We start from the raw sequence: 144,179 nt of genomic DNA on the forward strand, positions 1-144,179 counted from the left end.
TCGGATCAGCACGGTGCGCCGGCTGCAGTGGCGGCCATTGGAGGGTGAACCAACGGCAAAGGAAGACCTTTCTCTCTCTGTCTCTCTCTCTCACTGTCCACTCTGCCTGTCAAAAATAAAAAAAATAAAAAAAAAATATTTGATAGAATAAATACAATCCCAATCAGAATCCCAATAGGCCTTTTGTAGAAACTGACAAGGTGATTCCAAAATTTATTAAAAAGCCAACGACCTAGAATAACCAAAGTAATATTTAAGCAGAACACAGAAAACTTCTACAACCTGACTTCAAAACTTAATATAAAGCTATAATAATGAACAGAGGAGTGGGCATGTGGGGGCTGCAGTTAAGTAACTGCTTGGGATGCCCACATCTTCTATTGGAGTAACTGGTTCGAGTCCAAGCTCCTCCACTTCTGATACAGTTTTCCACTAATGTCCATTCTGAGAGGCAACAGAAGGTGACTCAAGTTTTGGGTCCTGCCAACCACATGGGAGACCCAGCTTGAGTTACAGGCTCTTGGCTTTGGTCTGGCCCAACCCTGGTTGTTGTGGGCATTTGAGGAATAAACCAGTAGATGAAAGATTCTGGTGCTGTGGCACAGCAGGTTAAAGCCCCAGCCTGCAGTGATGGCATCCCTTTTCGGCATAGGCTTGAGTCCTGGCTGCTCTTCTGATCCAGCTCTCTGGTGTGGCCTAGGAAAGCAATAGAGGATGGCCCAACTCCTTGGGCCCCTGCACCCATGTGGGAGACTGGAGGAGGCTCCTGGCTTTAGATCAGCTCAGCTCTGGCTATTGCAGTCATTTGGGGAGTGAAGCAGCGGAATGGAAGACCTCTCTCTGGTTCTACCTCTCTCTGTAACTCTTTCAAATAAATAAATCTTTTTAAAAATTTTTTTCTCTCTCTCTCTTTCTCTCTCTCTTTCTTTCTCCCTCAATTCCTAGCAATTAAAATTAAAATTTAAAATAAATTTTAAAAATTTGTTAAGTACTTAATGTCATTCATTACCAAGTATATGTAAATTAATGCTGAAACAACACTTATGCATTTCAAATTTCAAAGTGGTGACAGCTTTCTCTTCCCAGTTCTTTCTAGAGTCCAAGAGACCTAAGTTGAATGAACTTAACTGGGCAATACTATGGTGTAACACGCAGGGGTCTGGTCCCAGGAGGGTGGGGCGGGATGTAGGGAGGCAGATGCACCACAATATAAGTATTCCCCACCACGGAAACTCTGATAAAAGTGGAGTTGGGGCTCAGAATTGGGAAATGGGTGCTAGCACAGAAGAAATGAGAATGGATAGGATGTGGGAAAATCAGAACCTTCATACACTGTTAGCCCATTAGCAGATACAATGATAACAACCTCTATGGGAATACATCTGGCATACACCTACCCTATGACCTAGACAGCCAGGAGAAATCAATACATAGGCCCACAAAAAGACAAAAGAATGTCCATAGTGATTTTATTTATTTATTTTTAATTTGAGAGGAAGAGCTACAGAGATAAACACAGAGAGTGAGGAATAGAGATCTCATACCTACTGGTTCACTCCCCAAATTCCCACAACTGCCAGGGCTGTCTAGTCTAAATCAGGAGCCTGGAACTCAATCTGGATGTCCCACTCACGTGGCAGGGACACAAGTATTTGGACTCACACCTGCTATCTTCCAGAATCTGTATTTGTAGGAAGCTGGATTCAGGATCCCACGCCACATTTGGAGCCCAGGTACCCAGTGTCCCAAATGATGTCCTAACTGCTAGGCCTAATGCCTGTCCCATAACAGTTTTGAAGATTGAGAAGAGTGGGCTGAGATGTCCATCAATTGGAGAATATATAAACAAACCATGGGATATTCATTTAAAGGGTTATTGCTGGGATGAAGAAGTAATCACTGATTTCCACAATAATATGGCTGACTCAAAACCATTAGTGAGGAGGGGGGAGTCTCACACCTTATTTATATAAGGTTCTAGAATAGCCAAATCTAATCATGGAAAAAAATCAGAACAGTGATTGTCTCAGGGCATGGAGATAGGGCACATCAGAAGGAGTTGATGGCCATGACAAATATTTTTGGCCTTTGGGTTACAGGTGTATATGCTTTTGTAAAAACTCAGTGACCAAGAACTTAAAATTTGTGCATTTTATTATATGGAAAGCTGACCAAGAAAGACAAAATAAGCCAATATTATAATAGAGTTAGTGATGTGCATGTTGAAGTATTTAAGGGGAATTTTACAGATATTTGTAATTACTTTGAAAGACACTTTTTTTTATGATTTATCTATTTATTTGAGAGGTAGAGCTATAGACAGGGGGAGAGACAGAGAGAAAGGTCTTCCATCCACTAGTTCACTCCCCCAAATGACTGCAACAGCTGGAGATGGGCTGTTTTGAAGCCAGGAGCCAGAGCTTCTTCCAAATCTTCATGTGGGTGCAGGGCCCCAAGCACTTAGGCATCCTCCACTGCCTTCCCAGGCATAACAGAAAGCTGAATCAGAAGAGGAGCAGCCAGGACAGGAACCAGGTGGACGCTTAATCTACTATGCCACAGTGCCGGCCCCTTGAAAGGCATTTTAAAATGAGCTGGTGAATGGATGAGGGATAGATACATGATACAAGAAAAGGAAAATATCAATCATATAGTCAAGGGGGTCTGTAAATAGATGTTCAGTATAAAATTATTTCAATTCAGCTATATGAAAATTTTCATAATAAGGTGTTGGAGAAAAGATTTAGTATAAATTTACTTAAATACGGGAATATCAAGGAAATATTAATGCTCACTGGATATCTGATGATAGCAAGAAATTTTTTTTGTCTGATAATGGTATTCTGGATATATTCTTAAAAGAGACTTTATCTTTTAGAGATACATTCTAATATATGAAAACCAGACTTTCGAGAGCATTGCCAAGTTTATTATTGCTCAAAATTGGTATATTTTTTATTACTTGTAATCTTAGTTCTCCATTTTTTCTGAAGTTGTGAGATATTGGCACTGCATATAATACCATTATTAAACTCTGGGGCAGAAATAGAGCAAAGGGATGACCTTCAGTGAAGGAATTCACAACTTACAGGGCATGAGTTCACCAGAGAGAAGGTGTAAATCCACAGTGACGGAGCTGAAATTACAGCAAGCACAAGGGCCAAGCAAACAGTACGTGAGTTGCTAAGTGCCAGAGAGGCATAAAAAGACAAAGATATGCATATTTTGGACAATATAAGGGAGTCAATAGAAACTAAAAATTCAGAAATTTGTCATTCCAACTTTTTTTTTAAAGTGTGTTTATTTATTTGAAAGGCAGAGTTATAGAGAGCGGGAGAGACAGAGAGAAGTCTTTCATCTGCTGGTTCATTCCCCAAACAGCTGCAGCAGCCAGGGCTAGCCAGGCTGAAGCCAGGTTTTTCACATGGGTGGCAGGGGCCCAGGCACTTGGACCATTCTCCACTGCTTTCCCAGGCATTTGCAGGGAGCTGGATTGGAAGTGGAGCAGCCAGGACTCAAATCAGTGCCCATATGGCATGCCGGCAGCCTAAGTGGCAGCCTAACCTGATACGCTAAAACGCTGGCCTCATTCCACCAGTTCTTAACCTTTGCCATATAATGAATAAAAAATGGGTACATTAGGAAGGCATTTGTGAGTTTTCAGGAGGACTGTATAAAAGTGTTGGTGCTTAGTACAGTGCCTGATATATAAAAAGTACTCTATAAATGCTAGCAATTACTATTATTTCTTAGTTGACAATATTTCTTTTGTTTCTTTTTTTTTTAGTAGCTCAAAACAACACCCTTTATTATCTCATAATTTCTGTGCATCAGGACGCTCTTATTCAGATAGTCATTAGGCTGCAATGTAGATATTGACTGGGAATGTGGTCTCATCAGAGAATTGACTTAAGAGAAAGCCACTTCAAGCCTCTTCAGATTATTGGTAAAATTCATTTCCACAGGGATGAGTTTTTTCTTTTCCCTAGAAACCTTTTATTTAAGGTATACAAACTTGATGCATTTCATAAATACACCTTTAGGAAGACTAATTCTTCCTACCTACTCACCTTCCCACCCACACTCCCACCCTTCTTCCTCATCTCTCTCCTATTCCCATTCTTATTTTTTGCTAAGATCTATTTTAAATTAATTTTATACAATAATATTAACTCTACTAAGTAAAGAGTATCAATTTCACTTCTATAAATTACCTTTTAGGTTTGTTTTTTTTTTTTGGACAGGCAGAGTGGACAGTGAGAGAGAGAGAGACAGAGAGAAAGGTCTTCCTTTGCCGTTGGTTCACCCTCCAATGGCCGCCGCGGCCGGTGCACTGCGCTGATCTGATGGCAGGAGCCAGGTACTTATCCTGGTCTCCCATGGGGTGCAGGGCCCAAGGACTTGGGCCATCCTCCACTGCACTCCCGGGCCACAGCAGAGAGCTGGCCTGGAAGAGGGGCAACTGGGACAGAATCCGGCGCCCCAACCGGTACTAGAACCCCGTGTGCCGGCGCCGCAAGGCAGAGGATTAGCCTAGTGAGCCGCGGCGCCGGCTCTTTTAGGTGTTTTATTAGTTATCACAGATCAGGGAGAACATATGGTATTTATCCTTTTGGGACTGGCTTATTTCACTAAGTATAATGTTTTCCATTTGCATCCATTTTATCGCAAATGACAGGATTTCGTTTTTTTAACCATTGTGTATTTTTCCATGGTATACATATTCCATAATTTCTTTATCCAGTCTTCAGTTGATGGATATTTGGATTGATTCCATATCTTAGTTATAGTGAATTGAGCTGCAGACAATATTTTTTCAATACTTATATTTGTATGCCAGACACTGTGTTAGACTCTGGGGATAAAATTATGAAACTAATTGATATAGCCATATCCAGACAATTCCATCATGCTGCTTTCCTTTTTGTACAACTGTAATACACAAGGCCATCCTAGCCATCCATAATACAGAGGTAATTTTGTGTTTACAGGGTATGAAAAAAGAAAATATTTCTCTAATGCATATTAACATGAAAGTTGTGATCTTTGATATGGTCACAGATGGCTTATGGGGGGTACAGGACTTAAGTCTTGTCTCCCATTATTGTTACCTTCTTTTTCACACACAGTTCAACTTATTTTATAGAGGCTATTAAAATATTAGGCTATTTTCTCCTTCATTAAGCATGATTTCCTCTAATTTTTCATTAACATTTTGCATGCTTCCTTTTTTTTTTTTGAAGATTAAATGGAGCTGTTATGTATATAGAGTTAAATGTTTATCAATATTTTCAAATTACATAGTTTCATTTTCTGGTTTTTTTTTTAAGATTTATTTATTTATTTATTTGAAAGTCAGAGTTACACAAAGAGGAGAGGTAGAGAGAAAGAGAGAGAGCTCCCATCCACTGGTTCACTTACCAACAGGCCGCAACAGCCGGAGCTGCACTGATCCGAAGCCAGGAGCCAGGAGCTTCTTCTGGGTCTCCCACATGGGTACAGGGGCCCAAGCACTTGGGCCATCTTCTACTGCTTTCCCAGGCCACAGCAGAGAGCTGGATTGGAAGTGGAGCAGCCCGGTCTTGAACCAGTGCCCATATAGGATGCCAGTGCTTCAGGCCAGGACGTTAACCCGCTGCACCACAGCACCAGCCCCACATAATTTCATTTTCTCAAATTAAAATCCTTTTCATTCATTGTCTTCTCTGCTTTTCATGAACATGACCCATCCAGGAAGTGATTTTGTTAAATCATTGCTCTTGAGAACACCAATGTGAAATTAAAAGCAAAAAATGTGCTGTCATATGCCCGATGTTAGTAGTAGATACCTGTGTATAGGTGTATACGTGGCATTTCTATAGTGTTGGTTTATGTTAAAAATGTTAACATAGATTGCTTTTATAGTTTAAACATAGAAAGATAGAACAGCTCTTACTGTACCATTTTCCTTATCAAGGACCTTCCTGTGAGCATTCAAGGTGCTTTACCAATTCTCCCTCAAGCAGAAAAAACAAGCATGTCTTCATGCTATGAAAATAAGGAACAGAAGTTCAAAGATCCAGTTCCTAAAAACCCTTGGAATACCTTCAAGTAGAATCTACAATTTATATTCTTATCTGAAATTTTAAAATAATACTAATAATCATTTACTGCACACTTTATAATTAAGTGTGCAAATCTAAAAAAAAAAAAAAAAGGCAAGCTTAAGTTTCCAGTCTATTAGTCTTTTCCATTATCTTGTTAGAACTGCAATGAAAATATTTACTACCTTGCTATCTTAGGTCCCCAGAGAAAAATCAAATACTTAGGTATGTGTAATAGGATTACCACAGGGAAAAGAATTTTAAGGAAAATTGTTTTTACTATGTTGAGCAAGCTCTGGCATGATTTCCTGATTATACTTTAGAATTTCTCAACATAGAAAAAATAAGTATTGTGACACAGTTCCTCTTCTTGAATTAGCAAAAGGGGATTAAGAAACGGGATTTGCTTCCTGTGCCACAGAACTGAAGGACTGGAAGGGCTAAGTTCTGGTGCGCTTTTCCCACTTAGGACAATATTACCATGCTTCACCTCCACCTGTTTTACTAGTTAGTCCTTTTTCTGTCTCCTCCCAACTGTGGACATAAACTGCCATAAATGAAAGATCTCTCCATATTGCTCCTTTCTCCATGGACCCCAAAAAACTCAGGTGGAGTCAAAACACACTGGGCTGCACTGCATTTAAAAAGGAAGAGAATTTGCTCCACAATACTAAGACTAAGGGGCTGGTGTCGTGGCACAGTGGATTAAGCCACCATCTGGCGTGCCGGCATCCCATGTGAACACCTTTCCAGTCCCAGCTGCTCCATTTCTGATCCAGCTCCCTCTAATGCTCCTGGGAAAGAAGCAGAAGATGGGAGACCCAGATGGACTTCTTGGCTCCTAGCCATGGCCTGGCTTATCCCCAGCTGTTGTGGCCATTAAAGGTGACTCAGTGAATTGAAGATATCTCTCTCTGTCTCTCCCTCTTTCTGTGTCATCTAGGACCAAAATATATTATTCTCTTTAATTTTGTAAGATTCCCCTTTAGCTGCTACTCATCAAGGTTGGTGGGAAATTTAGCTCATCTTGTTAAGTTGATTATATAAAGAATGAGACTGTGGCAGGCAGGATCATAAAAATTCTGGGGCATCAGAATATTGGTGGACGTTGGGGGCTGGTGCTGTGGTATAGTGGATAAAGCTGCCGCCTGCAGTGCCAGCATCCCATATGGGTGCCGGTTCAAGTCCCAGCTGCTCCACTTCTGATCCACCTCTCTGCTATGGACCTGGAAGAAGCTCCTGGCTCCTGGCTTCAGATTGGCACAGCTCTGGCAGTTGCAGGCAATTGGGGAGTAAACCAGAGGATGGAAGACTCTCTCTCTCTCTCTCTCTCTCTCTCTCTCTCTGTGTGTGTGTGTGTGTGCCTCTACTTCTCTCTGTGTGTAACTCTTTCAAATAAATAAATAAATCTTAAAAAAAAAAATATTGGTGGAGGGGCCAGTACTATGGAGTAGTGGCTAAGCCTCCACCTGCAGTGCCAGCATCCCATATGGACACTGATTAGAGTCCTAGCTGCTCCACTTCCAATCCAGCTCTCTGCTATGGCTGGGAAAGCAGTAGAAGATGGCCCAAGTGCTTGGGCCCCTGCAACCATGTGGGAGACCTGGAAGAAGCTCCCAGCTTCCAGCTTCAGGTTGGCCCAGCTCCAGCTGTTGCAGCCATTTGGGGAGTGAGCCAATGGATGGAAGACCTTTCTCTCTGTTTCTCCCTCTCTCTGTAACTTTGCCTCTCATATAAATAAATAAATCTTAAAAAAAAACTTAAAATAAAAGGAATATTGGGGGAGGCACTCTGGCCTCCAGTTCATTTTGACCCCATCTGAGATGATGTCGATGTTCACATTATTTTCAGGAAGCCACCTCTACTGTATTCATATAAAGGGTCAACCAAGGTAACTTACTTCCCAAAGCCACAACAATTGGTTCAGTCCCCAAGCACCCCCAAGCTAGCCCTAAAAGTTTCTTCAGTCCCCCAAAGTGCTTTTTCAGAGTGGATCTGAAATCTCCTTACTCTCAGAACTGCTCTCCCCGTGTGTCAGAGGTAATGCCCTGGAAGTCAGACCTGTCTCCACCTCAAAGAACTGGTCACATCTTTTCCCTCTCCTTCTCTGCCTTGCCATTGCACCCTGGGAGGCAGTAGATAATAGCACAAGTAGTTGGGCCTCTGCCGCTGGTGTGGGAGACTTAGATTGAGTTCGCAGTATGGGCTAGGCCTGGTCTAGTTGGTTGTCATGGGCATTTGAGGAGTGAACCAGAAGATGGATGATAGCTGTGTGTGTGTGTCTCTTACAAATGCATAAAATTAATTGTTTAATTAATTTTTAAGATAATCAACAAGTAATATCAAGTTCAACAAGAGAAAAGTGAAAATACCATAAACAATCCACTTTTCAACACCAAAGCTCTAAAATAAGGAACGTCTCCAGACATATGTTAAGAAAATAAAGAGAAGCACTTGTAGTTATTTCCCAAATGAGGGACTAATGTCCTCTATTTTTTTGAAAACGGTTATCATATAGGACTATATTAGTAAAGAGAGAAAGTCCAGAACTTTACCTATACATGGCCTCTTCTTGTGTTTGTTATTTAAATGTTCCTGTTAGTTTTGTACTTGCTTCTCTCTGTTTTTGCTCTGTGCTTCTCACTTTTCTTCATGTTTTAAATATTCAAAATCTACATCTTCACCTGAGATTGCTATCCTGAGATCCACACCCATACACCACATGCCTACCAGGCTTTCAAACAGTAGGCCTAAAACTGAACTCCGTATTACCTTCCACAAGCTTTTTCCTGTGTCCTCTAAGTGAACAGCGCCACCTACCCAGCTCTCTGTGACTGTAGAAATCTTGGAGACACCTTCACTCTTTCCTTTCCCCAAATTGTAACATCCCAGCAATCCTGTATATTCAACACCTCTAAAACCTATTCAATACATTCCACTCATGCTGTCACCATCTCATTTATGATCTCAGTTCTCACCTATATTAGCCACCACCTTCACTTTCAGTGCCATCCTGTCTTTCATCTTGCCCTTGCCAACAGAGTAGTCATACACTATCAGAGTGCTCACATTAAAAATGAAAATCTGATTACATTATCCACTCTCCATTGTACTGTTACCATTGCATCCCTCACCCTCGGGCTAAGGTTTATACTAATATAGCTTGGCAGGCAGGATCCTTCCTTCACATTCTAGTTGCTGCTCCCTTCCCTTGCCAAAAGGGAAAAGTCTGCATGGACCTGGGCAGCATAAACCAAGGGCCCAACTGGGGCACCGAGGAAGGTGTATGTGCAGGCTTTTGACTCAAGGCGTCTCTGTAGTAGCCCAGGTTACCTTGCTCAAGTTTATGAAGGGTTGCATTTAGAAAGAGAATGATAATTATTTGTTCAGTACCTGATCTGAAATCATGCGAGATTGAACATTTGTACTAACAAGATTAACAGAGATTGATGAGTGTTAAAGAGAAGAGTTTTTCTGTTAGATGGATTAAACCAGAAAACAAGTTGTCAAATCTCCAGAGGTGTTTAAAAATATAGTGGTACTTTGGCTAATCAGATATTAATCCATTAGTAGAAAAGCAGTACCAGGAAAGAATGTTTTAAGAACTCCTGTAGCAGTATGATTTTTTTTTTTTTGACAGGCAGAGTGGACAGTGAGAGAGAGACAGAGAGAGAAAGGTCTTCCTTTGCCGTTGGTTCACCCTCCAATGGCCACCGCTGCGGCCGGCGCACCGCGCTGATCCGATGGTAGGAGCCAGGAGCCAGGTGCTTTTCCTGGTCTCCCATGGGGTGCAGGGCCCAAGCACCTGGGCCATCCTCCACTGCACTCCCGGGCCATAGCAGAGAGCTGGCCTGGAAGAGGGGCAACCGGGACAGAATCCGGCGCTCTGACCGGGACTAGAACCCGGTGTGCCGGCGCCGCAAGGTGGAGGATTAGCCTATTGAGCCACGGCGCCGGCGCAGTATGATTTTTGTGGCGGCAAATTTCATCTTTTCTCACTTCAGTACCTGTTGATTCAAAGTAAATTTCCCCACTTCTGTGAATACTTTTCCACCTAAACTCCAATGGTTTCCACTCTCATGATCCAGTGGAACTCAACTCACCTTGCCAAGCCGTTGGGCTGCTTGTAGTGTGTTTTTGTGTGGGGCTTCCCACTGTGTAACTTTCACAAAGGAAAGTCAATGCTCTTTAAAGTAATTTATTTAAAAGGGGTAAGGGGGGAAGGCGGGAGTTCTGATCATCTGGTTCACTTGCAAATGCCCACAAAAGCTGGGGTTGGGCCAGGCTAAAGCGAGGCCCAGAACTCAATCCAGGATTCCCACATAGGTGACAGCGACCTAAATACTTGAGTTTGCTGCACAGATATCCCAAGAAGCATCTCTTTCCCAGTTTTTTTTTTTTTAAGATTTATTTATTTATTGAAAAGGGAGAGTTACAGAAAGGCAGAGACAGAGGCACACAGAGAGAGAGAGAGAGAGAGTGTGTGAGTCTTCCATCCACTGGTTCACTCTCCAAATGGCCACAATGGCTGGAGCTGGGCCAATCTGGAGCCAGAAGCCAGGAGCTTTTTCTGGGTCTCCCATGCAGGTGCAGGGGTCCAAGGACTTGGGTCATCTTCTACTGCTTTCCCAGGCTGTAGCAGATAATTGGATTGGAAATGGAACAGCTGGGACTTGAACCAGCACCCATATGGGATGCCTGCATTGCAGGCAGTGGCTTTACCCATTATGTCACAGCGCTGGCCCCATTATTTATTTATTTGAAAAGCAGGAAGGAAGGGAGAGAGAGAGAGAGAGAGAGAGAATAAGAGATATCCTTCATTGACTGCATTCACTCCCCTAAATGGCTGCCACAATGGGGTTGGACTGGGCCAAAGCCAGGAGCTCAGAACTATATTCTGGTCTCCACATGGGTAGCAAGGGATCAAGTAAGTACTTGGGTCATCTTCCACTGCTTTCCCAGGATCATTAAAAGGGAGCTGGCTCAGAAGAGGAGCAGCTGGGACGGAAACCAGTGCTGTGATATGGGATGCCAGTGTCACAAGTGGCAGCTTAACCCACTGTGCCACAACGCGGCCCTCCCCTCTGCAAGCAGCATCTGAACTGCTGTGCCAAATACTGGCCCCAACTGCTCATCTCTGTAAGCCTGCTGCCCTGCCTGCTGACCTCCTCTGTGGCCCTGCTGCCCTCTCCCGCAAAATGAATGGTGTGTGTTCAATGTGTTTTTGTTGTATTTAACTGAATTGCAAGTCGCTCAATTTTAGGCATTATCCCTAGAAATGTTTGAGTTTTTAATTCATGATTGCTGAATACAAGAAGATGATTTCTGAAAATTTCATGGTTTGTGAATAAACTTTTTAACAGATGTTATATTTTGTACAATTCTTTACCTCATTATATTTAGCTAAGGAGGAGAGATAATGCCCTCTTTTTCCATGGTCAGCCTATCAGATCTAAACATTTGACTTTATCAATTATATATGGTCAGCCATGTGCCTGAAAATAGGGCATAGGGAAGCCAATGGAGAAAGCAATACATTTAACTTTGAGTTAAAACTTTTTAAAAACATTTATTTTACTTATTTGAAAGACGGAGTTATAGAGAAGCAGAGGCAGAGAGGTATCTTCCATCTGCCGGTTCATTCCCCAAATGGCTGCAACAGCTGGAGGTGGGCCGACCTAAAGCCAGGAGCCTGGAGCTTCTTTCAGGTTTCCCAGATGGGTGCAGGGGCCCAAGGTCTTGGGCCATCCTCTGTTGCTTTCTTAGACACATTAGCATGGAGCTGGGTTGGAAGTGAAGCAGCCAGGACTTCAACCGGTGCCCGTATGGGATGCTGGTGCTGCAGGCTGGGGTTTTAACCCATTGTGCCATAGTGCTGGCCCCAAGTTCAAATTTTTAAAAGAATAACTTTCTGGTAATATACCAAAGATAAAAAAAAATGCCCAATAGAACTAAGCAATTTTTTTCTTTATCTGAGATAAACATTAGAAGCCAGGAGGCAGTAGAAAATCTAACTGAATAAATAATTCACCTGATTTATCTTAATATATCTAGTCACTAAAATTTAAATGTCATCCTGAGTACTTGGCCTAGGAATTTAGACCACTGGGTATTTTTAATAATTAATCATTATGAAGCATATTTAAACAATATGAATGATTTATTCCTAAGAAACATACACTGATTTTTCTACCATTGACTTACAAAAAAATGCAACTAAATCAGTTAAATGAATTCTAATTGTAATCACTAATCTGGCTCTACCAGTAGTTTAATTAAAAACAGATCTGAAACTTCTAAGAGGTGTAATTTTACATCATTCAGAAAATGAGCAGAAGTTTCTCCCTGAAGCTGTCATTCCCTTGCATGCAGATTATTTGAAGATGCCATATGTCTGTAGCTGTCTTCCTTCCCTTGCCTGTCTGATTTGCTTCTACTCAGCTTTGAAGCCTTTTCTTTCCACACAACTTTACTATAACACCAACATTTTTCTGTTTATTTTCCTGTTTATTATTTATTTCCTGTTTACTATTTATTTCCTGTTTATTTTCTTCCCTACAACACTTATAATCTTTCTCTGCAGTCACAGTGCCCCATTACCAAGCATGGTAGAGTGTTCACTACTTGGTAGGTCATTGGTAAATATCTATGGAGACAATAAACGAAAGTTATGGTGATGGTCGATTTTAGGTGTCAGCTTCACTGAATAAGAAAACCAAGGAAAGTGTCGGTGCTGTGTGCAGCAGGTTAAGCCCTGGCCTGCAGCACTGCCATCCCATATGGGTGCTGGTTCCAGTCCTGGCTGTTTCTTCAGAAATCATCCTCACACACAGATCCAGAAATATGAATAATCTTCAAAAAGTTCCTGAGAAAATGTATATTATGAATAAACTATGGATCAATTTCTGATAATAAAATATGGATCAATTTCTGATCCAACTCCCTGCTCATGTGCTTGGGAAAGCAGCAGAAGATGGCCCAAATATCTGGGACCCTGCCATCCACGTGGGAGATCCAAAGAAGCTCATGGCTCCTGGCTTTGGACTGGCCCAGCTCCAGTCATTGTGGCCATTCAGGGAATAAACCAGTGGATGGAAGACTTCCTGTCTCTCCTTCTCTCTCCCTATAACTTGCCTTTCAAATAAATAAATAAATCTTATAAAAATAAAAAACAAAAGAAAACCAAGACAGCTGATAAAACATTATGAGGGGCTTCAAAATATTTGTGGAAAAATTGAATTGGAAGAAGTTTATTTTGGTGCAAAAGGTTTTTTGTTTTTTGGTTTTTTTTTTTTTTTAAGAATTATTTTATTTATTTGAAAGTCAAAGCTACACACAGAGAGAAAGAGAGGCAGAGAGAGAGAGGTCTTCCATTCCACTGGTTCACTCCCCAAATGACCACAATGGCTAGAGATAAGCTGATCCGAAGCCAGGAGCCAGGAGCTTCTTCCAGGTCTCCCACATGGATGCAGGGGCCCAAGGACTTGGGCCATCTTCCATTGCTTTCCCAGGCCTTAGCAGTGAGCTGGATCAGAAGAGGAGCAGCTGGGACTCAAACCTGTGCTCAAATGGGATGCTGGTGCTGCAGGCTGGGGCTTTAACCCGCTGCGCCACAGCTCTGGCCCCGGTGCTAAAGTTTTTTTTTTTAAATCCATGCATAGTTTATTCATAATATACATTTTCTCAGGAACTTTTTGAAGATTATTCATATTTCTGGATCTGTGTGTGAGGATGATTTCTGAAGAAACTGGCATTTGAATTAGTGAGTGAGGGAGATCTGCCCTCACACACTGTAGAAGGGCACCATCCAATCTACTGAGGGCCCGTGTAGAATAAGAAGGTGGAAGAAAGGCAATTTTTTTTCCTCCTCTGGACCTGGGTTGTTGTTCTCCTGCCCTGAGACACCAGAACTCTAAGTATTTCTGCCTTTGAATTCTAGGACTGAACAGCAGTGACTCCCCAGTGCTTTGGTCCATGTATGAGTTTGCATGTTGAATTGTCCCCATGGGCCGATGTGAAAGACACTTGGTCCCCAGGTTGGACCCCTGGGAGGTGTGGAATCATCAGGAGGTGGAGTCTAAAGAGGTCACTGAGGGCATGCCACGGGGAGGTAGCTGTATGCGACCTCTATGTTTCCATGAGATGGTTGTTAATGGAAGCCCGAGTTGGGACTCATCCACTTTCTCTGCTTCCTGGGCCACCACATGCTCCTTTCTCCATATGTGCTCTGCCATCAGCCATGAGGCCTTCAGTGAAGCCTGAATCACATACTGTTTGGGCTTTCGACCTCCAAAACAGTGAATAAAGAAACCTCTTTTTCCTTCATCAGGTCTCAGGTATTTTGTTGTAAAAAAGAAGAGCTGACTAATACCCTGAGTTCCTCAGGCATTTAGCTTCACATTAAGATCTACCCCTCTGGTTCTCTGGTTCTCAAGCCTTCAGACTTGGACTGAGCTGGACTCCCAGCTTCCCTGGATATCCACCTTTCAGAGGGCTTGTGTAGGACTTCTCAGCCTCCTTAATCCCATGAGCCAACTCCTATAGTATATCCCCTCTCATGTATCTATCAATTGATCAGTTGATTTAGGATAGATTGATGTCTATCTCCTCTTGGTTCTGTCTCTCTGGAGAAACCTGGCTAATACAGTTATACTTGAAAATAGTAAGGTAAATGTAACATATTGTGATGTTATGTAAGTTTGAATGTATTCAAGTCCTTGATACATAGTTTCATACATGTGAACCATGAAAATATATCTGGTTCTTGAAAGGGCAACATAAAACAGAAAAGCCACTTTATATCAAAAACTATGAAATCATTTTCCCAGGGATTACCTAGTCTTAAAAATGTTATCCATAGTTGGTTGTATCAGTCTGAAAATCTGGGGGAAAGATGGAGATAGAGAAAAGATATTTAACCAGAGCTCTACTTTAAAAGTAGCTTTTTAATCAGGCAACCATTCAATGACCTTCCTGAAACAAGATTTTATTTCACTGAAATAAAATCATCTTAGTATTTTCAGAAATAGTGAAACTTTTACTTTAAAAGTTTGGTTCAGAACACAAATACCAATAACACAATTCTCTTTCCAGCTATATAGTCTCCATATTTACCCAAAATTTGGTCATTTAAGTTGGCTGTATAATACACTGCTAGTTGATCAGATAGCAGTTATAGAAGGTGCTTAGATGACAAGCTGCAAGGCCCAAACACATTACGTGATGAATTTTATAAAATACTGTCACTCAGAGGAAGAGACATTTAAGCAGCTACCAACAGCATGAACAGTAGGGGCAGAGTGCCAACTGGAGAGAACATCTTGGAAACACGTCCATGAACGGGGCAGGGGTAGAGGGTGGGGGGACGTGAAGGCGGAGGAGGTTTAGCACAGTGCTTAACAGCTGCTTGGGATGCCTGCTTCCCGTATCAGAGCACCTAGGTTGAGTCTCAGTTACTCTAATTCCATCTTAGCTTCCTACCCAGCAGTCCTTGGGTGCCTGACACCCACATGGGAGACCCAGATTATGCCCTTGGCTCCTAGCTTCAGCCTGACCCAGCCTGGGCTGCTGTGGACATTTGGCAGGGGTGAACCAGCAGATAGAAGCTTGCTCTCTCATTCTGCCTTTCAAATAAATGCAAACAAATCAATTTTTAAGCTCTGGGGCAGAAAAGCCTTAGCACATAGCTGACAAGGGAAAATAGGCAGTATGGCTGCCCTACCAACACAAGGAGGGAGGGCCCTACATGAGTTACAGAGGTAGACAGAAGTTGATCATGCAGGATTTGTAGACTTGCAAAGGAGGTTTAGTTTATTTGATTATAATATTCAAACTTACCTGATGTTGGCTGGAACCCTGAATGCCCAGTCGCCACTTGCCATAACACAGACCCCGGGAATAGCTATGCAGGTCATTAGTAAGGCTCACAGCTTTCCTAGTCTGACAGACTCAACAAGAACACCAAAAGAACAGTGAAATCGTTTCTAACTCAGTTTCTTGGAGGACCAGAAGTTGTGGGGGAGGGAAAAAAAAAAAAAAAAAGAAGAATGTATTTGGTTTTGAGCAATAAATACAGTTGGTCAAAGAATTTTAATCTGTATCATTGCAGAGCAGCTTCCATTTTGGGGATACCTGAGCTAAAGCTGTCCAAATACATAGTTTATAAAGAAAAATCGAAATGCCTGGTGCGAGCCAAGTGATGGACGCGAGACTGGACGCGGCGCCAATGCGGAAAGCGCGTGGGAGGCTTTAGCCGCCTCTCCGCCAGGTACACCATCACCAAGCGGCCCAGCAAGCTGGTAGCGCAATGCTGTGCAGGTCCCCCCACAGCATCAGGCGCAGGCCAGGCTCCAAGAGCTCCTGAAATGCCGGCAACCCCCGCGGGCTCAGCACTCAGCACTCAGCACAGCAGTGGGACCTCGGCCCCTGTCGAGTTTGAAGCTCAGGCCTGTGTTCAAGAGCGTGAATGGCCAGCAGCCCCCTGCTACATCCCCCATCCCTGCAGGGGACCCGGGAGACCTACACACTGGCCTAGAAGGAGAACGTCGGCTTGGTGTCCAAAGCCTAGCAGCGGGTGGAGCAGCACCTGGGTTGTGGCCTCATGGGGCCTGTGCGGTAATGTGGAGAGGAGCCACCAGTCCCTGGTTGCACAAGATTGTTGACCTGGCTGAGTAGGCACTCCAGTTTCTGGCTGGAATATTCAACTGGTCCTAGTGGCTTCTTGAGAAGCACTGGCTCCGTGGACTCTGTGCCACCAGAGGACATGGGTGCCCTGTCCATCCCTGTGGCTTGGCCACGTGCCAGCCATGCCTTGAGTGACAGCATTTGGACTTTTGTGCCTGCTGTACTTTGATCCAGCTGTTCTGAGCTGTCAGGGGGAGGGGCTGAACCCGTCTGACTTCAGTCCTGTCCATTGTGCACAGAGACAATCGCTGGAGCTGGCAGGAGAAGCTCCAGGCTGACAGCTTTAAGAAAGTGCAAAAAGAAAACAAACGACCAAAAGAAAAATGAAAAATTGACTTCACATGGTTTTTTTTTTTACTAACAAATCTTCTATTTTTTATTATTGTTAATATTCCTGTGTTATTTTACAACACGTGTTTGTGTGTGTGTGTGTGCCATAGGTTATTTGGATGATGCTAGGCTTTTGTTACTATAAAGCAGACAGCCACAAGCTATGTGTTACACAGACCATGCTCCAAGCTGCACCATACTCTTCTGTCAGCCAGAAATCTGAACAGTACAATTTTTTTTCAATAAATCTGAAGGGTTTTCTTAATTTAAAATTATTTTTATCTGAAACTCAGTTACAGATTGAGAGGGAGAGAGAGAGAAAGATATCTTCCACTCAGTGGTTCATTCCCCAGATGGCTGCAACTGCCAGGGTTGGGCCAGGCTGAAGCCAGGAGGTTTTCTGGGTCTCCCATGTGCATAGAGGGGCCCAAGTTCTTGGGCCATCCTCTGCTGCTTTTCCCAGGCTATTAACAGGGAGCTGGACTGTAAGTTGAGTAGTTGCCAAATCCCAGGTAGCAGCTCTACTTGCTATGCCAGCCCAGAAGGCATTCTTTAGAGTTAAAAACACACACACTCACACAAATTACTTGCATGGAGCCACTCATCATTTACAATATATAGGAAAGCATATGTGCACCTCAACCCTCACTCTACCTCTTTTCCCTCTATCCCGAATTAGTTGTAAAGTTATTTGTCAATAAAAAAAAAATGAAAACCTGAGCTTCAGAGAATGAGCAAAGGGGACATCACCTTCTTTGAATAATGTAAGAAGACCTAGGGATCATGTACAGTGCTACAATGGGGGAAAGGGTAGGATGCCCTGCTAAAATGCTGCCTTTTTTCCATTAACTCTTGGTATTGTAATGGATTGAATAGTGCTGTCTCCACTCCCATTCATTTTCTTCCCAGAACCTCAGAATATGACCTTATTCAGAAATAGGGTAATTGCAGATGTGATGAATTAAGATAAAGTCATACTAGAGTAGGGTGAGCCCTTAATCCATTATGACTGACATCCCTATAAGACAAGAGGAGATACAAAAGATTGATTCTTCATGCCACTGCATCACCTGCTGCAAGTCCTTGCAAATATCACCCCTGTCTTGGACACCTTAGAACTAACATTTTCTTCTGCTTCTCCTGCTCTCTCCCTGTCAATATACCCTCTACACAGTTACCAGAGCAACCTAATACGAACCTTTCAGTGCCTCCAGACTGCCTGCGGGATAATGTTCAACTTCTTTGGCATGATGCAAGGCCCTGCTTCATGTGATCTCTGCCCAAGCCTTCAGGTTAAAATCTCATCACTCTCTACTCCTGGCAGCTGATGCTCCAGAAATGTGGGACTACTGATCTACCGCTCTGCTTGCACCGCACTCCGGAGCTGTTGTCCAGGCTCTTCTGTGGGCTTGCGATGGTCTTACCAGGGTCTGCCTGCATGCTCCTCTTCAGCCTGCAGAGCCTGCTCAGTCACCACTTTCATTGTGAATCTTCTTATTCTCACTCTCCCAGAACAAAACTAGCCCTGACCTCCTCTGCACCACACCTCCGAACTTTGTACATATTTGAAATAACCCTTTTCTGTCCAAAAAAAGTGGACACTTTTGGCAGGTAAAGAAGCTATACCTTCATCATAACGGGGCCTACTACAGTACCTTACAGGCAGCAGGACTCAGTAGATGTTGGACGAAAATTCTTTTTGTCTTAGATGGGGAAGTCACGTCACGTGGTACAGTATATGATATTTGGGGTAAATTTGAATTTAAATTTTAAAGAAATTTTACTTATTTGAAAGGCAAAGAAACAAGGAGGGAAGGAAGGAGGGAGAGAGAGACAGAGAAAGAGATGTTTCCTGGTCACAGATTCACGTCCCAAATGCCCAAAACAGCTAGGGCTGGGCTAGGCCTGAGTCAGGAGCCTAGAACTCAATCTTTTTGGTAATGACTCAGCTACTTGAGCCATTATCTACTGCCTCCCAGGGTATGCCTCAGCAGGAAGTTGGAATCAGGAGAGGAGGCAGCACTTGAACCCACGCACTTTTTTATTAATGTAGGAGTCACAAGCAGTATCTCAACTGCATCAAACCACTGCCCTGGGTGCCTTTTTTTTTTTTTTTAAGAATAAATAAATAAATAAATATTTTGCTAAGTAGTGGTTTTGTTGTGTCATATACTTAAGAGATATTAATAAAAATTGAAGCAATCATGTAAAAGAAAAATCAATTGCTTAACTCAAACCATACCATATGGGCTTAGGAGCAGGACCAGGGCATTTTACTGACTGCTCTCTTTTGTTCACTCATCTTCACTCTCTCTACTCGCCTCTCTCTGTTGGCTCTGCATTTCAAATAAATAAATAACCTTTCAAAAGTCTTTTAAATTCTAATTACTATATTAAGATGCATTTTTACATATGCCAGGTGTTTTAAGACCTTACCTATTTCCATGAAGCAGTTATCCCAAATGTTTTCTTTCTGATTTCTGCTTGTAATTCTGCTAGGGAACTTTCCTCTCCCTCAGCCCATACTCCTCTCTCCCCAGTCTTTAACAAGAATCCTGTTTTGAATGCCCTTTCCGCTACCATTGGCCCACTGGAAGAGGTTTCATTCAGCTAGCGTCCACCAAGTCTTACCACTGTAAAGTAAGTTTTTTTTTTTCACTTTGTAACAATAATTAGAGGTCATCTGATGAGGAATGAAAATCCCTTGTCAAGCTTTTACCCACTCGTTTTAGCATTTATTTACGATTTTCTGTGGTTAATAGTTGACATTCCATTGTAAGAAAAGCCTTCCCTCTTTCCCTATTTGTTTGTTCATTTATCTTAGTACAGATTCCTGGACTTTCAATGGTTTGTAGCCTATTATGATAGTTTGTTTTGATGCTAAAATTATGCCAGTTTTAGCCACCAGGAGCTCTTTCAAGCTGCCACCTGTTCCATGATGTTTTGAGTACTTCCTTATCTTCCGGCAGGCCGGGCTTATCTTGTAAAGCCACGTGCCCCCGCCTTAGAATCCGCCTTTCCTCCAGGGAGCTGTGCCAAAGGGCTGGTTTCCTGCTACGAGGAGGGAAAGGGATTTGGAAACCAAGACTTGGGTGCTAAGTGTACCGCATGAGAGTCGTTGTTGGAGCTACAGGGATTTTCCCTTCTTTCAACTTCTCAGCTGGATATTATACTACCTGGCAAGTCTGGCTCTGGAAGACTTAATGCCTATCTTAATACCATCTCCACTTTGAGTGAAAGAACCCCCGTGCCTTGCACGGAGACTCAACCCACTGGAACAATTTCGGGTCTGGGGGTTGGAGAACCTCCGGGAAGAAGCCGCTGGCCACAGGCATGCAATGCAAGCCGCTGTCCTGCAGGGCCCGCTGCGCCACGCGCCGCGCCGCGCCAGCGCCTGCTCCAACCTGGGGTGCCTGGAACACTTGGCAAGGACACACGCGAGGGGCACGTCAGCGCTCCGACTTCCTCCCGACGCCACCCGCGATTGGCTACTGGGCGTATAAGAAACAAGCCAAGGAGCCGCTGCCTCTGGCAGAAACTTGCCGGAGGTCTCTGGGTGGCGTCGCCCCTTCCCCCTGGGTGCACCGGCGGGCCTGCGGAGCCGGGGGAGGATGAGGTCGTCCTGCGTGCTGCTCGCCGCCCTGGTGGCGCTGGCCGCCTACTACGTCTACATCCCGCTGCCGGGCGCCGTGTCCGACCCCTGGAAGCTGATGCTGCTGGACGCGACTTTCCGGGGCGCACAGCAAGTGGTGAGGCGCAGCGGCGCGCTGCTTCGCTCCGGGTCCTCTCGCGCGGCCTCCCGAAGGGAGCAGCGTTCCGACCTCGATCCGCGGGAACGCAAGGTCTCCCGAACGCGGCGGGGCGGTCGCACGCTCAGATGCTTCTGCCAGGCTTGTACGGGAGGTCGCAGTCGCCCCCTCTCTGGCAGCGGGCTAGGTCCGTGTCTCGCCTACGACTGTGCCCGGGGAAGTGAAGTCCTAGGATAGAATTTGGCAACGGGGTTAATCTTTCTCCTGCCATAACTAGCCCCCTCTCTCTCGGCTTGCAACATCGAAAAGCGAATCCATCTTTGAGCCTTTTCCAAGTCTCCCCTCCCCCGTGTTCGTTCTCCGGTAGGGGCCGGCAGAGAGTGAGTTAAATGCATTAGGTTCTGATTCCGGGGAAGGCAGCCACTTAGAAGCCACGGGCGCGGGCGGGCCGGCCCCCACGGCCCTGGGCTCGCGGCGCTCCTTCCCGAGGGCAGCAGGCAGGGCCCTCGGGGCGCTGAAGGGGCCGCACGGATCTCCCAGTTCGTCTCCGGCGCAGCTCCAGGCAGGAGGCCGGGAGGCTGGGGTGGCGGTTAAGGTGCGGCGGCGGCTCGGCTTTGCTGGATGTGTGTTTTCTGTTTGCCCGGCCTCTCTTTACGTCCTTGACTGTCAAGGAGATAACCTTTTCCTGAACCTTAGCCTGGAAGGATCCCATTTCTCCCTATTGTAACACGGGTGTGCGGTTCTCCCCACCCCTGGGACAGGAAAATCTGTTTCAGGCTTGTTCCACTGCAAGAGGCACTATTTTTAGTGTCAGAGAATCTAAAATGTAAATTACAGTCTGCAGCCAGGGCTGAGCCGTCCCATTGGACAGCATTTCTAAGCGGCCTGCTCTAACCTCAATAACCCACCTCCAAAACCAGCCTTTCTCCTCCTTCCCCCAACCTTTGTAAAGTCTTTCCTTCAGGAATGACAGCTGGAGAAAGAGGGAGAAAAACCGTGATTTTCTTAGAGGGTTTCTATTCCTTGTCCCTGTCCTCCTTGATTATGTGTAGGATTACATGGTGTAGGGGCTTACGTTCACACACACCCCTCCTGGGACACTGTAGCGTGTTTACAGTTTGGATTTGCTTTTCCTGAACCCAGCTTCTTTCTCCACCTCCAAGGTTGCTTTTGTCCCTGAGGACAAGTCTTGAAGCTGGAGACCCCCATCTTCCCTCCTGCTTACTGTGATGTTAACTACAATGGTGGGGCAATGATCAGCCCTTCCACAGGAAGTCCCGCCTTCCGATTCTGTGCCCCCCCTCCCCCAGGCGGTTATGTAATTTGGAAGGATCACTCTGCAAAGATTCTGGAGAACAGTATTTGAGCAGTTGGGTGGGAGGGCTGTCTACAGTATGAGGGCACTTCAAAGAGTTTGTGGAAAAATAGAATTAAGAGTTCATTTTGATGCAAAAATTGATATCCATGCATGGCTTTTTTCCCCATGGTATTCATTTTCCAGGAATTTTTTGAATAATTCTAGTTAACTTGAAACTAAAGAAAGCAAGAAAAACTTATCAGGCCGCTGTGTTGGCTGCAGAGATTATTCTTAGTTCTCTCCCCAAGAAGTCTCCCCTGTGTAAGTAATTTGGGAAACACCAAGTTTGGGGAGAGCCTTTCTTCTCAGCTCAGCCACCCAGTCCTCAAGGGCAAGGCCCTGTTGGGTGCTCCACGGGGTAGAGGTGTGTGCAGATGGTGATGTGTGGGACAGATGAGGGAACAGATGTCCCATCCACCCCCACCCCCACCGGCTTAGCAGAGAAGTGGTGCCTGTCGCTTCCCTTCTGAATTTCGAAGCATCACAAACGACATGAAAGTGTGTTCCAGCTGGGAAAGCACTGGAGCACTGTCACTTCACATTCTCCTAAGTCCTCCCTGTGAGATAGGGCAGGTGACTCCATAAGGCTGCGGTGAAGTTTAGTGATGTAGTTAGGTGTTTTCATTCTAAAAGTTTGTCCCCATGTCGTGTGGATTGTGGGGAATGGAAATGGAAGGAGATTTATAACAGTGGCACCTAGAGAGCTACTCCATAAAACTTTTTAGCCAAATAATTGTAGTTTGAATCAGATGGCTCATTTCCAAAAACAGTTGAAGCTAGTTGAGAGATTAGTGTTGTTTGCTTCCTAGCACAGCAGTACCTACCTAGCATCAAGCAATTCAAGTGCTACATTATTAGTGGTGTCTTTGGCAAATGCCTCCCCATATCCCTCCTTATCTCCTCTGTCTTGTGCAGGGAGTCAGAATTTTGGGGTTATGTGCATTGTACTTTGCTTCCACAGTCATCTAGTATTTTGTTTTTTAAAGATTTATTTATTTATTTGAAAGAATTACAGAGAAGGAGAGGCAGAAGTAGAGGGAGAGAAAGTCAGATCTTCTATGCACTGGTTCACTCCCCAAATTATCGCCACAGCCCAGGCCGGGCCAGGCTGAAGCCAGGAGCCAGGAGCTTCATCCAGGTCTTCCATGTGGGTACAGGGGCCCAAAGACTTGGGCCATCTTCTTCTGCCTTCCCAGGCGCATTAGCAGGGAGCTGGATCGGAAGTAGAGCAGCTGGATTCGAACTGGCACCCAGATAGTATGCTGCACTACAGGCACTACTTAACCCGCTCCACCACAGCGCCCGGCCTGGTTCCTCTAGTATTACCTAAGAAGAAGCTGCTTAGACTCTCTAACTTGATGGCGCCAGTGCTGTTGGGTAGGTTAAGTCTCTCTGTGTTTCTTTCAAATAAATAAATTGTAAAAAAAAAAAAAAAATCCTGATGCCCCAGTCATACCTTAATACCATATTTATTCCAAATCCCTGGGATGTGAGTATTTTTAGCAGTGTTCCTAGGAAATCGCCTCAGGTGATTGCAATTGCAGCAAAACACGAGAACCATGGATCTATGAAATAAATAAAATGCCTTGCTGTTGTGGATGATATATTGTCCTTGAATTGCTCAAGTTGTATTGCATACATGTTCCTGGGAATAAGCCCTTTTACATTAGCATGGATTAGTTTCTCAGATTAGTTGGTTGATACTGTGGCTCTGAGAGTCTAAGGGGATAAAAGAGTAGCCTGGCAGATTTCAGCGGTGCAGCAGTGGGCAAGCCTAGGAAGGGGCAGGGGATCAGTTTAGCTATGACTGACAGCAGGAGACTAGAGGGCTAATTGGGAAGTTCTGAGGACTGTTTTCAAAATGCTATTCAAACGAAGATTTAAAAAAAAAATCAAAGGCAATTCTAGCACAGCAGAAGACACTGACAAGTGTACAGTGCTGAGCGAATGTACTTTGGAACCACTTTAGTTGAGGACAGCTTGGCAACAGCCCTGGGAAGCTTTAAACCCAGCAATCCCTCTGGAGAGAATTTTTTGGTAAGAGATGCTGGATCTAAGCAAACCTGTGGCTGTAAAAAAGGGAGCATTTTACAGGATTCAAGGCCTCGTTCAGCTCATCTGAAAGCACTGCCGTTTATGAGAAATGTGAGGAATCACCAACCTCTTCTGTTCTCTCTCTCTCTCTCTGATTCTTTCTTTTTCTTGCAGCATTGTTTGAAAAACTGAAAATGGATATAGAGAACAAGCAGGAAGATAATTTTTTTTATTTTTTAAAAGATTTTATTTATTTATTTGAGAGGTAGAGTTATAGACGGAGAGAGGGAGAGACAGAGAGAAAGGTCTTCCATTTGCTGGTTCACTCTCCAAATGCAATGGCCGTAGCTGGGCCAATCCAAAACCAGGAGCCAGGAACTTCTTCCGGGTCTCCCATGAGGGTGCAGGGGCTCAAGGACTTGGGCCATCTTCTACTGCTTTCCCAGGCCATAGCAGAGAGCTGGATTGGAAGTGGAGCAGCTGGGACTAGAACCGGGCCCTTTGGGATGCCAGCACTGCAGGCAGAGGATTAACCTACTGAGCCGTAGCACCAGCCCTGATAATTTCAAATATAATGATTTTCCTTCCAGGTCACAAGGAATCTTACCTTTATTTTAATATCTGTATATTGCCACAGTAAACGTGAAGTCAGAAGAAAGTATTTTAAAACTTTTTCTGGGAGCCCAAAAATAAGTTTCCTTCTTCTAATGTGGAATTGATGTGCTTATGCATATCAATATGATGTACATTTTGGTAGTTAAATTTCCTCTAAAAATTTATTGCAGGGGCCAGGTTGTGGTGGAGTAAGTTAAGCCTCCGCCTGCAGCCATGCCATCTCATATGGGTGCTGGTTTGAGTCCCAGCTGCTCCACTTCCAATCCAGCTCCCTGCTAATGGCCTGGGAAAGCAGTGGAGGATGACCAAGTGCTTGGGCCCCTGCACCCACATGAGAGACCCAGAAGAAGCTCTTGGCATCTGGCTTCAGATCAGCCCAGCTCCAGCCATTGTGGCCATTTGGTAAGTGAATCAGTGGATGGAAGACCTCTGTAACTCTGCCTCTCAAATAAATAAATAAATCTTTAAAAAAACCACACAATTAATAAAAAATCTATCATGGACCCCTGGTTTAGTTATCACAGTGCTCTTGCTCAGTTACTTAGAACTGAAACAGATTGAAAACCTACCATGTGAGTGTTTGGGGAGACTCTAAAAGGACCCAAAAGAGTATAACCTACTAGGTTGGAAGACATGTTAATACAAAGCTATGAGAAACCTAGGAGCCCAGAGCAGGTGTGTAGCCCTGATTCTCAGCTGCCTACATCCCACATTCAAGTGCCTGTGTTCAATTCCTAGCTCTGGCTCCTGACTGCAGCTTCCACCAGCCAGTGCAGACCGTGGGAAGCAATGGTGATGGCTGAACTGATTGAGTCTCTGCCACCCATGTGGCAGAATGGAGCTCCTGGCTCTATCCTCTGTCCTTTGAGAAGTGAACCAGCAGATCGGGAGCTGTCGCTGTCTCTCTGCTTTTCAAAGCAGAAAAGCCTTAGGAGTCTGTGGGTATCTTCGAAGAGCTGCCCATTCCAAACGCCATAGGAAGGAGAAGCTCTGTCTGAGCGATCATGGTCATAATGGTAGCTAAGGGAGTTCAGGGCAGTGTCTGACTTGTTTTGTCTTGATCTTTTTCTCACTTGCCAGTACTTACACAATGAACATTTTCAGTGCCATAAAGTAAAAGAGAGGTAGCTACAGTGGGCATTTCTGCAGAAGGTTCCCCTATGGTTTGTGGGTGAATGTTTTTAGACCAGCTGAGCAAGGTTGTTCATCCTATGAAAAGTCCCCAGACTTGTTGGGATTTAATGTGACCTCACCTGAATTTTTGTGCATGATGTGCTTTTGGGTTGTGTGGGTGTGGTTTAAGTGACAGCTCAGCTGAAAACCCTGTAGAACACCAACATGCTAAGCTTTTTGAGAATATCTTTCAACTGGAACATTTACTAATGTCAGGTAAAATTAACTTTTCAAACATTAATAAATATTGAATTTTGTCTACCACCTTCTAGAATTGTAACAATGTATATTTTTTCATGTGAGTTGGAAATTTTGGCAGTCACAATACTTTTTGGCTTGTTTGATGGGATTTTTGTTAAAAACAAGGCAGCAATAGTGTTTCATCAGTATTAGTTTGGAAAGGGGAGCAGTCTGTTGGTCTCTGCAGATTGCTTCTATGAAACACTAACGTCAGATTAATTCAACTGCCAGATGAGTAAGATTTTCCTAATTTATAGTTTCCCTTGTTTCGCTAGCACTTCTACAGATGCAGCCCTGAGCACAGAAATACCACTGTCATCAATTATCTTAATGGAACATCTATTTCTAACATCTTGAGCTTGATCAGAAAACATTTCTGTGAAATGTGAAAGTGCAGTTACTCTTAAATCTTCTTTGTATATACAGTTACTTTAATTTGTATTTGAAGGCAGAGAGAGAGAGAGAGAAAGAGAGAGAGAGGGACATATCTCCAGGCTACTAGCTCATTCCCCAAATGCCCATAACAGCCAAATCTGGGCTAGTTGGAAGCCAGAGCCAGGAATTCAATCAAGGTCTCCCTTAGGGGTGAAGGGACCTAACTACTTGAGCCATCACCTGCTGCTTCCCAGGGCACGTTAGCAGGAAGCTAGAATCAGGAGCAGAGCTAGGATTTGAACCCAGGCCCATCTTAAGGGATCTTAGCTGCTATGCCAAACACTTTCCCCCACTTCTTTTAAAATAGCAGATACTGATTTTTACTTTGCAATGAAACTGTATAAGAAGTGTCATTTCCTTTCTCATTCATTTTATGCTTACAAAGAATGAGGAAATGTAATTGAATTTGCAAGTGATAAACTTGGTTGTATTCCCTGCCTAATCCAGGATATGTCACTGTGAAATTTTAACAATCTGTCTTTCAGTGTTTCCAAAATAAAGTTAAAATCCTACCATCTGGAAGTTATCACCTATTTATTAAATATTAACAGAACACAAATACTGGGAGCTGGCAAAGGAGAATTGAATAAGATGAATGTATAATGTGAGGAGCTTACATTTGAGTGAGGGGCATCAAACTCCGACAGTGACATAGTGTGCCCCTGAATGATGGAAGAAGGGTTATGAGACAGGCATTTATGGATTGCTATAAGAGCCTTGAAAAGTAGACTTGTGCATTGGGGAGTGGTTGTTTCACATTGGTATCTGATCTCTCATGGTTGAATGTTTACAGTGAAAATAACATCAGTCAAGTGAGTAGTGAGCATTTACTCTGTCAGATACTGTGCTATTTGTCTGCAGTTCATTAAGTCCCTACTTTAATACTAACAGGCACTGTTTTTTAGTGTGAAGTTTATCTTATTTGAAAGGCAGAGAGAGAGACATAGATATCATATCTTCCATCTGCTGGTTCACTCTCCAAATGCCCACAACGGTCAAGACTGGACCAGGCTGAAACCAGGGGCCAGTAACTCGATCTAGGTCTCCCACATGATTGGTAGGGACCCCAGACCATCACCTGCTGTCTTCCAGGGAACACATCTGTAGAAAACTGAGCCAGGATTCAAACCCAGCCACTCCAATATGAAACGTAGGCCTCCATGTGGCTACTTAACTGCTGTGCCAAACACCTGCCTTTGGCACATGTTCTTATTTTTCCTTATGCGACAAAGGAGAAAATTGAAATGTAAAGAAAAGTTTGTAAGAGGTGGAGCCTGATTCAACTCCAATCTGCCTTACTCCTGAGCTTGAAAGCTTAACATTGTGCTAGATTGCCTTTCTATAGTAACCAGCCAAGTGTAGCAGGTTGCGGGGAAGAAAGGGGTGAAAGGGACGCCCCGACAAAGAGCAGCAGCATGAGGGAACCTTCCAAAAGCTCATGGAGGGGCCGGTGCTGTGGCACAGTGGGCTAAACCTCTGCCTAGGGTGCCAGCATCCCATATGGGTGCGGTTCCAGTCCCGGCTGCTCCTTTTCTGATCCAGTTCTCTTCCATGGCCTGGGAAAGCAGTAGAAGATGGCACAAGTGCTTGGGCCCCTGCACTCATGTGGGAGACCCAGTGGAACATCCTGGCTCCTGGCTTCGATTCAGCTCAACTCTGACTGCTGCAACCATTTGGGGAGTGAAACAGCCAATGGAAGACCTTTCTTTCAGTCTGTAGCTCTAACTCTCAAAAAAAGAGTTCATGGACACTGTAATCAAAAGATAAGCTTATTTTGGTTCAAAAAAATGTTTGAAATCCATTCACAGTTTCTTCATAACATGCACCTTGTATTCGTGATGGTTCTACTGGAATAGGCTGGTACAGTTTGGGAAGTAAAAGTGGTTTAGACTGGCAGGGATTTAAAGTTCAAAGATCAGGGAGCAAGGTCAAAAGGAAGTACTGATCAGGTAATGAAGGGCTCTGTGGGTACAGAAGGAGCACGGGAAGGTTTGTCGTGGGGAGGTCACGTGGTTAAATCTGTGTTGAAGGGCAGCCTCCTTGGTAGCCATGAAGAGACCTCAATTTAAGAAAGCAAAAGTGAAGGCAAGAGACCACATAGGAAGCCCGAGTGCAGGTGAGAGCGAGGCCTGGTGCATGAGGCTGGGGGCTGGTTGGGAGGGAGGCTGAGCAGAGCAGCTGCTGAGGAGGGGAAGGAGTAAGCGGGGAGCGGTCAGGGATGACTCTTGGCCCAGACTCTGGAACCCAAGGCCAGTGGAGACGCTGATCCTGACAGGACAAGCGGCAGGCCCAAGGGCGACGACAGACCGTGTGGGAAGAGTCAGTGGGGGGCTGGTCCACGCACAGCAGCCGCACGTAGAGGTCCAGAGCTCAGGACAGGGAGGCTGGGCTGGAGATGTGGACTTGGCGCCGGTGGCAAGTGCGAAGTAGCGGAAGCGGTGGATGCAAATGTGTGTGGGGTGAGAGCTGGCCTGGGGGCTCCTAGCAAAGGGAACCCCTGCGGGTGAGAGAGGGTGAGAGGAAGAAGGGACCAGTCCTAAGGGAAATGGGACCATAAGGAACATAATTTTTTACTATGCCATACATTTAGATAGCCCTTTGGGTTTTGTGAAAGGCTTCACTTGTTTTATTGTGTGGTAAATAACTGGTGGGCATAGCTAGTTCCATTTGTCAGCTGAGGAGGCTTAAGGTTCAGAACAGGTCAGTGACATCCTCAGGATCACGTGGTGAGTTTCACTGGTAAAGCAGGGGCCGCCATGGAATTTCCCGAACTTCTGCTGGCCTGTGCTCACTGCTGGGCCGTGCTGGAAGAATGCTCGGAAGGGTGTCGTTAGTGCATTCTTTGTGTCCTGACCTTTTCTGAGCTCTCACAGTTACTGTACGGCAGCCCTGACCTGTCTTTTTCATGTCATAGAGATGATTAGAGTTCTGTGGTACACCTTGAAAGTATGGGATATAATTTGGGGAGAAACTGTATGGTTTTGAATGGCATAATATACATGATTTATAGAGAGAATTATGCAAATGGTCAGAATGCAAACTCTGATAAATCTTGAAGTTATTAAAAATGGATTTAAGTTGTGATCCCTATAATACACTTAAATATCAGTATCTGGAGCGGCCTCCTATAACCCATTTGTTGTGTACCTGTTGAGAAGCTCCCCTCTCTACAGATTGTCCCTGTTAAAAGTACACATTGTTATGACTACTGTTATTAAACACAGAGGGTCCCATGTTACATATGTCTAGTAGCTATATCATTTGTTATCCAAACCAAGACATTTTCGAGAATGACAGGGGCTGCTTCTAATAACCTTGCTGGGAAAACAGGTTCTTTCTTTTATTTTTAGATTTATTTGTTTGAAAGGCAGAGATACAGAAAGAAAAGGAGAGAGAGAGAGGGAGAGGACTTTTATCTACTGGTTCATTCCCCAAATGGACACCATAGCCAGGGCTGGGCCAGGCCCAAGCCAGGAGCCTGGAACGCCATATGGGTCTCCCACATGAGTGGTAAAGGCCTAAGCATTTGGGCCATCTTCCACTGCTTTCCCAGTCTCCTTAGCAAGGAGCTATATCAGAAGTGGAGTAGGCAGGATGCTGGGGTCATAGAGGCAGCTTAACCTGCTATGCCACAGCACCACTCCCCCAACCCCTCCCTCCTTTCCTCCCTCCATTTCTCTCTCTCTCTCTCTCTCTTTCTCCCTTCTTTTTGGACAACAGTTTCAAACCAGAATTATTCCCAGGCAAACCTGGACTGATGCCCAGGCTACAGTCAGTTGACTTGTAGCCATTCAGCCCAGTCAAGCCAAAGTTGTAGAAGGGTCCCTGTGCCTGAGTCCTGAATGCTGAGCCTCCAGTTCCACTCCCTCATCCCACCCTGGCTGGCGCCCTCGGCCAACCCCAGCGTCACGTGTCTGACACTACCTCTTGTCCTGTCTTCCTTGCATGCCCTCCTACCCTCTTACTTTGGCCAACATCCCACACATCTTTCAACACCAACTCAAAATCATCTTTTCTAGAGACTTCCTCATCCTCTCCTTGAAACGCCAGCCAACCTTCCTTTCCCTCTCTACCCTCTGCTAGCATTTTGTGTTTCCTTTATGGCCATTGTGCTTATTCTCTCATGTGGGTATTTATTGACAGATTCCCATCATAATCGTAAGCTTCCTTGCCTGTCATAATTCCCCTGTTACCATTTTGGGCTTGCATTTTTGTCTTGCTTTGTTTGAAGATCATTTGTGATACAGAAACCAGAGGGAGAATGGGGATCCGTGGTTCTGCTTTCTTGCGGTGTCTGTGCTGCTGCATCTGTCCCCAGGGGCTGACCTAGTGCTCCCATGTGCTTCTGTCTTGGAACTTAGCCAAAGTGGCTTTTTGTTGTCCTTTGCAACTTTTATTTTTGCAAACCTCATGGTTTTTTATGTTTCTAACTTCCTCATAATACTTTTTGTAATGAATTAGGTATCTGTTTCCAGCTAAATATCAGTTGTAATTACAAACCATTTCCTTAAACAATTACTGGCAAATTCCCTCCTTCATTTGATACCATTCTATCTCTTCTACTTCTTCTTGAATGGGATACCTGATGAGTGCCCCTGAGAAATGATGTGACACACTGCCTTCTGAGCTGCCTGTCCCACAATATTACTCTAGGACACAAATGACTTTTTTTTTTTTTAAGTTTATTTTAGTTATTTGAAAGGCAGAATGACACAGAGAGTGGAGAGACAAAGAGATCTTCCATCTACTGGTTTACTCCCCAAATGGCCACAATGACCAGGGCTGGGCCAGGCTGACACCATGAACCTGGAACTCCATCCATGTGTCCCATGTGGGTGGCAAGTTCCTAAGCACTTGGGCCTTCTTCCACTGCCTTTTCAGGCACATTGATAGGAAGCTGGATCAGAAGTGGAGCAGCCAGGGCTCAACCAGGGCTCTGATATGGGATGTCGGCACTGCAGGTGGTGGCTTAACCCACTATACTACAACAGCAGCCTCATAACCTTGAACCTTTTGATCTGTTTTCCTAAAGTGCAAGATGTTTACCACACTGATTTGGTATGCACATTAGTTCTAAGATAGGATCATTTTGTTCCCAAGTTTCAGCCACTTCCATTTCGTAGCATAATTCTTCCTCTTGAGAGGCAGGAGCTGCAGTAACCGCTGCTTCCTTCGCTTTTGTAGTAAGGCAAGTCAGTTCTGCTTTGAGAAGATGATCTGCTTCTAATAGACTGCAGGTCTCTGCATTACGCTGGATCCACGTGCTGAATGGTAGACAATCACCTAGGAAAATAGTAGGATTAATGTCTTCACTTTACAGAAAGGAAATAAGGAAATAAAGGCTCCACAGAGTGAAGCTGTTCACAGACACACAGCTGCTAGTGCGGCTGGCTGTGAGCCAGGTCTGCTGGCCCCAGAGCCCTGCCAACGACAGGCGACAGTCTCCCGTCAGGGCCCCTGTGTCCCCCATGCCCACCCCCAACTCTAAACTCATTTGTTCTGGTCCTGTGAGCATGCATCACACCAAGAAAGACTGAGCATGTCATGTATTTACACATTTTAATTCTGGGAGATCTTAATATCATTAAAAAAAAAAAAAAACCTTTAGGCAAAATAAATTTGATAGCAATCATCTGGGCAAAGACCAAGTGATGATGATGAGTCAGGCAGGCTCAGAACCTCAAGAAGCTCAGAGTTCCACTCTGCAGCATGAACAGTGAGCTGTCATAGACCAAACGGGCAGCAAAGTGGAGAAATTACTTAACTGGCTGCAGCTAGACATGGGCCTTATGTGGGTATGATCCATGGAATGTCCTGTGGTAGAAGTTCGTTAGTGGTTTCTGATTACTTCCGCTTAAACTTCATTTTGCTGTTTGCACTGAATTGGGTTTTGCTTTGCTTAGTAGCTCTGAGTCCAGGGACAACCTCAGAATAAGTTTCCTTATTTGCCTTAAGAATGTACAGCACAGGGGCCGGTGCCGTGGCTCACTAGGTTAATCCTCCACCTGCGGCGCCAGCATCCCATATGGGCGCCGGGTTCTAGTCCCCGTTGCTCCTCTTCCAGTCCAGCTCTCTGCTGTGGCCGGGGAGGGCAGTGGAGGATGGCCCAAGTGCTTGGGCGCCTGCACCCACATGGGAGACCAGGAAGAAGCACCTGGCTCCTGGCTTCGGATCAGCTTAGCTCCGGCCGTGGTGGCCATTTGGGAGGTGAACAACGGAAGGAAGAGCTTTCTTTCTGTCTCTCTCTCTCACTGTGTAACTCCATCTGGCAAATTAAAAAAAAAAAAAAAAGAATGTATAACACACATTGCAAAGGGTTCTGTGATTCACTGAGTTTGTGAACTATTGAGTTAAGCAATTAATCAAGAATTTTTTTCTTAACCGAAAGATTTTAGAATTCTTACTACACTCATATCAAGAGAATTTTCACCAAGTCCCACACTTAGTTGACTACAGGTCTCTTATTTTACAAAATATCTCATACAGCTGATAGAGTATTAGCAAATTTTGTGGAACATATCCATTTAAGAGCCCAGACCTGGGGATCAAGGGGACTGACTGAGGTATTCTAACTGTGTGACCTTCCACAGGGTATTTAACCTGTGAGTTTGTTTCCTGATCCAGCAACTAGTTATAATACTTAGCCCATTGACTTACTGTGAAGAGTTCATAAGCTGATGTGTGTGTGTGAGGCTTCATTGCTCATTGTCATCCTCTTTCTCACTCATTAGATAATATGCAAAGCATTGGGAGCAGTACCTGGCACATAAGGAACATTTTCTCGAGATCTAATTTTTGGCAGTTCCCTCCAGTATACTACAATGCACTATTTAAATATGTTGCTTTTTTTTTTTCTTTTTTTTTCCTTTTTTAGATTTATTTATTTGAAAGGCAGCGTTACAGAGAGAGAATGAGATCACTCCCCAAATGGCCACAACTGCTTGAGTTGGGCCAGACAAACCAGGAGCCTGGAACTCCATCCAGGCCTCTCACTTGGGTGGCAGGAGTTCAAGCACTTGGGCCATCTTCCACTGCTTTCCCAGTTGCATTATCAGGGAGCTGGATTGGAGGTGGGGCAGCCAGGACTCAACCGATGCTTATATAGAATGCCAGGGTCGCAGGTGGCAGCTTAACCCACTGCATCACAATGTTGGCCCAGATTTTCATCCTTATTGTCAATGTGTTACTGCTCTTAGGTCTGTGGACTTCTATATAGGAGATTTTTTTAAAGATTTATTTATTTTATTTGAAAGGCAGAGTTACAGAGAGGCAGAGGCAGAGAGAGAGTTCTTCCATCTGCGGGTTCACTCCCCAAATGGCCACAAGGGCCGGAACTGCACCAATCTGAAGCTAAGGGTCAGGAGCTTCTTCTAGGTCTCCCATGTGAGTGCAGGGGCCCAAGGACTTGGGACAAATTCTACTGCTTTCCCAGGCCATAGCAGAGAGCTGGATATGAAGTGGAGCAGCCAGAACTCAAACTGGTGCTCATATGGGATACAGTACTGCAGGCAGTGGCTTTACCCACTATGCCACAGTGTTGGCCCCACAGGAGTAGATCTTAACATGAACTGCAGTTGGCTACAGTGAAAAGATTTAAATTCTGGCTTTAGCACTTACTAGTTGTGTGACTAGTTGAACAAGTTACTTGACCTCTGTAAGTGTTAGTTTCTTTATTTGTGAAAGTGGGGATAATGACAGTGCCTCTCTCCAGGCTTGATTCAATCAATGTGATTATTCTGATTTTCTTATATTAACCCAACTTATAAAATCCTGTGAGGTAAGTACCATTGTTATTCTGGCTTTGTAAATGAAAAGACTGAGACACAGAGGGTAAAGTTTAAGTATCTGCCTGAGTCACACAGCCAGTAAGTGGAAGAGCCAGGATTCAAATCCACATACTCTGTCCAGGGTTAATGCTCTGAGAACTGGAGAAATTACACATCTCCTCGACAATCACTGTGTTATGTCCAAGATCTCAAGCTGTCAACTCAGTTTAGAATTTTTGGTGTCATTTGAAGAGAGTCCTTAGACTTCAGGTACTTGAGAGAAAGTTTTAGTTTTAACTTTAAGATTTATTTATTTACTTGAGAGTCAGAGTTACAGACAGAGAGGGAGAGACAGAGAGAAACCTCTTCCATCCTCTGGTTCACTCCCCAAATGGCTGCAAAAGCCAGAGCTGGGTCAGTCAAAAGCCAGGAGCCAGGAGCCAGGAGCTTCTTCATGGTCCCCCACGTGGGTGGCAGGGGCCCACGCACTTGGGCCATCCTCTGCTGCTTTCTCAGGCGCATTTGCAGGGAGCTGGATTGGAAGTGAAGCAGCCAGGACTCAACCCACACCTATACAGAATGCAGGCACTGCAGACAGAGGCTTAACCTGCTATGCCATAGTGCTGTTCATAGGTAAAGCTGTTAATAGGACATTTTGTTATAAAAATTACAGTGCTTTGCTTGAATTCTAGTCTGTACGAAGGCAGTGATGAAGTCTCTGTGAACAGGGTTGATCTTTTCCTCAACAAAGGGCTCCAGATTTGCCCCAATGACTGCTCTCTTTGCTGCCCAGAGATCTAGCCTGTGTGTATGAAGGAGATGACTTTGACATCTAAAGTTGTTAAAGGCACTTTAATTGACTACCTCTTCCATTGACTACCATAATGATGGAGCTTTCCATAGCCTCTATCATGTATTAGCTGGGCAATTATTATGTGCTCGGCATTGGCAGAGAGCAGTTCATGAGCCAAAGGGCACCTGCCCTAGAACTACATCCATTGCCAAAGTGTGTGTGAGTAGTTGTGTGAACACGGGGACCTCTGTTGGCAGGTCAGGGATAATGGAAACCCTGGAAATACATGAAAACCCCTGAGGAAGCAGTGTTGAGAGAAGACTGTGGCAGAGCTGCTGGGAGAACTGGGGCCGGCAAAGGAGGCAGAACCTAGAGGGAACAAGGAAGAAACCGGGAAACAGTGTCAGACCCAGAAAGAATACTGCCAGTGGGTGGTCAACCACGTGGAGTTCTCCTGAGAAGCTGAAGAACGCGAGGACCCAAATGGGCCATCAGCCCCACAGCCTGGTGGAACCCGCAGAGTGTCAGCCCCAGCTTCACGTGCAGCGTCTTCCGCCCGCAACCTGTTTGTTGGCATGATGTCAAGGATGCCTGCCAAAAATCATGCTCTCACTTTGGCAATATTGCTTCTGAGCTATTACTGCTGGCAGGAAATAGTCAAAATATACTTTATAGGTTGTGGTTAGAACTTGAGGTGAAGTTACCGATGTACTAAATAGTGCAAAAATATATTTACATACACGCATATTAGGAAAGAAAAAGTAAAGAAACTCCCACTAAATTTCCAAATAACTACCTTTCAATTTATGTTGATTGGTTCATTTATGTGGAAACATTTTACAATATGGTATCTTAAAGGCTGATTAGCTTAACTGCCTCAAAACAAGGTTCACGGGGCTGGTGCTGTATCATAGCTGGTAAAGCTGCCTCCTGCAGTGCTGGCATCCATATGAGCACCGGTTTGAGTCCAGGCTGCTCCTCTTCCGATCCAGCTCTCTGCTCTGGCCTGGGAAAGCAGTTGAAGACGGCCCAAGTCCTTGGGCCCCTGCACCCATGTGGAAGACCCAGAAGAAGCTCCTGGTTCCTGGCTTCGGATTGGCCCAGCTCTGACCACTGTGGTCATTTTAAGAATGAACCAACAGATGGAAGACTTTTTTTTTCTCTCTCTGCCTCTGCTTCTCTGTAACTCTACCTTTAAAATTAATAAATGCATCTTTTTTAAAAAAGTTCACATTTGATGAATATTAAACACTATTTTAGACTGAATCCTGCTAACTCTCTAGTTATCAGTGTAACATTTAAATACACATACAGGAGTCAGGTGTCTGGTGCAGCAGTTAAAACCTTGCTTAAGATTGTTGCATCCCATGTTGGAGTGTCGGGGTTTGGGTTCTGGCTATGCTTTTGTTTAGTCTCCAACTTTTGTTTATTTCAAGATTCATTTATTTTTCTCTAAAAGACAGAGTTAGAGGGAGAGAGGGAGAAGCGCGCGCACACACACACACACACAAACAGAAAGAGAGAGAGAGAAAAATCTCCCATCTACCAGTTCACTTCCCGAGTGGCCCACAATGGGCCAGGGTTGGGCCAGGCCAAAGCCAGGAGCCTGGAACTCCAGGATCCTCTGTGGTACTTGGGCCATCTTCTGCGTTCTTCCCAGGCACACTGGTAGGGAACTGGATTGGAAGTGGTGCAGCCAGGACTCGAACCGGTGCTCAGATGGATGCCAGGTTCATGGGTGGTGACTTAACCCACTGTGCCACACTGCCTGCCCCTAGTCACCACCTTCGACAGTTACAATTTCAGGAACTGAAGCCAAACTACTTACTGTTATTTTAGCCTCACAAAGTTTTGGTTTTCTCATCTCTAAAAATACTGGCTATGGGATATGCATCTAAACCTAGTAGTTTAAGGTGCGGCTTGAGATACCTGCATCCCATTTCGGAGTGCCTGGGTTCAAGTCCTGGCTCAAGCTGGCCCTAATTCAAGCTATGCTACTAATGCACTCCTTGGGGGGAGTCCATGCCGCCCACATGGATAACCCAGATTGGCTTCAACCTTGCCCAGACCTGGTTGTTGTGGGCATTTGAGGAGTGAACTAGCAGATGGAAGGTGTCTGTCTGTCTTTCAGAAAAAATGAAATAAAAAGTATTTTTTCATTGATAAGGTAAATACACATAATGTACTTTTGCCAAGGACGGGAGGTCAATGTTTTATACAATGTTCCATGTACCGGAAGCCACAGAAGCAGCTCCTTACTCAAACCAATAACTTGTCAGTCTAATTTCCTCACAGAGCCAAATAAAAATCATGTAATTATATTTGATTAAATATAGCTATGTCATTGATGAAAAGAAAAATATTGTTGGCTTTATCTATAGAAGGAACTTACTTGTAGTGATTTTCCATTGCTCTGAAGACATTAACATGAGTTTCCTGTCTACAAAAGCATATTGTGGGGGCAAACAATAGAATTTTAATGTCTGAAACACTTTCATTTGGTATTACCAGTGGTTAACTGTCTTCTGACCAGCCCTCCCTTGCCCTTTAACCACCCTGGTCCTGTTTATGCTGTTTGCAGGCTTCACCGAGGGGCCGGCAATCATGGGCAGTGTTTTTAATTCTATATCCTGGCTGGTGCCATGATGGCTCAATAGGCTAATCCTCCGCCTTGCGGCGCCGGCACACCAGGTTCTAGTCCCGGTCGGGGCGCCGGATTCTGTCCCGGTTGCCCCTCTTCCAGGCCAGCTCTCTGCTGTGGCCCGGGAGTGCAGTGGAGGATGGCCCAAGTGCTTGGGCCCTGCACCCGCAGGGGAGACCAGGAAAAGCACCTGGCTCCTGGCTTCGGATCAGCGCAATGTGCCTGCCGGCCGCAGCGCACCGGCCGCGGCGGCCATTGGAGGGTGAACCAACGGCAAAAGAAAGACCTTTCTCTCTCTCACTGTCCACTCTGCCTGTCAAAAAAAAAAAAAAAATTATCGAAATGGTAAGTTTAATTCTATATCCTTTGAGGGTCCAGGGAATCATGCAGCATACTTAACCGCTACAGTCATTATTGACCTTCGAGAAATTCCACTGGTCTTTGTCCTGACCACATCATGTCTGTGGAGGGCTGGGGAAGGCTCTAGCAAAGGAGCTCATTGTGCTCCTGTTTGACCATTGGCACTCTGACCTGTGTACTGATTGTTGGCGGGGGCGAGAGGAGGTGGGGAGATATTATGTTATTGCAGGTCCTTGGGTAAGGCAAGGCAGGTCCTCTCTTGAGACTTACAGTCCAGACCCTTGTAGACCCAAGTTGTGTTTAGGTAGTTATTTGAAAGAAAAGAATGGTGTCTCCTGCTTGTACTTAACATTAGCTCCTCTTGTGCACAGCTGAATATTTGTAATTATGTTCTGTGTTGGGCCCGCTGCTATAAAAACAATAAAACAGGACACAGAAGGGAAAGAAGCTCTAACACTGGTAAATGTAGCCACAATGAAAATTGGTTCCTGTGGTTTTACAGGCATGCGGGAGATCTAGGTTTGCTTTTAAGGTCTTTTTATTAACGTTGAAGTTACACTTAAACGTGCAGTGTGAGACTGTTACAGCTCTACACGTGGTTCCTTTTCTAAAGTGAAAGTGTATTTTCAGCAGACATTTATCGATCACCCAGAATGTGCCAGACACTGCAGAGACCTTGAAATGCTCACACTCTGAAGAGCCAGTAGGGCCACAATCGCAACAAAGCCTTCAGAGTACTTTAGGCTGTAGTGTGTAGCGGGCACTGTGAGGACCTGATGGAGGAAGCCCCTGTGCGCCTGATGAACTTGGGCAGAAGAACCCGGAGGAAGCACTGGCTGAGCTGAGTCTGGAAAGAGAAAAGGCTCTGTCGATCAGACGGCAAGGGCATTCCAAGAAAGGAAGGCAGCAGGTGCAAAAGTCTGCAGTGGTGAGTGTGATCCCCACAGAGAGCTACTTCTGTTGAGTTTCTGAAAGTGTAAAATGAAAACTTGAGGGAGATCTTTACCTAATTGAGCCCTGGGAGCCCCAGTACTGTTAAAGATCTGTTTCACTCTTAGTTGTGGTCACTTCTAATGAGCTAAAAGCAGGATTATGAAAGCACACAACTAATGTGTGATTTTTCAAGAGTAAGGGTGAAATGAACTTAAAATTACTTATTAAAAATGTTCTCCGAGGCCAGCGTTGTGGTGTAGCAGGTTAAGCTGCTGCCTGCGATGCTGGCATCCCATATCAGAGCACCTGTTGGAATCTGGCTTCTCCTCTTCTGATCCAGCTCCCTGCTAATGTGCCTGGAGAGGAAGCAGAAGATGACCAGAGTGCTTGGGTCCCTACCACCCATGTGGAAGACCTGGATGGACTTCCAGGCTCCTGGCTTAGGCCTAGCCCAGCCCTGACCGTTGTAGCCATTTGGGCAGTGAATTAGCAGATGGAAGATCTTTTTTTGTCCTGTCACTCTGCTTTTCAAATAAATAAATAAACAGATTTTTAAAAGATGTGTATTATCTGTTATAAACCTGTGGAATAGCATTTAAATTTTGGTGGCCGAATAATATAATTTGATAGAAAACAAAGCATTTTCCTGGCATTGTTTAGTTTTAGTAGCTTCTTGTCTTCAACAAAAACTTCAAGCCAGTCCATTTTATTGCATCTGTAAATCATTGCTTCAGGAAGTCATTCTTTGAAGCTTGAAACAAAAACTGCAGTTGTTGGCAGTGATGGTGCTTTATTTGAGACAAAACCTTGCATGTTCATCCAAGGGGTGGGTCCGAGGTTAGAGGACTTGGCCTCTTGTTTGAATTACCCAGTGTAGTTTCCCTCTCACCCTGTTTTCCTCTCTCAACCCACTCTGTTCTTTCCTATCTTTGTCTTCCAGATCTTTCATCTTGCCATGAGCAATTGTCTGTTTTTCCAGTTCCTCCTAAGTAACTCTGTCCCCCATGCCCAGCAGGAGGGGGAAGGTATGCAGGCTTCCCAAATACGTACCCAGTTCCTAAAAGTACCTGGCACAGAGAAAACACTCACACGCTTGCTGAGTGAATACATGGAAGAGGGACCAAAAGCCCCTGGGCAGTTTCTACAGTAAAGACGTTGCTGGTGATAACCCTGACAGGAAGTCATCCCTGTACATCCCCTTTCTCAAAGCTGCATCAGAAGGATCAACCAACAAAATTGCTTGCTTTTACCCTGGATTCCTGTTTGTTTTGTTTTTCCAGGAAGAGCCTAAGTGAAGCTAGGAGGTAAGCTACCTGCTATCTTATAAAACATGCATTTGGAAGCTGCAGTGAAAAGCAACAGTAATAGAAATTCTGCATCTTCATTCATGCTACAATTCGTAGGAGGGAGTATGCTAGGCCTCAGGGAATAAAGGTGAGGGAGATCTAGAGACTGATAATGGTACTGCAGCAAGTTTCAAAAAAGCAGAGGCTAGATGCAGGTGGTAAGAGCACAAGAGCAGAGGTGAGTGTCCCAGGCAGAGCTGGCCGGGGCTACAGGAAGGGGCGTTGGAGTGGAGCACCAGGATGAGCTGTCAGCTGGTTCTGAGGAGAAGCAAGAGAGTCCAGTAACCGATGGAATCTCATAGTTCATCCCTCTGTATCTTTTCTGCCTGGGCAAGAAAGACAAGTTTTGCAAGCAGGGTGTGTACAGGCCAGTAGTAAAGAGGAGTGTGAGTAGGTAAAGGTATGTTTGGTCAATGAGTATGTGTCAGGAGGTAGAGAATGTTTAAGTTCTATAATCATTGGATGTCGTAGCTGCTTCAGAATTTTCCCACAAAAGCATAATTCTTGTAGTAAGTTAAGGCTGTTATTTTTTTACTGTGAAAGTTAAATAATCATGATATAGGAGTTTTGAAATACAAAAAAAAAAACCTGTAATTTCACCTTTTTTTTTTTTTTTTTTTTTTGGACAGGCAGAGTTAGTGAGAAAGAGAGAGACAGAGAGAAAGGTCTTCCTTCCGTTGGTTCACCCCCAAAATGGCTACCACGGCCAGCGCACTGCGCCGATCCAAAGCCAGGAGCCAGGTGCTTCCTCCTGGTCTCCCATGAGGGTGCAGGGCCCAAGGACTTGGGCCATCCTCCGCTGCCTTTCTGGGCCACAGCAGAGAGCTGGACTGGAAGAGGAGCAACCAGGACAGAACCCGGCGCCCCAACCAGGACTAGAACCTGGGGTGCCGGCGCTGCAGGCAGAGGATTAGCCTAGTGAGCCAGGGCACCAGCCTGTAATTTTACTTTAACACAACCATCATACACTTTCTGTTATATTTCCTTTCAGTTTCTCTTTTTGTGTATACAGTATCTTGCTTTTTTGGTGCTGTCCTATTGTACATACAATTTTATGAACTACTTATTTTACTTAAATTCCCACACAATATTCCCAACTTTCCCTGTGACAGATGAATCAAAAAGCTTGTGACATTTTGGGACATAACTGTTCCCTATTACCAAAAACAGACTGTTTAGGAACTTGCCACTAAAGATAATGTCACAGTGACCACATCTATGTATATAATCTTTTGGTTTTTAGGTTTTTCCTCAAGGGATACCCAAAAAGTAGACCTACTAGGTCAAAGATTTTAAATATTTTTGCAGGTTTTCTTATTTCTTTCTTTTTTAAAGATTTATTTATTTATTTGAAAAGCAGAGACAGAGAAAGAGAGGGTGAGAGGGAGAGAGGGAGAGAGAGGAGAGGTCTTCCATCTGCTGGTTCACTCCCTAAATAGCCACAGTGGCCAGAGCTAGGCCAATCCAAAGCCAGGAGCCAGGAGCTTCTTTGGAGTCTCCCACATGGATGCAGGGGCCCAAGGACTTGGGCCATCTTCTACTACTTTCCCAGGCCATAGCAGAGAGTTGGATTGGAAGTTTAGCGGCCAGGACTCAAACTGGTGCCCATATGGGATGCTGGCACTGCAGCGGTGGCTTTTAACCACTATGCCACAAAGCCGGCCCCCACCCCCTGAAGCATTTTTTTTTTATTGGTTGTTTTCAGACATTTCAGTTCACTCTTTAAATATCCTCATTGGTAACAAGTCCTTCTTCTCTGAAAGTGCATTTGATTTTCACAAAAGCCAGTGTTCTTCTAGAACAGATTCTGTGGTGATGCGGATGACTTCGTTTTGTTCATAAACCAGGTGATACTAGAATGTGAGACTGATGTTCACATGAATCTCATGAAATGACTTGGGGTGAAATTTCTAGGGTCGGGTTTCAGGCATGTTCTGAGTATTAGCCATGGCATCACCATTCAGTTAAGCTTAGGGCCACATACTTGGAGCAATGAGCGCCCTACTAACAGGGCCATGCATTTCCTTCTCAGGGTGGTGCAGCAGGTAAGAAAGACCATAGCATCAAAATAGACCAAGTTGCATTCTCTTCATAGCCACTTGCCAGCTGCATGAGTTTGGGGGAAACATTTAACCTCTCAAGCCCTTTTTTTTATAGAAATGGATTTTTAAAAAGATTTGTTTATTTGAAAGGCAGAACGACAGAGACGGAAGAGAGAGAGAGAGAGAGAGAGAATCTTCTATCTACTGTCTACTGGTTCACTCCCCAAATGGCCGCAACAGCCAGATCTGAGGAACTCCATTCTGGGCTCCCACATGGGTGTCAGGGCCCCATGTGCTTGGGCCATCTTCTGCTGCCTTCCCAGGTGCATTAGCAGGAAGCAGAGCAGCAAGATTCAAACTGGCACTCGAATGTGGGATGTCGACGCCACAAGCAGCAGCTTAACCTGCTGTGCTAAGATGTCAGTCCCTTGAATACTTTTATTTAAATGAGCCTCTCTGAAGTGTATGAATAAACAATCTGTGTGCTCTGTCCCCAGGGGGAAAAGAGTGGGGTTACACAGTGATGTGCATGCAATAGATATTCATGAAGCAATGAGCAAAAATTGGAATGTCAACCATTTTCAAGGAGAGCTCTATTAAACAAGGCAGTCATTTAAGCTATTCCATGAATGAGTTCTAAAAAATCAGTTCCAATAGTTCGTGCTGGAAAAGAGGATAGCTCAATGGGCACTGTCACACATTGCTAGCACCTCCAAACAAGATGGACACATCTGGAAACCATTGAACTTACTGAAACAAGCCAGTCCCCAAAAGGCCGAGATCATGTTTTCCCTGATCTGAGGTAACTAGCTAGAGTACCCAAAATGTAATGTATTGGAGTGAAAAGGACATTTTGAAATTCGATGATTGTTTACAGACTGTCTTTTCTGTTGGAACAGTGTTTTTTTCTTCATACTATTTGTTGAACTCTTTTTGTTAGTGTAGGGTTAACTTTACGATCATTAAGTAAACTGAAAATAGATATTTGTAAAAATTAACAGTAGGAATGGGAGAGGGAGGAGGAAGGGTGGGAGGGAGGGTAGGGTGCAAAATATCACTATGTTCCTAAATCTATATATATGAAATACATGAAATGGGTGCCAATTGGTGTCCTGGCAGCTCCACTTCTGATCCAGCACGATAATGCACCTGAGAAAGCAGTGGAAGATAGCCCAAGAGCTTGGGCCCTTGCCACCCACATGGGAGACTCAGAAAAAGCTCCTGGCTCCTGGCTTTGGTTTGGCCCAGCCCTGGCCATTGCAGCCATCTGGGGAATGAACCAGTAGATGGGAGACCTGTTCCTCTCTCTGCCCCATCTCTCTGTAACTCTGACTTTCAAATAAACAGATCTTAAAAAAATGCTTTTGGGGGGCTGGCATTGTGGTACGGTGGGTTAAGCTGCCACCTGCTGTGCCAGTGTCCCCTATGAGCACCATTTTGAGTCCTCACTGCTCCACTTCTGATCCAGCTTCCTGTTAATGTACCTGAAAAGGCAGCAGAGGATGGCCCAAGTGCTTGGGTCCCTGCCACCCTAGTGGGAGAGCCTGGTGGAGTTCTGGGCTCCTGGCCTCAATCTAGACCTGTCTTGGCCATGGTGACCATTTGGGGAATAAACCAGGGAATGGAAGATCGATCAATTTTTCTCCTCTCTCTCTCTCTCTCTCTTTTACTCTGCCTTAACAAATAAATTTTTATTTTATTTTATTTTATTTTTTTTTTATTTTTGACAGGCAGAGTGGACAGTGAGAGAGAGAGACAGAGAGAGAAAGGTCTTCCTTTTGCCGTTGGTTCACCCTCCAATGGCCGCCGCTACAGCCGGCGCACCGCGCTGATCCGATGGCAGGAGCCAGGATCCAGGTGCTTTTCCTGGTCTCCCATGGGGTGCAGGGCCCAAGCACCTGGGCCATCCTCCACTGCACTCCCTGGCCATAGCAGAGAGCTGGCCTGGAAGAGGGGCAACCGGGACAGAATCCGGCGCCCCGACCGGGACTAGAACCCGGTGTGCCGGCGCCGCAAGGTGGAGGATTAGCCTATTGAGCCACGGCGTCGGCCCAAATTTTTAAAAAGTCTTTAAACAGGCTGGCGCTGCGGCTCAATAGGCTAATCCTCCACCTAGCGGCACTGGCACATCGGGTTCTAGTCCCAGTCGGGGCGCGGGATTCTGTCCCGGTTGCCCCTCTTCCAGGCCAGCTCTCTGCTGTGGCCCGCGAGTGCAGTGGAGGATGGCCCAAGTGCTTGGGCCCTGCACCCCATGGGAGACCAGAAGAAGCACCTGGCTCCTGGCTTCGGATCAGTGTGGTGTGCCAGCTGCAGTGCACCAGCCGTGGCGGCCATTGGAGGGTGAACCAATGGCAAAAGGAAGACCTTTCTCTCCATCTCTCTCTCTCTCACTATCCACTCTGCCTGTCAAAAAAAAAAAAAAAAAAAAAAAAAAAGTCTTTAAACAGGAACTACTTAGGTCCCTGGTTGCCACATTAGGTTACGCGTATGAATCCCTAACTCCTTTGCTAGGGTGAAAACCTGCACATGCCTGGAGGTTACTTGGCTTTGTATCAGCTTCCACTCCTGTCCAGGGCACTTGTGGGCTACCACAAACATTTAACCTATCCATCAGCCTCAAGGACAAGGGCAGGAAGAATATCCTTTAGCGTTGCTCATGACCGTCAGCACAGAATTGGGCACCTGTCATTGTAGCAGAGGTTATAAATAGTCTATTTCCTGGTATTTGCTGAAGTATTTGATAGCAACATACTTGGTGGGTGGAGAGAGAGACAGCATTTAGGCAGCTTGGACTCTATATATTTGTGATGATGTATATGTAATATTTTCTTTTTTAAAATTAGGCATTTTTACTTTTTTTTGAAGATTTATGTATTAATTTGAAAGGCAGAGTGACACAGAGAGAGGGAGAGATGGAAAGAGAGAGATCTTCTGTCTGCTAGCTCACTCCCCAAATGGCTGTATCAGCTAGAGCTGGACCAGGCTGCAGCCAGTAGCTATGAGTTTCATTAGGTTTCCCATATGGGTGGAGGGACCCAAGCACTTGGGCCATCTTCTGCTGTTTTCCCAGGCACACTAGTGGGGAGCTGGATCAGAATTGGAGCAGCTGGGACTTGAACCAATGTTCATATGGGGTGCAGGCCCTGCAGACAGTGGTTCAACCTGCTGTGCCACAATGCTGGCCTCTGTAAAATTCTATTTAGCATATTTCTCTTGTCTTCTAATTCTAATGTAATAATTATCTGAGAAAAATGAATCCTTACACCCATTTCCAGAATTAGCTCTGACAAGGAAAAGGAAATCTATGTTTTGAAGGGAAAAGAAATTTTAAAACAAGTGCTCCAGCCTCTGTTGTCCTTGAGAGCACTCAACATATGCCCTCGCAATTCTCCGTGACCTCCACGTCAGCTTTCAAAGCTAATTGAACAGCTTCTATGCATTTAAAATGTGAAAAAAAATAAAAATTTATATCTTTATATCTTGATTTTATCATTGTCTGCATTTGGAAATGCAACACTGTTAATTATGCATTTTATTTGTGCGAAAAAATATGGTTAGACATTGAAACAGCAAGCCTGAGAGCTGGAGACCAACTTGTACCTATGCTATCATTGGTCCATGCTGCGTATTGTCAGTACTTAAAATTCCAGATATTTCACAGAATAAGCTGGGCTTCCCACTTCTCTTGAAAAATCATCATCTAGTAGGTTAATCCTTTGCCTGTGGTGCTGGCATCCCATATGGGCGCCCATATGGGTTCTAGTCCCGGCTGCTCCACTTCCGATGTAGCTCTCTGCTATGGCCTGGGAAAGCAGTAGAGGATGGCTCAAGTCCTTGAGCCCCTGCACGTATGTGGGAGACCCAGAGGGAGATCCTGGCTCCAGGCTTCCGATTGGCGCAGCTCTGGCTGTTGTGGTCAATTGGGGAGTGAATCAGCAGATGGAAGACCTCTCTGTTTCTTCCTCTCACTGTCTATAACTCTACCTCTCAAGTAAATAAATTTAAAAAATCTTTAAAAGAAAGAAAGAACATGATCTAATTAACAAAAAAAAAAAAAGGAAAAGAAAAATTATTGTCTAGCAACACTGGGCCACGATTTCCACTTCACACAGTTACTCAGGGTGGAGCAGCAGCAGTTGCCCTAGGCACTGCTTCTCTTTGCTTCTTTCTCACTGTCTGATGTGTAACAACTGCTTTACTTGCTTTCATTAGTTGCCCGGGCTCCTGAGTTTATGAGAGTTTACAGAGAATGAGAGACTCACAGACAGACAGACAGATGTCTTTCATCCACTGGTTCATTCCCCAAATGGCCACAATGGTGGGGGCTGTGCCAATCTGGAGCCGGGAGCCAGGAGCTTCTTCCATGTTTCCTAAGCAGGTGCAGGGTCCCAAGACTTGGGCCATCTTCTGCTGCTTTCCCAGACCAAAGCAGAGAGCTGGGTCAGAAGTGGAGCATCTGGGGCCGGCGCCGCGGCTCACTAGGCTAATCCTCCGCCTAGCAGCGCCGGCACACCGGGTTCTAGTCCCGGTCGGGGCGCCGGATTCTGTCCCGGTTGCCCCTCTTCCAGGCCAGCCCTCTGCTGTGGCCAGGGAGTGCAGTGGAGGATGGCCCAGGTGCTTGGGCCCTGCACCCCATGGGAGACCAGGATAAGTACCTGGCTCCTGGCTCCTGCCATCGGATCAGCGCGGTGCGCCGGCCGCAGCGCGCCGGCCGCGGCGGCCATTGGAGGGTGAACCAAGGGCAAAGGAAGACCTTTCTCTCTGTCTCTCTCTCTCACTGTCCACTCTGCCTGTCAAAAAAAAAAAAAAAAAAAAAAAAAAGAAGTGGAGCATCTGGGACAAGAACCGGTGCGCATACAGGATGCCAGCACCACAGCTACGCCACGGCACCAATCCAGAGTTCATGATCTTATAACATATTCTGCAGTGAACATTCATTTAATGTTTCATGTAATTAGCAAATATTTACTAAATAGCTAGCATTTTACACAAGCGTTCCAAAGAGTTCCTGTGCCAGAAGGGTTCTGAAGACAGGATTTACTTGAAGACAAGTAAAATAGTATGGAAGGTAAGCCTAGAAATCTCAGTAGGTAATTAGGGCACGGGTGATTCCTTCTTTCTTTCCTTCCTTCCTTCCTTTTAAGATTTACTTATTTATTTGGAAGGTGGAATTACAGAGAGGCGGAAGCAGAGGCAGAGAGAGAGTGAGATCTTCCATCCACTGGTTCACTCCTCAAATGGTTGCAACGGCTGGAGTTGGGCCGATCCGAAGGCAGAAACCTGGAGCTTCTTCTGGGTCTCCCATGAGGGTGCAGGGGCCCAAGGACTTGGGCCATCTTCTACTGCTTTCCCAGGCCATAGCAGAGAGCTGGATCGGAAGTGTAGTAGCCAGGTCTCGAACCGGCACTCATATGAGGTGCTGGCACTGCAGGCAGCGGCTTTACCCGCCACACCACAGCGCTGGCCCCCATCTTCTTAACACCATTAGCATGTGACTGCTGAGGCTTAAACTCCTACATGCGTTTTGCGGAGAACAAGCCATATTTGCGGCACAGCAGCAGATGTATGAGCGTGCAGGCCACTGTTCATCAGCGAGGGCCGTCTGCTGTCCCTATACCTCCCGACGTCGTGGTCCATTTATTCCCAGCTATCCCGGAAATGCCTCGCCGGAAAGGTACTGAGCACTTTGTGCAAATACTGGCCCACCTCTCTTTATGCAAGACTTGTTTTCCTCTCTCCCTCTCTCCCCCAAGACACAATACAAGAGAAACTCTTTCTACTAGACTCCACTGGGAAAACTTGGTGTGAGAGAACCAATAGGAAACGAGAAAATGGAGGGAGGTGGGTTATGAAGTTAGGAGAAAGGGAAAAAGGAGTGTGGAGAGGAAGGGTGAGGAGGGGGCACATTCTAGTGAGTTTTTGGAGGGGCCGCGTTCACCCATCCCTGTCACCTGAAGACCAGGGCCCTGTAAGAAGAGCATCACCCTACATCTCCTCCACGATGTTCTGTTCTGGGCTCATTCCTCTAGTCCTTTGAACGCTTTCAGATGGCATTGTGTGTCCATGTCCCAATACCTCATGTTGCACTGAAGTTGTGTAAGTCAGGGAAACTAGGCCAGCCCTCTGGCCTGTAACATGAGATATGGGATCAAGCTGAGCTAAGAGCAAGCATCCACCCTCCTGCCCCGCACAGGTATACACAGTGTGAACGTTTGTAGTCAGTTGCAGGCAATTTGTTGGTACTGGCTGTGCTGAAGGCCAGAAACAACTGGATCCAGCAGAGGAGAAACAGAACTTGAGAGTAGGTCTAGCCCTGGTGCTCTGAGCACTGGCTCTTGGCCCAATAACAGAATTCAACTCACTCTTCCTTTGTAAAATAAGGGAACTAGACATGACGAGGGCTTCCTAAACCAGTGTTAAGTGAGGTTTGTAGATGTGGAAAGGGGAAAGGTTAATCAACGGGAAATCCGTCTCTTTGACGACTGGAACTTGTCGGTGTGTTTACACAGCCGATGATGGCTCAGAGAGAAGTGATGTGCGGCATTTCCCAGGCAGAGCTGATCACGGAGCCCTGCACCCTTGCTCTCGACGCGAAGGGATCCCCTCCACCCCATGTCATAGAGAGCTCAGTTTGGGAGGGACTGCTCTGTAATTCTCCATCCAGCTCCAACATTCTAAGCATGTAAAGAAGGCAACAAAAGCCTAGAAAGCCACAGGTGTTGTCTTTTTTTTTTTTTTAAAGATTCATTTATTTGAAAGGTAGAGTTACAGACAGTGAGAGGTAGAGACAGAGAGAAAGGTCTTCCACCCTCTGGTTCACTCTCCTGATGGCCGCAACGGCCAGAGCTATGCTGAGCCAAAGCCAGGAGCCAGGAGCTTCTTCCTGGTCTCCCATGTGGGTGCAGTGGCCCAAGGACTTGGGCCATCTTCCACTGCTTTCCCAGGCCACAGCAGAGAGCTGGATCGGAAGTGGAGCAGCCAGGTCTCAAACCGATGCCCATATGGGATGCTGGCGCCACAGTCGGAGGATTAACCTACTGGGCCACAGCGCCAGCCCCCACAGGTGTTGTCTTAATCTGTTTCCTTTTGGTAATTCCTGAAGACAAGAAGTGTTTTTCTCACTGTTCTGGATGGTAGAAGTTTGAGAGCAGGGTGCCAGCATCTGGTGGGGGACCTTCTTGCAGCGTTATCATGCAGCAGAGGGTATCACAGGGCGAGGGAGTCTGCCAGAGAGAGAAAAACAAAAACAAACAAATGGATAAGCTCAGGCTTTTATCAGGAGCCCAGTCTGGCAGCGCCCTCATGGCCTAATCACCTCCCAGCAGGTCCCATGTCTGAAAACTGCTACAAAGGCCATTGCATATCAGCATGAGTTTCAGAGGGACTTCCAAGGCACAGCAAATGTCAAGGCAGGTGAGAGATCTGGTCCTTAGATAGTGAGGCTTTGGAATGAGGCCTTTGGATGTGGGTGCCCTGTCTCGAGGTCCGGGAGGCAGATGGAACAGAGAAGGGGGAGAGCAGGGTTTAAGCAACTGGAATGACTGTAGAGTTAGTCAGTTTTGCCATGAAGGGGAAAAGAAAGAATCTGAGTGAGGGTTGCAGGAACTCTGAGATGAACTGGGAGTTTGTTTTTTTCAGTTGAGATGTAGTGAAAGAACCTAGAGCTAGAAATCTGCCTGCCTGGTTCAAGTCTGCACAGGTCAGCGACTGGGTCATCTGGGGTTTGTCACCCATCTCTCTAGGCAGCAGCTGCCTCCGTTTTCTAAGAAGGGAATCTATATTTGTGGGCTCTTTGGGTTTTAAAATTATTATCCGATTTTCTTTGTGTCCAGTTTCAGTTAGTAGGGATTGAGGTCTTGGAAAGGGATTTAGTGAGGAAAGATGTATGAAGAAATAAGGGCCGAATCCGAGATTAGAGAGAATTAGGTCAAGAGAGGCCCTTGAGTAGCCTGGTGAAGATGGGTCCTCAGTGGCATGATCACTTCCAGCTCCTGGGATTTCTCTGAAGAATTGCATATAGAAAAGATGCTATCTGTTCAGTTGACTTCTTGTGTCAGTGTGTCTTCATTTCCCAACTAAACTGGCCAGGCCAGCGCCGCGGCTCAATAGGCTAATCCTCCACCTAGCGGCGTCGTCACTCCGGGTTCTAGTCCCGGTCAGGGCGCCGGATTCTGTCCCGGTTGCCCCTCTTCCAGGCCAGCTCTCTGCTGTGGCCAGGGAAGGCAGTGGAGGATGGCCCAAGTGCTTGGGCCCTGCACCCCATGGGAGACCAGGAGAAGCACCTGGCTCCTGCCTTCGGATCAGCGCGGTGCACCGGCCACAGTGCGCCAGCCGTGGCGGCCATTGGAGGGTGAACCAACGGCAAAAAGGAAAACCTTTCTCTCTTTTCCTCTCTCTCACTATCCACTCCACCTGTCAAAAAAACAAGCAAACAAACAAACAAAAAAACTGGCCAGGCCTCTGAACTAGATTGAATTCTTGTTAGCTCTCCTGAGTAACTGATAATTGGTTTACTTGGCTTTCATCCAGATAATACTTTTTTTTGTCATATTTTTTGAGATATTTCCAATTTTTGTTCAATTGCAGTCTTGTCACATGTTCTAGATTTACTTTCCTTCTTGAGTTATCTGCTAAGATAAAATTCGTTTTAGCAATCTCTTAATTATGAGACACAGTAATGTGTGTCTTGGTTAATACTTTTAGGCATTTGGGAAGAACCAGTGCATTTCTTTTTCAAGTATTAAATATATAATCCTCTGATGTTTGTGGGCATCCATTCATTCCACGAGTATTGAACACATATGTATTGGTGCCAGGCATTCTTCTCAGTAGGGCAAAGTGGTGAACAAATACATCATCATATTTCTCATGTTCTGTGTGGATAGATACCTAACTTAAACACTGTTTTAAGCACTGTTGCCTGTGAAAACATTCACTTCCTCACTCATTTTTATTTATGATTCTATTAAGTTATAAGAGAAAGATAAAATGGTAACGTTCAACACAGCTCTGCCAGAATGAAACTATGCTTAGTTATCAGTCACCTAGTATACAATAGGAAAGGAGTAAAATATTTGATAGCACTAAGTTTTATTGATACCTGCAATAAACAACTTATGCTTGTGTTTTTTTTTTTTAAGATTTTATTTATTTATTTGAAAGTCAGAGTTACACAGAGAGAGGAGAGGCACAGGGAGAGAGAGAGAGAAGTCTTCCATCCGCTGGTTCACTCCCCAATTGGCTTCAATGGCCGGAGCTGCACCGATCCGAAGCCAGGAGCCAGGAGCTTCTTCCGGGTCTCCCATGCGGACACAGGAGCCCAAGGACTTGGCCCATCTCTCACTGCTTTCCCAGGCCATAGCAGAGAGCTGGATCGGAAGTGGAGCAGCCAGGTCTCGAACCGATGCCCATATGGGATGCTGGCACTTCAGGCCAGGGTGTTAACCTGCTGTGCCACAAGCACCGGCCCCTGCTTGTATTTTTTTATACATAGCTGGATCACACACAATTCAAAACTCACAAAGAACCTGAGTCTTTACAGTACATGTGTTCTTCCTGGAAATCCTTTTTTTTTTTTTTTTTTTTTTGGACAGGCAGAGTGGACAGTGAGAGAGAGAGAGAGAGAGAAAGGTCTTCCTTTGCCCTTGGTTCACCCTCCAATGACCGCCGTGGCCGGCGCACTGCTGCCGGCGCACCGCGCTGATCCAAAAGCAGGAGCCAGGTGCTTCTCCTGGTCTCCCATGGGGTGCAGGGCCCAAGCACTTGGGCCATCCTCCACTGCCTTCCCTGGCCACAGCAGAGAGCTGGCCTGGAAGAGGGGCAACCGGGAAAGAATCCGGTGCCCTGACTGGGACTAGAACCCGGTGTGCCAGTGCCGCTAGGTGGAGGATTAGCCTATTGAGCCGCGGCGCGGGCCTCCTGGAAATCCTTAACTACGGTATAACAGTCTATCTTTAAGCAGTAAAATTTGATTATGTACCATTTTATATTTAATGTCACATTGACAAGTCAATCAACTGAAACTGTGAAAGTGGAAAAACTTTTTGTGGGGGTCTGGTTATTGCAAATGAGAAACAGATTCAGAAAGTTCAGAAGGGATATTCCCAAGAAATTCAGATTGTACAGGACTTTTCAAAGGGAAGGAGAAGTTACCTATAAGGAAGATGATTGGAGCAGACAAGGTATCTTAATTCCAGTCTACATCACTAGGCTGTACCTGATCAATTGCTAGGGTTGTCTTTAGCTAAAGAATTCATTGTGACAGCAGTAGCTGTAGCATTCATTAAAGGATGTTGATGATTTTTAGAGATGTGATGCAGTTTAAGAGTTCACATTCCCAGCAGTATCTAAGTACTAATCCCTAATAGCCTCTTGACTCCATTTTGAAATGTTCTCTCAGTGTTGCTTGTCATCAAGATTTTCTTCTAGATTTCACAGCATTACAAAATAATGAAGGCACAGCTCATGCAAACAAGCTTGAACCTGTCGCTCGCCCATTCGCGGAGGAACGACACAGGACCCTGCGCTGTTCTTTTGTCTGCTCGGCCCTTCCTGGGTTGGCTGCCGACCCCTCCACCTCCGTGGAGGGGTGGCTCCCCCTGCTACTTTCCCCACTTCTGCGGAGGAGTGGCACACCGCTGGCCGGCTCTCTCGGGGGCTGCTCAGATGTTATCCGGATGTTCCCGGTGCATGTTGTCTCTCTCCTCCTTTATAGTCCTCTTCCACCAATCCCAACTCTGCTACCCACACGCCGAGCACGCTGCTCTCCTCAAATCAGGAGCAGGATCAGCTCCTGCAGCTTATCAGTCAAGTTGGCGAGAGGCAGCTGCGCAGAAGTTGTTTGGTCTCTTTCTCTCAGCACCATATTGTGGGAGAGCAGATGCATAGAATAAGTCTTAATTCCAGTAACTTAGTCTAGTCTCAGTTGCTCCCCACAGAACCCTTTCCATTTATGAGCTGGGGGCGGGTACATACTTGGATAGACAAGAGACAGGGAGCACATAGATGGATGTGTCCATGCGTGGTCTCTGTCCCTCTTATAAAGCCATCATGATTCAATCATGGGGCTCCACCCTAATGACCTCATCTAAGCCTTGTCACTTCCTAAGAGGTCCCACCTCTAAACACCATAGGTGATTGAAGTTCCCACCCTGTTGACTATTAACATATGACCTTGGGGATTACAATCCAGCATGAGTTGGGGGAGGAGCAACAAGGAATAGCAAGTTCTGATCATTTCACATGCACTAAAAATGACATGACTAAAGGGGCTGGCACTGTGGTGCAGCGGGTTAAGACATGACCTGCAGCGCTGGCATCCCATAAGGGCACCAGTTGGAGTCCCAGCTGCTCCACTTCTGAGCCGGCTCCCTGCTAATGTGCCTGGGAAAGCAGAGGAAGATAGCCCAAGTCCCTGGGCCCCTGCACCCATGTGGGAAACCCAAATGAAGCTCCTGGATCCTGGCTCTTTGCCTCAGCTTGGCCTAGCCCTGGCCATTGTGGCCATTTGGGGAGTAAACCAGTGGATGGAAGATCTCTCTCACTCCTTCTCTCTGTAACTCTGCCTTTCAAAACAAACAAAAAAGACATGATTTCACAGGGACCAACCTGCGTAACATTGGATACACATGTTTTAGAGTTCATTGTTCTATAACTCTTTCAGAACATTATTACTTATAAAATAATAGCTAAAGTAGTTTGATGTTTAAACACATGCTTCCCACCTCCTTTGTAAATATACACTACCAAGAAAATACCGGAATCTGAGTTTGTTAAGTAATGAACAGGGATGGTGAAGACATTTCACAAGTTATCCACCTTCTGTCATTGAAGCATGTTGTTTCTCTAAATGCAGGGGTTCAGAACTCTAAGCAGCAGTTTTCCTGGCCTTGTTAGCAGCAGTGCCTTGTTAGCAGCAGTCTCCATCACTAAGATTTATTTCATTTATATTGTTGCTGAAGATGGCAGATATAGATTCTTGTTTTCCAGTAAGAAAATTTCAGACCTGAGACAGAGATCAGCAGTAAGTAAGCTAGCGTGGTTTAATGAAGACAATGCACCTGGCAGGCCAGATGGTTGTCTCAGGCAAGAACTGAGATCCCAGTCTGCATTCAGACCAGAGTTTTTCTGGGCATGGGCTCACCATTTCTCCCCATACTGGGACATTGGCTGGAGAGCTTTCCAATTCATGAAATTCCTCCCAAGGCTTTACCAGCACTGTGCTGGGAACTTAAGATGCCTGTAGGGGAGGGCTGGGACCTGCCTAACAGTGTTATCAGACGTGAGGAAGACTTTGATGGCAAATGCTGTCTCCTTCCAAGGCCTGCTTCTAGTTCCTTCCCTCATTTAACCACAGGAACTTCCTGTTCTCTCTCACACATGGGCTAATATCTACTTTCCTACCTAGCAATTTGAAAGGCACAGTGACAGAGATGGGGGGAGATAACAAGAGACAGATCTTCTATCCTTTGATTCACTCCCCAAGTAGCCACCAACGCTGGGCCAGGCCAAAGACAAGAGCCTGGAGCTCCATCCAGGTCTCCCACATGGCTCAAACACTTGGGCCACCTTCCAATGCTTTCCCCAGTGCCCTAGCAGAAAGCTGCATTGGAAGTGGAGCAGCCTGGACTTGAACCAGCACTCTGATGTGGGATGCCTGCGTTGGAAACTGAGGCTTAACGTCCTAGGTGACACCGAGGCCCTTACATTTCTGCCATCTGAAGTGTGAAGCTCATCTCTGAGTTACAAAAGATACTGTTTCTGTGCTGGGAAATTTAAGGGCTAAAGGTACTAGAGAATTAAGCATTGAGAGCATGGGCTTCATTGTCCCATGTATGACAGTGGAGTGACAACCTACTTCCTATCTTCCTGACACTTTTTTTTAAGCAAGTGAAGTTGTTTCTTTTCTTATTCTTTTATTTCTTTTTTTTTTTAGGTTTATTTATTTACTTATTTGAAAGGCAGAGTTACAGAGAGGAAGAGAAAGAGACAGAAAGGGAAATTTTCCATTTGATGGTTCACTCCCCAGATGGCCGCATTGGCCAGAGCTGGGCCAGGCAGAAGGCAGAGCCAGAAGCTTCATCTGGGTTTCCCACTTGGGTGCAGGGGCCCAGGTACTTGGACGATCTTCCACTGCTTTCCCAGGCACATTAGGGGAGCTGGATTGGAAGAGGAGCAGCCGGGACTCCAACTGCACCCATATGGATGCCTGCAATACAGGTGGCGGCTTTACCTGCTATGCCACAGCACCGTGCCCCAACATGACACCTTTTGCAAGCCTCAATTTTCAATCCTCACAGAAACAATTATGAAAGAATAGTTCAAGGTCAACTCATCATTGCTTTACCACTGTCGGATACATTTATTGTGCTCAAAATGAACATACAGTTTGAAACTGAGGGGCTGGACAAGATCTGTATGCCTCACATTAATATTAAGCACTTCAAAAAAGTTTGTGAAAATGAAGTATAATAATTATTTGCCTGAAAAAAATTAAAATCCATGCACTGCAAAACTTCAGAAAGTTCCTAACAAATGCATATTATGAAGAAACTATGCATTATAGGAATATCAGAATAGGTTTATGTAACAATTAAAAAGTTGTATCTTTCAAGCCCATTAATCCAAGAATTTTGTCAGTTTTTTTTTCCTCTTCCACGTCTTCAGTGTCTGGCCCCTCTTCTTGGATACCTCAGAATGGGATTCCTCATCATTCGCCCCCCCCCACCCTGTTCCTCTCTGACCCCACCCTATTTTGCCCCTAAGATCCACGCCTAGTCTGCATTTCTCAGGTGAGCTGTGTAGCTTGGCAAATAAGGGCTTATGGGTGTCGGTGTGTTTTTTTCCAGGGCCTGAACTTCCTTATCAAACTTGACTTGCTTCTGTGGCTTTCTGAGGACAATGACAGGGTGGGCATTAGCTCTCCCTAAGTCTTTTTTAGGCCTTGGTGTCTCTTTGCGCAGTGGCGCCCCTCCGCCCTTGCTCGCAGGCGCGCGCAGGGTCTGCACCCTGCACAGCTGTTCCCTCCGGAGCCCCGCGGATCGCCCGTGTCCTGAGCCTGCCGGCTTAGAAGTGCGAAGGCGGGGTCCCTGAGCGCCAGCAACTCCGGAGGAACGTGCGGAGGGCGGGCTTGTTTTCTCTGCGGGAAAAGAGGCTTCCCAGCCGCCCGAGGCCAGGAAGTAGCCGCTTCTCTCCGCCGCCTGGGATTTCAGGCAGGGCTCAAGCCCCTCCACCTCCACTTGTGGCAGTGCGCCAGCCGCTGTGCCTGGAGACGGGCAAGACGCCAGCCTGGTTTCAGAGGCGTCGCGCCCACAGCAAGTCTCACACCGAATGGGGAAGTTGCACCATTCGAGATGTGTTGGAGACCCACCTCGAGAGCCTAAAGTCAGGGAGCAGAGGGCGGGCGAGGGCCTTGACAGAGGACGCTTCTTAAAGATGCGGAGTTCAGGGCAGAGACCCCTGGGGTGTGAGGAGGCCAGCGGGATCTTTCAGACTTCCCGCTCAGGCTTGTTGTGGGGAGTACTGCAGCATACCCTGGACATACCCTGGGCTGTTGATTGCAAAGGAAATCAGTAAGAGCAAACATGGCTAACGAAAGGCAGTTCTGCACTTTGAATCCCCTAGGCCTTAGGCCCTTGTTTTCCTGCTTTGTGGTACAAAAGAATCACCTGGAGGAGAGGTTTCCTGGGCCCCACCTACAGGGAGTCAATGGATAGAGTGGGGCACAAGATTGTGCATTAGACACCTTAATCACAGGCTACCCTTTGAGTAGTCCTGGATAGGACAACTGCATTGTGTAATGGTGACAGATTCACAAAACCAAGGAACTCACTCTCTATAACCTTGCCTTGAAAACAGTTGAATTTTTAAATGAATAATTTGCTAACCTATGGGTGATTCACACTCGCTTTGTATGTTCAGTTGGGAAGGATCCCTTTTAATGAAATTATTTTTGCTTCCCTGACTTTTGTCCTGGGGGTTGTAGGGCCTGGGTGGAATAGTTGGAGAAGCAGAGAGATGCTTTTTAAAAGATCAAATGTTTAAAAGATTTATTTACTTATTTGAAAGGTAGAGTTACTGGGGGAGGAAGGGAGGTCTTCTATCTGCTGGTTCACTCCCCAAATGGTCACAACAGCCAGGACCTGGCCAGGTGGAAGCCAGAAGCCAGGAGCTTCTTCCAGGTCTCCCACCATGGGTGCAGGGACCAAAGGACCTGGACCATCATCGGCTGCCTTCCCATGCACAATAACAGGGAGCTAGAGTAGAAGTGGAGCACTTGAACCAGTACCCATATGGGATGCTGGTGCTGCAGACAGCAGCCTAACCCATTATGCCACAGTGCCAGCACCCTATCAAAACATTTGAGGCAGGCATTGTGGTACATTAGCTTAACCTGCTGTTTGGGAAGCCCACAGCATATATCAGAGTGCTGGTTCCAGTGCTGGCTACTCTGCTTCTAATCCAGCTTCCTGCTAACATATCTAGGATGCAACAGATGATGGCTCAGGGCCCCACCACTCACTTGAGAGACCCTGATGGAATTCCTGGCTCCTGGCTTCCACCTGACCCAGCTTTGGCAGTTGGGCACCTTTGGGGAGTGACCCAGTGGATAGAAGATACCTCTCTCTCCCTTTCAAGTAAATAAAAATAAGCATCAATAAACAGACACAACAGACACCCCTATTTTCAAACCAGTCTTGCTCTTCCATATCTGTATGTTACACGATTTTTCCACTGGGAGAATGTCCTTATCTCCCATTTTCTTTTGTATTTGTATTTGTAGAGGCCCCGGTTCAAATGTGGCCAATGCTGTGAACACATTGCAAGCTCCCCTAAGTGGAAACCGTACTTCTCTGTGACTATACCTGTCCTACTGTATACACTATTGCATTGCAAAGTTTGCATCTGCCTTTAAAAAAAAGATTATTTTATTTGCAAGACAGAGTTACAGATAGAGGGAGAGACAGACAGAGAATCTTTGATCTGCTGGTTCACTCCCCAAGTGGCTGCAATGACTGAGGCTCGGCCAGACAGGAACCAGGAACCAGGAGCCATGAGCATCTTCCAGGTCTCCCATGTGTGTGTAGGGATCCAAGCACTTGGATCATTTCCCACTTTTCCCAGGCACATTAGCAAGGAGTTGGATCATAAATGGAGCAGCTGGGAATCCAACCTGTGCCTATATGGAATGCCAGTGCTACAGGTGGTGGCTTAACCCACTGCCTTCTAAAGCTTCAACTTCTTAAGAATGGAGCCCATGTTTATTTGTTTTTTCCCTAATCTCTTTACCAGTTTTGAAATCTAGAAGACAATAAATATGAAGATTTTGCAGGGAAGGGGGCTGAAAAATAAATGTGGGGCCAGCACTGTGGCATAGCAGGTAAAACTGCCGCTTGCAGTGCCAGTATCCATGTGGCCCCAGTTCGAGTCCCAGCTGCTCCACTTCCAATCCAGCTCTCTGCCGTGGCCTGGGAAAGCAGTGGAGAATGGCCCAAGTTCTTGGGCTCCTGACCCACGTGGGAGACCTGGAAGAGGATCCTGGCTCCTGGCTTCAGATGGGCGCAGCTCTGGCCTTGGTGGCCATTTGGGGAGTGAACCAGCGAATGGAAGATTTCTCTCTCTCTCTCTCTCTCTCTCTCTCTCTCTGCCTCTCTGTAGCTCTGCCTTTCAAATAAAATAAATATTTAATGAAGTTATAAAAATAAATATGGATCCTTTTCTGTGTGGTGGGTTATTTCCCCTATAAATTTCCCTGAAGAGGATCCTATAGTTATCCCATCTGTTGTATAGATATTTTGAATGAGACTTAATATGTCAGCCTTTAAGCAAGTTGGATTGTTTGTTGTTTAACTGGATACAGACTAAATGTTTGTGCAGAGTGACTTGTTTCAAATGCATGAATGCATTAACAGTAGAGGCTTCTCTCTGCTGTAAACCCTCCTTTGTTCAGAAGAGTCTAGATTCTATCCAGATCCTATCCCAAGAGCCACTGCCTGCCTTCTTGAGTCTCTGTGGCTGGCAAGCCATCCTATCTCTAATGCCTCAGGCCAAGGAGTGACTCAGCTAGGTTAATTTGAAACTACTGGCTGTGGAAATTCTAATAGTTGTAAAGCTTCAGCTTTTGTACTGATGCAAATTTTCTCAGGCACTGTTTATGTAGTAAACTTGTTCTACTAACCTGCTGAGCAGATCTGCCTGCGCAAAGAATATGTTGCCAGTAGCCTTGAATTTGGGATACATTTCATGACCTACTTGCCTACCCCATCTGATTTTAAGCCTTTTACTCTGAGGTACACCAACACTTGAGTGATAGGAAGAAGCTTCAGCTCTCAATAATAATTTGGTTAGTTTCTGTCTTCCAAGCTCTGAGTAATAATATCATTGATTCCAAGCACCATGTGAATATGCATAAAAAGTTACTTATGGTCATCCTAGGCAATCTGGGTCTTCGGACATCTGGAGATGTCTATAAAAATTATTTGCTTTCTTTCTTTTAGGTTTATGCACCATTTAAGAAACCATTTTTCAAAGGTCATTTTGCTGCTTCCTGCTGTACTTTACACAAAAGAGAAAGTTAATCCAACTGCTGGAGTTGCCTATGTAACACGCTAGTGAAGTCAGGCAGAGGACGTGAGTGGGCATGCTCTGACCTGCTAAATCCCAGAAGGGCGCCTTGGAGATTTTGTTGGGCAGTGTTAATTGTTCTGCGAAGCCTTTAGTCAGCTGCTGTTGGAACACACAAAGGAAAATAAACGCTACTTGTCCTCGCAATCAAGGGAGGCTCCGGGCAGCTTGTGTCCTCAAGAAGGACCTTTATTTCTGGTCCTCTGTACATGAGGCTCTGGAAGACATTTTGATAGCCCCCCATGGCCCAGACCTCGTCCATGGAGCTCACAAGCTAGTTATGTCTGATGGATAACAGAGACGGGTGGAAATAAGAACTCAACTATTTTTTTTTTAATCTCTTTATGCACCTGGTATCGAAGGCAAAGGAGAGTGAGAGAGGAGCAGGAGAGAAAAGGTGTTGCCAGAGAAGGCTGGAGAGAGAAATGGGCTGGTGACGAAGGGGAACGATGGAGCCCCTCTGATCCAAAGCATTAAGGCTGGACAGAGCTGCTCTGTCATAGTTGCTTAGCCCGGTGTAACTATGGGAAGCTAAGTGTACCCCCCCACCAGGTGTGAAGTCATCTAGTTTTAAGATGTAGGTTCAAGAATAAATGTGCTGTGGAGAATGGCAACAGAGGGTCTGGGGCCAGGGAGGCTAGAGTTCAAATGCAGCCCACTGTTTACCACCTGTGTGGCCTTGTGATTCACAAGGCCGCCCTTGGCCTGAGATTCCTGCAAATGTCAGCATGTACGCTACTCCCCTGGTTGGATCCTTCAGAACCTAGGAGATTTGGAGTGACGTCAGAACTTTGGCATTACGGAAGCTACCTGTTTTCTCTGTGATGGTAAAAAACAAGAAAATTAAAGGACAAGCTTATCCTTTTGGCTTTCCTGAGACTGAGTTGCAGCCCTCGAGATTTACTGGGAGAGAGGGAATCCATTGGACACTTTAGAGTAGCAGGGCTAAGGTGCTGGAACCTTCTGTGAGCTCTTTCCTTTCTCTGACCAGGGTTATCCTTGTTATGCAGTGGTGGTAAGGTTCTCCTCATTCTTGCTTTGCAGCTTGTAATGAAATTCTCAGGTATGTGAGGAAACCACTTGAGATTCTGTAATGGAGTGATCCCATGAGGAAACGCTACTGTGGCATGATTACACTATTTGAGGTCTTGCAGGTAGCCTGAATCATTCCCTCCGGTGCTGTGCCAGGTGGGGAGAGTGCAGCTGTGCCCCACAGAAAACTCTTTTGGTCCAGGCGCTCCCTTAGTGTGAAACACAGGGATTACTCCACAAAAAGAATGCTGAGTACCTGAAATAAGGAATAGGCAGTGTTTCAAACCAGAGGGATGTCTACCAAAGGCCTGGGGCCTGAGCAAGCCTGTAGCATTTGCTGATGGCCAATTCCAAGCTACCCACCTCATGTCAGCTTACCTGCAGCTTCCTGTAAATTTATCAGTTGGTCCACTGTACTACTGGTGTACATCGTCAAAGAAGATAGCAGGTGAAAATATAAAAGTTATAAAGTTACACTTGAGTTCAGGAGGAAGGGTGGTGAGAAATGAGGTTGGAATGTTGGACCCAGGCTGGAATGTCAGGTTCTGATTTTTTTTTTTTTCTGTAGGAAATAGCAAGTCAATATGTATTAATGTGACTAATATGAGCAACTTTTTAGAGTAAGAATTCTGACAGCAGTGTGCAGCAGGGCATCAGTTTCCTTAATGCTTTCCTCCTCTGGAATCTGGTATCTCTGTTTACACCCCTTTGCCTAGAAACAACTCAAGTCTCTACCAATTTAGAAGGTGGGGGGGGGGGGAGGGTTTTATTTATTATTTCTCTTAAACTATTTTCCCAACACCCTGCGTATCTCCTCAGACAGTCAAAGCTGTCTGTCTACATTGGCTACCCCTGTATCTTCAACTCTCACTCACTTTGCAGCCGCGGTGTAACCCACACATGGCTGTGGAAACCGGCTTTACCCGGTTTCTCCATGACTGACTTGGCCTCTTTTCAGACCCTTGTTCATTCTGGAGGTTCACTTGCCCCATCACTTCCCAATTTCTTGTTTCTTTTGTTAAAGATTGATTTTATTTATTTGAAAGGCAAAGTGAGTGAGAGAAAGAGATCTCCCATATGCTGGTTCATTCCCCCAAAGGGCTACAATGGCCAGGCCAAAGCCAGGAGGCAGGTGCAGGGGCCCAAGCACTTGGGCCATCCTCTGCTGCTTTCCTACGTACGTCAGCAGGGAGCTGGATTGGAAGCTCAGCAGCCGGGACTTGACCCAGCGTGCATATGGGATCTAGGCATCACCTGCTGTACCACAATGCCAGCCCATTTCTTGTTCCTCTTATCACATTAACAAGTCACCCCCTCTCTATTTCTGTTTCCCTCTCTCTCTTTTTCCAATTTTTCTTCCACTCCTGCCCACTGGCCCCTTTAAGTGATGATGTTCCAAGTTTCTGGTTTTTATTTTACTCAACTTTACAGTTCCAGCTTTCTGTGAGCAAACTGACTTCCTCTGTCGGGTGGGATTTACCTTACTGCCTAAATCCTCCTGGTAGTGGTGCTCAGACAGTCCTGTCCTTTGACCAGAGTTGGGTTGCAGCAGGGAGATTCAGCATATAACAATCGAGCGTGTGACTTAACCTCATACTCTGGTTGAAGATAGGAAAGGGGACTTCGATGACTCGCACAGTCTCTTCGTGTCCTCACTTGGTGAGACAGGCAAAAAGACTGAAAGGTGGAGCTGCCAGAAACATCTGGAAGGCTCTCTCCGCCTTCTCCTTCTCCAGCCTGCTGGTCATTGCTGGAAGTCAGTTTGTCTGAGCTGGTGGTCTGTGTGTAGGCAGCCTGCGTAGACAGCCTCAGTTGCTTTCTTCCCAAGGTTTAGTCTGTAGTTTTGAGGTTTCCACAGCATACCACAATCATCCGTTGTGTCTAGGAGATTCCCACGTTTGTGTGCTCCTCAAAGACATAAATAAAGCCATCTGAGACCTTCTACCCACCAAAGGAGGAACTCAGAAATCTGGAGGAAGCCGAAAGTGAGGCTTCCCCCCCCCCCCCCGACACACACACCCACGACACACCACCCAGTCTGGAGAGCAGTGACCAGCTGGTGAAGCTGGCCAGCGGGCTCAGCCGGTCCGTCCCTTTTATCTTTGCTACGCAGAGGTCCCTGCCCTCTGTTTCTCATTGGTTGAGAAAGCTGGGAGGTACAGTCTAGCCCAATAGGGCACCTAATGTGGGGAGGGGTAATAGAGAAGCGGGTATGCAGACGTGTTGCTGGGCAGATGAGGGAGAAGGAGGGTGCTTCAGACTGATACTGGGAACTGGCGTTGAACAGGGGCAATGTGGTAATCCCGTCCAGCCTGCTCACAATAAAATACAAACACCATCAGAAGAGTGGGTTAGGGGCTTCCTCTTAAAACCAGAAGCTCAGAGGGTGGAGGTGGCGATTTGGGCTTGCTGAAGGCAACTTCGGTGGAGGAGCAGGCATAGTTTGCCCAGAGAGCTTTAGATGTCAGAGGGTGGAGACAAAATGCCTTCAAGGGCTGGAGTTGTCAGCCAGCTCAGCAGTTAATCTACTTTGGGGTTTCTGCAACTGCTTCTTAAGTGTGCTATGGAGGCCTGAAATGATGGCCACAGAGCCTAAGCTAAGATTTTATGAAACTACAGCATGGAGCATTTTCTAGCAGGTATTTTGTCAATGTTGATTGAACGACTTAGTTGACTTGATTTACTTAGTGCATCTCAACCTTGCTATGCATTGAATTTACCTAGACAAATACTCATGCTTTGGTCACATTCCCAGAAATTACTATTATTATTTAAAGATTTATTTTGTTTATTTGAAAGGCAGAGTTGCAGAGAGAGAGACAGAGAGAGAGAGACAGAGAGAGAGAGACAGAGAGAGAGACAGAGAGAGATCTTCCATCCATCTGCTGGTTCACTCTCCAAATGGCCACAACAGCTAGGGCTAGGCCAGGCTGAAGCCAGGAGCTTTTTCCGGGTCTCCCTTGTGAGTGCAGGGGCCCAAGCACTTGTTGCTTTCCCAGGCACATTAGTAAGGAGCTAGATGGGAAAGTGGAGCAGCCTGGACTTGAACCAGCTCTCCTTTGAGAGGCCACTGGTGTGGGCATCAGCTTATCTACTATGCTGCAACACTGGCCCCTAGAAATTATTATTTAATAGGTGTGGAATCTGATTCAGCAATAGTAATTTTTTAAAGCTTCTGGAAGATTCTAATATGATGCCACTTTTGAGAACCACTGGATTAAATGAATAAAAGGGGTATGCCAGCTGTTTTAATTAAATTCTAACAATAATTAGGGATTTGTTTTTAGCATATGGAAAAAGGTGATCTAATAGCTTTACATAAACCACAAAATTCACAAGAGGCAGAGCCAGAAACTGTTAACTTGCATTGTCTTTCTGGTTTCCCAGGCAACTACCCTCAAGTGACAGTGTTGGGGGAATCCATTCAGTCACTCATTCCATCACTTAGCAATCAAATATTGCCCAATTGGCTGAATTACATAACATTTAGAGAAATGTGTGCCCTTATCTCACAGCCGCTTTTTTTTTTTTTTGAAGAGTTACAAAGAGAGAGACAGGTCCTCCATCCATGGTTCACTCCCCAGATGGCTGCAACAGCCAGGTCTGTGTCAGGCCGAAGCCAGAAGCAAGAAGCTTTAGCAACTTAACTCTCCCACATGGGTGGCAGGGGTGCCAGCATTTGGGCCAGTTTCTTCTGTTTTCCCAGGCCATTAGCAGGGGGCTGGATCGGAAGTGGATCAGTCAGGACATGAACCTTTGCCCATATGGGACAGTGGTGTTGCGGACAGCGGCTTTACCTGCTATTCCACCCTGGCCTCATAGCCACCAATTCTTCTGAAGGAGAGTAAACAGTGCAGAGCAGGGATACCTTGCACACAGTGAAGAAAATGATGAAAAGGATATTGAAATAATTGGGCTATATGTCCATGAATCAACTAAAACCTCCGGACTACTAGTGACGATTTCCCAGTTAGGGTGATACTGGCCATTTTTCAGCCCTTAGCTTCCTTCAGTGTCCTAATTGTCAGCTGTTCCTTTGAAATTCTTTCAAATCTGGCTTTTGTACTCTGATTTTCACTTAGTTCCCTTCTTGCCACTCTGACCTCCATAGAGCTTTCCCTCTGGATTCTTCTTTCTAGCCTGTCAAATAATATTTTCCTCCTTGGTCTGCACCTTTGACACTATGTCTGGTCTCATTGCTGCCTCTTGTGAGCCTTCCTGCTGTTTGAGTTGTCTCAGCTGCCGCTGAGCTCTGGTTCCAGGAGATCCAACCTCCTTGCATCTCTGACGCTGCGTTTGCTTTCTGTCTTTTGGGACCTGGATATGTCCCAAAGAGCTTTACAAGGACTGATTCTAAAATGAACTCCCTGCCCTACCTGTGCCTCTGTTCTCACAGCCCAGGTGAAGCCCTTCCAGGATTCTTTGTCCCGTGGCCTTCCATCGGGCCTGCCAGGCCCCAGTTCCTCCACTCCATGAGCCATTGCCAAGGCTGGCCCCTCTGCCTCAGCAATGACTCTCGCCTATGTTCCCTTCCTTTGAGTCTGCTCAGGGCAGACCTTCATCTGCTGTCTGGTGGACAATGGCTGAATTCTTATAGCTGCTACCTTTGCCTCCAGTGCTTCTCTGCCAATCTATTGGGTGCACCCTGGCCATGAAACTCTTCCCAAGGTACAGAGTCATAAAAATAAAAAATAGCATCCTAATGTCTTTGTTGTTTCACCATAGAGATTGTTTTGCCAGCTGAGGTCTACCCTTGACAGTGGCGTTGAATCTGCTACCACCTGGCCAGCTACACACTCAGATTCAGTCAGACTGCATCAGCCTCTATACTGGAGGTTGCCTCTGGTGGCCCTGTAGTCTAGATTTGGCCTGCAGATGTGTTTTGCTTTTCTGCAACTTTTTTCAATATCAATCTGGGTCAATAGTTTAAAATCATGAGATTTACCTTAAAAGTTAAAGTCTCCAGGGGCCGGTGCTGCAAGCATAGTGGCTAAAACTGGTGCCACATCCCATATGAGCACCAGTTCAAGTTCCAGCTCATCCACTTCCTATCCAGCTTCCTGCTAATGTGCCTGGGAAAGTGGTGGAAGATGGCCCAAGTCCCTGGGAGACCCGGAAGAAGCTCTTGGCTCCTGGCTTCAGCCTAGCCCAGCCCTTGCCATTACCGCTATTTGGGGAGTGAACCAGTGTATGGTAGTTTCTCTCTCTCTCTCTCTCTCTCTGTAACTTTGCATTTCAAATAAATAAATCTTTAAAAAAAAAAACCTTAAAATACAATTGCACAAGTTTAAAGGAAAAATGGAATTTTGGAGAAAAGGAGAAAGTCAGACAAGACTTTGAAAGATTCTTACCTACTTCAGTGCTTTCTCTATATTTTACCTTCATTTGTATTCCTGTAGTATGTGGCAGAGATGCTACCTCGTAGGTACCTAACTAATGTTGGTTGACTTACAGCTCTATGACCTTTGGTAATAAAGACTGATTCTGTGTAGAATAAAATTTCTGCGTTCATGAACCTCAAGTGTAAGTTGCCCAAGCTGAGTGTGAGCAACAACAGAGTAAACCTGCATGTTGAAGGCCATCCAGACTTGATCATGTCCAAAAAACAAGGCCACATATTCTCAAGCAGAGAAATGAATATTCCATGAAATCGTAGAATTTTCTGAAACAAGCATTAGTAGAACAGAATCTGGAGAGGAGAACTACAAAGGTTATTTGGAGACCCACTGGCATAGAATAACAAATTCTTTTTTTTTTAAAGGTTCATTTTATTTATTTGAAAGAGTTAGAGAGGGAGAGAGAAAAAGAGAGAGAGAGAGAGAGAGAGAGAGAGAGGTCTTCCATCTGCTGCTTCACTCCCCAAATGGCCACAACAGCTGGAGCTGAGCCAATCTGAAACCAAGAGTCAGGAGCTTCTTCTGGATCTCCCACGTGAGTGCAGGAGCTCAAGGACTTTCCCAGGCCATAGCAGAGAGCTGGATCAGAAGTGGAGCAGCCAGAACTCCAACCAGCGCCCATATGTGATGCCGGCACTGCAGGCAGAGGCTTTACCCACTACACCATGGTGCTGGCCCCTCTCCATACATTCTTTGCTTCATTTCCAACGCTTCTGCTTCCACTCTCCCCACACCTAGCCTGGGGTATCACCTTCTATTCTAGGAGCCTCCTTATTCATCAAGCAGTCTGCTAAGCTGGTGTCTGTTTTTAAAATTCTCCTGCAGCACGAAGGCACTTCTGTTTTTTTTTGCAGTTTCTTCTCCTACCCCTTCAGTGAAGTGACAACTGTGGAAAGACTTGCCTAATGCTATTATTTGCTGGGCAGTAAGGGTGACGGGGAACAATAATCGCTAAGGGAAAGAGTAGATACTGGAGGAATGAGTTGCAGTGTATTCATGATTTGGTGTTGTTACATAAACATGTGAATGTCATCTAATACTGGAGAGGGCTCAGAGCAGATGCCTAACATTTCTAGGCCCTTTTGTGGTCCTGCAGCCCCTCACTGTTTGAGGATAGCAACTTCTGCACTTGAGACTTAATCTCTAAGCTTCTCTCCTCTCTGCACGGAAAGTGACAGTTCTCACCTGATGGGATTGTCGCCAGGATCCCGCAGTACACCTGGCACTGAATGTAGCCCCTGCAGCAGTAATGGCTCTTATTAGTGGTCTCTCAGTAACAGTGGTTAAGGACGGGTTACTGACACTGTTAAAGGTTTCTGTTACAGTGAAAATGGCTAATGGCAAGTCACTGTTTAGTCCTCTCCATTTTTACATTGTTTTTTTTTTTTTTAAGATTTATTTATTTATTTGATAAAGTTACACAGAGAGAGAAGGAGAGGCAGAGAGAGAGAAGTCTTTCATCTGCTGGTTCACTCCCCAGATGGCCACAAAGGCCAGAGCTGAGCCAATCCAAAGTCAGGAGCCAGGAACTTCTTCTGGGTTTCCCACATGGGTGCAGGGGCCCAAGGACTTGGGCCATCTTCTACTGCTTTCCCAGGCCATAGCAGAGAGCTGGATCAGAAGTGGAGCAGCTGGGACTAGAACCGGTGCCCATATGGGGTGCCGGCGCTGCAGGTGGTGGCTTTACCCACTACACCACAACGCTGGCCCCGACGTTGTTTTCAAATTTATTTATTTTATTTATTTGAAAGGCAAAGCATCAGAGAGACAAGGAAAGAGAGAGGTTAAGCTTACATCTGCTGATTCACTTCCCAAATGCAAGAGAAAAGCAGTGGTTGGCCAGGCTCAAGCCATGAGCCCCAAACTCCATCCGAGTCTCTCATGTGGGTGACAGGGACCCAAGTACTTGGTCTGTCATCCACTGCTTTCTCAGGCACATTAACAAGGAGCTGAATGAGAAGTGGAGTAGCTGGGACTAGAATCTGCACTCTGTTATGGTATCCAGGTTGCAGGAGGTGACTTAACCTGCTGCACAACTTTCACCTCCATTTTCACATTTTGAAACAGCGTTGCCATCGATGTGGGATTTCTATTCCTATTCTCTAATTTCAAACATTAACATAATTTTTCCTTTAGCAGCTTTCTAGATTCTTTCTTTCTTTCTTTCTTTCTTTCTTTCTTTCTTTCTTTCTTTCTTTCTTTCTTTCTTTCTTTCTTTCTTTCTTTTTTAGATTTATTTGAAAGACAGAGTTACAGAGAGAGGTATAGACACAAAGAGAGAGGTCTTCCATCCACTGCTTCTCTCCCCAGATGGCTGCAGCAGCTGGAGCTGAGCTGATCCAAAGTCAGCAGCCAGGAGCTTCTTCCAGGTCTCCTACACAGGTGCAGGGGCCCAAGGACTTGAGCCATTCTCCACTGCTATCCCAGGCCATAGCACAGAGCTGGATTGGAAGAGGAGCAGCCAGGACTAGAACCGGTGCCCATATGGGATGCCAGCACTTCAGGCCAGGGCGATAGCCCACTGCACCACAGCGCCGGTTCCTCTAGATTCTTTTCCCACCTATCCACGCATCCCCTCTAACACCCTTCTTTCCTGTGTCCATATACTGTCCTTTTCCTAGCCGGCACTTCTGCTACCCCTCACCCTGTCACTATTATGAACAGTACAGATATGATATGGTTGTTCAGAAATTCTGCTAATGCAGGTGAATGCCAGCTGAGGAGCAGGGCCGTTTCTGGAGAGGTATGGGCAATGTGAGTCATGTCTGTGTGCCTTCAGGGCAGGTACCACATAAATAAAGTCCAAGGTGGGTTCTCATAAAACTAACAATTTTTCCTTCTTTTTCTTGTAAAGACAGTACACTAATTTTGCAGCTTTCCTCTAGTTGAAAACTGTATATAATTTGTCATAACTCTTTAATGGAGTCTTTGTTTAGCCAAGAAAAATAACAGTCCAGAAAGAGCCAAGTTTGCTGTTTGTTCACATTTCATCATTTCATGCCTATCAGCTTACTCGTCCTGTGAGAAATGCAATGGATTCTGCGTGTTCTCTGTTAATTGGTAACAGTGCTGACAAGGACTTATTGTGTCTGTTCCAGAATCCTTTGCAAATACAGTGATTCCCAACTGTGCCCTCACAGAGCACAGTATTCCCTAAGTTGAATTAAGGTTTCAACATGAATTCCAAAGATGATTGACTTGTCCCCCATGAGCCAGAGAACTCAACTGGCTGGCTGGAATCCTCTATGGGTACACATGTTTGCACATGCACACACATGTGTCCATGTTTACCTTTATTTACTTATGTGATATCAAGGGCATTCATGGTGTTTTAACTTTTTTAGTAAATTGGGTGGTTGATGTTAGGACACATATAGGAGTTGAATCATTTTATTAATATTCATTTGCTCTGCTGATGCTCACACTTGCCAGCAAATGAATATTAATGGATTCTTGAAATAGCTGTTCATTGTTAAATTAATTGCCTCTTGTTCTTATTTTTCATGAACACTCACTAATGTTTTTATAATGCAGTGCCTTCCAACTCTTTTCATGACAAAGCATATGTGTATATATGTATATATCTCTATATATACATATATATTTGTATATATATGTGTGTATATATGTATACATTTATATATACATATATACATTTTATATATATATATATAAAACCCCTTTCCCCAGGATACTAAAATCAACAGATGCTCCAATCCCTTATATAACATGGTGTAGTACAAGGGTACTTCAAAAAGTTTGCTGAAAAATAAAATTTAAAAATGGTTTATTTTTGGTGCAAAAAATTGAAATCCAACAGTGGGCATTTGGCAGAGTGGTTGAGACACTGGTTGGAATGCCCACATTCCATATCAGAGTGCTGGGTTCGAGTTCTAGGTCTCCTGGTTTCAGCTTCTTGCTAATACACATGAGCCAGCAGGGATGGCTCAAGTACTTGGATCCCTGCTGCTCACATGGGAGACCTGCAGTGAGTTTCCCACTCCTGGCTTTGGCCTGGCCCAGCTCTGGCTTTTGCAGGCATCTGGAGAGTGAACCAGTGGATGAGAGATCTCTGTCTCTATGTCTCTCTATTTCTGCTTTTCAAATAAATAAAAAATAAAAAAAACCACTGAAACTCTTATATAGTGTTTTCATAATATGATTTCCTATGAATTTTTTAAAGATTCTTTGTATGCGTAGCTTTTAAAATTTTTGTACCAAAATAAATATATCTTTTATTTTATCTTATTTTTAATTTATTTGAAAGTAGAATTACACAGAGAGTGGAAAGGCAGAGAGAGAAAGAGAGAAAGAGAGAGTGAGAGGTCTTACATTGCTGGTTCACTCCCCAATTGGCCACAACAACTGAAGCTGTGCCGATCTGAAGCCAGGAGCCAGGAGCTTCTTCCAGGTCTCCCATGTGGGTGCAGGGGCCCAAGGAGTTTGGCCATCTTCTACTGCTTTCCCAGGCCATAGCCAGGATGTGGATAGGAAGTGAAGCAGCTGGGTCTTGAACCAGTGCCCATATGGAATGCTGGCACTAAAGGCCAGGGCATTAACCCACTGTGCCTCAGTGCTGGCCCCAAACATATCTTTTAATACTATTTCACAGACTTTTTTAAAAATTAATTTATTTATTTGAAAGGCAGAGTTACAAAGAGGCAGAGAGAGAGGGAAAGGTCTTCCATCTGCTGGATCACTCCCCAAATGGCTGCAATGGCTGGAGCTGGGCCAATTCGAAGCCAGGAGCCAGGAGCTTCTTCCAGGTCTTCCACACAAGGAAGTGGAGCAGCCAGGATTCAAAACAGTGCCCATGTGGGATGCTGGCACTGCAGGTGGCAGTTTTACCCACTATGCCACAGCACCGGGCCCTCCACAGACTTTTTGAAGTACATTTGAATTTGCATATAATCTGTGCACATCCTCCCGTATACTTTGCGTTATCTCTAGATTACTTATTATGATACCAGTACCATGTGAATGCTGTGTAAATAGTTGTTCTGCTCCACTGTCAGGGTTAGTGACAAGCGAAAAGAGCCTGTTCATGTTCAGTACTGATGCAGTTTTTTGGCCCAAACGTTTCCAACCTGCAGATGGCTGAATGCACAATGCAGAAGCCAGTGATATGTAGGCAATAATAGTATCTTTAGAGGACATTGGGGTAGATGGCTCAGGAGCTCAGCTGCACAGAGGCCAAGCACCCACCTGTGCCCTCGTGGCACATCAGTGTGCTCTGTGCATGGCCGGGAAGCTGCAGTATGGTGCACTCCAGACATCATAGAGTTCTGATTCTGCTAAGAACACGGTTTCCTTGATCCTGTGATGCATTAATAATTTCACTAATCACCAGGATTCTGTTTCATGTCCTACAAAAAGAGCACTCTTTCTCTCCAGCTGCTCCCCTTTTTGAGGCGCTTGTAGAACTGGAAAGAGGAATGAACTCTGATGGGTCTTTGCAGGGCAGGTGGCCAGGTCTTTTCCTTTATGCTTCTTCTGCAAGCAGATAACACCCTGTGAATGCTTAATGCTGAGCTCGATGCCTGTCAGGTTCTGAAGAGAAGGGATGCCAGTCTTGGGGCGTTTTGCACATTTCTGAAATGTTCCTGGTTGTGTTTGAACTGGTCTGCTGTTAAATGCCAGGGCTGCAAGTGACCTAGTTCCTTTTTCTCACTCACTCATTACTTCCTCCTTCTCTCAAAATAGTTTAGACATACTTAAATATATAAGCTTGAAAGCACTTTAACAATACTTAAGGTAGGACCGGTACTGTGGTGTAGTAGGCTAAGCCTCTGTGATGCTGGCACCAGTTCGTGTCCTGGCTGATCCTTTTCCAACCCAGCTCTCTGCTTGTGGCCTGGGAAAGCAGTGGAAGGTGCCCAAGTGCTTGGGTCCCTGCACCTGCATGGGAGACCCAGAGGAAGCTCCAGGCTCCTAGCTTCAGATTGGCCCAGCTCCAGCCGTTGCGGCCACTTGGGGAGTGAACAAGTGGATGGAAGACCTCTCTTTCCCTATCCCACCCATCCCGTCCTCTCTCTCTCTAACTCCACCTCTCAACTAAATAAAAAAAAAAGTTACTTAAAAAAATTCCTAAGTAAATATAAAACTTACTTCACTTTCATTTACACTTAACTATTCTTCTTCTTGAAGCTGTGTTCTGCTTATTTAGAGGGGGAGGGAAAGGAATGAATCCTGGACTTCACAAGTCCTAGGTTTGAGTCCTAGAACCACCACTTATGCAGCTAAATGGGCAAGTGTAGTGCCTTTCTAAAGATTCTCAGTAACATGGGTCTGATGATAGCTGCTCCATTTCCATCCCAGAGCTGGTCTGAAAATGAAAGGTCATCTCAGATACAAACATGTGTTGGCTGCTCTGAAAGCGTAAGGGAAAGGCGGTGCCCAGGGAGACCTCGGTCCAGTTGCTGGTGGAGAATTCAGATGGCGAGAGTTGCCGAGTGTAGCTCTGGAGGCAACAACGTTGACCTGTGTTCTTCCTCTTCCTCCCTCCCTTGTCCTACAGAGTAACCTGATACACTACCTGGGACTGAGCCATCACCTGATCGCGCTGAATTTTATCATCATTGCTTTTGGCAAGAAAAGCGCCTGGTCCTCCGCCCACGTGCAGGTGACCGACACTGACTTCGATGGGGTGGAAGTCCGCGTATTCGAAGGCTCTCTCAAGCCAGGGGAGTCTCTGAAGCGCAGCGTCGTTTACATCCACGGAGGAGGCTGGGCCTTGGCAAGTGCAAGTACGTCCTGGCCACCGAGCTGTTGGGTGTCGTGGGGGGTTCTGGGGGAGCCACGGACTTGACTTTGGCTTTCCTATTGGGTAAGGAGCAGGGGTCTCAGAGGCTCGGGTGGTCCTCCTCATGCCTGTTGTCCAGCAGAATTATGAATAGTGTCCCCCTTGCCGCTCTGAAACAAGTTCTGGTTTGAGTTATTGATTACATGGCTACCCTATGTCGCCGTGCTTGTTGGATGGTGTGTTAGTTCTGGCAGACTGTTTGAGAATATTTCTTGCGAGAGACTAACTTTCTGTGAAGTGCTGAGAATACCTTCCCGCACCAAAACGAGAAGTTTGACTGGGTTGAGGTATTACAGAATTATCTAAAGGTGTCATTGTGCAAAACAGAGTAGTTATTTCTTATGCACATGTTAACTCACCAACATTGTATGTGCTTATAAAGCCTAAGATTAACATATAAAGGGTATGCAACCACCAAAAGGGAAAAAAAATTGTTCTTTAGAGTTGGATGCCTTTCAAGAAGCTAACAAGTTCCAAACAGTAGGCAGCCAAGTGGAGTCTAGCGCCAATGAAGTCAGGCCCTTTGCTCTGGTTGTAATTATCTCAGAGCTACTTCTTCATCTTCTGCTCCGAGCTTTTGTCATCCCTGAAGTTCAGAGGCAATGACAACTTGTTCTGTCCATCTATTTTGTTATTATATGATTTATATACATATATATATTTATGCACACATGCATATACACTAATTGTCCAAAAGTGTATATTTGGGGGTAATTCCATTTTATTTAGCTCCATATTCATTTATTCTTTTTTCAGGTATTTGTTCATGTTTTCAATAGATGCTAACTGAATACATAGATGTGCCCAAGATTTAGATTTCCTGGGATGCAGATTTTCAGTGCAAAAACTCAAAAAGTTGTGGGCAACCTGGATCCTTGGTCACCCAAGGGGTACCTGGGCTCGAGATGGAGAAGACAGTTTCTGCCTTAGAAAAGACTGGTCTGTAGCATTGGATGCTTGCCAGGCAAGGCATGGTACTGGAGGAAAGGAAGTGAAGATTGCAGGACTGGCAGGTGCTATGTGAATCAGCCTGGCCTTTTCTGCACCATTGTCACTGATCAACCCTGCCCGAGGAGCAGCATGGCTGGTGAGGATGCAAGAGGCTATTGGCTTTTAAAACTTGAGATTTCCAGCTGCCTTGGAAAGCCTGTAAAGAGGCAATACCTGGCTCTCTGCTGGCATAATGGAGAATTCATTACTGCATCAACTTCTTGCATGTGAAAATTGCTGTCACTGTGAGGTCTTGGGATCCACTTTCTCAGAAATGCTTAGACATCCTAAATTCTGGTTTCATCTCTGTTGGTTGAAAGAGAATGACATATTCTTCAGATAGATGACTTTTTGAATTACAGCAAATGAGGATGTTAAAAGAGCAAAATTTTATGATTTCAAGGAGGAAACTGCTTATTTGCTATGATTTCAAGGAAAGGCATACATTTGAATAACTACAAAATTCAGAATTAATTTGTAGCATTTCATTATAGTCCATTATGAAATAAATGTTTAGTTAGCTAAAAAACGTATTCAAAACTAATCTCATATGGAGTTCCTGTTATTTACAGTCAGTACATTTTTTTTAAAGATTTATTTTATTTATTTGAATGAAAGGCAGAGTGACAGAGAGGCAGAGGCAGAGAGAGAGAGAGAGGTCTTCCATCCCCTGGTTCACTGCTCAAATGGCCTCAATGGCCAGCGCTGTGCCAATCCACAGCCAGGAGCTTTTTCTGGGTCTTCCACACAGGTGCAGGGCCCCAAGGACTTGGGTCATCTTCTACTGCTTTCCCAGGCATAACATAGAGCTGGATCAGAAGTGGAGCAGCTGGGACCCAAACCGGTGCCCAGATGGAATGCTGGCACTGCAAGCGGCAGCCTTACCCACTAAGCCATAGTGCCGGCGCCTACAGTCACTGCATTTTAACAGAAACCAGATTTAATTTTTGTATTTGTCATATAAGTCTACTGATACTTGTTCACATGTGATTTTTTATTATTTGTTTTCATTATTGATAACCTAACTTCAAGTCTAAGAGCAAGCCATGTTTAGCTGAATTTAGGCATGGACAATAATGATGTAAGAATGGACAGTATTAAATGGCCTGTTCTGCGGTGATTATTCCTTTGTCTCTTGCAGAAATCAGGTATTATGATGAGCTGTGTGCAGCAATGGCCGAGGAACTGAATGCTGTCATCGTCTCCATTGAGTAAGTAATTCATGATATTCAAAGAAAAAAATTAATCAAGAAAGGACTCTAAATAACAGTGTAAGGGTGGATATTTGGCCTAGCGGCTAAGACACCGGTATCCCGTATCAGAGTCCCGGGTTTGGATTCCTCATTCCAGCTCCCTGCTGTTGCACGTCCTGGGAGGCAGCAGTGGTGTGATGGCTCAGGTTCTTGGGTTCCTGCTGCTCACATGGAAGACCCAGATTGACTTCCTGTCTCCTGGTGTCAGCCTGGCCCAGTCCCTGTATTTAGGGAGTAAACCAGTGGATGGCAGTTCTCTCTTTATACATCTGTCTCTTTGTGTCTCTCTGACTCTCAAATAAGTAAATGAAAAATTAAATAAGTAGGTAAGCACCAGTCTAGTTACTTGCATTACAAGTGATAAAATGAAGTGTAAAATGTGGGTCCAGGGTGGTGATTTGCCTAAGGTCACATTTAACATAATCAGAAAAATTATTTCTGATATAGCTTAAAATTTTTAAACTAGCTTTATATCATATTGAATTACCTTTTTATTTTAGTCTTGCATACTTTTCAAAAAAATTAACTATAAACTAGAGAAATATACAGTTACCAGCAACATATAAAATTTTATGCTACAGGGATGGGCATTTGGCCTAGTAGTTTATTTTTTTTTTCTTAAAGATATATTTATTTTTCTAAAAGACAGTTAGAGAGATAGAGAGAGACAGAGAGACAGGGAGTTCTTCCATGCACTGATTCACTCCCCAAATAGTGCAATGGTTGGAGCTGGGCTGACTTGAAGTCAAGTCATGGTGTGTGTGCAGGGGCCTAAGCACTTGGGCCAATCTTTGATGCTTTCCCAGGCACAGCTGGGACGAGCCGGCACCCATATGGGATGCTGGCCTGCCATGCCGTAGTGCTAGCTCCTAACCTAGTGGTTCCTTCATCAAAGCACCTGAGTTTGATTCCTGGCTCCAGTTCCTGACTCCAGCTTCCTCCTAATACAGACCCTGGGAGGCAGCGGTGATGGCTTATGTAACTGGGTTCCTGCCACTCACGTCAGAGACCAGGTCTGAGTTTCCAGCACCTAGCCTCCCCTTGACCCAGTCCCGCCTATAGTGGGCACTGGGGAGTGAATGAGTAGATGGAATCTTTCTTTCTCTCTGTCTCTCTGCCTCTCAAGTAATTAAATAATTAATTTTTAAAAATAAAATTGATTATTTTGGGGATTCATTTTCTAAATGACCACAACGGCAGAGACTGGGCCAGACCAAAGCCAGGAGCTGCCCATGAACTCCAGGTCTCCCACAGCAGTGGTAGGAACCCAAGTACTTGAGCCATCACTGCTGCCTACCAGGGTCTACATTAGCAGGAAGCTGGAGTTCAGGAGCTAGGTATTGAACCCGAGTCCTCCAATATGGGGTGAAGATGTCTTAACCACGAGACCAAATGCTCACTCCTTAATTCTACTATATTTTTAAATCTGACAAGCAATCAAGATTATTTAAAAGAGTTTCACATATCACCAAGAGTTGGAAAAGTTATTTTCATAGAAGCAGGTTCTATAACTTGGACCTTGAGACTTAAAAAAATGTGCAATAAATCTTAGTGGTATATTTAGGTGTGGTGGTGGTCGTGGTAGTACCATTTTGGCTGTCAGTAATCACTTTTTTATAAGCTACTCTTCTGGACCACTGAGAGGAATATGAGTAATAGTAATGATAACAATTATGGTGGTAGCAAGAATTCAAAAACTCCACTACTACGCCATGCCAGACAAGGTATATGTGCTTTCGCATGAGTCTCCCTCCCTCATCCAGGTCTGTGTTGGGGATTCTCAGGCGGACACCTTCCTTAACGGCCCTACGGAACATTACAACCCACTTCCTCTGCTGCAATGGCCGGAGCTGCGCCAATCCGAAGCCAGGAGCCAGGAGCTTCCTCCGGGTCTCCCATGTGGGTCTAGGAGTCCAAGGACTTGGGCCGTCTTCTACTGCTTTCCCAGGCCACAGGCTCTGCTTAATTTCTCTCCAAAGCTGCCACCACTGTCTGCACAGACCATGTCTTTGACTTATTGCATGTTTATTGTAGTAAGTGGAAGTAGACAATATGAACTCTAAGAAGGCAGGAATTTTAGGGAATTTTTTCTGTTTTGTCAATTGCAGAATCATTAGTGCCTGGAAACACCCCTGGCATATGATGGCTATTCAATAAATATTTATGGAATGAATAGATAGGCTTTCTTAATTCTCATATAAAGCCTTCAAGATAAATATGTTGGCATCTTCTTCATAGATGAGGAAGTTGAGGCCCAAGAAGCCAGAGAGTCTGTGTGAGGTTGAATAGCTCAGCCAGTCACACAGTGGGGTGGGGAGCAGAGCGCAGGTCGATGGCTGTGGAGACCCCGTGCCTTTGTGACCCAGTGTGAAGCCAACATTGAAGGAAGCTGATCATGCTGAGTCCCAGGGCTGTGGCAACCTCACCCACTGTCCGTGCCTCAGGCACATCCTGTTGTCCCCGCCCTCTGCCTCTCTCTGCCAGCTGCTCTCACCGCTCTGTGGCAGCTCCAGATCCGAGATCTGAGAGAGCCCTGTCTTCTGCAGTCTCTTGGGAAGGCTGTTCTCAGTCACTGGGTGTGGGCATGGGCAGTTCTGACTTGAAGTGGAGGAGAGAGGTTGAATTTTTATTCCAGGCTCTTGCCATGTGCTAAGCTAAGAATTCTTAGTGCTGACATTTATAAAGCAACATTTATTCAAAAGGTGAGGCAGTGAACACACACACACACGCATGGGTTGCTCCACACTGAGAAATACCTGTCATAAGTATGCAGTGGCCAGAGGAGAAAGGGGTAGAGAGAGGAAGCAGAGAGCACTTGCTAACACCTCCCTTTATGAAGCAGGGAGGGGGGGTGTCTCTTTGGCCATGAAGCTACCTGGGAGTTTTATGGTACCTCCATAAAATTCCACGTGGATCTCAGTATATATATATTTTCATGGAATCTTTTCCGCAGTTCTAGATGAAGAAGATGAATCTCGGAAGAGGCCCTTTTGATTGACAGATAGAAGGATAGTCTTACACGTGGGGCAAGGGCTTGTGCCCTGCAGCTGCTGCCAGCTCAGCAGACCCTAAACTAGCTGCCTGCCCGTGCTGTGTCACTCTGAGTGGTGCACCGGCTGCCTCCTCGGCCAGGTTGGCTTCACACACCTCTGAACAGCTCCTAGTCCTCCCAGATGGCACGCAAGGGCTCTAGGTGCAATTTGGCGATGCAGGAACCTTCAAGTAAATGGTAGTTGCAGGTGGCCTGGCAGCTGGCCAGAGGAAAGCAGGGGCGGCCGAGACAGCTGAGCTCTACCCTGGAGCGGGGCCGACAGCTCAAGGTGAGGGAACAAGCTTTGGGGGCCCTTCACTGGGATTTTGGGTAACCCCAGCTCCTGGCAATTCAGAGGAAAGAGGGCAGCCGGACTTGGTTCCCTTGTCACTCTGAGAATTCTCCGGTTACCCCACAGGCCCTGCCCTCTGGGACTTCGATACCAGCGGGTGGCGGAAGGCCTCAGCTCTTCCTGCAGGCCCCGCATTCGTGTCTCGAATGAAGCTCTGCTCTTCTGAGTCAGGCTCATCCTGAAACATCAGAGGATGGATAAGATGCTTTTAAGAACTAAAGCAAAGAAGGGCCTGCTTTCATCTGAACTTTCACCGTGCCTGATCTGTGCCACATAGCATCCACAAGTTTATCCACCGCAAGCTGTCACAGTACAGTGGCCAGTGCCACTTCTCGTGACAGTGCAACCTCGGGTTCATGTGCAAATTGGGGGATAGGACTGTTTCCTGTGTGTGTGGAATGCTGCTACTGGGAGCAGAAATCGTGTCCTCTTTCCTTTGCATCCCCAGCACCTAGTGCAAGGCTTGGAATGTGTGTGGCTGAGCAAACATGCAGTGAGTCAGGATGACTTCAGAAAGTTGTCACTGAGTGCCAGTCTGAACACCTGATGTCAGAGGGTTTCCGACGCTGTCAGAGACATGCTGTAGCCCACAGCATGAAAAAGTCAGCTTAGAAACGTATTGATCTGTGTGTGGGATTCACAGCAGCATTCGATTTGCAGAAATAGTGAGATGACACGGTTAAGATCCAGGCCAGTGCACCGGGAGTCTGATAACCTATGCTCCAGTTGAGAAGCAGCCAATATCACATGATCACCTTTCCTTTGCAAAGTGTGTTTGGAGATCTAACTTGGGAACATGTTTGTCTCGCTGGGTCACCTCTTTCCTCTCTGTGTACTTACTGAGTTCAGTGTGAGTAGGACAGTGTTGCTCCTGTGGATAAGAAATCCAACCTGGAGCAGGCAGGGTTCGGGTGATGTGTGTGTGTGTGTGTGTGTGTGTGTGTGGTGGGGGCTGAATTCCAATGGAGGCATTGGAGAGGGGGCCGGCACTGTGGCGGAGGAGGCTAAGCCTCTGCCTGCAGCACCGGCATCCCTTATGGGCGCTGGTTCGAGTCCTGGCTGCTCCTCCTCTAATCCAGCTCTCTGCCCATGGCCTGGGAAAGCAGTGGAAGATGGCCCCAAGTGCCTGGGCCTGTGCTACTCACTGGGAGACTCCTGCCATCCCTGTGGGAGACCAGGATGGAGTTCCTGGCTCCTGGCTGCAGCCTGGCAGGGGCCCAGTGTTCCAGCTGTTGCAGCTATTTGGGGAGTGAACCAATGGGTAGAAGAACTGTGTGTGTGTGTGACACTGCCTTTCAAAAAAAATCCTGAAAACAATTCGATGAATTTGAGCTGACCTCACGGTGCTTTAGCGTCATCCAAAGCACAGCTCCACAAACATTTGTAGATGTAAGACGCTCTGGGAAGCAGGGTGCAGCGGTGACCTAGCTGTGGCCTCCCCTCGCTCCTTGCTTGGCTCCTCCTGCGAGTCATGAGTGGAGTGATCTTCACTCACCCCCACTCCAGCCCCTATCGCACCCAGGCAGCCTGGGGAGACAGGCAAACCAAATTCCGCAGGAGCTCCTCTCCCCGAACGGGCAAGAGGTGGGCCTTCTCCGCAGCGCTGGCTACTTGAGCTCACCTAGATAGCATCACAGGTAAATTAACCCTACCGAGAGAAGGGATTGTGCTTCTTTGAAAAGTGGTTTTATTTTCTTCACTATCACGAAATGAATGACCGCTTTGAGACGTATTTAACTCATGTCTTTCTGGTTCTGATTTCTACTAACATACAAAAAAAAAACAAAAAACAAAAAACAAACCCACAAGGTTCTTCCTGGTGGCTTAGGTCTTTAGAATTCTGGGGAAGGGAATTGGAGCTTTACAATGGCCTGTGTCACAGCTATAGGACACCTGCACACCTGAACCTGGTGCAGCTATTTTTAGCTGCTGAAGCCATGGGGAGAAGGACTAGACAGACCTTGACCCTGGTTGGGTTTCTGTAGCCCCGTGGGGGATGTGCTCTGGCTCTCTGTTTACCCCCTTTTTTTTTTTTTAAAGATTTATTTAGTTATATTTGAAAATCAGAGTTATATGGAGAGAGGAGAGGCAGACAGAGGTCTTCCATCCGCTGGTTCACTCCCCAATTGGCCACAATGGCCAGAGCTGTGCCGATCTGAAGCCAGGAGCCAGGAGTTTCTTCCGGGTCTCCCACGCAAGTGCAGGGGCCCAAGGACTTGGGCCATCTGCCACTGCTTTCCCAGGCCATAGCAGAAAGCTGGATCGGAAGTGGAGCAGCCGGGACTCAAACCGACGCCCATGTGGGGATGCCGACACTGCAGGCGGCAGCTTTACCCACTTCGCCACAGCGCCAGCCCCTCTGTTTACCCTTGAGGGCCCCGAGGAAGGAGACCTGCTTTCAGCTGGGGGGCTCAGAAGGCTTGGTGGAAGCAGCAGCCTGCAGGGACGGGAGCAATTGCTGAGGAAGAGCTGGAGGGCTCGGCGGACGGACGGAGACAGGCACTGCAAATGAGACAGGGGCGTTGTGCTCAGAGCAGAGCGCGTGTGTGATTGGGCTCCAGTAGTTTTGAACCCCGGGCTGCCCGTAGTAATTACTTGAGGAACTTTTCTTCCAATAGAGATACTGAGCCCTTGCCCGGGCTGAGTGAATTGCAGTGTTCTGCAGAGGGGCTTGCACCGGAGTGATTTTGAGAACTTGCTAAGGTGACATGGTATGTGCGGCGCACAGAGAGTGAGAACCCCCCCACCCCCACCACCCCCACCCCCCCACCCCCCATGGCTGGAGTACAGGAAGTGGAGCCACGGGAGGCAGGCCGACGCGGTGGTGTGCCAGGAACCGTGTTTCTAAAGTCGCGGGGCTTCGTGCTGTCCTGCCCCGGCTAGTGCTGTACGACACGTAGCTCATCTTTACATTTGTGTTGGAAGGGAAGAAAAATAGGTTATTCAAAATGTATCATGTGCCAGATTTTGCTAGATTACCTTAGGCAAGTTCTTTTGAGAATATCGCAAAACTGTTGAAATCTTGCTAGTGTTCTGGGATGTCAGACTCGTAGTGTTTTGAGAATTTAGTGCTTTGATGGAATAATGAGAATATGTATGAAAGAAACTCCGTGGAAAATGGATGTAATGGAAACTGTATGGGGCTGGAGTGTGGCACAGCTGGTTCAGCTCCTGCTTGTGATGCCAGCATGCCACTCTGCTTCCAAGCCGGCTCCCTGCTTGCCTGGGCAAACAGCAGAAGGTGGTCCAAGTGCTTGGGCCCCTGGACCCACAGGGGAGGCCTACATGGAGTTTCAGGTTCTTGGATTTGGCCTGGCCCAGCCCTGGGCATTGCGGTCATTTGAGGAGTGAACCAGCAGATGGAAGATACCTCTTTCTTTCCTCCTTCCTTCCTTCCTTCCTTCCTTCCTTCCTTCCTTCCTTCCTTCCTTCCTTTCACTTTGTTTTATTTTATTTGAAAGGCTGAGTGACATAGAGAGAGGAAGAGATAGATTCCCCACTTGGCTGCAAAGGCCAGTGCTGTGCCGATCTGAAGCCAAGAGCCAGGAGCTTCTTCTGGGTCTCCCATGTGGTTGCAGGGGCCCAAACATTTGGGCCATCTTCTACTGCTTTCCCAGGTGGATTAGCAGGGAGTTGCATAGGAAGAGGAGTAGCTGGGACTCAAGCTGGGGCCTATATGGGATGCTGGCACTCCAGGCCGGGGCTTTTATGCCATAGCACCTAATCTACCTTTCAAAGAAATACAATAAACCTTAAAAAAAAAAAAAAAAAAGAAAAAGCTATGTATGGATTTAAATTTTTTTTACTTGAAAATAAGCTTATCTTTTGATTCTATTTTCCAACTTTTTGAAGTCCCCTCGTGTGTGTGTATGTGTGTGTGTGTGTGTGTCTTTGAAAGGCTGCGGGTTTTGAAGAGTGAGACTGTGTTTAAAGGGAAGCAGGGAAGAAGGTTTGAAGTCCTCAGAGCCCAGCTCTTCACTTCCTGGCTATTGTAGACATGTTGGCACCCTCCCTCAGCCTCACATTCTTGTCCCTAAACCCCGAGATCTGAATGAACCGTGTCTGTGGAACACTTGGCAAAGTGCCTCACCTAGCAGGAAAGAGATCATCTTTACACAGCGACTTAGCAGGCTGAGCCTCAGGCCTGAGTCTCCACCGATGCTGCTCCCGGCAGCTGGTGTGCTGGGTGTGCCGGGACAAGGACAGGCAGTGTAGCTGGCTCTGCACAGTCAGTTCTCCGGCATGAGCTGGGGGAAAAACAGACATATCTCTAAATTTCTTAAAAAGGGAGAACCCGCTCTGAGTACTTGGCAGGGACGTGGCCTGGGAGGCACGTAGTGGACAGCAAATGTCTTCCTGTGCGCTGACCTTGGTCTCTCCTCCAGACCCTCAACAGCCAGTACCTGTGAATAGGCTGCAAACTCGTTTGTTTCCAGGAGTGCTTTCTCTGTTCTCTGAGCCAATTGTTAATCAACGAGATTAAGCAGTCACTTGCTCTTTCAGACTTCCCATTTCCTTTGATCCCAAATCCCTGAGACTGTTTCTGGAACAGCACCTGAAAACCGTTTAATTCATGTATGTTAGGCATACGTTCTGATCTCCTGGACAGCTAGGAAAACAGTTTATGGTGAGACGTGGAAAATTGCTGAAATATAATGATCTTTATATCCATTAGCTTGTTTGTGAAATGAATTCATTTGTTTTGATTAAAATGAAAAATTCAGCTTGATAATGCTGACGTTAAAAAAATTGATACCTCCTCCAAGAACTAGGGGTAAGTAGACTCTTGTGATATGGCGCCACCTAGTGGGAGAAAAATGTAATACTTCTCCTTTTGTACACAATTAGCAAATGAAATACCAGCAGCTTTAATACTGTGAAGTCAACTGGAGGAAAATATTTTGCATGATTAATTGTTAATACTTATAGGAAAATGAAAAGTAATTAGGAAGATTTTATCTGCTATAAGGTAGCACTAGCGGAGTTTCTTATTTCATTTATTTTCAAAATATAGTAATTCCTAAGCAATTAGTTCTATATTTACTACTTACCAAAGTATTTGACAAATATTTGTTCATTTGATTGTAGCAACATTTCAAATCAAGATGGTTAATTAGCTACCTGGATTTTAGATGGGGAAGATAAATGGCCTCATAAAGCTTAGCTGAAAAAATTAGTTTCTGGAAATAAATATGTAATTATAAAATGGATATTAAAGCACCTGAGTCTAATGGGCATGGATAGTCTTGCACTTAAGATGCTCATATCCCACCTTGGAACACCTGTCAATTCCTCACCCCATCTCCTAACTCCAGCTTTCTGCTTCAGTTTCTTCCTTTGCAGAATGAGGTGTGCTGACACCACCCAGAGACGCTTTACTGGGTGGGTGACTGTGGGCACTGGAAGCACATGATGAACACAGCGCAGTCCCTGATATCAGAGAACAGGGTACCTTCGAAGCAGAGTACCCCAACACATGGGACTATCATGGCCTTCCTTCAGGAGCCGGCTCAGCTAGAAACCAGTGGAGTCAAGGAAGGCTGCCTGGAGGAGGCCACACCTCTGGTTAAGGATTAAATGAGTAGTCAGAATTGCTGAGCAAGGGAGGAGAGCGGAGACTAAGGGGGCCCTCCAAGTGGAGGTGCCAGTATATCAGGGAACAGGGTGGGCAGGACATTTGTCAGAAACAGTTATGGGGACTCTTAAGGGAATATGAACTCTACAAGTTGTACAGAATGGGATCCCTGAGGGCCCTGACCTTGCAAAGTGGGGCAATAAGCTAAGTGCCAGAAGCTGGCTATGGACTGAACTGGGCCAGCTGGCAAACTAGGCTTTCCCTTTGCCAGTTAACAGCTGGCTCTTTAGTCCCAGTCTGGGCCTGGACCAGCACCAGTGGGGAGCAGTTTTACTCTGTTTATCAAATGAATGATGAAGAACACCAGCTGGACTCACTCAGCGTGATGCCAATGAAGTGGTCAGTGCTGCTGAGTCACCAGCGGGCCAGAGGTCAAGGCCAGCGAGCGGACCACTGAACTTCCAGAGACAGAACCCTGAAGTCTGTGATAGCTCTCTCCATGTCCCAGTCACGAACATCTGCTTTTGCCTTTGAAGTCTGATCATGTTTTTGTTGTTTTGTTTGGAGTTGGGTTGCTGGTGGTGATGAATCTGACTTACTTGGTTTGGTGTCCTTACAGCAAAACACAAAAAACAAAAGGAATGGTCACTAATACAAAAGTCATTTGATTTGCAAGAGGATTGATGGCTTTAGATGTCGTTTAATTCCTTTTCTGTTTATTTCTGCCTGTAAAAGAACATGTCTCCTCTTGAACTTCAAGCTGCCGACACAAACTTATGAGATCCTCACATGCCCACAACTTCTGTCTTCACAGATACAGGCTAGTTCCGCAGGTGTATTTTCCTGAGCAGATCCATGACATCGCCCGGGCCACAAAGTATTTCCTGCGGCCAGAAGTCTTACAGAAGTACAAGGTTGACCCGGGCAGAATCGGCATTTCTGGTGACAGCGCGGGTGGGAATTTGGCAGCTGCCCTGGGACAGCAGGTAACTCCCCTGCCCTGAGGTGTGCCAGTGCGGGGGAGGGGAGCAGCACATTGTCCATCAGGGGAGGCAAAGGCTTTGAAGCAGGAAGACAGGTCAGTGCAGGAAGTGTCGTCCTGGAGTCCTTATGAAGACCCTGACTGCAGTGGGTGTTAGGGAAATTCAGTGTCCCTGGCTCCCTTCCCATGTTTGTTTCCATTCCGAGGTGCTTTCCAGGGAGCACTACACCACATTTAAAAATCAAAAAGGGTTTCCCACAGTCTCTCTCTGGTTTTTGTTTGTTTGTTTGTTTGTTTGTTTTATTTGAAAGAGTTACAGAGGGAGAGGGGGAGAGAGAGAGAGAGGTCTTCCATCTGCTTTTCACTCCCCAGATGACCTCAACAGCCAGGGCTGGGCCAGCCCCAAGCCAGGAGCCAGGAGCTTCTTCCGGGTCTCCCATGTAGGTAGCAGGGGCCCAAGCACTTGGACCCTCCTCCACTGCTTTCTCAGGCCATTAGCAAAGAGCTGGATCAGAAGTGGAGCAGCTGGGACTTGAACTGGCACCCATATGGGATGCCGGCACCACAGGTGGCAGCTTTATCCCATAAGCCACAGCACAGGCCTCGCTCCACACACACACCCAGAGTTTCTCTTTAATATAAAAGAAACACAGTAAGTGGTTATGCCATTTTGAGTGCTATGCTACAAGCTGAGCCCAGCTTTACCGTGTCGGCTGTAGCAGCTGTGTGAGCTGGGCGAGGAGACCAGCACCTGCTTCTTCCTGGGGCTTGAGTAACACAAGCACGGCCCCTCTCTCTGGCTTCGTGCCTCCAGACTTCTCTCGGTCTCCTGGAGTAGCACCGGCTGTTTTGTTCGTGTGGGCTCTGCTTTGCCCGATTCCTAATGATTAATGAATAGCAAGAACTTGATTCTGCGTGGCATCAGCACTTGCTATCCGTGCGTCCAGATGTGGTCAGAAGGAAGGCTGTGCAGTGGAGGAGAGTCACATGGGCTCTGAAGCCAGGCAGAACTGAGATCCACTCCACAGGGCGGCACGGGCAAGTCCGTGACCACCGTGAGCTGGGGGAGAAGGAGGACTTGAGCTGATTGCAGGGCTGCCGGGAGGACTCGGCGAGAGGCCGCGTGCAATCCTTGGCGCGTGTTGCCATTGCCATCTAGTGACCGTTTCCTCTGGCTTTTACAAAGCGCTTTAGCATCCTACCGGGGGATGATGGGCTCTGAAGTCCAGGTGTGAAGCCCACCCGCTGGGCTGAAGCCACCTTGGCGATCACCTCGATCACCTCGTTGCTCCAGAAGCCCTGTTACCTAGGTAGCTTCCTTTTAGATGTTCGTGACAAATAGGTGCTTTTCAACACTGGGGTTAAAAATGGGGCAGTGGAGTCACCCTATGGGGAGGCATAGGGAGCCTCCCTATCTAGGAAGGGGAGGGATTCGCCCCCTTCCCAAGTCCGCGCTGGGGCGTGTGTGCGCTCATGCCGCGGAGTGGGAATTGCATCGGCAGCACTATTTAGATTCGCCGGGTGTGAGGAGTAAGTGCCCATCGGAGGCGGCGCCTGGGGTTCCGCTAAAGCACCTGGGAGCCCCATCATCTAGGGAGGGACACTTAGTGTTCCCTCCCCCCTCCTTAGGAAGAGTAAGACCCATTCTCTCTCTCTCTCTCTCTGCTAAGAAGCTTTAGCTTCTGGGGGTTTTGTAAGGAATACAATGATCTAAATATGTTCCCCTCCACCCATAAGGCCCAGCAAGGGGTGCTAAGTGCCAATGAGCCGGTGTGAGAAAAACATTAGAGGCCTCAGGGACGGTGCACCTAAGGGTTTGCTCAAACCTCTGAGTGCCAAACACCCCGTACCCTTCACAGCGAGTGCAATAATGTCCCTGTTTCCTCCTCTCCAGTTTATTCAAGATGCCAGCCTACAAAACAAGCTCAAACTACAAGCTCTGATTTATCCGGTCCTGCAAGCATTAGATTTTAACACACCCTCTTACCAGCAAAATGTGAACACCCCGATCCTACCTCGCTACGTCATGGTCAAGTACTGGGTGGACTACTTCAAGGGCAACTATGACTTCGTGCAGGCGATGATCGTTAACAACCACACCTCGCTGGACGTGAAGGAGGCTGCGGCCCTGAGGGCCCGCGTAAACTGGACGTCCCTCCTGCCCGCTGCCATTACCAAGCACTACAAGCCCGTCGTGCCCGCCACCGGCGACGCCAGGATCATCCAGGAGATCCCCGAGCTGCTGGATGCCCGGTCGTCCCCACTCATCGCAGACCAGGAGGTGCTGCGGCTCCTCCCGAAGACCTACATCCTGACCTGTGAGCACGACGTCCTCCGAGACGACGGGCTCATGTACGCCAAGCGCCTGGAAAGCGCAGGCGTGGACGTGACCCTCGACCACTTTGAGGACGGCTTCCACGGCTGCATGATCTTCACCAGCTGGCCCACCAACTTCTCCGTGGGCATCCGGACCAGGAACAGTTTCATCAGGTGGCTGGATCAGAATCTGTAAACAGGGAATCCTGTGGAAGGCCCAAGCCCTTCTTGATTCTGCATCTGCTTTGGCAAGACGTCTCCCTTCTCAACGGACTCATTCCTCCCCCAACCCCACCCCACCCCACCCCCCGCCCGCTGTGCCGGGGGCGCTGTGGCCTCTGTGCTCCCTGCAGACTTGAGGAGAATCTCATTTTTTTTTTTTTTTAAATGAACTGGAGTAACTGACATGCGAGCATGCTTTACCTGGCTCCCAAGGTGCGCTGGTCTCTCTGTTCTTGTTACTTTAGCCGACTCTGCTCATGCCTGCAGCAGCTACACCAAGCTGGACAAGGAGCCAGAAATAACCCCGGGCCCTGCCTTCCTCAAGCTGCTCTTTGCGGAAGAGATCCTTCCAGCCGGGGGTGAGGCAACGCCCTCCCCCGAGTTCAGAGAACGTGGCTGGACTTGACTTTGGGTCCGAGCGGTGTTGAGAGTGTGCACTTTCCGATCGGTGCAGGGGGCCACGGGCCCTCTGGGCTTTGTGGGTGGATGGTTTTGTTTCTGTGGGAATCTTAGCAAAAGCTTTCCAGCAAGGACAAGTGTCTCCAAGGATCTTCTTCCTCGTGAATGTTCATTCTATGAGCTAGCTCCAGGTCCAGGTGGACTAAAATAATACTTGAAAGCTACCTTCTACCACTATGATTAGAAATTATGAGATGCATGCACTGGATAGCTACACATCGTGAAGATTTTTTTGTGTTTTCTGGTTATGCCATCTCCTTGGGAAATCTTTTGTGAGCACATTCATTTAGATTGAGACTGAATTTTCCATTATAGAGAAGTAGAAACACACAAATAAAACAATCTAATGTTTCATAAAAATACTTTGACATAAATTACCATGAGCAGTGTGTATATATTTGGCATAGGCAGAAAAGAAAATACATTTAATATTAGTCTAAAATTATGAAAAATACCTGCGGAAAGTCTAGTCTATTCTTAAAAACTCAACTTTTTCACTTATGGCTTTAAAATGGGGCTATTTTGGTATAATATAATGTATTGTTTGTTTTTTAGGTTATTTAATGTTAATATAGCTAGCTAAAATTAGGATTCTGTTTTTGGAAAGACATCTGTTATAAATATTAAAATAGTGGTATTTTTAAAAAACTACCTTAGAGTTATATCCACATGTAATTTTATGGAAAGAGATAAAAATAGCTATTGATAGTACTATACATTAAACCTAAATATTTTGATATTTATATATATACATATATATGAAAGTTAAAATCATTAGAGACTATGATCGTATCTAGGAAACATATCTCAGTTTCTACAGGTTGAGCATCCCTAACCCCAAAATCCCAAATCCAAAATGCTCCAAAGTTGACTGTGCACTGACTTAATGCCACGAGTAGACGATTTCCTACCATGAGGCTTTGTTTCATCCATTGTATTATTAAATATGTTGCATCAAATTACCCTCAGGATTCGTGTGTCATGTATATATGAAACATAAATGAATTTCCTGTTTAGACTTGGGTCGCATCTCCAAGATATCTCATTGTGTATATGCAAATATTCCAAAGTAAGAAAAAAAATCCCAAGTGTGGTATTCCTGGTTCCAGGCATTTCTGATGAGGGATGTTCAACCTGTCGTTCAGTAGCTTAGGCAGGACACACATTGCACCTTCTGCTCTTTGTCAGAGGAACCCTAGCTCATTCTTCTGGGTGAAGGGCAAACATTGGCACCTAGTGTCTACCCCCACCCCGCATTTGCCCCCTCCTCCTAGAACACTATTCTTTCTGACACCATGTAAAGGTGGACTTATGTTGAGTTTGTCTACCTTTATAAAAGAGAACATCTAATGTTTGCACACAGTTCTTTAAAGTGACATGTTTGTTTTTTAAATTTACCAGAACTCTGAGTCGAATCCTAAAGCTATTACAGACAACAAATGATTCCAGATTTCTACAGGGCTCTCAGATGAAAGGGAGTGGAGGAAAAAAGCGGTCAAGCACTGTTTCTGATGACATACTTGAGTTTAGTTATTCTTTTAGTTTTTATTCTGGTAAAAAAATGTTTATGCTCTGCAGATTGATCTTTTTTAGTACAATAACTGTTTGCTTTTCCTATTTTATGAAAAAGTTGGCAATCTTTTTGTAATGTCATTGCTGTCTGTGAGATATGCACATTAATATATGAAGAAAAAACCTTGAAGTGCTGCACAACATAGGGAACTGTAAATTACTCTTCCTGTTTTATCATTGATTTGTGAAGAATTTACGACTATTGTATAATTATCATGGTGGTATATTTCATGCATGACTTTTAACCTTTGACTTCTTGCTCACCTCCCATGATAAAGGGGAAGGCAGATTTTATGAAGGATTTTAGGAGCAACTATATTTTATAAAATGAAAGTCCAGTGTGGAGATAGGATATCAGATATCTGTTTTGAATCATGTTTGGAAATAAAATGGCTCCATCTGGGAATGTGTGTATTTGCTTCCTCTCGCCTAACTTTGTGGTTCCCAGCTGAGGCCGTGCTCTCTCTCAGCATCCAGCTGCCCAGCCCTGTGTCTGCCCAAGTCCTGCCCACCTGAGTACCCAGCTGTCCTTTATCCAAGGATGAGGGGCTCACAGCGACCTCCTTCTTCCTCTCACAGCTATTGGACTCCCTGTTGCCCATGGAGGAAGATCGGTTTTGGATTGGCTGATGTGTTCCTAAAAGTAGGGTAGGGCCTGTGGCTCTCTTGGAACCCTCAGTATGCATATTAGGCAGGGGTGCTAATAATGCAAATGACTGGCCTTGAACCATTTCAGCCTAAGTAGCACTTTCTCTGAAGGCAAGTTCTCAAACTGACCCTGTCTTCACAAACCAGTCTAGTGATTTCACATTGTGTTTATTATCAGTATCATAGGCATTTACCAAACTTATTTTTTCCAGAGTAAATTGTTTATGTTTATGCTATTGGTCACATATAAGTATGTTAGGTTTTCCTATTCAATTATAGCTACTTTCCTCTTTGCCAACAAAATGTCTGATGTGTGCCTATATTTTGCTAGAAGGATCCAGGAACAGTTTTAATAATTCTCCTCCAGTGCATTTAAATGTACACTCTCTGTGTTTTAATTTTCTTTTCTTGTGATTTTCATTCTCCTTTTATCCTCTATTTTTTTACATTTCGTATTTTCTGATGAACATTTTATTATTTTTTTTTATTTGAAAGTCAGAGTTACAGAGAAGGCAAGGTAGAGGCAGAGAGAGAAAGAGAGGTTGATCTTCCATCTACTGGTTCACTCCCTAATGGCTGCAACAGCCAGTGCTGGGCCAGGCTGAAGTCAGGAGCCAGGAGCTTCATCTAGGTCTCCCACACAGGTGTAGGGGCCCAAGTACTTGGCCCATATTCTACTGCTTTCCCAGGTGCATTAGCAGGGAACAGCCTGGATTCAAGCCAGCACCCACATGGGATGCCGTTGGCAAAACAGGTGACTTTACCCACTATGTCACAGTGCCACCCCCCCTCCTTTTTTTTTTTTTTTTTTTTTTGTAATACTTATTTGAAAGGTGGAGAGACAAACGGATCTTCCATCAACTGGTTCACTCTCTATTTGTCTGCAACAGTTAGTGCTGGGCCAGGCTAAGGCCAGAGGCTGTAACTCAATCCGGGTCTCCTTCCTGAGTGGCAGGGACCTAACTACTTGAACCATCACCTGCTCCCTCCTAGGGTACACGTTAACAGGAAACTAGATTCAGAAGCAGAGTTAGGACTCAAATCCAGGAATTCCAACATGGTATGCAAGCATCCCAAGTGGTCTCTTAACCCTTGCACCAAACACTCATCCATGGATCCCCTACTGAGACACATAGAAGTTACTGATATCAGTCCTAGAATTTTTTGTGTATCATTGGAGTGAGAGGCGGGGGGCACCATTTGCCCATGTCAAATTCTGAAGGCTTCTCCATGTTTTCTCAAGGCTGGATCATTGCTGGTAGTTCAGAATAAATGCCCCTGTCTAGGTGGCCTGCCAGAACTGGCACCCAGGCCTAGCGCCATTCCACTCTCCAGCTGACTGCTGTGTCTACTGATGCTGTTCATCTCACTTCTCTGACATCTCATTCATTCGTGTAATGACATGCTTGCGTTCTGTTCCCCCATACCCACATGTAAGGTCCCAGAGGGCAAGGACTTTGTCTGTTTGTCCATCCCTATTTTCTAAGCTTTTAGAACAGAACACATAATGGATTTTCTAAAAATGTTTTTGAATAAATCTTCACCAGGAAAACTTCAGTTTTGAAGAATTGGGATACAATTCTCCATGCGTCTCTTCTAGTAGTTAGTTATGGTTATGTCAAATATAAGTCATAGTTATTTAAGACTTACAACTAAATATTTCCAAACAGAATTAAGTAATTCAAAGTAATTTGAGCCCTGCTGCTAACTAACAAATTTTAACACATGAAAAAATATTTTGAAGATAGGTTTCTTCTTTATTTTTTTAAAGACTTATTTATTTGAAAGTCAGAGTTACACGGAAAGAGAAGGAGAGGCAGAGAGAGAGAGAGAGGTCTTCCATCCACTGATTCACTCCCCAATTGGCTGCAACGGCCGGAGCTGTGCTGATCCGAAGCCAGGAGCCAGGAGCTTCTTCCGGGTCTCCATGTGGGTGCAGGGGCCCAAGGACTTGGGCCATCTTCTGCTGCTTTCCCAGGCCATAGCAGAGAACTAGATTGGAAGTGGAGCAGCAGGGACTCGAACTGGCGCCCATATGGAATGCTGGCACTGCAGGCGGCGGCTTTACCCACTATGCCACAGGTTTTTTCTTAACACAACTCAAATCTGTTCTTCATTTTTCTTAACAAATACTAAATTTTTTTGTTATGTTGACAAAACAGTTGGAAAATACCCTGAGAATGATTTATATAACATGTCCCACTAGTCAGTATAAGAATTTGAGAAATTTTAACTAAATTTAATTTCTATCAGTTTTAGGATGTTATCGTCCCTTCTTCCTGTTTTCATTTTTTTTTTATTTTTAAATGTTTATTTGTTATTTTTGTTTACTTGAAAGGCAGAGAGAGACAGAGAGAGACAGAGACAGAGAGAGATCTTCATCACTGATTCACCCTTCTAACGGTTGGAAAGGCAGGCTGAAGCCAGTGACCAGGAGCTCCATCCAGATCTCCCATGTGCTTGGCAGGAGCCTAAGCACTTGCGTCATCTGCTGTGTCCCAGACGCACTAGCAGGAAGCTGGATCAGAAACAGAGCAGTTAGGACTTGAGCTGACACTCCATTATGGGATGTGGGCATCCCTAGCAGCAGCTTAACCCCCTGCAGTAACAGAGAAGCAAGTGCTATGTTTTTTTCCAGTTAAAATCAGGGAATCAAGAGATATTAAATACTTATTTTGTTTGGCAACATATTACAGTGATTTTGAGTGTTCTAGTTTGCCATAACGGTTTACTTGGTAACATCTCCCATGCTTATTTCATTTCCACCACTCTCCCAGAATGAGGTTCCCTTCTTTCTGGACAAAGCCAGTCCCTCTTGATTAGCCTCCTCAATCCAACCCATCATTGTCTCATTGAAGGACTTGTCAGTTTCCACTGTCTGTCCTGTACCTTTAACTCCATGTCTCTGCTCACTCTGTCTTAGCTGTATGAATATGAGCAGGGTCAATTCTGTCTTGGTCACATGAAAAAGTGCTCAGGATCACTAGCTGTCAGGGAAATGCAAATCAAAACCACAGTGAGGTTTCACCTCACCTCCATTAGAATGGCTTTCATACAAAAATCAACAAACATGAAATGCTGGTGAGATTGTGGGGGAAAATGTACCCTAATCCACTGTTGGTGGGAATGTAAACTGATACAGTCACTGTGGAAGACAGTATGGCGATACCTCAGAAATCTGAATATTGACCAACCATATGACCCAGCCATCCCACTCCTGGGAATTTACCTAAAGGAAATGAAATCAGCATATGAGAGAGTTATTTGTACCCCTACATTTATTGCAGCACAATTCACAACAGCTAAGATATGGAATCAATCCAAATGTCCATCAACTGAAGACTGGATAAAGAAATTATGGGCTAGGTACACCATGGAATGCTACACAATGGTAAAAAAAAATGAAATCCTGCCATTTACAACAAAATGGGTGAAACTGGGCAACATCATACTTAGTGAAATAAGCCAGTCCCAAAAGGACGAATACCATATGTTCTCCCTGATCTGTGGTAACTAGTAGAGCACCTAAAAGGAAATCTACAGAAGTGACTTTGAGATGCAATGACTGTGAATAGCCCTTGTCTTGACTGTTGAAGAACAGTTTTCTTTCATACTATTTGTTGAACTCTTTACTTAGTATAGATTTAATTGTCTGTCTATAAAGTTAATTGAAAATAGATCTTAGTAAAAAATAGTGGGAATAGGAGAGAGAGGAGGAAGAGGGGTGGGAATGTGGATGGGAGGGCGAGTAGGGTAGGAATAATCACTATGTTCCTGAAGTTGTATTTATGAAATGCATGAAGTTTGTGTTCCTTAAATAAAAGATTTCTAGGGGAAAATTTTTTAAAAATATATACAGAGTGGAAAGGTTAGGACAGAAAAAAGAAATCTGTTGTGTCAGGACGAAACTCCTCCTTGGCCCCGTATCCTCATTTTGTTTTTCTTCTGATCCAAACACTGAATTGTCTTCAGTTTAAAAAGTTGACACTGGTGGGCATTTGTCTGCTGGGAAGATACCCGCATCAGAGTGCGTGGGTTCAATCCTTGGCTCTGCTCCTGATTCCCATCTTCCTCAAATGCAGACCCTGGGAGACAGTGATGATGGCTCAAGTACCTACCACACACATGGGATTCCTGAATTGAGTCCTGGCTCATGGCTTCAGCCTGCTCCAGGCCTGGCCTTGCCCTCATCATTTTGGGTATTTGGGGAGTAAACTGGTGGATGGGGAAACACTCTCTATCTCTTTCTCTTTCTCTCAAATTAAAAAAAATACATTTTTTAAACCAAGTAAAAAAGTTGATAAATATAAACATTGCAAAACTATTTCATCCAACTTCCATTAAAAGAAAATTATGTATGTGTTTAAAATTATAAATGCTAAGTAAAACTTATTCTGAAACTTTTAATTTAAAACAATACCACTTGTTATCTCAGGGGTTTGAGTTGAATGAGCTAAATGTGAGCTGACAGGGACTTTGAACATCAGAGATGCACTGGGCCAGAGCGTTCTTGATGACTCACCGTGTGGCTGGCCGTTGTGCAGGTTGTTGGCTAAGTGCCTTGGTTCTCCTCCACGTGGCTTGCACTCCTGGTCCAGGATTCTAAAAGCATGACAGGCGGAGTCCACGATGAGCACTCTGAGTGTGTAAAGGCAAAAGGCTTCATAGATCTGGAAGTTACCCAGCAACACCTCCATCATATTCTGTTGGTGAAAGCAAATCGCAGGAACAACCCAGACAGAAGAGAAGGGGAAAAAGATACCACTGCTCAAGAAGGAATGGCACAGAATTGGTAGCCATCTCTTTTCTTTTAGATTTATTTATTTCTTCGAGAGGTAATTACAGACAGAGAGAGGTAGAGACAGAGAGAAAGGTCTTCCATCCTCTGGCTTACTTCCCAAATGGTCACAACGGCAGGAGCTGGGCTGATTGGAAGTCTGGAACCAGGAGCTTCATCCGGGTCTCCCCAATGTGTGCAGTGGCTCAGCACTTGGGCCATCTTCCGTTGCTTTCCCAGGCCATAGCATAGAGTTGTGTCGCAAGAGGAGCAGCCGGAACTCGAACTGGCGTCCATATGGGATGCTGTTGCTGCAGGCGGAGGCTTAGCCCACCACATCACAGTGCTGGCCTCTTGTAGCAGTCTTTAATGCACCAGAATTCTTGCCAGAAGAGAATTCTCATTTCAACCAGTCATTGCTGAGAACAGAGTCCTCTTTATGTTTTTTTTAGGTGTCTGAAGATTGGGAAATTTTTCCACAAATTGCTTTTGGCTCCATATGTTTCTAACCCTGTATTTCCTCCACTTCCTACCCCCAATCTTCTAATGCTGGTGCGTAGAACATGGTTGTACTGCAATGCAGCTGACTTGGCTCTGCAGTGGCCTGGGCCTGCAGGATAAGGGTATTCCTGGAAGCTGTTCCTGTCTGAGTGAGGCAGCAGTCACTCAGCTGAACCAGTGGAAGTCCTGTACACGTATTCCACCAAACAAAGATAAATGTGTCTCCAGCTCAATTTCCCCTTGATGGGATCCCAAAATGCCTGCAGCCACTGTCAGCCATCTCCCAGGTGACAGGTCACGACAAGGAACAAGTTGGAGTGGTAGGGGACCCTGATACTCACTGGCTGACATTAAAAAATATTCCAAACTTTTGTACTCTGAGAAAAGCAGCGATCTTAACTGGCTGTGAAGGGGGCCCCTTCCAGTTCCTTGAATGAATGAGGGCTCCTAAGCTCGAGTGTTACGGCAGATCCACCTCTGCACGAGATTCAGGTTCACATACTCACCCTCCTTCTAGATGCCTCGCCTCAGCCTTCCTCACCCTGCCCCCACTGTTATGTAAGTCTTACATGAAATGCATTAGCTTTTCCTTCCTGTGTTGGCATTGGCTTATGCAAGGTATTTTTGAAAAGTTCATGGGAAATGCATACTATGAAAAACTATGCATGGATTTAAAAAATTTTTCCACCACAATCAACATCTTTTAATTCCATTTTCCATGAACTTTCAGTGGGTTAAAGCCCTGGCCTGAAGCATCAGCATCCCATTATGGGCACCGGTTCTAGTCCAGGCTGCTCCTCTGCTGATCCAGCTCTCTGCTATGGCCTGGGAAAGCAGTAGAAGATGGCCCAAGTCCTTGGGCCCCTGCACCCATGTGGGAGACCCAGAAGAAACTCCTGACTCCTGGCTTCACATTGGCGCAGCTCCGGCCATTGTGGCCATCTGGGGAGTGAACCAGAGGATGGAAGACCTCTCTCTCCCTGTTCCTAACTCTCTCTGTAACTCTGTCTTTCAAAAAATAAAATAAATATAAAAAAATTTATTTTATAACTTTGCTTTCAATTCTTTTAAAATTTATTGTATTTATTTAAAAGGGGAGGAGAGAAGGAGGGAGGGAAGGAGGGGGAGAGAGAGAGGGAAAGATATCTCCTATCTACTTGTTCACTCTCTGAATGCCTACAACAGCCAGGGCTGGGCCTGGGCCAGGGCCGGGAGCTGGGAATTCAGTTTGGGTCTCCACGTGAGTGACATGGCTCAACTACCTCAGCCATCACCTGTACCCACTAGGGTTCCTTTTAGCAGGAAACTGGAATTGGAAAAGGAGCCAGGATTTGAACCCAGGCACTCAATATGAGATGTGGGCATCCCAAGTAGTGTCTTAACCACTATATCAAATACCTGTCCTGTGGATTTTTCTGAAAAGGTCTTTTAAATTTAATTTTACTTATTTGAGGGGCAGAGAGAGAGAGAGAAAGACTGCTCCCATCTGCTTGTTCACTCCCAAACACCCGCAACAGCCAGGACTGGGCCAGGTCAAAGCTGGGAGCCTGGAACCCAATCCAGGTTTCCCTTGTAAGTGGCAGGGACCTACCTCCTGGAGCCATCACTGCTGCCCCCCAGGGTGTATATTAGCAGGAAGCTCGAATTAGGAGTGGAGCCAAGACTCAGACCTGGGTACTTGTGTATGGGATGTGGGCATCCCAAGTGGCGTATTAACCACTACACCAAATGCCCACCTCTCCATGGACTTTTTGAAGTACTGTCACGCAGTCCCCACTTCATTTCATTACACCACCTTCTTTCTCATTATCCAAGCTAGTATTCAAGCAGTTTATCTCCACCTTTCCAGCAATCACAGCATCCAAACACTCTTACCTCCTAAGTCATTTCCCCAGTCCTCTCTCTTCTCCCCATCTCTGACATTCTGCTGCAATTGAGTGCCTCACCACTTCTTGCCCAAACAGTTGCAGCAAGGATCTAACATTTTCTTGTCTCCCTCAATCTCATGTCTCAGAAATTCATTCAATCCACAGCTGCAGAAACTCACCCTCAACCATGTGTTTGTAAGCTTAAAGTCCCATGTCTGCTGGCAGGATTCAGGCCACCCTCCATGATAGGCACAGCTGTCCCTCCTGGGCTTCCCCGCCTAGCTCTGCAGCGGCCGTTTTCTAAGCATGGTCTGGGAATTCCCTGGGGCCCACTGAGTCAGCCGGCTTTCATAATACTTGACACTATCTGCCTTTGTGTGATTTTTCTTTTGTGCAGGTGCAATGAAGTCTTCCAGCAGCTACAGACGGAATGCAGAAGCAGATAGAAGAATCCAGCTGTCGGAGCTGGTGTTGTGGCAAAGTGGTTTAAGCCACTGGTAACATCCCATATTGGTGCTGGTTTGAGTGCTAGCTGCCCCACTTCTGACCCAGCTCCTTGCCAATATCCTGGGAAAGCAGCAGAAGATGGCCCAAATGTTAGGGCCCATAGACCTACGTGAGAGACCCAGATGGAGTTCTTGGCTCCTGGCTTCAACCTGGCCCAGCCCTGGCTGTTGTGGCCATCTGGGGAATGAACCAGCAGATGGAAGATTCATTCTCTCTCTCTCTCTCTCTCTCTCTCTCCCCCTGTATTTCTGTAACTCTGCTTTTCAAATAAATAAATAAATAAATACACTTTTTTTTTTTTTAAAGAATCTAGCTGTGGGGGGCCGGCGCTGTGGTGCAGTGGGTTAATGCCCTGGACTGAAGCACCGGTATCCCATATGGGCGCCGGTTCGAGAGTCGGCTGCTCCACTTCCAATCCAGCTCTCTGTTATGGCCTGGGAAAGCAGCATTTGATGGCTCAAGTCCTTGGACCCCTGCACCCATGTGGGAGATCTGGAAGAAGCTCCTGGCTCCTGGCTTCGGATTGGTGCAGCTCCGGCCGTTGCAGCCAATTGGGGAGTGAACCATCGGATGGAAGACCTCTCTCTCTCTCACTCTCTCTCTCTCTTTCTCTCTTTCTCTGCCTCTCCTCTCTCTGTGTCACTCTGACTTTCAAGTAAATAAATAAATCTTAAAAAAAAAAATCTAGCTGTTTCCAGTTAGGCAGACATTAAAAAGAACTGTAAAAATGTAAAACAATTCCACGTTTCTCACTAGTTTATACTTAGAAAATTCAGTTATTTTTTTCAGAAAATAGAATTTAAGATAAGATATAATTAGATAAATTAATAGTTATGTTTCAAGCTTCCCAGATTGAGTATCTAATAGGGTATAAACATCAATAAACGAAGTCCACAAACACTGGGTCCTCAGTAATTTTTGAGATTGGCAAGTCCTGAGACTAACATGTTTGAGAACTGCTATTATATATAGTATATAGCACTTGTGTATTTGCCTTCTTATGATAGAGTCTCTGGCACTTTTTCCCTTCAGGAGTTTTCTTTCAATACATGCACTGAAAATCCCATTTGAATCAAAAATGAAATCCCAAAGCATAAGGGAGACTTCTAAAAATATAAAGCAGGTAGGCTGGTGTTGTGTGGCATAGCAGATAAAGTAGCCACCTGTGATGCTGGCATCCCATATGGGTGCTGGTTTGTGCTCCGGCTACTCCACTTCCAGTGCAGTGCTAGCTGATGGCCTGGGAAAAGCGGTGGAGAATGGCTCAGACGCTTGCGTCCTTGTCATCCATGTGGGAGGCCCAGGTGAAGATCCAGAGCCCTGACCCCAGCTTGGCTCAGCTCCCGCTGTTGTGGTTATTTGGCTAATGAACCAGCAGATGGAAAATTCTCTGGAGAGAGAGGGAAAGAGAGAGGGAGAGGGAGAGGGAGAGGGAGAGGGAGAGGGAGAGGAGAGGGAGAGACATCTCTTCCATATGCTGGTTCACTCCCTAAATTGCCGTAACTCCTGGGGCTGGGCCAGGCCAAAGCCAGGAACCTGGAACTCCCTCCAGGTTTTGACATGGGTGGAGGGGCCCAAACACTTGGGCCATCCTCCACTGCTTTCCCAGGCTAATAGCAGAGAGCTGCATCAGAAGTGGAGCAGCCAGGACTTGAACCAGCACTTGTACGGGATGCTGGTGTTACAGGCGGTGGCCTAACCCACTGCACCACAACACGGACCCTCAGCTCCACTTCTGATCAAGTTTCCTGCTAATGTGGGCCCTGGGAGGTAGCAAATGATCAAGTACTTGGATCCTTGTCACCCACGGGAGACTGGACTTAATTCCAGACCCCCTCTTGGACATGGCTCAGCCCTGGCTGCTGCAGACATTTGGGGATTAAATGAGCAAATGGGAGATCTATGTTTGTCTTTGTCATCTCGGTCTCTGTCTCTTTCTGTTTCCCTGTCTTTAAAATAAAATTAAAAAATAAAATATATTTTAAAATGTAAGGCAGTTACCAGCAGAGGGCACCCTTGAAAGTCAATGGCAGTAACCTTCCAATATCCTGTTCCTGTTTCATCTGGAATTTTTGATAAAAAGAAAAAAAATTATTTCCAAATTGCTGTCTTGTGCTTTTTATAAAAGGTGAATGAAAAGCCATGTCATATTTCATCGCAGAATAAATTAAATCGGATGGTTTAAAATCCGCGTGAGTACCTGGGAGAAAGCAGCTGAAGCCTCAAACAAAACAAGACAAAACAAAACAGTCTCACCTTTTGTTACAACATGACTCATCTCCCTGCCCACCAACGCATTTTGTCTTTTTTTTTCCCGCATGTTTTTATTCAAGGTCGATGTTTGGATAAAGGCTGACAGAGAAACAGTGTTCGGCATTTTTGAAGAACCATTTAGTGCCACGGGAAATACAGGGCCTTCATCTTCCTGTTGTGTTCACCGGTGACCCCCAGGCATCCCGCCCTCGGCTGTGAAGCCTTAGACATGGAGAGACTGCTTTGAAAGCAATCCCGGCTAAAGCATGTCCTCAACCTTCGGCACGGATGTTTGTGAGGCTGCCACGCTTTACAAAATAGGTACAATACACCCCACAGTTACGAGGAGAAGCTCGGGGCCAACGCTGTGGCATAGCGGGTAAAGCTGCTGTCTGAAGCACTGGCATCCCATAGGGGTACGGGTTCAAGTCCCAGCTGCTCCACTTCAGATCCAGCATTTGGGCATTTGGCACAGCAGTAAGAAGCCGTGTCTGAGTCTGGCTCCACTTCAGATTCTACCTTCTTGCTAATGTGTACCCTGGGAGGCAGCAGGTGATGGCTCAACTAATGGGGTGCCTGTCACCCACATGTAAGACCAGGATGGAGTTCCAGGCTCTCAGCTTCATCCTGCTTCAGCCTTGCCCTGTTTTGGACATTTGTGGAGTGAACTAGCAGATTGGGAGATATGTTTCTCTGTCTCTCTGCCTTTCAAATAAAATGAACAGTTTAATTATAAATACTCAAAGCAGCTTATAACTAAACAAACAATACAATGAAATACTGACATAGAAATAAAGAAAAAGACAAAAATACACTAAAAAGAAAAATCAGTTTTTGTGGTTAAAGCCTCTGGTTTAGCTCTGAGCATGTGGAGGTTAAAGCAAAAAGTAGAAAACATCATTAATGATTTTGCAAAAGAAGGGTTCTAATTTCGTGATGGTCTTTTCCTGGCACTAAATTCTAAAACAAAATCACTGCATGTGACTCAATGGGTAATAGCCTCTCTTAGTTAAAGCAAACACAGCAGAGACTGTCACAGATTTGTTTAACGACCTCGGTGAGAACAGAGGACATAGCTGTACACCTCTGTGACCATGCCATCAGTGCGCATGCTCAGGCTTGTCCCGTTGCTGATGGCCTCCAGGGAGTGTTAACAACAAAGCCACAGAAAGGCATTTTTAAAGTTCTGAGTTAAACAAGTGCTAGGCAGTATTAAATATTTCCCTGCAGGTGTATTGATAAGATGGTCTGCCTTTTTGTTCTTCTGTTGATACTGAGGAAGAGGGGCAGGCATTTGGCACAGCAGTTAGGCTGTTGACTGGGACACTGCATCTGGTGTTGGCAGTGCCTGGGGCCGGGTCCTGGAGCTGCTCCAGTTCTGGTTTCCAGCTGATGTGCACTCTGGGAGGCAGCAAGTGATGGCTCAAGTGGTTGGGTTCCTGCTGTCCACATGGGACACACGTACTGAGCTCCTGACTCCTAGCTTCGGCTTCTCCTAGCAAGGATCTGGGGAGAGAACCAGGTCTCATTCTCTCTTTCTCTCTCTCTCCCCATATAAAAAAAATATCATTATTTAAAGGAGATGTTGGCTGGCGCCGCAGCTCACTAGGCTAATCCTCCGCCTGCAGCGCCGGCACCCTGGGTTCTAGTTCTGGTCGGGGCGCCAGATTCTGTCCTGGTTGCTCCTCTTCCAGTCCAGCTCTCTGCTGTGGCCTGGGAGTGCAGTGGAGGATGGCCCAAGTGCTTGGGCCCTACACCTGCATGGGAGACCAGGAGGAAGCACCTGGCTCCTGGTTTTGGAGCAGCGCAGCGCGCCGGTCATAGTGGCCATTTTCGGGGATGAACCAACGGAAGGAAGACCTTTCTCTGTGTCTCTCTCTCTCTCTCTGTCTCTCTCTCTCTCTCACTGTCTAACTCTGCCTGTCAAAAAAAAAAAAAAAAAAAGGAGATATTGTAGATGCATAGAAAAAAAAAATTTTTTTTTTTTGACAGGCAGAGTGGACAGTGAGAGAGAGAGAGACAGAGAGAAAGGTCTTCCTTTTGCTGTTGGTTCACCCTCCAGTGGCCGCCGCGGCTGGTGCGCTGCGGCCGGCGCGTTGCGCCGCTCCGATGGCAGGAGCCAGGTACTTATCCTGGTCTCCCATGGGGTTCAGGGCCCAAGCACTTGGGCCATCCTCCACTGCACTCCCTGGCCACAGCAGAGAGCTGGCCTGGAAGAGGGGCAGCCAGGACAGAATCCGGCACCCCGACCGGGACTAGAACCCGGTGTGCCGGCGCCACAAGGCGGAGGATTAGCCTATTGAGCCGTGGCGCCAGCCTAGAAAAATTATTAAATATTACATAGGAAATCATTAGTTGGTGATCTCTGAAGGGGTGGGAATGGAGGCCCCAGGAGGAGAAAAACTTTTTCTGCCTATCTTGCTCCCCTCTGAAACATTTGGGTTTTTCATAATGGTTACGAATTATTTAATATCTTTAAAATGGAGAAGAAATATCAACATGCCTATAAATAACACTCTACCCAAGGTCTGCAAAATGATTCAAAATAATCTATTTTACTTTTCTTTTAGTCATAATTTAATCTCTTTGTAAGTTACTTCTTGCAAGAAACAGACATTTGAGCTAGCATAAGTAAACTGGGAGATTACGTTAAGGGTACAATCAGAAATCTCTTGGACAGGCAAGAACAACAAATGAAAGGAAGCCCGCCCTCAGAGAGATTGACATGGAAAATTCAAGAGCCCAGGCTCTTCTCTCTGTCCTTCTGTGGTTTCCAATTCTTTCTTCTTACCTACACAATGAATTCTCTCTGACTGCCTTCTTTGATTTGCTTTTGCAAGGCATAACTTTTATTTTTTTTAAAGATTTATTTTATTTGTTTGAAAGAGTTACAAAGAGAGGTAGAGACAGAGAGAGAGGTCTTCCATCTGCTGGTTCACTCCCCAGATGGCTGCAACGGCAGGGGCTAAGCCGATCCAAAGCCAGGAGCCAGGAGCTTCCTCCTTGTCTCCCACATGGGTGCAGAGGCCCAAACCTGGGCCATCTTCTACTGCTTTCCCAGGCCATAGCAGAGAGCTCGTTTGGAAGAGGAACAGCCTGGACTAGAACTGGTGCTCAAATGGGGTGCCGGTGCCATAGCACTGGCCCCACAAGGCATAGCTTTCATAGGATAAAAAATGATCATCAACTCTGGATAGGGTTAAAGTGATCACTACTCACCAAGACATCCTTTTCCTAAATGTTAATCTTTTTAGGCTGTAGATTCTAATTCAATATGTTGAGGTAGCCCCAATAGTCTACCTTTTTTTTTTTAAGATTTATTTATTGATTGATTTGAAAGTCAGAGTTACAGAGTGAGAAGGAAAGTCAGAGAGAGAGAGAGAGAGAGAGAGAGAGATGCTGTGTCTGCTGGTTCACTTGCTAGATGTCTGCAATGGCCAGTGCTGGGCCAGGCTGAAGCCAGGAGCTTCCTCTGGGTCTTTGACATGGGTGCAGGGGCCCAAGTACTTGGACCATCTTCTGCAGCGTTCCCAGACCAGTAGCAGAGAATTGGATAGGAAGAGGAGTAGCTGGGACACAAACTGGTACAAGGCCACGTCCGCCACAAGGCCGGCCCCAAGAGACTCATTTTCTAAGATTCCCAGATGATTCAATGTTGCTGGTCAGCCAACTACACTTTGAGTACCCAGGCCTCACTGTACATTTTCCGGGGGAATCTGATTGGTTGGTCACTATTCAATGAATTGTATTGGATACAATCATCTGGGGCCTTTAACACCTGCATGCGTAGCCAGAGCAATGGATGGTAGCAGAATTTCTAGAAAAGAGAGAGATGACTGGGCAGGCATTTCCAAACATGGGTTACACATCTTACCCTTAACTGCATCCTAAGTTGCTACAAACATGATTCAGCTGTATTCAACAGAAAATCCTCTCTCTTTGAGGTCAGCAGTGGGTTAAGCTGCTGCTTATGGTGTAATGGGTTAGGCTACTTCTTATGATGCTGGCATCCCACACTGGAGTGCTCGTTCAAATCCTGGCTGTTCCACATCCAATTCAGCTCCCTGGTCAGGTATCTGGAAAGGCAGAAGAAGATGGCCCAAGTTCTTGGGCCCCTGCCACCCATGTGGGAGACCTGGATGGAGTTCTAGGCTCTTGGCTTCAGTCTGGAATGTTGGCACCATTTGAGAAGAACGTTCTCTCTCTCTCTGTATCTCTCTCTCCCTCTCTTCTCTCCTTCTGTCTTCTATTGCTCTTTCGAAAATTCAATAACACTCACTCTCACTTTGTTCCAAATGTGTACAATCTGCGTCAGATGCCAAAGCAGCCCCACTTGCCTCCGAGCTGACGACCTCCAGCTGATTCGCATTCTTCAGGGTTGTTGTTTCCTGTTCTAGGAGTGGTTTCTTGCTATCCTTAGCTGAGATGCTGCCACACAGGCTCTGCTTCAGTGAGTCCACTGTGGAATTTGGGCATTGGGATTCTGAGCAAGCCCTGTGTCATTGTGGTGCGTTAGTGTGCTCCATTTGAGAGCCACTGGGATAATAATAATACCAAGATTCCTTTGCACTGGGGAGAGGGAGTGGGGAACATTGACTGGAGTTGCTTACATTAAAACACGTAAGTAATAATTTTTTTTTTTTTTTGACAGGCAGAGTGGATAGTGAGAGAGAGAGACAGAGAGAAAGGTCTTCCTTTCGCTGTTGGTTCGCCCTCCAATGGCCGCCGCGGCCGGCGCACCGCGCTGATCCGATGGCAGGAGCCAGGTACTTATCCTGGTCTCCCATGGGGTGCAGGGCCCAAGCACTTGGGCCATCCTCCACTGCACTCCCTGGCCACAGCAGAGAGCTGGCCTGGAAGAGGGGCAACCAGGACAGAATCCGGCGCCCCGACCGGGACTAGAACCTGGGGTGCGGGTGCCGCAGGTAGAGGATTAGCCTATTGAGCCGTGGCGCCGGCCAAGTAAGTAATCATATGTTAAATCAGTGCTTTTCAAACTTCAGTATGTCCTAGAACTTTCCAGAGAGCTTGTTAAAACACGGATTGCTAAACCCACCCCAAAGTTACCAGATCATCAGGTCTGGGACAGGACTCAATCATTTCCATTTTAACAAGATTCCAAGTAATGTGGTTGCTGCCAGTCCTGGAGGTATTGTGAGAACTCCTACGTTATGCGATTTGATAGCTGATGGTCCCCTCCCTCATCACAAGTTTGGTTGAAACATTGTATGTAAATATTTGTGAAGTAATTTAGAGCTATGAAAATGACATGTTGTAGTCAGTGAGTTGTTCAGATGAGTGGAGGATGGTTTTATTCTGGATTTGGCTAAATTTGAAGACTAAGATAGAAGGCCAGCTTGTAGAGGCATCGTCATCTCTGTGCACACAGGTGTATCAGTCAGGTCCCGCCAGGAAAGACACAGCTCAGACTGGCTCATTTGGACACCACGATAGCCAAGAAGTGAGCAGCATGTAAAGGAACAAGAGACAGCCCACACTCTGGGTCTGGGTCTGGTGGTGACAGGAACTGTTATCTTTCCAGACTGGTAAGCCAGTGGAGGGGTAGAGGTGTGAGCCTGGCATCAGCTGTGAGCTCCTGCAGACCCACAGAGAAGGAGCCAGGCCATCAGTTCCCACACTTCCTTCTCCTTCAGCCCTCCCACGTCCTGAACTGGAAGAGAGAGAGCCTGTTGGTTCAGTCTGTATCGGTCAGGCTCTGTGGGCCTACAGCAGGGTAGAGAAGGGGAGGAGTGGGTCTGGAGTGGCTAACAGAAGACCCCCACCCCTCCGGGTCTGTAGCCCAAAGCCCACATGTAGTACTCCCACAGCCCAGATAATAAGGAGAGATGGATGTTGTTTATGTCTGCTTCACACAGGCAAATTGTAGCTCTTTATGCTATCTGAAATAATTACACTTAAAAAAATACTAGAAGTGATGTTTAATTTAGGATGGCACTTAGCAGAAATAATAGGCCTAGTTCTAGTATAACATCTATGTCCGGTGGTTATCCTGGCTGAAATTCATTGGCCCAATAACTAAAAATATACTACCAGCCTCTCCTTTTGAGTCTCAACATCAAATAATCTTCCCTGCCTACTTTTCAGCCCTAATTTTGATGCGTGAAGGGGGCAAAAGGATCTCACAAGCTGTAATTCCAACACTTACAGAGAAGAGGATTTCACATAAATTGTCAGTTTATTAGTCAATCAAGAAAAATAATTGTTCTTCTCTTCTATGGCCAATGAGGACTGAGCAGAGAAGGGACACAAGGATGATATCATCAAAAAGCTGGATCTCAACGTACCCACTTCCCCCAGGGCCTGACAGTCATATATTCATTTACTCGCTTAATAAGTGTGGTAGCATCTCTAGTGAATGCCCCACTCGGTGCTGAGCTCTGGGGAGATGCCCCTGATGGTGGTAAGTAAGGCGCAGTCTGCAGGGGCTGGTGCTGTGGCACAATGCATTAAGCTGCAGCCTGTGAAGCTGGCATCCCCTATCGGTACTGGTCTCAATGCCTGCTGCCCTGCTTCCGATTCATTTCCCTGCTAATGTGCCTGGGAAAGCAGTGGAAGATGTCCAAGCGCTTCAGTCCCTGCACCCAAGTGGGAGACCTGGAAGATGCTCCTGGTTCCTGGTTTTGGCCTAGCCCAGCTCAGGTTGTTGTGGCTATTTGGGGAGTAAACCAGCAGATGGAAAATCTTTCTCTGTAATTCTGCCTTTCAAATAAATTTTGAAAAAAAAAATTTTGAAAAAGGGAGATTACAGTACTATGACGACTGTGGCCATGGAAAAATCAATGATAGGAATCTAATTATGAAAAAACTAAAAGTGCTTATAACAAGCCATGCTTACCAAAGCATTTTCTTAAAAAGACTAATGTTTAAGGAGAAGTTTTAGGTTCACAGCAATATTGGGCAGTAGGTGCAGAGATTTTCCATATTCCCCTGCCCCCACACATGCATAATCCCCCCTCATAGTACCAACATCTTTCACTAGAGGGGTGTGTTTGCTGTGATGAACCTGCACGGACACATCGTTACCACCCAAGGCCCACAGTTTACCTTAGGCTTCACTTTTGATGTTGGATGCTTTATGGGTGTGGACAATTACATGACATGCTATCCATCATCTTATTATATTTTCACTGCCCTAGAAAATTCTCTTTGCTCCACCTATTTATCCTCTCTACCCACTAATTTCTGGTGACCACCTATCTTTTAACCATTTCCATAGTTTTTTTTAATATTTCATTATTTAATATTTACTTGAATGGCAGAGTGACAGACAGAGTGGGAGAGATAGGAAAGAGAGATCTTCCAACTGCTGGTTTATTCCCCAAATGGCCACAACAGCCAGATTTGGTCCAGGTCAAAGCCAGGAGCTAAGAACTCCATCTAGGTCTCCCACATGGGTGGCAGTGTCTCAAGGACTTAGGCCATCATCTGTTGCCTTCCCAGATGCATTAGCAGGAAGCTGGATCGGAAGCAGAGCAGCCAGAGACTCAAACTGGCACTATGACATGGGATGTTGGCATTTCAAGGAGTGGCCTAACCCACTGCACCACAACTCTGGCCCCTGTTTCCATTGTTACATCTATTTCAGAATGTCATATAGCCTTCTCATACAAGTAGCATTCTTAGACTGGCTTTTTTAAAAAAATAGATTTATTTATTTCTTTGAAAGTCAGAGTTACAGAGAGAGGAGAGACAGAGAGAGGTCTTTTATCTGCTGATTCACTTCCTAGAGAGCCACAATGGCCAGCACTGGGCCAGGATGAAGCCAGGAGCCAGGAGCTTCATCAGGGCCTCCCACATCAGTGATTGGAGTCCAAACACTTGGGCCATCTTCCATTGCTTTTCACAGGCCATTAGCAGGGAGCTGGATTAAAAGTGGAGCAGCTGAGACTTGAATTGGTGCCTATAGGTGATGCCAGCATCATAGGCGGTGGTGGCGTTAGCCACTAAGCCATAATGCTGTCCCCTAGACTGGCTTCTTTCACTTGCTAATATGCCTTTACATTTCCTCCCTGTCGCTGGATTGCTGGAAAGCCCATTTCTTTTTAGCACTAAATAATATTCTCTTATCTGAATACATACCAATTTATCCATTTGCCTACTGAAGGACATCTTGGTGGCTACCAAACTCTGGCAATTATAGACTTAAGTTTTCAGTCCCTTTGAATGAAAAGCAAAGATGATGATTGCTAAATCATGTGGTAAAACTGTATTTTGTTTTGTAAGAAACTGTCAACTGTCTCCTAAAGTAGCCACTCCATTTCAGTTCCCTCTAGCAGTGAATGAATGTTCCTGTTGGTCCACATCCTTACCAGCATTTGGTGTTATCAGTGTTCAGGATTTTGGCCTTCTAGTAGGTCTGTAGTAGTGTACAGTGTTACTTTCATGTGCATTCCCTGCTGTGGAGCATCTTTTCGTATGCTTATTTGCCTTCTGTATACAGGTATACCTTGGAAACATTGTGGGCTTAGTTCTAGACCAGTGTAGTAAAACAGATATAATAAAGAAGTCATATGGATTTCTCAGCTTTCCAATGCATTTTAAAAGTATGTGCACACTATAGTGTTATGCAATAGCATTAGGTCTAAAAAATGTACATGTCTTGGACATAAATTACCCTATTGCTAAAAAATGCTAACAGTCATCCGAGACACTGACAAGTCAGAATCTTTTCACTGGTAGATGATCTAGACTAGGTGCTGATGGCTGCTGACTCAGCAGAGTGGCGTTGGCTGAAGTGACAACAATGGAGTTTGTCTCCCGAAAGACTTCTCTGCAGCGTGCAGTGCTAGTTGATAGCGTTCTGCCCACAGGAGTTGTTTCAAAATTGGAATCGATCCTCTCAAACCCTGCCATTGGCTTGTCAAATAAATTTATGTCATTTGCAAAATTCTTTATTGTCATTTCAAGAATGTTTACAGAATTTTCACCAGAAGTAGATTCTATCTCAAGAAACTATTTTCTTTGTTTATCTGTTAAGTGGAAGCTCCTTATCTGTTAAAATTCATCACTGGACTGCAGCGATTCATTCATAGCTTTAGACTCCACTTCTAAATCTAGTTCTTTTTTTAAAGATTTAATTTTTTAAGCATATAGTTTTTTTTAAAAGGACTTTTTATTTATTTGAAAGGCAGAGTTACAGAGAACAGAGGCAGAGAGAGAGAGAGAGAGAGGTCTTCCATCGGCTGGTTCACTCCTCAGATGATTGCAACAGCCGGAGCTGTGCCAATCTGAAGCCAGGAGCTTCCTCTGGGTCTCCCACATGGGTGCAGGGTCCCAAAGTCTTGGGCCATCTTCCACTGCTTTCCCAGGCCATAGCAGAGAGCTGGATAGGAAGTGGAGCAGCCGTGACTCGAACCGGTGCCCATATGGGATGCCAGCACTGCAGAAGATGGCTTTACCTGCTATGCCACAGTGCTGGCCCCAAGATTAATTAATTTATTTGAAAGGTGGCAGACACACACACACACACACACAGAGAGAGAGAGAGAGAGAGAGATCTTCCATCCTCTGGTCTACTCCTCGAATGGCCACACCTATTGTGTGGGCCAGGCAGAAGCCAGGAGACAGGAGCTTCTTCTGGCTCTCCCAGAAGAAGTGTAGAGGTATAGGGGTCTAGGGACTTGGGCCATCTTCTGCTGCTTTCCTAGGCCATCAGCAGAGAACTGGATCAGAAGTGGAGCAACCAGGACTCTAACTGGCCCCCATATGGGATGCTAGTTCTGCAGGCAGAGGCTTAATCTATTACAGCACAGCTCCAGTCTGTAATTCTAGTTCTTTGGCTATTTATATCACATCTGCTGTTACTTCCCCTGGAAGTCTTGAACCCTTTCAAAGTTATCCAGGAGGACTGGAATCAACTTCTTCCTGTCTCGTGTTAATGTTGTTTTGCCCCTCTTCCATGAGTCATAAATGTTTTTAAGCTCATCTGGAATGGCGAACACTTTCCAGGTTTTTTTTTTTTTTTTTTTAAATATAATTTGCCCAGATCCATCAGAGGTATCACAATGTAGAGCAACAGTTTCAGCTTTACAAATGTGTTTATAGAATTAGACTTGGAAGTTAAAATTACCCCTTGATCCATGGGTTGCAGAATGGAGGTCATATTGGCAGGCATGAAAATGACATTGAACTCATTGTACATCTCCAACAGAGCTTTTGGGTAACCAAGTGCATTGTCAATGAGCAGTTATATTTTGAGAAAAATCTCTTTTTTTTTCCTGAGCAGTATGTCTCAACAGCAGGCTGCAAATATTCAGTAATTCATGCTTTTCACCCAGGCTTTGTTGTTCCATTTATAGAGTATAGGCAGAGTAGATTTAGTGCAATTCTTAAGGGATCCCAGACTCTCAGAATAGTAAATGAGCATTAACTTCAACTTAAAGTCATCAGCTGCATTAGCTCCTAATCGGGTAATCTCCATGTCCCTTGCAGCCATGAAGCTTTGACTTCTCCTTTCTAGCTATGAGAGTCCTGAATGGCATCTTCTTCCAATATAATGCTATTTTATCTACACTGAAACTCTGTTGTTAGTGTAGCCACTTTTATAATTGCATTAACTAGATCTCTTGGGTAACTTTTTTTTTTTCTTAAGATTTATTTATTTAAAGTCAGAGTTACACAGAGAGAGAAGGAGAGGCAGAGAAAGGTCTTCCATTCCGCTGGTTCACTCCCCAGATGACTGCAATGGCCGGAGCTGCACCGATCGGAAGCCAGGAGCCAGGAGCTTTCTCCGGGTCTCCCATGTGGGTGCAGGGGCCCAGGGACCTGGGCCATCTTCTACTGCTTTCCCAGGCCATAGCAGAGAGCCAGATTGGAAGAGGAGCAGCCAGGATTTGAACTGACGCCCATATGGGATGCCAGCACGCAGGCGGTGACCTTATCCACCAGGCCACAGTGCCGGCCCCTCTTGGGTAACTTTAGGCAGCTTCTACATCAGCATCGACTGCTTCACTTTGCACTGTTATGTAAAGGAGATGGCTTCTTTCCTTAATCCTTTCTTCACTACTTCCCTATCTCTCAGCCTACACAGAATGGAAGAGTTAGGGCCTTACTCTGGCTTGGGCTTTGGCTTAAGGAGATGTTGGGCTGGTTTGCTCTTCTCTGCAGACTACTAAAGCTTTCCCCACATCAGCATTAAGGATGTTTCTCTTACAGTCCATGTGCTCCCTGAAATCGCACTTTTAATTTCCTGCAAGAATTTTTCATTTGCATCCACAACCATACTTAAGTGGTGCAAGAGGTCTGGCTTTTGCTTTATCGTGGTGACATGCCTTCCTCATTAAGCTAAATCAGTTCCGGCTTTCAATTTAAAGTGAAAGATGTGCAACCTTTCCTTTCACTTGAACATTTAGGGGCTATCATAGGGCTGTTAATAGCTTGAATTTCAATATCGTCATGTCTCAGGGAATGAGGGAGACCTAAGGAGAGGAAGAGAGAGAAACAGCCTGTGGGTGGAGCAGTCAGAACACACAGTGTTTATTTGTTATGTTTTCTGTCCTACACGGGCACAGTTTGTGACATCTCAAAATAATTATAGAAGTAACATCAAAGGACACTGATCACAGGTCGACATCACAGCTATGACAATAAAGAAAAAGTTAAAAATCATGCAAGAATTACCAACACGTGACACAAACCAGCACCTGCAGCTGGAAAAATGACGCTGATGATCCACCCAGTGCCAGGGCACCTCCAGCCTCCGATCTGTAGAACACATGGTATTTGCAAAGCACAAGACAGCAAGCTGCAGTAAAATGAGTGATACCTGTATCTTCTTTGGTGAAACGTTTGCCAAAGGTTTTGGTACATGGTTTAATCAGGTTGTTTTTATTGCTGAGTGTTTGGAGTTCAAAAATTTTGGGCAACAGTCCTTCATCAAATGTGTCTTTTGAAATATTTTCTCCAAGTCTGTGGCTTGTCTTCTCATTCTCTTAACATTGTCTTTTGCAGGCAAAAAAATTTTAATTTTAATGTTCATATTAACAGTTCTTTCTTTCATGGGTCAAGCCTTTGTGTTGTTATCTAGAAAGACATTGCCATATTCAAGATTACTTGGAATTTTATAATTTTGACTAAATTAATCTTTGAGAAGGGTTTAAGGCCGATCTAAGTGCAGAGTTTTTTCTTTTTGTTTTGTGTGGATGTCCAGTTTTTCCATTACCATTTGTTGAAGAGACTATCTTTTCTTTATTGTGTTGCCTTTGCCCCTTTGTCAAAGAGCATTTGATTACATTTGATCACATGGTCAGGTCTGTTTCTGAGTTTTCTACCATGTTCAGTTGGTTTTTTTGCCAGTACCACATAATCTTGGCAAAACATTGTACCTTTATAGTGAGTGTAAAATAGGGTAATGTCAGTTCTTCAACTTTGTTCTTCAGTATTGCATTGGCTATTCTGGACTTTTGCCTTTCCATATAAACTTAGAATCAGTTTGCTAATATCCACAAAATAACTTACTGGGATTTTTATTGGCTATGATTTAATCTATAAATCAAGTTGGAAAGAATTAATATCTGGACAATATAGAGTCTTCCTTTTCATGGACATGGAATATCACTCCATGTATTTCTGCTTTGGTACATACATATATTATGTATATATTTAAATATTTATTTATTTACTTGAAAAGCAAAGTTACAGAGAGAGAGAGAGATCTTCCATCTGCTGGTTCACTCTCCAAATGACCACAGTGGTCAGAGCTGGGCTGACCCAAAGCCAGGAGCTTCTTCTGGGTCTCCCACATGGATGCAGGGGCCCAAGCACTTGCACCATTTTCAACTGCTTTCCCAGGTGCATTAGCAGGGAGCTGGATCAGAAGTAGAGCAGCTGGGACTCAAACCAGCTCAAGTGCTTCAGGTGGCATTTCCCCCTATGCCACAGTGCTGGCCCCTGTTTTGATATATTTTTTAAATCATAGTTTTGCAGAATATTAACATAAATGCTATCATGTTTTAAATTCAAATTCTAGCTGTTCATTGATGATATTTAGGAAAGTGACTGAAGTTTTGTATCCTGCAACCATTAGTTGCTGGAGTTTATTATAATAATAATAATATCATAATATAATATTATATATTATACATTATTATGTATCTATTATATTATTATTATTCCTTTGAATTCTCTACATAAGCAATCATGTCATTTATGAACAAAGTTTTGGTTTTTTCTTCCCAATATATTTTATTTCCATTTTTAATCTTATTGCATGAACTTTCAGTACATTGCTGAATAACAGTGGTAAGAGGGAAAATCCCTGTCTTATTCTCAATCTTAATAGGAAAGCTTCTAGTTTCCTGCCATTAAACGTGATGTTAGCTGTAGGATTTTTGTGGATATTGTTTATCAGCTTGTGGAAATTCCCCTATATTCCTTTTTTTTTTCAATGTAAAACAAAAAAGTATTTATTTGTATTTAAATACTTTAATTTCACATAATTAACATATTCAGCATGATCTTAATTTGATTAACTATGACAGGCAACTTCAGACCTTAGCTACCACTTGACAAAGATCCATGACACAAGGCTATTTCTATTGCCTGATGACTGAACACTAAGAAGTACCAAATTTGGGATGGTTCCTAGTGGATAGCTCACCCCAACAAGGGAAATTTTTACTAGTTTTCCAGGGCTTAAGAAGATAAAGTATAAGGACTAATGTATGGTTCAACAGGTTAAGCCACAGCCTGCAATGCCTGTGTATGGGATGAGCACCAGTCCAAGTCCAGGCTACTTCACTTCAGCTCTATGCTAATGTATCTGGGAAAGCAGCAGAAGATGGTTCAAGTACCTGTGTCCCTGCCGCATCTTTGAACTAAAAAGTATGAGGATTAACTCTGGTATTTATAACATGGAAAAAAGCCACTGCTCCCCTATATTCCTAATTACCTGAAAGCTTTTCTCATGAATAAGACTAGGTTTTATAAAATGCCTTTTCTACATCGATTGGTATGATTGTATGATTTTAATTAGCCTATCCATAGAAAAATAAATATTAATTGATTTTCTAATGTTGAACCAGTCTTGCATATCTGGGATAAATTCTACTTGGTTGGAAATGTATAATTTTTAATATACTATTTGATTTATTACTATTGTCTTGATTTTTACATCTGCTCATGAGATATTGGTCAGTAGTTTTCTTGTAATGGCATTGGTTTTGGTATTAGGGAGATATGGGCCTCGTAGAATGAGCTAGGAATATTTATTCTCTCGGTTTATGCTTTTCTGAAAGAGATTGTAGAGAATTGATATGATTTCTTCCTTAAATGTTAGGAAAGATTCACCAGTGAAATCATCTGGGCTTTGTACTTCCTGTTTTACGTTATTAATTGTTGACTCAATTTTTTTAATAGATACAAACCTGTTCATATAGTTTATTTCTTTTTCTTTTTAAAGATTTACTTATTTATTTGGAAGTCAGAGATAGAGAGAAGGAGAGCTAGAGAATCTTCTATCCACTGGTTCACTCCCCAAATGGCTGGCACAGTTGGGGGTGGGCCAGGCCAAAGCAAAGAGCCAGGAGCTTCTTCCAGGCCTCCCACATGGGTGCAGGGGCACAAGGACTTGGGCCATCTTCCAATTCTTTCCCAGGCACATTACCAGAGAGCTGGATTGGAAATGGAGCAGCCAGGACTGGAACCAGCACTCATATAGGATGCCCGTGCTGCAGGCAGAGGCCTAACTTTTTACACCACAGTGCCAGACCCCAAATAGTCTATTACTTCTTATGTGAGTTTTGGCAGATTGTGTATTTCAAGGAATTGGTTCATTTCATCCAGGTTATCAAATTTGAGAGAATAGAATTGTTCATAGCATTCGTTTTATTAATCTTTTAATGTCCATAGGCTCTGCAGTGATGTGTTCCCTTTCATTTGTGTTACTAATTTGTGTCCTCTCTCTTTTTATTTCATTATTTTATACTTGTGTCATTTATTTGAAAGGCAGAAAGAGATCTTCAATCCCCTGGTTCACTACCCCACTGCCTAAAGTAAGCAGGGCTGGGCCAGGCTGACTTCAGGAGAACAGAACTCAATCCAGGTCTCTCCTGTGGGTGGGAGGGACCCAGGAGGGACCCACGTACTTGAGCAGTCACCTGGCCTCCCAGGGTGTATGTCAGCTGGAAGCTGGAGTCGGGGTGGAGCGAGAACTCAGACCCGGCATTCCAGCACAGAATGCAGGTGTGACAAGTGGTGTCCTAACTGCGGTGGCAAACACTCACCCCCTCCTCTGTTGTAGTCAGCCTGGCTAGAGGCTTATTCATTTTGTTAATTTTTAAAAGAACCATGTTTTGGTTCCATTGAATTTCTTTACTGACATTTTGCTTTCAATTTCGTTGATTTTTGCTCTGTTTTTTTTTTCTTCTGTTTAGCTTGGATTTCATTGCTTTTTTGTTGTTGTTTTATATGATGGATTTTAGATACACTGTTTTAGTATATACATATAATGTACAAATTTTCCTCTAAGCACTGTTTTTGCTTTATCCCACAAAATTTGATAAATTGTGTTTTGGTTTATTTAGTTCAAAATATTTAAAAAATTCTCTTGTAAGTATTTTGGGATTTTCCAGATATCTTTTTTTTTTTTTTTTTAACAGGCAGAGTGGACAGTGAGAGAGAGAGAGAGAGAGAGAGAGAGAGAGAGGGAGAAAGGTCTTCCTTTTGCCGTTGGTTCACCCTCCAATGGCCGCCGCGGCTGGTGCGCTGTGGCTGGTGCACCGTGCTGATCCGATGGCAGGAGCCAGGAGCCAGGTGCTTCTCCTGGTCTCCCATGGGGTGCAGGGCCCAAGCACTTGGGCCATCCTCCACTGCCTTCCCAGGCCACAGCAGAGAGCTGCATCGGAAGTAGAGCAGCCGGGATTTGAACTGACGCCCATATGGGATGCCAGCACCAGAGGTAGCCTACTATGCCACAGTGCCAGCCCCAGATATTCTTTTCTTTTTCTTTTTTTTTTTTTTCAGTATTTCATCTCTTCTCAGTTTTGAAGGCTTATATTGATATATCCTCAAGCTCAGAGATTCTTTGCCCAGCCATATTCATTCCACTAATAAGCTTATTAAAGACTTTTTTTAAAAAAAGGTTTATTTATCTCAAATGTAAATATACAAAGAAATAAGGAGAGAGAGAGAGAGAGAGAGAGAATCTTCCACCTACTTGTTCACTCCCCAAATGGCCACAATGGCTGGGGTTGGGTTAGGCCAAAGCTGGGAGCCAGGAGCTTCTTCCGGGTTCCCCATGTGGGTGCAGGGGCCCAAGCACTTGAGCCATCCTCCATTGCCTACACAGGTGCATTAGCAGGGAACTGGATCAGAAGGGGAGCAGCTGGAACTTGAACTGGTGCCCATATGGGAAACTGGCACTGAAGACAGTGGCTTAACTCACTGTGCCACAGCACCAGCCCTGTAGATTGTGAACTTAATGTTTGTTTCTCAGTCCTCCACATCCCTTTTAGTGAGATAGGATGGCCAGAGTGGGTTGAAGTTGGGTATTTCCCTTTTTCTACATGGAAGGCTAGAAATGCTTAAAGTTGGGTATTTTCCTTCCCCTAATCAGTTAGGCTGTTAAAACCCCAGTAGGTTAAGCTCTAGTGAAATAATTTCTCCTGAGGAAAGACCTTAATAAGAACAGAATGCTCTGTATTATTTTGATATGGTACCATTTTTCTTCCCCCTGATATCAGATCCCTGGATGACCAAGCAGAAACCTTGGAGCTTAGCCAGTGCTGCAGCTCACTAGGCTAATCCTCCGCTTGCAGTGCCGGCAATCTGGGTTCTAGTCCCGGTCGGGGCGCTGGATTCTGTCCCGGTTGCTCCTCTTCCAGGCTAGCTCTCTGCTGTGGCCAGGGAGTGCAGTGGAGGATGGTCCAAGTGCTTGGGCCCTGAACCCCATGGGAGATCAGGAGGAAGCACCTGGCTCCTGGCTTCAGATCAGCGCAGCGCGCTGGCCGTAGCAGGCACTTTGGGGGTGAGCCAACAGAAAAAGCAAGACCTTTCTCTCTTTCTCTATTTCTCTCTTTCTCTCACTGTCTAACCCTGCCTGTCAAAAAAAAAAAAAAAAAAAAGAAACCTTGGAGATAAGACCACACAAGGATGGGGCCCCCATAATGGGACCCCTGTAGTTTTTTTTTTTTTTTTTTTTTTTTTTTGACAGGCAAAGTGGACAGTGAGAGAGAGAGACAGAGAGAAAGGTCTTCCTTTGCCGTTGGTTCACCCTCCAATGGCCGCCGCGGCCGGCGCGCTGCAGCCGGCACACCGCGCTGATCCAAAGGCAGGAGCCAGGTGCTTCTCCTGGTCTCCCATGGGGTGCAGGGCCCAAGTACTTGGACCATCCTCCACTGCACTCCCTGGCCACAGCAGAGAGCTGGCCTGGAAGAGGGGCAACCGGGAGAGGACAGAATCTGGCACCCTGACCGGGACTAGAACCCGGTGTGCCGGCACTGCAAGGCAGAGGATTAGCCTATTGAGCCGCGGCGCCGGCCTGGACCCTGTAGTTTTAAACTCAGCCTACAGAAATTCATCCATTACTGTTCAGGTTGCTTTCCCTTGGCCTTTGTTCCTGGTGGAGGTTAGTAAACATGAGTTTCTCTCCAGTTAATTGTGATTTTCTGAAATGACCTGTTGGTCTCTCCAATTTGGGGGACAGCAATTTTCCCTGTGACTTTACTTCTCTTGTGGATCTTAAAGGAATTGTTGATATTTTAAGTTTTTTTAGGTTTTTGTTTGTTGTTAGAATGGAGGTGGTGGTGGTGGTGGTGGTGGCAACTTCCAAGCTCCTTGTGTACAAGACCTGAAACCTGAAGTTCTACCAAAGCATTTATTGCAGAAGATGTTATTTAATCGTCACTGCACTTTGGAAGTCATTCTTATTGTCTTGATTTTACAGGGTATAATCAGAACTCAGAAAAGTTAAGCACTGATTAATGATTGGTGGATATGAAAATGAAACCCAAGACACAGGCTATACACCTGCATGATAAGTGCTGTTCTATAACTACCTGGAACAGTAAAATATTAAGTCATTAATGCCAAGGGATAAATCAGCTTAAACTGTGATGTGGATAGAGTGTCTTGAGAGAACAGAGAAAAGGAAGGAGGTATAGAATAAAAATTGGCCTGGGAAGTTGGAGAAAGGGATAAAAATAGGGTGAAGGTCTCTGACAGGCGAGACTCGCTGCTTCAGCACCTCATATAGTCTGCTTCTTCTGCTTACATGAGTTCAGTGACTGCTACAGACAAGATTAATTTCTAGGGTTGAGTCTATAGCCAGGTAAATTATAATCAAGCGTGGCTTATTTGTTCCAGTTTTCCTGAGAGGGAGTAGGATGCCAAGATAATGCGATAAATGATGTTCTATTGCCCTCATGGTCAGCATTTGTTTTTTTCACTGGGGCCATAATAAATTTGTGCCCCAAACAGCACACGAAGTTCCATGTAGCCAAATTAGAATGCCCTCTAAGTAGTCCCAACATCATGTTTTTTTCGGTCTCTAAATTGGATGACCTAATAGGGAAAGAGTGCTGTAAACAAGTGGGAACACTTTGTTGTCCCTTGATGGAGAGATGGCCCTGCTTCCTCATTGGCTTTAGCTCACCAAGTTTGGTACACAAGGTGTCTCATAATCAAAGTGCATAATAGTCACATAGAGCATATAAGATATTAATATCACCACGTGGCTTAATTTTCAAGCCTTCTATTTAAATCTGTAGATACGCTTCAGTGATTTTTAGAGTATATTTAACGTACAACAAAAATATTATATTTAAGCTTCTCTGATTCATTTTCCATTTCTAAACTATTTTATATGTAACCTAAAATATTAAGTACAAAATAATTATGTGTTTAAACAGTGCTCTGCAGATCCTGAAGGAAACACTAACAATTATAGATGTGAGTATGATGTGTTGGAGGCTTGTACTCCTATGACTACGTGTGACAAGCACATCAAAATATTTCTCCTGACATCCGCAGTATTTTGTGCTTTGTAAATCAATCCATTGAGAGGTTAATTAACTCATTCAAGATCACATCTGTTTCAGTCTTGATTCTTCAGAGAAAAGTAGAACCAATAGGAGATAAGGAAGTACTTCGAAAGCATATGGAAAATGTGCATTTTTTTAAATTCCATTTTCCCATGAATTTGTTAACAAACACACTGTGTGTATCTTAGTATAATAAAATGATTTATTTATGTAAATTTTTAAAAAGATTTATTTACTTATTCATTTGGAAGAGTTACACAGAAAAAGAGAGAAAGAGATCATTCTTATGCTGATTAGAGAGCGACAGAGGTCTTCTATCTGCTGGTTCACTCCCCAAATGACCACAATGACCGGGGCTGGGCCAGGTTAAAGCCAGGAGCTTCTTCCAGGTCTGTCATGAGGGAACAGGGGCCAGGCACTTGGGCCATTTTCTGCTGCTTTCCCATGCCATTAGCAGGGATCTGGATCAGAAGAGGAGCAGCCAGGACATGCACCAGTGCCCACATGGGATGCCAGCATTTCAGGTAACGGCTTTCCCTGCTGCACCACAGCACCAGCCCCCTTAAATGATTTATTATAAGGAACTGGCTCATGCAACTATGAAAGCTGCCGAAGTACCAAGAACTGGAGCTAATGGCCTGCTTTGGTTTGGTATGAGTTTGAATTTGAAGGCAGAAGTCTGGGTGTCTCAGTTCAAGGATCTTCAGGCAGAGAATGGATTTTTCTATACTCAGTCTTTTGCTCTATACAGGACTTGAACAGATCAGATGAGGCTGACACACAGGAGGGAGGGAAATATGCTTCACTCAGTCTACAGATTCAAATATCCTCTCATCCAAGTATGTGCTCCCAGACACTCCAGAATAATGTTTACCCAAATACCTGGGCAACCCATGGCCCAGAAAGGGTGACACACAAAAGTGACAATGGCAGCATAGCTAGAAAGTGGTGGTGATGGGGGATTTGAATAGCTGAGACTCCCAAGTCCAATGTCTTTTGTCATATTACCCCAAAGGAGTTGAGTGTTCTGATCCCAAGCTCCAACTTTAATAGCTGCATTGATTGCTTTGGGCAGTGGGGGAGATCTTCTTGAAACAACTCTTCTTCTCAATTATTCTGAAATCAGTAAGTTTTAACTGGTTCATCTCCAGGTCTCTGACACACTCATCTCTGGTAATATTCTGAAAATTCCCACCATACTTCCCTGTTGGCAAAGTTCACATCTTTGACGTTATCAAGAATTCCAGGAACTATAAAGTAGCTCATTATCCAATAGAACTGAGGCCTTCCAATTAGTTTTTAATTAAAAATTTTTAAATATAAAATTCATTTTCAATTTACTTATTCTTATTTTACATATTTAAGGTAGACAACATGATGTTTTACTACATGTAGTAAAATGATTTCTACAGGTAAATGAATTAACATATTCATCACTTTACATAATTCTTTTTTGTGCCTTTAATTCACTCTACTCACAAATTTTCAGCATATGATATACTATTAGCTATAGCTCTCCTGCTGTACATTAGATCCAATTTATTTAATTTATTCAATTTACTCAAATTTATACAAATTATGTAACTTTTATACCCTTTCACCTTGTCATCCCACTTCTTCTTACTTTCTGCTGTATTATTTTTTTCTTTCTCTTAAAATAATTTTTAAATTTACACACTTGCATGTAGGAGACAAGGATGGTGCTCCAGGCTCCTGGCTTTGGCCTGGCCCAGCCCTGGCTGTTGCAGTCATTTGGGGGAATGAACAAGCAAATGGAATCAATCAATCTTTCTCTTTCTCTCTCTCTCTCCCTCTCTCTCTTTGTAACCCTGCATTTCAAACAAATAAATCTTTAAAAAAAACATTGAAATGCATAGATGTAAAAATACATATTTTATCCAATTTCTAGAACCACGTCTTGCACTAATAGTATAATCTACTGTGCTGTACCTCAGAGGGAGTTTTCAGCCAGTCTCCTTAGTCACCTTGAAGAGTCTGTGAAGCAAGCCGGCTGACTATGCCACTGCCCTGGGAAGAAGGACCCTGACCATGTGGGGAAGGTTTTCTGTCACCCATGGGCTCCAGCTTTCACTCTCTGCCCTTTTTGACATTCTCTATGAGTGCCCCGTCTCTGTGGTTTGTAGAAGTTAATGTTCCTGCAAAGAACAGCAAATTCATTATCAATAGAGTAATGAGATCAGATCCAAGGACAACTGGCCAAGAATCCTATTTGAAAAACCTTTAACATTTTTTATGAATGAAATGCAGGTAGAATCTGCAAGTAACTCGCCATGTTCAATGTCTAGGGGAAGGGATATGTTTGTGCGTGTTATGACATGTGGCCTCAAGCTTCTTTCATGAATGAATATTTTAAAGTACGTTTTCCTTGTCTGCTTTGCCATTAACTCATTCATTCAATCAAAACATATCCATTAAGCATCTCTCATTTTGAAGTCATTTTTACACTGGATAATGTAAAGATTTTAAGATAAATAATCGATGTTCAGGGAGAAAGTAAATACCCAAATAAATGCAATGCAAAGCAATACATTATAAGGGCTGAGTAAGAGGGAAAACAAAGGGTTGTCAGGATTCAAAGGAGACTAAAATTAAATAGGGCACTTCAGGGAATCAATTAGGAAATCCTAATGTTAGCTTTCAAGGATGGGAGGCACTGCTGGCAAAAGGCCAGCATGAGCACAAATCCATCAGTGGCGGAGTTCACTTAACAGCAGAGTTTGTTTGCTGGGAAGAACAGGGGAGATAGGAGTGGAGTGATGGACCCAGCATGCATCAGAAGAGAAAGCAGAGAGGCCTGTGGGAATTAAAGACTCAGTTCATTCAGAACGAGATTGCCTGCACACGCTGTGGGCAGCATGTGTGGCGGAACATACATGAGGGGCCCTCTGCTCTCCTGGCCTCTTCCATGCCTCATTGCTCCTTTCAGGGGTTCTGTGTCCACATCTGTGAAATGGGATTGCCATTCTGCCTACCTTATCAAGTGGCTGTAAGGACTGGATACGGGTTAGATCATGTCAGTTACTGCTAAGTTCCAATGTGGATTGGTAGATGAGTTACAGCTTTGCTGTTCAACTTTAGAGAGCTCAGAACATAAATTATTTTAAAAAATTCTTTAAACAATATTGCTAGGCCCACACATAGAACATAAACAAGCTAATCATGTCTCATTATCACAGCAATGAAAATAAGAATTGCTTATATTTTTGATGACTTTTAAAAAAATTAGGTTGAAATCTTCATACAAGCTTTTTATCGCATACATCTTTTGTAAATAGTTTTTCCATCTTTCACTCTTAATGGTGCTTTTTGATTAAACTATTGGTTTTTTATACAACAAAAATTAAGGAATGGTTTTTATTGGCAGAAACAATGAATTCAATGAATAACCACTTTTCAGTTTTGTCCGACATCAAACTACTGAAATATGAAACTATTTTCCATATATTTGCAGCATATTTATAAGCAGAGTAGCACAGAAGGGAGTTAATGAGACATTGGTTTAGAGAGGCTGGAATTGTGGCACAGTGGGTTAAGCCACTGTTTGTGATGCTGGCATCCCATTGGAGTTCCAGCTGTTCTACTTCCAGTTAGTTCCCTGCTAATGTGGCTGGAAAAGAAGCAGAGGATGGTCCAAGTCCTTGGACCCCTGCACTCACATGGGAGATCAGGATGGAGTTCTAGGATCCAGGCTTCTGCCTGGCCCCACCCTGGTCATTGTGGCCATTTGGGGAGTGAACTAGTGAATGGAAGCTCTCTCTCTCTTTCTCTCTCTGTCTCTCCTCTCTCTTCCTTTGACTCTCCCTCTCTCTGTAATCCTGCCTTTTAAATGTAAATAAATAAATTTCTTTAAAGAGAAAAAAAGAGAGAGATTGGCTTAGTGCACTATATTAGTGAAACTGATGTGATTAGGTAAAGCTAGCCTTCTTTAACTGAGGCTGGGCATTCATCACCAAATGCTAGTCCTAAATGTGGTTCAGTCTAAATCCACAACCAGCCAAAAAGCACAGAAAAGAATTCGAGGTTAGTGGGCCAGTGTTGTGGTGCAGCAGGTGCGCCTGTACCAGTGGCATTCCATATGGGCACCAGTTCATGTTCCGACTACTCCACTTCTATCCAGCTCCCTGTTAATGGCCTGGGAAAAGCAGTGGAAGATGGCTCAAGTGTTTGGGCCCCTGCCACCCATGTGGGAGATCCAGATGAAGTTCTTGGGCTTGCCTAGCCCATCCCTGGCTGTTGTGGCTATCTGGGGAGTGAACCAGCAGATAGAAGATCTCTCTTTGTCTCTCCTTCCCTCTCTGTAACTCTGACTTCAAATAAATAAGAAATCTTTTTTAAAGAGGAAGAAGAATAAACACTCTGTATTAGAAAAAGACACATGATTGTGATTCCTTTTCTGAGTTTCCTCACCACAATTCCTATAGGGTATTATTAGGCAGAAAGCAAAAATTATTATGTGAAAACATCCACTGGTGAACTGAATATTCATAAAATTGTTCTCCTCCCAAACAGCCTTCCCTGCTTAGCTAAAATGACTTCCCCTGATCAACAAGCCAAAACTCTTCTGTTCTGTGTCTTACTGAGTGTAGTGAAGTGACACCTTGACAGTAGGGGCTTTATTTTAGAGCACCTGAGACTCCATCTTGAAAAAGCACCCCCCCACCATGAGACTCTGGTCTGAAACTAACTATGGTCTAAAACTCAGACAATAACATAACACTGCATCCCACTTGGCAGAATGTAGAAACTCCCTAGCATGGTCGCTCAAGCTTTAAACAGATAGACTGCCCCTGGATTAACGTTACGATTGTAATTTGTCTATTGTCAAAATTGTAACTGATAGTAGTTTTCCATAGGTCAGCTTGACCCTTGTAACCACATATTCCCCCTGATCCTAGCAACCACGTATTCCCTCTCCCCTCCTTGTGGCTTTTTGCCTTTATAAACCCTGTTGCTTTGAGCAACGAGAGTTCTTTAGGGCATGAGCCTGCTCTCCATCTCCAGCAGTAAAGGACCATCAAATTTTTATCAATGTGTGGTGCTCCTCTGCTTGCACTCAGGTACAACAGTAGCATATTATAAACATCTGAAAACACAACCCAAATAGATGGCAAAGCAATTTCACTCTTGCAAAGAATTCAGAATTCCATGAAATTGCTTAAAATGATGTTGAACAACTGCTCCTATCTTTAGTTAAGTATCAAGATTAGGTAAAATTGAAAAAGAAAAAAATACATAGGAATCAGATAAATTAACAATACTAATAAGCAAGAATGATGACCCTGCAAATGCCTCCAAAAAGGAACCGGCTTAAATGTTAAAGAATTTTTTTAAATCCCTGTGAAAAACTGATAAATACTTTGGACTAAAAATTCTCTCTTTTTTTTTTTTTTTTACTTTTTCATGAAAATGATGCAGTTTTGGTGATATTGCACACAGGTAATATTACTCAATAGTGTTGTACTCTGCTATCCTATAGTCTCATCCAAGAAAACATGTCTTCTTTATACCAAGTCAACTCCCCTACACTCAGTGCATAGTTGCCATTCATCATATACATTTTGTTAATATTCACATGATTTTTTTCATTGTGTGCTCTCTATTACAAGAGGATTAATTAATTTTAGCCCACTGGTGGCCCCATTTATCCTCAGATGGGAAACGTATCATTGAAATCTGTTGTATGTGAATAACATTAGAGAGTGCGTTTATTTGCTGTACCCACATCCTGTATCAGGCACTTTTCCAAGAGGTGCCTCACTTTGTAGACAGCATAACCGAGGCACAGAGCAGATGAGTGCTCTGCAGAAGTCATGGTGACGGTGTTTGAGTTCATGTCCATCTGCCTCCAGAAATCAGCTTAGAGGCTGTTGCCTGCCAGGGCTCCCCAATCAGAGGCAGCTAGAAACCCAAGGTGAATCCTTTTACTCTTCAATCCTCTGTTCCTTGAACGAGAAAACGAGGTCTGCACTCTGACTCTTCCTAGGCAAGGACTGGGCTAAAATATGCTTCGTGCCTGCTGAGGGCATGCACAAGTCGCAAAGCACCTTCTCATCCATCCTATTTTGTGCTCACTGCCACCCTACAATGTAGTGGGGAAGCGGCAAGCAGGCAAGCGTGCTCCGGGGCTCCAAAAGCTGAAATGGGCTGGCCAGGTGTTAGGCAGGAAGTTAGAAATGAACCCATGTGTGTGTGAGGGGAGCCTGAAGACCAGCACCTGCTGCAGAAGCCCCAGAAGCCCAGCATTTTGCACTTCCAAGTCCTGCTCAGACCCTGATAACCTTCCAGGTGGTCCCAGCCCTTCCCCCAAGGAAAGCTCCCAGAATTCTCTCTCCTCAGGACCAGATGAGTTCCCTGACTTGGTAACATGGGGCAATAAAACCTTCACAGAGGCCCTAAGGGAAGCCCCCCACCCCACCCCGCTCTGCCCGGTGCCAGCACCTCTGGGGAGGAATCTGCTCAGTTACCCTCCACAAACCCTTTCCCTTTGTCATAGAGGAGGAGGAGGGAAAGGAGAAACCTGGCCCCCATTTCCTTTATAAGCCCCAATCTAAACAAAAACTGGGCACGCTCAGCCCACTGCTCTCTGCTGAGCCGCCCACCTCGCCTGCCCAGGTGTATTCTCTCCGTTCAGCCAGGTAACCTCCCTTTCTCCCAGTCGTAGCCCCAGTAAAACCTTATTACTTTGCTCTCTGTCTCATGCCGGAGTCCTTTCTTGCATGAAGACAAGAAGCCCACGGCTTCCACAGCTCTTTTCTCCGGTGACACAGGGACTCTCAGCTCAAACGCAGCGCTGCTGAGCCTGGCAGTGACTCCTCTATGCTGCCGGCGCACTGCTGTTTTCTCTGTACTTCGCCCACGTCTGGCATGAGAAAGAATGAGAAATTTACTGATAAAGTTAACACCTAAACATCTTCACCAAGCCCATGGCCCTCATACTGTGCGACATTTTCCCAGTGCATAACTTTGGTGCGTCCTTCCTGAGAGTGGTACCCACAACACCAGCAAGAGGGAGCCTGGAGATCACACTTGCCCTCCCCTTGGAGTCAGAAGAAGGTCCTGGCTCAGGAACTTTGTATTATTCAGATCCATCCGGGTTCTCAGTCCCAGGTTAAGTGTGCTCTTTAGGGGAGCTGAGAGAGGAAGGTACTGGACACAGATCCTGTAAAAATTAACAGCCCCTGAAGTTATTTCCTTTCTGTTGCACTTGTCAGTTTTACTTTCTGTTTCTTAGAATTAGCTTCCATTGTTCCTCTGTATTAGGGAGGACCGAGACAATAGCAATAACCCAGCTGGAATTTGTGAAGTTTGTTTATTTCTCCTAGAATGCTAGATTCTTCAGATCTCTAAGGTTTATGCCCATAGCCCTGAAATTGATTGGATTCATCTCACTTTTGGGGCCTGGGCTCTACTTCCCTCACCAACACACCTGCTCCCTCTCCAGCTGTCACTGAAGAGAACACAGCAAACAACAGGATTACATTTGGACCCTACCACCACAAGGCAAGAAAGACCATAAAATACCTTGATCCTGCACAAACAGTAAGGGAGAGCAGTAACTGGAAATAAAAACGATTGACTCAAACCCCCTCATGTGTATTCGAGTTTGGCTGTATCAAAAGCTAGGGTTGCTTTTGTTTTTTGCATTATTTTCCCCTCTCTATCAATAAGGACATCAGTTAGGATTTTCTCTCCATGCTGAGTAAGTGTTTTGGGTTTTGTCTCAAGTCAATATGACTTTTGTTCAGATTCTTGGGCAAATATGAAAATGAACTATTTTGCCATCTTGAAGTTAAGTAAAATGTTTTCTGAAACACTCCGTCTAGTCACCGGGAAATTCCAGATTAATCTTCCGGCAAATGTAGTTGATTTATGAGTCACTGTTAGCCACTCAAGTGAGTGGTGCCTGGATGCCTGCACTTGCTCAACTGGGTTCAGACACCACCACGCCCCCACAGCGTCTTCATCTGACCGACAAAAAGTCAAGGGAGAACGTGGTTTCCATGTAAGAGAGCCACTAGATAACAAAGACACTTCTGCAGCTTTAGCTTTACCAATATAGACATGCAAATCAGTGACTACGTATCCTACATATACATGCACACATATAATGTGGACACGTATACACATATGAATACGTGCATGCATATATGTATATAGGCATACATATATGTGTATGTATGTAGATAGATAGATAGATAGCTCCTTTCCTCTGAAGAACTCAAAATATGTTTTTTCTCCTTGCTTGCATTTTCCTTCTCAGAAAAGGGAAAAAGAGGAGAAATCAAAACTGCCGTTCACCTGAGGTCACCTGGTGAATTCAGCCTTGCTTGCACAGTTAGAGCTGCCTCTGTCAGCTTTTGAGACTTGTGGGGAAACATAAAGTCCTGCTACACATGGACCATATGACCTTAGGGCACTTAGTGCGGATATGCCTAGGTGGAGTTCTGGAATTTCCAGAAGTTCAAAGGGAAACAATAAATCCGCCTTGGTTTTTTTCCATGCAGTGAACAAAGCAAGCACAATACCCACATCCCCAGGATGTGTGCAGCACTCCAGATTCTCCTCCCACAGCTCATTCACACAAGAAGTTTTCAGAAGGGGGTCCCTCAGAACCACGTCCCCCGGTCTGGGCAGCAAACGGAACTGGAGCATTGTCTGTCTCTGAGCCTATTCTGTTCAGCCCCAAACAAGGAGAGGCAAAGGCTTTTTGAAAAAGTTTGCAAGTTGATGGCCAAGGTTAAAGGGAATCCACGGGGATATTTAGTGACTAGAACTCGACATTTCCTTCTCTTTCATATTTCAGGGTTAGAGCCTCGGAACTTCTGTTCAGGGGAGAAAACCCCAGGCAACTGCCGCTGCTGCTCAGCTTCAGGCCCACCAGGGTCCTGCAGAGAGAGCCCTGGTGCCTGCCAGAGGTGAGAAAGGAGCCGCAGCCAGACCCAGGAGAGGGGAGATGCGTCGATTAGCTCATCCCTCGTCCTGCCACGGCAAATGAAAGGAAATGAAATCTTTTAATTGAATGCTTTGCCTGCCTTGACAAGATTGAATTTGTCCAGCTTTAAGAGAAAAAATGAAAGTCAGCATTAAAAGGGGAACTGGCTTTGTGTAAAAATCAGTATTGTTAACCCCCAAGAGTCTCTTTGAGAAATTATTATTACAAAAAGAAAGGTGAATTGGGGAGAAAAATTTGTATGTGTATCTATATATTATAATTCTATATTAATAATAGATAAGTCTATGTTCTTCGCCATTTGTGTTTCTTCTAGCAACACATTAAGACGTGTTTTCTTTTGTTTAGGTCTAAATCCTTCTCATGTATATCTTCCTTCTTTCTTCTTCTTTGTTTTACTTTCTTCATCTCTAATTTAATTTCCTGAAGATAGAATCAGGAAGAGAAAGAAAGAAAAAAGTTCGATGAGTCCTGACAACGCTTCTAAGAACTTCCAGTATTTTTACTGGAGTAAGACTATATAGAAAGACATGGGCTTGGACGTTCCTAGTTCAGCTAGAAAAATCTGCTTTAAATATTCAGTTTAGTCTGAGATAAAGTAGTGAACTAAAGGTTCATCTTCCAGAAGCAAAAAAACCACCAGGAACACTCTCAAGCCACGCCCACTCCCACCTTCCTTGTGTGAAAATGTACCTTTGTTCATTGCACATCTGTGCACGCATGCTGAGCAGGGTGTTTGTTCACTGTGATTGTCTTGCCAAATCCGGAGCGTGAGCCTGATTTCCCAGAATTAGTTACGTTTTCCTGAAGTTCACTTTCGCTCAGCTCTTTCAGTTTTGTTTCTCATTATTCCAAATGAGATAACAGAAATTAGAGCTAGAAGGATTCAAGTCCTCTCATTCCATGTATCCAGAAAATCAGAACTGGTGGCTTGCTCTAGCCCTCCTCATCTCCATATAGACATTTTATGAGTTTTGAAAAGTAGCCTTATTCTGGCTTTAAACATTAGGTAAAATTCCACACTCTTCAATTATTTGTGTGAAAGTTAAGATCTCTAATTACACTTACAGCCATCCGGGAGTCAATTTTATTAAGTCAAATGACTGCTCATGAATGGAAAATATATTTAAAGACAACTTAGACAAGTGTTCCTCTCCTGTTTGGACATGATAGTCAACATATTTAACAAGTGGCAGGGCCCAGGCACTAACCTAGGGGTGCAGATACCAGCCATAAACACCTGTCTAAGTGAAGCACGCATCCTAGGGCAATAACAATGCCTTGCCTTGCCTTGCCTTGCCTTGCCTTGCCTTGCCTTGCCCTGCCTTGCCCTGCCTTGCCCTGCCTTGCCCTGCCTTGCCCTGCCTTGCCCTGCCTTGCCTTGCCTTGCCTTGCCTTGCCTTGCCTTGCCTTGCCTTGCCTATGTGTGTTGGGGACAGAAGAATCAACTTTCTCCACATATCATCAGTCTTATTTCCAAACACATTTGCCTTCATTTGCTTCTTCTAACTTTAGATTGGTGCCAACAATCTGGATTTTAGCTCTGCAAAGTTCAACAAGCCCACCTGCAACTTAGTCATTTGAACTTTGGGACAGAGACCAAATCCGCCTTTCTTACAAAAGCTGCATTTCCTTTTACTGGCCTTTCAGGCCAGCCACATAGGAAAAGAGCTTGTCGCTTGTAAGAATTTACTAAAACTCGGGGCTAACACTGTGGCACAATGGGTTAATGCCCTGGCCTAAAGTGCTGACATCCCATATGGGCACCGGTTTGAGCCCCGGCTGCTCCAATTCTGATCCAGCTCTCTGCTGTGGCCTGGGATAGCAGTAGAAGATGGGCCAAGTCCTTGGGCCCCCACATCCACGTGGGAGACATGGAAGAGATCCTGGCTTCTGGCTTCGGATCAGTGCAGCTCTGGCTGTTGTGGCCAATTGGGGAGTGAACCAGCAGATGGAAGACCTCTCTCTCTCTCTCTCTGCCTCTCCTCTCTCTGTGTAACTCTGACTTTCAAATAAATAAATAAATCTTAAAAAAAAAAGAATTTACTAAAATTCGCAGGACATAGCCAACATATCCTAAAATGCTATTTTCCCACCATATCCCCCCAAATCAAGTCTTGGCACAAGAATATGTAATTTCATTTAAAAAAAAACAAGCAGACAGAAAATATTTGTAAGAGACATATCTGATTGAGAGCTATTAGCCTCAATTCATAAATAAATATTTTTTTCAAAATTTATTTATTTATTTATTTGAGAGGTAGAGTTACAGAGAGAGAGAGGGAGAGACAGAGAGAAAGGTCTTCCATCTGCTGGTTCACTTCCCAAATGGCTGCAATGGCCAGAGCTGGGCCAATCCAAAGCCAGGAGCCAGGAGCTTCTTCTGGGTCTCCCTTGTGGGTGCAGGGACCCAAGCACTTGGGCCATCCTCTATTGCTTTCTCAGGCCATAGCAAAGAGCTGGATCAGAAGATGAACAACCAGGACTCAAACTGGTATCCATATGGGATGCTGGCGTCGCAGGTAGAGGCTTAGCTTACTCTACCACAGCATCGGCCCCCATAAAGAAATCTTAACAATCAAAAACAAGAGGGGCCGTCGCCGTGGCTCACTTGGTTAATCCTCCGCCTGTGGCGCTGGCATCCCATATGGGCGCCGGGTTCTAGTCCTGGTTGCTCCTCTTCCAGTGCAGCTCCCTTCTGTGGCTCAGGAAGGCAGTGGAGGATGGCCCAAGAGCTTGGGCCCCTGCACCCGCGTGGGAGACAAGGAAGAAGCACCTGGTCCTGGCTTCAGATCAGCGCAGCGCCAGCCGTAGCGGCCATTTGGGGAGTGAGCCAACGGAAGGAAGACCATTCTCTCTGTCTCTCTCTCTCACTGTCTATCACTCTACCTGTCAAATAAAAAAAAATCAGAAAAGATCAAAAACAAGATAGCAAAAACTTGGTCAAATGGGCAAAAGGCCTAAACAGACACCTCACCAAAGAAGATATACGGATAATATTATGCATATGAAGAGATGTTCAGTATATAGGTCATTAAGGAATCTCAAATCAAAATATCTGTGAGATATCATCACACACCCATTACAATGAACCAAATCTAAAACACTGACAACACCAAATGCTAGCAAAGTTATGGAGCAACAGGAACTTTTCATTGTTGTTGGAAAGCAAAATGGTGCAGCTACTTTGGTGCAATGGTTTGAGTGTGTATGTGTTGCCTAAATTTAGATGCTGAAATACTTACTCCCATGGTGACCATAGTAGAGGAAACCTTTAGCAGTAATAAAGTGATAAGGGCAGAGACCTCATAAATGGGATTAATGCCATTATAAAAATGACCCCAGAGAGCTGGCTGGTCTCTTTTGCCATGTGAGGACAATGATAGAAGGCACTGTCTATGAGCATAAGGTCCTCACCAGATACTACGCCTGCCAGTGTCTGATCTTAGACTGCTCAGCCTCTGGACTTGCGAGAAACAAATCCCCATTGTTTGCAGCCTGCTTAGCTCATGATGTTTGTTACAGCAGCTCAAACACACTGAGACAGTCTGACAACTTTTTGCAAAACTGAACAACAGACTGTTACCATATGATTCAGCAATCACGCCTTTGAAATTTATGCAAAGGAGTTAAAAACAAGGGCCCATGTTGTGGAATAGCAGGTTAAGCTGCTGTCTGAGGTGCTGGCATCCCATGTGGGCAATGGTTCGATTCCCAGCTGCTCCACTTCCAATCCAGCTTCCTGATTATGTGCCTAGGAAAGCAGCAGAGGATGGCCCAAGCATTAACTGCTCCCTGCATGGGAAGAAGCTCCTGGCTCCTGGCTTCACCCTGGCCATCGTGGTCATTTGGGAAATGAACCAGCAGATGGAAGACCTCTCCCCCTGCCCCGAAACTCTACCTTTTAAATAATAAAATAAGTCTTATAAAAAAAAAGAACTGAAAACTTAAGTCCACACAAAACTGCACACAAATATTTATAATAATTGTCAAAACTTGGTAGCAACCAAGAGATCATTCAGTAGATAAGTGGATAAATTCACTGCGTTATACCCAAAGAAATATTATTCAGTGTTGAAAAGAAATAAGCTACCTAGCCATGAAAAGACATGAAAGGGGCCAGCATTGTAGCATAGTAGGCTAAACCTCCCCTGCAGCACCAGCCTCTCATATGGGCACCGGTTCATGTCCCAACTGCTCCTCTTCTGAGCCAACTCTCTGCTATAACCTGGGAAAGCAGTAGAGGGTGGCTCAAGTGCTTGGGCCCCTGCAACCCACATGGGATACTCGGAAGAAGCTCTTGGCTCCTGGCTTTGGATTGGCCCAGCTCCAGACATTGTAGCCATTTGGAGAGTGAACCAGTGGATGGAAGACCTGTCTGTCTGTCTCTTCCTCTCTGTATTTGTAACCCTGCCCCTCAGATAAACAAACAAACAAACAAACAAATAGACTTGAAGGACATTTAATACAACACATTGCTTTGTAGAAGAAGCCAATCTGAAGAGGCTACAGAATGTGTGATTCCAGCTACACGTCACTCTGAAAGCTACAGAGGCAATGACAAGATCAGCTGTCAGGGGTAGTTGAGAGGGAGGAGTAAACAGAGCAGAGAGGATGTTGAGGTGAGTGGATCTATTCTATGCAATACTGCACCAGTGGGTACATTTTATATTTGTCAGAACCCCTGGAATGTACAACACCTTGAGTGAACCCTAATGTGAACCATAGACTTTGGGTTGCAAAGGTGTAGCAACAGGGGCCGAAATTGTGACACGGTGGATTAACCTGCCTCCTGTGACACTGGCACCTAAATGAGTGCTGTATCAAGTCCAGGCTGTTCCACTTCCAATCCGGTTACCTGCTGGTACACCTGTGAAGGTGGTGGAAGATGGCTCAAGTGCTTGGGCACCTGCACCCATGTGGAGACCTGGCTGGAGTTCCAGACTGCTAGCTTCAGTCTGGCCCAGCACTAGCCACTGGGGCAATTTGGGGGAGTGAACCAGCAGAGGGAAGATTTCTCTCTCTCTCTCTCTCTCTCTCTCTCTCACTTTCACTCTCTCTTTGTAACTCTGCCTTCAAACAAATAAATAAATCACATACACACACACACACACAAAAACAGTGCTTATTATATACCAAGAGGGTTTTTTTTTTTATGTTTGCTAAATAACAGCAGCTGGTGACCGTTTAGCCAGTTTGTCAGCTAGCAGAGAGCTTCCATTTTGAGCCAGGATGGAAAAGTGTTCACTGTGCTGTGATAGTTCAGAGTCCATCCCCATGTAAAGACCTCATTTCCTCAGACTAGCTTCTAGAATGATTCCTGCTGTTTGAGTTATTCAGGATCTCATTTCAAACTGGCTGAATTCCAAATGAGAATACGCTTGTTGACTTACATAACTGAAAAGTCTACAGATCAGAAAGTATTCAGGCATAGCTAAGCCCAAGTTCTTAAAAGAGGCAGTCAAGTCTCTCTCTTTCTCTCTCTCTCCTCCCCCACACCCCACTCCGTGTTGCCTCTTTCTCTTGAGGGCTGACTCTCTCCATGAGTGGTCCGTGGTTATGAGCATCTGTAGGCCCAGTTTGCACCAGTCAAGCCATACTCAGAAGAATGTTCCTTTCTCAGCAAAACCCAAGCTGCTGTCTCACAATAGACTTCACCTACTTGCCCATGGCTAAAACAATTTTAGTTCATTATTTCCAAAATTGATTTTCAGGTCACTGGTGCCCCATGAGATGATTTGGTAGTAGGCAAACACTTAAGTGAGTAGATGCCAAAGGTTGAGGGGAGGGGAGGAACAAACAGGCAAGAGGATACTGATGCTTAGAGCAGTGACAATATTCTCGGATGATACTGTGATGGTGGATGCCAGTCACCATACATCTGTCAAATGTCTAATTCGGTATAAATTTCAGTATATATTAAAAATGGGAAGTGCATCACTTGTCCTTTTTGTTAAAATTAGGCTAATCTGGGAAGGAAGGTAGACATTCACTCCGGGTGGCTGGGACGTTGTTTGTGGTGTGGGGGTAAGGCATGCTTGGTTTCAACCCTTCGGTAGTCTGAATTCTCTACTGACACTTCACCTAGCCCATGGGGTGAAGTGAAGCAGAAAAACAGTCACGACTGCATATGAGGGGAAACTTGGGACTACTTTGAAGTCCCTCAGGGATTCTAGAAAACCTGTCTCATATGGATGCTCACAAGGCAGCTTTTGAAAGGAAGTCAAGATGCCACAAATGATATCTGGTGATTTCACATCCCATTTTACAGTTGATAAATTCAAGATTTACTCCTGAAAATGTGAAAATCTTTCATATCATCTATCTTATAGCACCTCAGGGACTACTAAATTTATATAAATAAAAATATATATGTATCTCAAGTGTAACTTTGAAAATCCCCCACTTGAGGAAAAAATATAATTCAATATAAAATAAAATTAATCGCATGACTTCTCACAGTTAAATTCCTTGTCAACTGAAATTATGTAACTTTTGCTCCTTCTGATTTGTTTATTTGAATTTGATTTCTAAGAGGAAGCAAGCTTCCTTCTTAAGTTTAATTCAAATTCTATTCCAGGAACAAACAGAAGCTAGGTTTCTTTCTATATATATCTTCTTAAGTATCGCTTTTGCTTTTCTTGTGGTTTCACTATGAGAAGTAACTCAAGGAGAAAGAAGGCTGTAATATTGCATTTTTAAGCTTGAGGGAGTTCCTGAAAATTTCTTCAGATAAGTAGGATATAGGGTAATTTTCATTTATATGAAATAACACATAATTACCAGAGAGGATTCTGGGAAGATGGTAGAATAGCCAGCACCAAGAAGTTGACTCCCCACCTAGACACCAGTTGCATTGCCAGAATCTGGTGTTACTGTTCTGGAACTCTGCAATAGCTTGAAAGTGTGAAACCTCTGAGGGAGGACTTGGGTGGTAAACTGTGCTTAGTTGCAGTCAACTTCAGCCCTGCCATCCCCATCCCTCGGCTGTCTGGCAGGCCATTGCGCACGTATGTTGAAGCTGCTTACAGGCGTCAGGGTGGGAAAAAGGACCCTTTCCTTCCATTCCTGGTGATCTGTATTCTGATTTCTGACTGTTGCTTCTGAACAATGAGACGCAGACAAAGGTAGCAGCCATTGTTGTTCCTCCACTCATTGTAGCAAGTCACCCTCACACCCACTCCATGGTCAAGGTGACTTCCATAGATTGTTTGTTTTTGTGTTAACTTATTTATTTTCATCTCTTTGAAAGGCAGAGTGATGGGGTAGAGGTGAGGAGGGGGATTTCCCGTCCACTGGTTCACTCCCCAAATGCCTGCAACAACCAAAGTTGGCCCAGGCCAGAGCTAGGAACCTAGAACTCCGTCCAGATCCTGCACATGGGTGCCTGATTCTGCCTCCCCTCCTTTAGCAGGAAGCTGGATCAGAGCAGAGTAGCTGAGACTCTGATATGGGAAGTGGGCATCCCAAGCAGAGGCTTAACCTGCTGCATCACAATGTACGGCTTCCAGGGGATTTAAAAGGTAAGAGTTCTTTCTTCTCCTTTCAGTTCTCTCTTTTATCCTTTTGGGAAACAGGTATTAAAGTCGTGGGCATTTGAAAGCAACCATATATAGAGCAGAAATCAGGAAGTTGCCGCACATGACCAGGGAAGGCATATTTTCAGAAAAGACCTAAGAAGACTCAAAGTTTATACCTGAGGCTGATCTTCAGCACACAGGCACCTTGCATCAATTTTTTTAAATTAAAAAATAAAAAATAATAGCAAACCCTGGGAAAGGGGAAAGGGTAAGAATCTGTTTTTTTTTTTTTTTTAAGATTGACTTATTTATTTAAGAGGGAGTTACAGTTAGACACACACACACACACACACACAAGTCTTCTACCTACTGGTTCACTCCTCAAATGATAGCAATGGCCAGAGCTGGGCTGATCCAAAGCCAGAAGCCAGGATTCTTCTGGGTCTCCGAAGAGGGTACAGAGGCCCAAGCACTTGGCCCATCTTTCACTGCTTCCCCAGGCTATTAGCAAGGAGCTGGATCAGAAGTGGAGCATCCAGGACTCAATTGGTGCCCATATGGGATGCTGGGGCCACAGGAGGACATGTAACCTGCTACACCACAGTTCTGGCCCCAAAGGTAAGAATCTGATTTTCAGGGGACCACTTTATTAGGCTCAAATGTCTAATTTGCAACAAAAAATCCAGAAAGTATAAAAAGAAACAGAAAAATATACTCCATTCATAGGGAAAAAAATCAGCAAAAGCTTTCTTGAAAAAGATCTGATAGCAAATTGATTAGACTTTGAAATAACAATTTTACTTTACTTATTTTTTATTTATTGAACAGAGAGCTCCCATCCACGGATTCACCTTCCAGATACCTACAGTGCTGAGACTTGGCTAAGCCAAAGCCAGGTGTGGAACTTAATCCACATCTTCCACATAGGTGGAAGCCAAAGCCAGTGCCAAGAATTGAACTCAGGTACTCCTGTACAGGGTGCAGGCTTCTTAACCCCTAAGCTTATATCCATTCCATAAAATAGCTACTTTAAGAAGACTCAGAGAACTAAAGGAAGATACGGAGACAGTTATGAAAACAATGCAAAAACAAAATTGAAATACAGTCTTGTCTTTTTAAAAAATATTTATTTGAAAGGGGGAGTTACAGAGAGGGAGAGATCGATCTTCTGGTCCACTCCCCCCAGTAGCAGCATTGGTCAGGACTGGGCCAGGCAGAATCCAGGAACCAGGAGCTTCATCTGGGTCTCCTACATGGGTGCAAGGGCCCAAGGACTTAGCCATCTTCTTCTGCTTCCCCAGGCATATTAGCAGGAAGCTGGATTGGAAGTGGAGCAGCCGGGACTCAAACTGGCACCCATATGTAATGCATTACAGCACTGGCCCTGGTCTTGTATTCCTTATCAATGGTGATACATTATGAGAAAAGCATTGTTAGGTGATTTCATCATCATGCAAATGCCAGAGTATACTTTCATAAACTCAGACAGCTACAATATTGTTAGGTAATACAATCTTGTGAAACCACCTTTGTCTATGCAGCCCATCATTGACCAAATAATCATTAGGTAATACATAAATTTATTAGCAAAGAAAGAAAAATCTAAAAAGAAATTCCATGACATTCAACAGCTTAAAAGCACAATCATTGAAATAAAAAACTCACCTGAGAGGTTCACAAGCAGATTTGAGCAGGCAGAAGACTGAATCAAAAATCTTGAATACAAAGCAATGGAAATTAAAGATTCTGAGGAGCAGAAAGAAAAAAGATTAAAGAAAAATAAACAGAGTGCAAGGGGCCTGAGGGACACCATCAAGAAAACCAGCTTGTGGAAGTTCCAGAAGCAAAAGAGAAAGAGAAAAGGACAGAGAGAATATTTGAAGAAATAATGGCCCTAAACTTTCCAAATTTGCTGAGAGGTATGAACATGAATATCCAAAAGCCCAGTGAACTCTAAGAATGATGAACTCAAAGAGACCCACATTGACACACATTATAATCAAATTGTCTAAAGTCAAAGACAAAAATAAAATCTTGAAATCACCTAGAAAGTGACTGGTCCCATGTAAAACACCCTCAGTAAGATTACCAGCAGATTTCTCATCAGAAACCGTAGAGTCCAGAAAGCACAAGGCTGATGTATTTAAACCTCTAAAAGAAAAAAAATCTATCAATCAAGTATTATGTATCTAGCAAAATGGCCCCTCAAACATGAGGGAGAAATTAAGATGTTCCCAGATGGGGCCGGCGCTGTGGGCGCAGTAGATTAATCCTCCACCTGTGGCACCGGCATCCCATATGGGTGCCGGTTCTATTCCCGGTTGCTCCTCTTCTGATCCAGCTCTCTGCTGTGGCCTGGGAAGGCAGTGGAGGATGGCCCAAGTGCTTGAGCCCTGCACCCCATGGGAGACCAGGAGGAAGCACCTGGCTCCTGGCTTCGGATCAGCGCAGCTCCATCTGTTGCGGCTATTGGGGAGTGAGCCAACGGAGGGAAGACCTTTCTCTCTGTCTCTCTCTCTCACTGTCTGTAACTGTACCTCTCAAATAGATAAGCAAAAATCTTTAAAAAAAAAAAGTTCCCAGATAAACAAAGGAATTTGTTACCCTAGATCTTCCCTGAAAGAAATGTTCAAGAGAATCCCAAGCTGCAGGTTGAAATGAAAAGATACTACATGATTACATGAAGTGTATAAAGGTATAAAGAAATAAAGCTGTCAGTGAATGTATTATTGTTTGTTTGTTTGTTTTTTGGACAGGCAGAGTGGATAGTGAGAGAGAGAGACAGAGAGAAAGAGAGAGAAAGGTCTGTCTTTTGCCATTGGTTCACTCTCTAATGGCCGCTGCGGCTGGTGCACCGCGCTAATCCAAAGCCAGGAGCCAGGTGCTTCTCCTGGTCTCCCATGGGGTGCAGGGCCCAAGCACCTGGGCCATCCTCCACTGCACTCCCTGGCCACAGCAGAGAGCTGACCTGGAAGAGGGGCAACCGGGACAGAACCGGCGCCCCAACCGGGACTAGAACCCGGTGTGCCAGTGCCACAAGGCGGAGGATTAGCCTAGTGAGCCGCAGCGCCGGCCGAGGCTAATGCATTTAAAAACATTTTGGTTTTGGACACACAATGTGTAAAGATGTAATTTTGTGACATTGATAATAGAAAGGAATAGGGACAAAAATGTAAAGGAACAAACGAGTTTAAGTTAAACTGGCATAAATCCAAATTAGTCTTATAACTTTAGAATATTTAATGTAATCCCTATGATAATTACAAAGAAAAGAAAATAAAAAGGAAATGTGAACATTTCACTACCAAAACAATAAGCTGAATACAAAAGAAGAGAGTAATTCGAAAAATGGTAAACAAACAAAGCTGCAAAGAATGCAGAAAACAAATACCAGAATGATGGAAATAGGTCTGTCTTCATCAGTGAGGCTTTACAAACAAGTCTGTCCTTACACAAGCTACAACATAGATGAACCCTAAGTACAATAACAAGAAGACAAAAGCTCTATGAGTCCGCTTATATCAGATACGAAGAGTGGTTAAAAATCATAAAGATAGAAATGAAAATGGTGGTTGCCAGGGAAAAATTGTTCAATGTTCTAAACAAGGTTTCAGTTTAATAAGATCAAAAGTGTCATGGTAATTATGGTTACACAACAAATTGAAGGCTGCACACTAAAATGAATATACCTAATATCCCTGAATTGAACACTTAAAAAAAGGTTAAATGGTAAATTTTATGTTATATGTATTTTGGCACAATAAAAAAATTGGAAAAATTTTTCTTCCACCATGAAAATGTAAAATCAACTGCTACTACTCTATATAGATGATTACCCTACATGATAAATCATACTGAATCCTAATTGTCTATTTCCTTTTATTACAGATTTCTTTGTTTTGTCACTAACTTCTGCTTGTTGTTTGTTCTTATATTGTTGAAACAGGACATGGAAGAGCTCATAGAACACAGAACACACGTAAACAGTGGCTAAAAAGCAGAGGGAAATAAGAGATAAGATTAAATAAACAGGCCGGCGCCGCGGCTCACTAGGCTAATCCTCCGCCTTTCGGCGACGGCACACCGGGTTCTAGTCCCGGTCGGGGTGCCGGTTCTGTCCCGGTTGCCCCTCTTCCAGGCCAGCTCTCTGCTGTGGCCAGGGAGTGCAGTGGAGGATGGCCCAAGTGCTTGGGCCCTGCACCCCATGGGAGACCAGGATAAGCACCTGGCTCCTGCCATCGGATCGGCGCGGTGCTCCAGCCGCGGCGGCCATTGGAGGGTGAACCAACGGTAAAGGAAGAACTTTCTCTCTGTCTCTCTCTCTCACTGTCCACTCTGCCTGTAAAAAAAAAAAAGATTAAATAAACACATTTAAACTAAGGAAACAAAGAAAATGGATATAGACTTAGCACTTTATTGTGTACATATGGAGTGTTATTTCTCTCCATATTCTCTCTTTTATATACAGGGAGACTTTAAGATTTCATGGAAAAAATGGAATTAAAAGATAAGTTTATGCTGGCACCATCAGTTTTTGCTATGCTTTTTTTCAAAGCATGCGTTTTCCATGAACTTTTTGAGGTCCCTCATGTATATTTAACAATCTGAGAGTTGAGTGACCTCTAGTCCATATATCACGTAAGTGGCCATTTTTTTGATGCCAAAAGAGCTACATCACCATTCAACCACTAGAGGACTGATCTCAAAGGCAAAACTAGCAGACCTTATTTAAAAGTCTTCAGACTATTTTATGCATTCTGACATTCTGCCACAGTAGGTGATTTATCTAGTAAAATAGACTGGGGCTCATGGGAAAGTTATTTGGATACCCTGTTTCTTGAGAGCGGGAAGACAGAAAGGTCTTGCTCAATAGTGGGAGAGGCTAATCTCCTGAGACAGCATAAGGAGTCCAAGGACTGGGGAAAAAGCTCATAAAGCAGTGAGGGATTAGGCATCTGTCAGTCACCTCTGCAACCTTTCTTGTTCAAGCATGCTCTAACCACAGCTCTAACCAGTGCTGTGCTGAGCTGGGATAGGGAAGGGGACGTTCTGAGGTCTTCTGTTCATATGTGCAAAGTAGAGAGCTGAAAGGCTGGGAAACAGCCAGGCGCACAGAGGTGCGGCCACAGTAACAAGAAGCACTGCTTATAACCCAGTGTTGCCTTGATGCTGGTCATAGGAGCCACGTGGGTCCACCATGCTTCACTATATAGTAGTAGTAGTAACACTTTATCAGGGATGATTTACATATAGCATTTCTGATTTCATGCCAACAGTGGGAGGCTAGTATTATCTTGTCTTATATATCCTTCAAGATTATTTATTTGAGAAGTAGAGTCACAGACAGAGAGAGGGAGAAACAGAGGGAAAGGTCTTCCATCCACTGGTTCACTTCCTACATGGCCACAATGGCCAGAGCTAGGCCCATCAGAAACTAGGAGCCAGGAGCTTCTTCTGGGTCTCCCACATGGGTGCAGGGGCCCAAGCCCTTGGGCCATCTTCTACTGCTTTCCCAGGCCATAGCAGAGAGCTGGATCAGAAGAGGAGCAGCCAGGACTAGAACCACCACCGATATGGGATTCTGTGCAGCAGGCAGAGGTTTAACCCACTACGCCACAGCACTGGCCCCAAGGCTAGTATTATTATATCAGCTTTTTGCAGTAAGGTCTAATGAAATTCAGAAGCAAAAAAATCACTCAGCTACAATAATGGCTAAGCTGGGATTCTACCCAGGTACTGGGCTCTTTGTTTCCAAAATCTCTGCTCTTTACATATCTATACAAAGCAAAACACACATGCTAAATAGGGCACTCTATGCATTTTAGTTCCCTTCTTCCTGCCTGTGACTTGCCTGTTGAAAAAACACCTGGCTTTTGCTTTATTCTTGGGTCTGATTGTTGGCCAGTTTATTTTATAAATTACCACAAATTTAGTGCCTTTAAACAACACAGCTTTTTTTTCTAGCTTACTGTTATGAAAGTCAGAAGTCCAAAATAAAGGGAGAGACAAAAAGAGATATCTTCCATTCATTAGTTCACTCCCTCCTCAAATCACCACAAAGCCAGGAGCCAGGAGCTTCTTCTGGGTCTCCCACATGGATGCAGGAGCCCAAGCCCTTAGGCCATCTTCCACTGCTTTCCCAGGCCATAGCAGAGAGCTGGATTGGAAGTGGAGTAGCTGGGACTCAAACCCATGCCCATATGAGATGCTGGCATCCTAGATGGCAGCTTTACCCACTGTGCCACTGCACCAGCCCTGCTTTTTCCAACTTCAGCAGACTGTTTACATTCCTTGGCTTGTGACCTCACATCTCATCTTTTTCTTTCCCTGCTCCCCATGTTCTAACCCTCCTTTCTCCCTCATATAAATCCTCCATGATGGCACTGGGCCCCCTGGATAATCAGGGATAATATTTTCATCACCAGATTCTTTATTTAGTCTCATCTACAAAGTCTCTTCTGCCCTGAAAAGTAACATATTCCCAGGTTCTGGGGACTATGATGTGAATATCATTGGGGCAGCCATTATTCAGCCTCGCTGAACATCTTTGTATTTTTAAGCTATAATATGGTGCAGTCAAGGTTAAAAGGCAGATAAGTGTCACTCAGAGCAGAAAGTAAAATATGATTCACTGAGGACACAAAACACGTGTACCAGCCTCATCTGGTACAGGGCTTAGTTAGAGGAAAGCAAGAGAAAGAGAATGCACAGAGCTAGCCCCTTACAGTAGGTCTATCTTACGTGATGAGCAGGGGTTGAAAGACTGCATGCACAAAGACTGCTCTCCCCAACTTATTCTTTTTACCCCCCTACACTGGAGTGGTATCCAAGAAGCATGGGAATAGGTGTCATTTCCACCCCACCCTCAAATCCAGCCACAACACTCCCATCTCCTTTTACTCTGTCCATCATCCTCTCTCACCCTTCTCTTAATTCCAGTATAGTTCCTACAGGTTTCGTTCTTATCCTCTTTCCTTCTCATTCTAGCCACCATCCCCAGTAAGTATCTCCATCTCAGGCACCTTCTCAAGTTTCAAATTAAGATTTCCAACTCGGGGCATGGCGTGGTGGCATAGCGGACAAAGTCGCCTGCAGTTCTGGCAACCCTTATGGGCACCAGTTCAAGTCTTGGCTGCTCCACTTCCAATCCAGCTCTCTGCTGTGGCCTGGGAAAGCAGTGGAAGATGGCCCAGGTCCTTGGGCCCTTGCACCCACGTAGAAGACCTGGAGGAGACTCCTGGCTCCTGGCTTTGGATTGGCACAGCTCCAGCCATTGTGGCTAGTTGGGGAGTGAACCAGCGGATGGAAGACCTCTCTCTCTTTCTCTCTCTCTGCCTCTCCTTCTCTCTCTGTGTGTGTAATTCTGACTTTCAAATAAATAAATAAATCTTTAAAAAAATATTTCCAACTGGTCAAATGTCATCTCAGCTGGACATCCCATAGGCATTTCTATATAACCCAAAGTAAATTCATATTTTCCCCTCTTAGTCTGCCTCTTCCATGTTTCATTTTTATTAACTGCCACTTGGATTCTGATGAGCACTTCATTCACCTTCCATCTACCAGAACTGTCCACACTTCCAGATCTTAGACATATTTACATAACCCTTCCTATGTCACAAGATTTCCTGTCTAGAAGCTCCCCTGGTTACAAGAAAACCATGTCAGAGGTGGGAGTTGGCATGGTGGTTAAGACACTGGTAAGGATACCACATCCCATGTCAGAGTGCCTGGGTTTGAGAACTGGCTCAAGCTCCTGAGTCTAGCTTTCTGCTAATGCTACTCCAGAAAGCAGTGGTGATGGCTCCAGTTGCCAGTCTAAGATTGGGGAGCTGGATGGCCTGGCCCTGCTCCAGGCTGTGTAGGCATTTGGGGAGTGAACCAGCAGATGTGCCTCTCTCTAGGTTCTCAAATAAATAAATTTAAGAAAAGACAACTGTGTCCTAGAGTCA

General features: G+C 45.0%; 1 protein-coding gene across 2 annotated transcripts; it reads left to right on the forward strand.

Annotated features, from left to right (window-relative positions):
- Nucleotides 1-20,130: 20,130 nt before the first annotated feature.
- On the forward strand, nt 20,131-90,590 carry NCEH1 (neutral cholesterol ester hydrolase 1). Of its 2 annotated transcripts, none has more exons than XM_008266500.5 (5): nt 20,131-20,845; nt 73,148-73,376; nt 75,564-75,633; nt 85,448-85,619; nt 87,510-90,590. In XM_008266500.5, the coding sequence occupies exons 1-5, from the start codon at nt 20,708-20,710 to the stop codon at nt 88,125-88,127; spliced, it is 1,227 nt and encodes a 408-aa protein (XP_008264722.3). In that variant the 5' UTR covers nt 20,131-20,707; the 3' UTR covers nt 88,128-90,590. The 2 variants fall into 2 exon arrangements, with proteins under 2 accessions (XP_008264722.3, XP_069928611.2); XM_070072510.2 differs by lacking the exon at nt 20,131-20,845 and adding an exon at nt 21,291-21,440.
- Nucleotides 90,591-144,179: the final 53,589 nt, after the last annotated feature.

This window comes from Oryctolagus cuniculus, chromosome 4 (assembly GCF_051225735.1).
Source record: "Oryctolagus cuniculus isolate XC-2025 breed Fujian yellow rabbit chromosome 4, ASM5122573v1, whole genome shotgun sequence".
Taxonomy (NCBI): domain Eukaryota; kingdom Metazoa; phylum Chordata; class Mammalia; order Lagomorpha; family Leporidae; genus Oryctolagus; species Oryctolagus cuniculus.

What these genes read in the sequence shown, in the direction of transcription:
- NCEH1 (XM_008266500.5), top strand. Translation starts at nt 20,708, where the DNA reads ATGAGGTCGTCCTGCGTGCTGCTCGCCGCCCTGGTGGCGCTGGCCGCC. An exon ending in CTGGGCCTTGGCAAGTGCAA is followed by an intron (nt 73,377 to 75,563) that starts GTACGTCCTGGC and finishes TGTCTCTTGCAG; the next exon opens with AAATCAGGTATTATGATGAG. An exon ending in GCTGTCATCGTCTCCATTGA is followed by an intron (nt 75,634 to 85,447) that starts GTAAGTAATTCA and finishes CTGTCTTCACAG; the next exon opens with ATACAGGCTAGTTCCGCAGG.